The 144179-nt window shown below is 44.0% G+C and overlaps 1 protein-coding gene across 1 annotated transcript; it reads left to right on the top strand.

The window, feature by feature from the left end:
* The first annotated feature begins 27017 nt into the window (after positions 1-27017).
* On the top strand, positions 27018-136064 carry gli2a (GLI family zinc finger 2a). The gene is made up of 14 exons (XM_029637003.2): positions 27018-27423; positions 51189-51330; positions 90099-90204; positions 101130-101335; positions 108958-109152; positions 117657-117858; positions 119044-119245; positions 120737-120847; positions 121450-121581; positions 124517-124666; positions 125663-125827; positions 126102-126380; positions 129574-129922; positions 131488-136064. The coding sequence occupies exons 2-14, from the start codon at positions 51216-51218 to the stop codon at positions 133857-133859; spliced, it is 4584 nt and encodes a 1527-aa protein (XP_029492863.1). The 5' UTR covers positions 27018-27423; positions 51189-51215; the 3' UTR covers positions 133860-136064.
* Positions 136065-144179: the final 8115 nt, after the last annotated feature.

Raw genomic sequence — 144179 nt, 5'->3', positions numbered from 1 at the left:
TGAAACTGGAGCAGCAGCACGGCCAGGTGGATTGGGGACAGCAAGGAGTCATCATGCCAGGTAGTCCTGAGGCATGGTCCTAGGGCTCAGGTCCTCTGAGAGAGAGAAAGAAAGAGAGAATTAGAGAGACCATACTTAAATCACACAGGACACCGGATAAGACAGGAGAAGTACTTCAGATATAACAAACTGACCCTAGCCCCCGACATATAAACTACTGCAGCATAAATACTGGAGGCTGAGACAGGAGGGGTCAGGAGACACTGTGGCCCCATCCGATGATACCCCCAGACAGGGCCAAACAGGAAGGATTTAACCCCACCCACTTTGCTAAAGTACAGCCCCCACACCACTAGAGGGATATCTTCAACCACCAACTTACCATCCTGAGACAAGGCCAAGTATAGCCCACAAAGATCTCCGCCACGGCACAACCCAAGGGGGGGGGGGGGCAACCCAGACAGGAAGATCACATCAGTGACTCAACCCACTCAAGTGACGCACCCCTCCTAGGGACGGCATGAAAAAGCACCAGTAAGCCAGTGACTCAGATAACACAATGTCTGTTGTCTCCTCAACCCCTCTTGCTAACCTGTAGAGCACCTAGGCCTATGATATGGTGCAATGGTAATAACACAATACGAACACCTTGAAGGATCAGCCTAGGCTACATTCCTCCGCACAATTGCTTTGTCTCTTTCTCTACTCAAATGCAACTTTGTATTTTGGCATTGTGCCAGATCAAGTCCATGGAAATACAGTTAGCAACAGCTGTATCTTTTAGTATTTCAGATTGCATATAGTGTTCACATGCATCGTCGCTGAAGTGCTTGCTACACACAGCAATGTAAGGTTGGCTGTAGGAGTTTGTACATCGTATTTACGTGAAGTGTGAATTTGGTGCCTTCTTCCCTTGGTTTCCTGTATAAAGTGCAGCCAGGTACTGAACAACAGCTTGCATTTGCTGCCATCTCTTTTTCCACTTTGCGTAACTAATTTTACATGCAATAGGCCTATCAACTTTCGCTCCTTTTTCCATCAAATAAAACTGTGACATCCCCCATGACAGCACTCATGCATGGTTGTTATCCATCTCCGCTGCTGTGGCAGCTACATAAAATACTGATTCCAAACCGATAGAAGTTTTGACAAAAATAGCTAATTCGGCTATACGCTTTCAATAAAACAATGCATTTTTCCACAGTTTGCAGATTTGTGAATCATAGTTTCACTGACAAAGGAGCAGAGCAAGGCCTGCATCCAGCACTGTCACGAGTACCGTGACCTGTTTTTGCAGCTGTCTCAGTTCTGCAATCAAGGGAGTGAGAGGGGGTGAGGGCAAACTCCACTGAACTAGTTTCAATGTATGGAATTCACTTGGGAGTTTCTGGATTTTGGGTAAACTTCTCCTTTAACAAAATGGTATTCAAGTGCAGAATGGTTTAGGCCCTACTTACAGTGCATTCGGAAAGTATTTAGACCCCTTCACATTTTCCACATTTTGTTACGTTACAGCCTTATTCTAAAATTGATTAAATCCTTTTCGTCCCTCATCAATCTACACACAATACCCCATAATGACAAATCAAAGGCACACAATCAAATCAAATTGTATTAGTCACATGTTTAGCAGATGTTATTGCGGGTGTAGCGAAATGCTTGTGTTTCTAGCTCCAACAGTGCAGTAATATCTAACAATTCACAACAATACACACAATACACAGAACCTAAAAGGAAAATAATGAAAGAAAAATAGAAATATTAGGATGAGCAATGTCAGAGTGGCATAAACTAAAATACAGTAGAAAAGAATACAGTATATACATATGAGATGAGTAAAGCAAAAATATGGAAACACTATTAAAGTGACTAGTGTTGGCAGACCGCACCACCCTCTGGAGAGCCCTGCAGTTGCGGGCGGTGCAGTTGCTGTACCAGGCGGTGATAGAGCCCGACAGGATGCTCTCAATTGTGCATCTGTAAAAGTTTGTGAGGGTTTTAGGTTCCAAATCAAATTTCTTCAGCCTCCTGCCGTTGAAGAGGCGCTGTTGCTGTTTCCTGAAGTCCACAATCAACTCCTTTGTTTTGGCGACATTGAGTGAGAGGTTATTTTCCTGGCACCACACTCCCAGGGCCCTCAGCTCCTCTCTGTAGGCTGTCTCGTCATTGTTGGTAATCAGGCACATGTCTATATAAGGTCCCATAGTTGACAGTGCATGTCAAAGCAAAAACCAAGCAATGAGGTTGAAGGAATTGTCCGTAGAGCTTCAAGACAGGATTGTGTCATGGCACAGATCTGGGGAAGGGTACCAAAACATTTCTGCAGCATTGAAGATCCCCAAGAACACAGTGGCCTCCATCATTCTTAAATAGAAGAAGTTTGGAACCACCAACTCTTCCTAGAGCTGGCCGTACGGCCAAACTGAGCACTCAGGGGGGGGGGGGGACCTTGGTCAGGGAGGTGACCACCCGATGGTCACTCTGACAGAGCTCTAGAGTTCCTCTATGATGGGAGAACCTTATAGAAGGACAACCCTATTTGCAGCACCTATTTGCAGTACCAATCAGGCCTTTATGGTAGAGTGGCCATACAGAAGCCACTCCTCAGTAAAAGGCACACGATTCTCTGGTCTGATGAAACCAAGATTAAACTCTTTGGCCTGAATGCTAAGCGTCACGTCTGGAGGAAACCTGGCATCATCCCTTTTTCAGCAGCAGGGACTGGGAGACTAGTCAGGATCGAGGGAAAGATGAACAGAGCAAAGTACAGAGAGATCCTTATTAATTTATTATTTTATTATTTTACCCCATTTTTCTCCCCGATTTTGTGGTATCCAATTGGTAGTTACAGTCTTGTCTCATCACTGCTCATCGCTGTAACTCGGGAGAGGCGAATGTCGTAAGCCGTGCGTCCTCCAAAACACAACCCAACCAAGCCGCACTGTTTCTTGACACAATGCCTGCTTAACCCGGAAGCCAGCCACACCAATGTGTCGGAGGAAACACCGTACACCTGGCGACCGTGTCAGCGTGCATGCGCCCAGCTCGCCACAGGAGTCACTAGAGCACGATGGGACAAGGACATCCCTACCCGCCAAACCCTCCCCTAACCAATGCTGGGCCAATTGTGCATGGCCCCATGGGTCTCTCGGTCACAGCCACCTGCGACAGAGCCTGTGATGCAGTGCCTTAGACCACTGCGCCACTCGGGGGGCCCCATACAGAGAGATCCTTGATTAAAACCTGCTCCAGATCACTCAGGACCTCAAATACAGGTGTGCCAAGCATGTAGCATCATACCCAAAAAGACTCGAGGCTGTAATCCTGCCAAAGGTGCTTCAACAAAGTGCTGAGTAAAGGGTCTGAATAGTTATGTAAATGTGATATTTCCGGGGGGGTTCTTCAAAATTTCCAAAGACTTCTAAAAACCAGGTTTTGCATTGTCATTATGGGGTACTGTGTGAAGATTGAAGAGGCAAAAATACAATTTAATCAATTTTAGAATAAGGCTGTAATTAACAAATTGTGGAAAAAGTCAAGCGGTCTGAATAGCCTAGTGGGTAGCAGTGTTCAGTAACCAAAAGGTAGCTTGATCGAATCCCTGAGCTGACAAGGTAAACATCTGTTATTCTACCCCTGAGCAAGGCAGTTAACCCACTGTTCCCTGGGTTAGATGTGGATGTCGATTTAAGGCAGCATCCCACACCTCTCTGACACATTTTAGTTGAATGCATTCAGTTGTACAACTGACTAGGTATCCCCCTTTCCGAATGCACTGTACATATGAGTGCAGGATGTCCACGTGTAGGTTAGAGAGAGTAAAGGCTCAAAAATAAACAAATATATGAAGGCCTACACAACACCAAAAAGTTAACTGACATGACAAACAAATGTTAGCTGAATGACCTTTTCAAGATAATTAAACAGCTAAATACAAATGCAACATGGCACACCTCACAGCACGCTTGTTTGGCAACCATATTAGGTGTGCACTGTTCTTTTTACTTCATTAGGTAGGCTAAGGCTATGATTGATAAACACCTCATCATAAACAGGAATCTCCATACACAGTAAATATTCAAGCCTTCAGTATTCATATTTACCAAAAAACAACACAATAATAAACCTAGGCATAATTGAATAGCAGGTGGCAAATGGTCTCCCTCAAGGACGTCACACCAAACAATAACTGTGCACCTCTGGCCAAGAACACCATTTGACCAAGTGCTGGAAAACAGCTGATAAAACCAGGAAGTAACTGTGAGTTAAACAATGGCAATATAGCTACAGCCTACTTTGCGGTAGTTCTCCCCCAATAAATGTTTGCAAGTAACTGCATTACATTACATTACATTTAAGTCATTTAGCAGACGCTCTTATCCAGAGCGACTTACAAATTGGTGCGTTCACCTTATGACATCCAGTGGAACAGCCACTTTACAATAGTGCATCTAAATCTTTTAAGGGGGGTGAGAAGGATTACTTTATCCTATCCTAGGTATTCCTTAAAGAGGTGGGGTTTCAGGTGTCTCCGGAAGGTGGTGATTGACTCCGCTGTCCTGGCGTCGTGAGGGAGTTTGTTCCACCATTGGGGGGCCAGAGCAGCGAACAGTTTTGACTGGGCTGAGCGGGAACTGTACTTCCTCAGTGGTAGGGAGGCGAGCAGGCCAGAGGTGGATGAACGCAGTGCCCTTGTTTGGGTGTAGGGCCTGATCAGAGCCTGGAGGTACTGAGGTGCCGTTCCCCTCACAGCTCCGTAGGCAAGCACCATGGTCTTGTAGCGGATGCGAGCTTCAACTGGAAGCCAGTGGAGGGAGCGGAGGAGCGGGGTGACGTGAGAGAACTTGGGAAGGTTGAACACCAGACGGGTTGCGGCGTTCTGGATGAGTTGTAGGGGTTTAATGGCACAGGCAGGGAGCCCAGCCAACAGCGAGTTGCAGTAATCCAGACGGGAGATGACAAGTGCCTGGATTAGGACCTGCGCCGCTTCCTGTGTGAGGCAGGGTCGTACTCTGCGGATGTTGTAGAGCATGAACCTACAGGAACGGGCCACCGCCTTGATGTTAGTTGAGAACGACAGGGTGTTGTCCAGGATCACGCCAAGGTTCTTAGCGCTCTGGGAGGAGGACACAATGGAGTTGTCAACCGTGATGGCGAGATCATGGAACGGGCAGTCCTTCCCCGGGAGGAAGAGCAGCTCCGTCTTGCCGAGGTTCACCTTGAGGTGGTGATCCGTCATCCACACTGATATGTCTGCCAGACATGCAGAGATGCGATTCGCCACCTGGTCATCAGAAGGGGGAAAGGAGAAGATTAATTGTGTGTCGTCTGCATAGCAATGATAGGAGAGACCATGTGAGGTTATGACAGAGCCAAGTGACTTGGTGTATAGCGAGAATAGGAGAGGGCCTAGAACAGAGCCCTGGGGGACGCCAGTGGTGAGAGCGCGTGGTGAGGAGACAGATTCTCGCCACGCCACCTGGTAGGAGCGACCTGTCAGGTAGGACGCAATCCAAGCGTGGGCCGCGCCGGGAGATGCCCAACTCGGAGAGGGTGGAGAGGAGGATCTGATGGTTCACAGTATCGAAGGCAGCCGATAGGTCTAGAAGGATGAGAGCAGAGGAGAGAGAGTTAGCTTTAGCAGTGCGGAGCGCCTCCGTGATACAGAGAAGAGCAGTCTCAGTTGAATGACTAGTCTTGAAACCTGACTGATTTGGATCAAGAAGGTCATTCTGAGAGAGATAGCGTGAGAGCTGGCCAAGGACGGCACGTTCAAGAGTTTTGGAGAGAAAAGAAAGAAGGGATACTGGTCTGTAGTTGTTGACATCGGAGGGATCGAGTGTAGGTTTTTTCAGAAGGGGTGCAACTCTCGCTCTCTTGAAGACGGAAGGGACGTAGCCAGCGGTCAGGGATGAGTTGATGAGCGACGTGAGGTAAGGGAGAAGGTCTCCGGAAATGGTCTGGAGAAGAGAGGAGGGGATAGGGTCAAGCGGGCAGGTTGTTGGGCGGCCGGCCGTCACAAGACGCGAGATTTCATCTGGAGAGAGAGGGGAGAAAGAGGTCAGAGCACAGGGCAGTGTGAGCAGAACCAGCGGTGTCGTTTGACTTAGCAAACGAGGATCGGATGTCGTCGACCTTCTTTTCAAAATGGTTGACGAAGTCATCTGCAGAGAGGGAGGAGGGGGGATTCAGGAGGGAGGAGAAGGTGGCAAAGAGCTTCCTAGGGTTAGAGGCAGATGCTTGGAATTTAGAGTGGTAGAAAGTGGCTTTAGCAGCAGAGACAGAAGAGGAAAATGTAGAGAGGAGGGAGTGAAAGGATGCCAGGTCCGCAGGGAGGCGAGTTTTCCTCCATTTCCGCTCGGCTGCCCGGAGCCCTGTTCTGTGAGCTCGCAATGAGTCGTCGAGCCACGGAGCGGGAGGGGAGGACCGAGCCGGCCTGGAGGATAGGGGACATAGAGAGTCAAAGGATGCAGAAAGGGAGGAGAGGAGGGTTGAGGAGACAGAATCAGGAGATAGGTTGGAGAAGGTTTGAGCAGAGGGAAGAGATGATAGGATGGAAGAGGAGAGAGTAGCGGGGGAGAGAGAGCGAAGGTTGGGACGGCGCCATACCATCCGAGTAGGGGCAGTGTGGGAAGTGTTGGATGAGAGCGAGAGGGAAAAGGATACAAGGTAGTGGTCGGAGACTTGGAGGGGAGTTGCAATGAGGTTAGTGGAAGAACAGCATCTAGTAAAGATGAGGTCGAGCGTATTGCCTGCCTTGTGAGTAGGGGGGAAGGTGAGAGGGTGAGGTCAAAAGAGGAGAGGAGTGGAAAGAAGGAGGCAGAGAGGAATGAGTCAAAGGTAGACGTGGGGAGGTTAAAGTCGCCCAGAACTGTGAGAGGTGAGCCGTCCTCAGGAAAGGAGCTTATCAAGTCATCAAGCTCATTGATGAACTCTCCGAGGGAACCTGGAGGGCGATAAATGATAAGGATGTTAAGCTTGAAAGGGCTGGTAACTGTGACAGCATGGAATTCAAAGGAGGCGATAGACAGATGGGTAAGGGGAGAAAGAGAGAATGACCACTTGGGAGAGATGAGGATCCCGGTGCCACCACCCCGCTGACCAGAAGCTCTCAGGGTGTGCGAGAACACGTGGGCGGACGAAGAGCGAGCAGTAGGAGTAGCAGTGTTATCTGTGGTGATCCATGTTTCCGTCAGTGCCAAGAAGTCGAGGGACTGGAGGGAGGCGTAGGCTGAGATGAACTCTGCCTTGTTGGCCGCAGATCGGCAGTTCCAGAGGCTACCGGAGACCTGGAACTCCACGTGGGTCGTGCGCGCTGGGACCACCAGATTAGGTGGCCGCGGCCACGCGGTGTGGAGCGTTTGTATGGTCTGTGCAGAGAGGAGAGAACAGGGATAGACAGACACATAGTTGACAGGCTACAGAAGAGGCTACGCTAATGCAAAGGAGATTGAATGACAAGTGGACTACACGTCTCGAATGTTCAGAAAGTTAAGCTTACGTAGCAAGAATCTTATTGACTAAAATGATTCAAATGATACAGTACTGCTGAAGTAGGCTAGCTGGCAGTGGCTGCGTTGTTGACTTTGTAGGCTAGCTGGCAGTGGCTGCGTTGTTGGCACTACACTAATCAAGTCGTTCCGTTGAGTGTGATAGTTTCTACAGTGGTGCTATTCGGGGGCTAGCTGGCTAGCTAGCAGTGTTGATTACGTTACATTGCGTTAAAAGAACGACAATAGCTGGCTAGCTAACCTAGAAAATCGCTCTAGACTACACAATTATCTTTGATACAAAGACGGCTATGTAGCTAGCTATGTAGCTAGCTACGATCAAACAAATCAAACCGTTGTACTGTAATGAAATGAAATGAACATGTGATACTACCTGTGGAGCGAATGCGACCGGGTTGTTGAGTGAGGAAGTTCTATTCGGTAGACATTGGCTAGCTGTTGGCTAGCTAGCAGTGTCTCCTACGTTAAGGACGACAAATAGCTGGCTAGCTAACCTCGGTAAATTAAGATAATCACTCTAAGACTACACACTCTAAACTACACAATTATCTTGGATACGAAGACAGCAAAGACAACTATGTAGCTAGCTAACACTACACTAATCAAGTCGTTCAGTTGAGTGTAATAGTTTTTACAGTGCTGCTATTCGGAAGACGGTGGACGTTTGCTAGCTGGCTAGCTGGCTAGCTGCTGGGCAGATAGCAGTGTAGACTACGTTAGGACGACGAAATACGATAATTACGCAATTATCTTTGATACAAAGACGCCTATGTAGCTAGCTAAGAAGAAATTGCTAAGATTAGACAAATCAAACCGTTGTACTATAATGAAATGTAATGAAATGTAATGAAAAGTTATACTACCTGCAGACCGAAGCGCTCGGATGCGACCGCTCGCTCCAACCCGGAAATGTCTTCCCCAGAGAGGGAGGAGGGGGGGGGGATTCAGGAGGGAGGAGAAGGTGGCAAAGAGCTTCCTAGGGTTAGAGGCAGATGCTTGGAATTTAGAGTGGTAGAAAGTGGCTTTAGCAGCAGAGACAGAAGAGGAAAATGTAGAGAGGAGGGAGTGAAAGGATGCCCGGAGCCCTGTTCTGTGAGCTCGCAATGAGTCGTCGAGCCACGGAGCGGGAGGGGAGGACCGAGCCGGCCTGGAGGATAGGGGACATAGAGAGTCAAAGGATGCAGAAAGGGAGGAGAGGAGGGTTGAGGAGGCAGAATCAGGAGATAGGTTGGAGAAGGTTTGAGCAGAGGGAAGAGATGATAGGATGGAAGAGGAGAGAGTAGCGGGGGAGAGAGAGCGAAGGTTGGGACGGCGCGATACCATCCGAGTAGGGGCAGTGTGGGAAGTGTTGGATGAGAGCGAGAGGGAAAAGGATACAAGGTAGTGGTCGGAGACTTGGAGGGGAGTTGCAGTGAGGTTAGTGGAAGAACAGCATCTAGTAAAGATGAGGTTGAGCGTATTGCCTGCCTTGTGAGTAGGGGGAAGGTGAGAGGGTGAGGTCAAAAGAGGAGAGGAGTGGAAAGAAGGAGGCAGAGAGGAATGAGTCAAAGGTAGACGTGGGGAGGTTAAAGTCGCCCAGAACTGTGAGAGGTGAGCCGTCCTCAGGAAAGGAGCTTATCAAGGCATCAAGCTCATTGATGAACTCTCCGAGGGAACCTGGAGGGCGATAAATGATAAGGATGTTAAGCTTGAAAGGGCTGGTAACTGTGACAGCATGGAATTCAAAGGAGGCGATAGACAGATGGGTAAGGGGAGAAAGAGAGAATGACCACTTGGGAGAGATGAGGATCCCGGTGCCACCACCCCGCTGACCAGAAGCTCTCGGGGTGTGCGAGAACACGTGGGCGGACGAAGAGCGAGCAGTAGGAGTAGCAGTGTTATCTGTGGTGATCCATGTTTCCGTCAGTGCCAAGAAGTCGAGGGACTGGAGGGAGTTATAGGCTGAGATGAACTCTGCCTTGTTGGCCGCAGATCGGCAGTTCCAGAGGCTACCGGAGACCTGGAACTCCACGTGGGTCGTGCGCGCTGGGACCACCAGATTAGGGTGGCCGTGGCCACGCGGTGTGGAGCGTTTGTATGGTCTGTGCAGAGAGGAGAGAACAGGGATAGACAGACACATAGTTGACAGGCTACAGAAGAGGCTACGCTAATGCAAAGGAGATTGGAATGACAAGTGGACTACACGTCTCGAATGTTCAGAAAGTTAAGCTTACGTAGCAAGAATCTTATTGACTAAAATGATTCAAATGATACAGTACTGCTGAAGTAGGCTAGCTGGCAGTGGCTGCGTTGTTGACTTTGTAGGCTAGCTGGCAGTGGCTGCGTTGTTGGCACTACACTAATCAAGTCGTTCCGTTGAGTGTGATAGTTTCTACAGTGGTGCTATTCGGGGGCTAGCTGGCTAGCTAGCAGTGTTGATTACGTTACATTGCGTTAAAAGAACGACAATAGCTGGCTAGCTAACCTAGAAAATCGCTCTAGACTACACAATTATCTTTGATACAAAGACGGCTATGTAGCTAGCTATGTAGCTAGCTACGATCAAACAAATCAAACCGTTGTACTGTAATGAAATGAAATGAACATGTGATACTACCTGTGGAGCGAATGCGACCGGGTTGTTGAGTGAGGAAGTTCTATTCGGTAGACATTGGCTAGCTGTTGGCTAGCTAGCAGTGTCTCCTACGTTAAGGACGACAAATAGCTGGCTAGCTAACCTCGGTAAATTAAGATAATCACTCTAAGACTACACACTCTAAACTACACAATTATCTTGGATACGAAGACAGCAAAGACAACTATGTAGCTAGCTAACACTACACTAATCAAGTCGTTCAGTTGAGTGTAATAGTTTTTACAGTGCTGCTATTCGGAAGACGGTGGACGTTTGCTAGCTGGCTAGCTGGCTAGCTGCTGGGCAGATAGCAGTGTAGACTACGTTAGGACGACGAAATACGATAATTACGCAATTATCTTTGATACAAAGACGCCTATGTAGCTAGCTAAGAAGAAATTGCTAAGATTAGACAAATCAAACCGTTGTACTATAATGAAATGTAATGAAATGTAATGAAAAGTTATACTACCTGCAGACCGAAGCGCTCGGATGCGACCGCCGCTCCAACCCGGAAATGTCTTCCCAGAGAGGGAGGAGGGGGGATTCAGGAGGGAGGAGAAGGTGGCAAAGAGCTTCCTAGGGTTAGAGGCAGATGCTTGGAATTTAGAGTGGTAGAAAGTGGCTTTAGCAGCAGAGACAGAAGAGGAAAATGTAGAGAGGAGGGAGTGAAAGGATGCCCGGAGCCCTGTTCTGTGAGCTCGCAATGAGTCGTCGAGCCACGGAGCGGGAGGGGAGGACCGAGCCGGCCTGGTGGATAGGGGACATAGAGAGTCAAAGGATGCAGAAAGGGAGGAGAGGAGGGTTGAGGAGGCAGAATCAGGAGATAGGTTGGAGAAGGTTTGAGCAGAGGGAAGAGATGATAGGATGGAAGAGGAGAGAGTAGCGGGGAGAGAGAGCGAAGGTTGGGACGGCGCGATACCATCCGAGTAGGGGCAGTGTGGGAAGTGTTGGATGAGAGCGAGAGGGAAAAGGATACAAGGTAGTGGTCGGAGACTTGGAGGGGAGTTGCAGTGAGGTTAGTGGAAGAACAGCATCTAGTAAAGATGAGGTTGAGCGTATTGCCTGCCTTGTGAGTAGGGGGAAGGTGAGAGGGTGAGGTCAAAAGAGGAGAGGAGTGGAAAGAAGGAGGCAGAGAGGAATGAGTCAAAGGTAGACGTGGGGAGGTTAAAGTCGCCCAGAACTGTGAGAGGTGAGCCGTCCTCAGGAAAGGAGCTTATCAAGGCATCAAGCTCATTGATGAACTCTCCGAGGGAACCTGGAGGGCGATAAATGATAAGGATGTTAAGCTTGAAAGGGCTGGTAACTGTGACAGCATGGAATTCAAAGGAGGCGATAGACAGATGGGTAAGGGGAGAAAGAGAGAATGACCACTTGGGAGAGATGAGGATCCCGGTGCCACCACCCCGCTGACCAGAAGCTCTCGGGGTGTGCGAGAACACGTGGGCGGACGAAGAGAGAGCAGTAGGAGTAGCTGCAACATTTATGTGTGTTTCCTACTGAAGTGTAGTGACTTGTGAGCCAGAAAGGTATAAACTTTATATTATTTTCTCTGCAAACGTGTCGACAAAATTCAGTGGACAAGTTAATGGAAACTACTGACTGCATCCTGCCCAAGAGACTGAAGAACATCATGAATGACAAGGTCTACTACAACTGTGGGTGAAGTGATAGAGGCATATGCTTATGATACATTGTTTTAAGAATGGTCAAGCCTGAAGTTGTGGGGGAACAGAACAGTTATGTGATAGCTGGCATTGATACTGTTAGTAAACTGACTGTGTGTGTGTGTGTGTGCGCACGTGCTTGATTGTGTGACCCTCCTCAGGTAAGTTTGAGAGACACAAACCCCTGCTTTTCAACTTGACCATAAATATTGAGCAGCCAGAGGGGTGAGTATCCTGAGTTGCCCAATGCATTGTCAGCTGCAGGCAGGGGCGTCATGCACCCTAAAAATCTGACGAGGCACAAAGTACGCTAGGATGGCTTGGGGGTAGTGTTGCGTTGCCAAACCTCCAAAATCACGTCGTTGTCAAACCTTCCATGGATGTCTGGATAATTTTGTATAACAAAAATGGGTTGAATGGTCCTCAAGATTTTTATTGGATGTTACATTTCAAGAACCATCCCAACACATGCCAGTTGAAGGGGGTGGACGTGTTGTGTTCGTCACTGTTTCCCCCCGGGTAGTACACATTTTGTAGAAAGTTGTTCCGTATACTAGCTCATTTGCAACATTGCAGAAAAAGGAAGAAAATTTGAATTCTGTTTTGCCAGAAATGTGCTCTATACGAAACAATGAAGTCATTACAACTCCTAATATTATGTTGCACCCCGTTTTGCCCTCAGAACAGCCTCAATTCGTCGGATGCTGGCCCATGTTGACTCCAATGCTTCCCACAGTTGTGTCAAGTTGGCTGGATGTCCTGTCGGTGGTGGACCACTCTTGATATACACGGAAAACTGTTGAGGGTGGAAAACCCCAGCAGCTTTGCAGTTCTTGAAACACAAACCAGAACACCTGACACCTACTACCATACCCTGTTCAAAGGCACTTAAATATTTTTTCTTGCCCATTTACCCTCTGAAAGTCACACACACAATCCATGTCTCAATTGTCTCAAGGTTTACAAATCCTTCATTAACCTGTCTCCTCCCCTTCATCTACACTGATTGAAGTAAATGTAATCTTAGTAATCCCTTCGCGTGCCGGGATTGATTTGACAACACCCAGTGAAATAGCAGGGCGCCAAATTCAAAAACAGAAATACTCGTAATAATAAATCATACAAGTGTTATATATGGGTTTAAAGATGAACTTCTTGTTAATCCAGCCAAAGTGTCAGATTTCAAAAAGGCTTTACGGCAAAAGCAAACCATGCTATTATCTGAGGACAGCACCCCATCAAACATACACCCCATTATCTCTGGTGTATTTATACCTGTGTTCTCTGTTGGTCTGTTGCCAGTTCGTCTTGTTAGTAAAGTCAACCAGCGTTTTTGTGTCTCAGCTCCTGCTTTTCCCAGTCTCTCTTTTTCTCCTGTTTTTGACCTTTGCCTGACCTGACTCTGAGCCCACCTGCCTGACCACTCTGCCTGCCCCTGAGACTGCCTGCCGACCTGTACCCCTGCCCCACCTCTGGATTATTGACCTCTGCCTACCCTGAACCTGCCTTCCGTCCGGTACTGTTGCCCCACCTCTGGTTTACTGACCCCTGCCTGCCTTGAGCTGTCTATTGCCTGCCCCTGTTGGATTATTAAACCATTGTTAATTCGACATTGTCTGCTTCTGGGTCTTACCTTCATATCTGATAGTTGGAACTGGCCATGAGTGACCCAGCAGACCCAGTCCAGCTGTGCAACGCCATCTCCTCCCAAGGAGCCTCCATTGGGAGGCACGAGGAATTGCTTCATGGTCTTATGGAGGGGGTCCAAACGTTGGCTGAGTGCCATGACCGGGCATTGGACATGCTGCTGGAGCTATTGCACAGGTTGTCTGGGGGGCAGCCTGCCACGGTGGTAACCCCACCACCTCTCAATAACTTGGCGGTTAGCAGTGCAGCCCACCGGCCACTCCACCTTCCCGGGAGCCCCGACTCCCGGTGGACATGGTCTCCGACCGGGGTCCGCAGTTCTGGTTCTGGAAGACATTCTGCACGCTCGTTGGGTCGTCGGCCAGCCTGTCCTCCGGATTCTACCCCCAGTCCAACAGCCAGTTGGAGCGAGCCAACCAGGATGTGAGACGACTCTGCGCTGCCAAGTCTCCGCCAACCCTACCACCTGGAGACTGGTATGTTTTGAGTACGCTCGCAACACCCTTCCTTGCTCTGCCACTGGTCTCTCACCCTTCAAGTGTTCCTTGGGATAACAGCCTCCGCTCTTCCCCGAGCAAGAGGAGAAAGTCTGCAATCCCTCTGCCCAGATGTTTATCCGCCGCTGTCATCGGACCTGGAAGAGAGCCCAGGCTGCTCTGCTGAAGACCACGTCCAGGTATAGGCGACAAGCGGATCACCACCGGACCCCAGCTCCACGCTATCAGCTCGGGCAGAGAGTGTGGTTCTCCACCCGGGACCTGCCCCTCCGGGTGGAGTACCATAAACTTTCCCCCCATTTCATCGGCCAGTTCTTCATCTCTAGAGTCATTAGCCCCACTGCTGTTTGTACTTTGTTTATACCGTACCCTCCGTATTTACCCTACTTTTTGTGTCTAGGATTAAGCCCGTGTCTCACAGCCCTTTGTTTTACCCCACCAGACATGCCAGCAGAGGTATTTTCACAGTCCCCAGGTCCAGAACAAACTCAAGGAAACGTACACTATTAACTCCCTTCCATCTTATATAGTGCAAGTGAACAGAAAACCTGGTTTCAAAAAACAAATAAAGCAACACCTCACGGCACAACACCTCTCCCCCATGTGACCTTCTTTGTGTGTATGTACTGACATGTATGTGTAACTGATAGATGCTCACATACACACTCACTGCATGTGCATGTTTTTAAATATATGTCAATTGTAAGGTCTTTTGTCTGTAATGTCTTTTTCGTTATGTGACAGTTAATGGGGATCCTAATAATTCAAATGAATAAATCAAATCAACCAAAGTACCAGTACCGAGTCAATGTGTAGGGGTACAAGTTAATTTAGGTAGGTATGTACATATAGCTACTGACTAGGCCAGGATGGATAATAAGCTGTAGGAGCAGCATATTTGATGAGTCAAAAGAGTTAGTACAAAAGGAAGTCAATGCACATAGCTGTTTGGTTAACTATTTAGAAGTCTTATGGCTTGGGAGAAGAAGCTGTGGAGGATCTTGTTGGTTCCAGACTTGGTGCATCGGTACTGCTTGCTGTGGTATAGCATAGAGAACAGTCTATGACTTGGATGGCTGGAGTCTCAGGCCTTCCTCTGACACCGCCTGGTAAAGAGGTTCTGGATGGCAGGGAGCGCAGCCCCAGTGATATACAGAGCCATAAGCACTACCCTCTGGAGCGGCTTGTGGTCGGACGCCAAGCAGTTGCCATACCAGGCGGTGATGCAGCCAGTTAAGATGCTCTCGATGGTGCGGCCCATACCAAATCTTTTTAGCCTCCAGAGGGGGAAGAGGAGTTGTCTTGCCTTCTTCACAACTGTGTTGGTGTGTGTTGACCATGTTAATTCCTTAGTGATGTGGACACCAAGGAACTTGAAGAAATCGTCCCGCTGCACTACAGCCCTGTCGATGTGGATGGGGCTGACGAGCGTAACAACAACAACAACAAAAAGAATAATAATAATTGTATATTCAAAGAAACAATAAATAAGTCATAATAAAGAGTAAAATAAAAAATAATAATAATGAGACATTGGATCAAATGGTCGTAAGCTACATATTATACATTACGTGTGAAACATTATGTAAGGATTATATAGAGATTCAATCAATGTGATGTGAGGGGAGATTCTCCATATAGTCATTAAAAGGTTGCCAAATTCTGTAAAGTGTCTCTAACTTATTCCTCAAGCAATAAGTGATTTTCTCTAGTGGGATACAACTATTAACTTCCGATAGCCACATTGCAACTGGCAGGGGGGAATCCGACTTCCATTTCAAGACAATACATTTCTTGGCAATATTTCTGTTAGCTTTATAGTATGGCTTTGCCTAAGATTGGAGTTAGTAAAGTTACCCAGTAGACAGACCTCCGGGTCTAAAGGGAATGCAACCCCGTGAATTGAGGATATGGTATCGCATACCCACTGCCAGAAACCTTGTAGTTTTGAACACTGCCAAGTGGAATGGAGGAATGTTCCATCATCTGAGCCACTTCTAAAACATAGGGGGGAGATATCAGGGTTGAACTTGTGTCATCTAGATGGGGAGATATAACAATGTTCCAGAAGAGTGATCCCCTTATTAGACCATGTTCTAAAGTTACTATTCTGGAAAAACATAGGAATCAATCTATTGTTCCATAAAGGGGTTTTAGGGGAAAGGAATCCCCCTCGTCCGAACAGCTCATGCAGTTTGCACCATGCCAGGACAGAATGTATGATAAAAGGGTTGTCTGGGATGGTTTTTATAGATTTTCTGTCCCATTTGTAAAACAAATCTGCCCCAGTGTCATCATTTACCTCCAACGTTTCAATGTTCAACCATGAGGGAGAGGGACCATTGTCAAACCTGAGCCAGAAACCTAGACTGTGCAGCCCAGTAGTATATTCTAAAATCGGGGAGGTTTAAGTCCCCTTGACCGTAATCAAGGGTCAGTTTATCCAGGCCAACCCTAGGGGTTTTGTCGTGCCAGATAAACCGTCTGGTCAGCTTGTCGTAGAGAGGAAAAGAATGCTGCGGGAACAGGGATAGGGAGCGATTGAAACAAATATAGAAATCTGGGCAGGACATTCATTTTAATTACATTGATTCTACCCAGTAGAGTGAGAGGCAAGTCCATCCATTTACAAAGGTCACCCTCCACCTTTTGCAACAAGCTGGCAAGAGTTTATAGAGGTTCTTCAGGTTACCATCCACCATTATGCCCAAATATGTGAAGCCCATAGGCGACCATCTAAAAGGAAACTTGTGCTTGATGGTATGATGGTCAAAGACAGACAACGATAAGATTTCGCTTTTATCCAAATTGACCTTATATCCAGAGAAAGAACTATAACACTGTAGTGGGATCTGCAAGTGAGAGAGGGAGTGTTCTGGGTTTGTTAGAAATAAGATCGTCCGCAAAGAGTGATAACTTATGGATATGGGGGCCCACCTCAAAGCCATGTATATCAGGGCACGTTCTAACAGCCTCAGCCAACGGTTCGATGGCGAGGACAAAGAGGTGGGGGCTAATTGGGCAACCTTGTCTGTTCCTCTTATAGAGAAGGAAAGAGGAGGAAGTAATCCCATTGGTAGCAATCCTAGCTTTAGGAGATTTGTAGAGTGATTTTATCAAATTTACAAACACAGTACCTAAACCAAACTTTTCCAAGACGCGAAAGAGGTATGGCCATTCAACCCTATCAAAGACCTTTTCAGTGTCGAGGGAGACTGCGACACTAGGTATTTTGTTTTTGTTAACAAGTTGAATTATATCAAAGAACCTTCTGAGATTATTGGAGGACAATCTATTAATTATGAAGCCAGTCTGATCTGGGTTGACCAACAGGGGAAGACATGACTCCAGTCTCTTAGATAGCATCTTGGTGACCAGTTTACAATCAGTGTTAGGGAGAGGGATTGGTCTATAGGAGGCGCACTTTAGCGGGTTTTTCCCTTTATTATGGATTACAGTAATCACTGCTTGAGAGAAAGACTCTGGAAAGCGGTTGTCTTCCCCGGCTTTTTTAAGTACCTCCATAAGTTAGGGGACCAACAGGTAAGGATTTAATGGCTTCCAACAATTCAGTTACTGAGAACTGTTCACTCAGGCGCTCTCTGTCTTCCACTGACAGGCAAGGGGGGTTGAGAGTGGAGAGAAAGGAGTCGATCTCTGATAGATCATCGCTTGATTGGGAAGTGTAGAGGTCTTCGTAGTATTTCTTAAAAGTATCATTAATTTCATTAGGGTCGAAAGATTATCTCATTAGTAAGAGTTTCTATAGCCTTAATTGTCCTCTTACTTTCCTCTGCTTTCAGTTGCCATGCCAATACTTTGTGTGCTTTCTCTCCAAGCTCTTAATAACGCTGTTTTGATTTAGTGATGGCCCTCTCAGCTTGATATGTGTTCAGAATATTATATTTCAGTTTTTTATTTACCAAAAGCCTGTATAGATCTTTAGTCGGCCTCTTTGGTAGGTTTTCTCTAGCTCAGAGATTTCAGATTCAAAGACATTCAGTTCCGCACCGTCTTTTCTCTTCAGCCCTTTACTATAGGAAATGTTCTGTCCTCTCAGAAAGGCTTTCAATGTGTCTCAAATAATGAAACTGTCAGGAGTGGGCGGTTTGTTTGTCAAAGTAAAAATATTGATCTGCTCTTTGATGAATGCACAGAATTCAGGATGCTTTAGGAGTGTAGAATTTAGTCTCCATCTATATGCTCCATTTACCTTGGTAGGAATGGAGATTGATAATACCAGAGGAGAATGGTCACTAAGCAATCTGGGGAGATACTCGATATCTAACACTCTATGAAACAGTTGGGTCGATAGTAAAAAGTGCGTCTATGCGTTTGTGTGTGTGTGAATAAAAAGAGTAGTCCCTACCCTGTGGGTGCAACTGTCTCCAGATGTCTAGCAAATTAAGATCTTCCATGAATGACATGGTGAGCTTGCCGGCTTTGGTAAGAAGTGAGGGTTTATCAGAGGACCTATCAAGAACTGTATCTAAACAAAAACTAAAATCTCCTCCAACCAGTAGTCATCCTGGTGGTGCTTGAGCGACCTGAAGGAAGACATTCTGAATAAACATATGGTCATCGAAGTTAGGAGCATAAATATTCAATAGGGTCCAAGACTTCGAAAACATATGCCCCTGCACCAAAACAAACCTGCCAGAGGGATCAGAGGTGGTGTTGTTGAAGCAGAAGGGGATGCGTCTACTTATCAAAATTGCAGTTCCTCTTGCTTTGGAGTAAAAAGAGGACGTAAAAACTTGTCCTACCCATTCCCTCTTCAGTTTCTTGTGTTCACTGGCTGTAAGATGTGTTTCTTGTAAAAACACAATGTCAGCCTTTAATTTCTTAAGGTATGTATAGACTCTTTTCCTCTTAATCGGGCTGTTAAGACCTTTTACTTTGAATATGACATATTTTAGTGGATTAAGCAGGTTGGGTTTCAAATATGTAACCGAATGGAAATCTCTCATATGTAAATAGTCAGGAAATGTTTCAACTTTAGTTTGAACACTGAAGTGACCTATGTGTCTCTTTAGGAAGGAAAAAACAATAAACAGAAAAAGAGAAAAAAAACAGAAACCCCACCCACCCCGATTGTCGGACTAAAACAACAATCCCAACAATCAAACATGAATACACTTGTAGAGATACTGTCACGTGTTCTGACCTTTATTTCCTTTGTTTTGTCTTTATTTAGTATGGTCAGGGCGTGAGTTGGGGTGGGTGTTTCTGTTTTTTCTATTTCTGTGTTTGGCCTGATATGGTTCTCAATCAGAGGTAGCTGTTTATTGTTGTCCCTGATTGAGAACCATATTTAGGTAGTCTGGGTTTCACTGTTGGTTTATGGGTGTTTGTTTCCGTGTGTGTGTTTGTCGCCACACGGTACTGTTTTGGTTTGATTATTTCACGTATTCGTTTATTGTTTTTGTATTTCATAGTGTTCAGTGTTTTCTTATTAAAATCGTCATGAACACTTACCACGCCACATCTTGGTCCGATCCTTACTCCTCTTCAGACGAAGAGGAGGAAATCTGCCGTTACAGATACGTTGTTGCTCGCTTTCCATCTTGCTCTTACTAGCCTAACATTGGCTTAAACTAAAACCTGCGAGCTCTCTAAGTTGAAAACAAACGTTGTGAATAGACATTTATGGCTGAATATTTACTGCCCACAGTAAGGGCTGCTTGAGTCTCTTTTCAGGAGAGGAGAAAGATAAATGGAGGGGGGCCTAAGCCCACTAATTTGCTTCGCCCAGTGGATATTGACTATACCAAAATATACTCTCCTGTAAATGTAATAGAACTCACCTCGGGGAAAAAAATGGTTCGTTGAAAATGTACAAATCAATTATAGCGACCAGATAGCGGGGTAAACGGATCCAAATTCCAAGAAGATATCAGCCGTTCAGTTCCAGGACAGCAAGGATAAGAAAAAACAAAAAACTGCATCTTATCCCCCAGAGAAACCATCCTGGTTCAGACGCGGTTCAGTTCTTTGAGAAAAGTGAACACTTCTCCCGGTGTGTTGAAGAGATGACTTCGGCCTTTGTATTGAACTTTCATCCGCGCAGGGTGGATGAGGTAGCCGGTGATGTTCTTCTCCTTCAGTGCTTTGGCGGCAGGTCTGAACTGTTTGCGACGTCTGGCGCTCATATCCGGGAAAAGGCTGACCCTCTTGCCATTGATGGTGATGTCCCCTTTGGCTCTTGCGAGTTGCAGAGTCTTCTCTCTGTCCTGAAAACGGAGGAACCTGTTCAGGACGGCCCGCGGGGGCTCATCTGGCCGGGGTTTCGGTGCTGATGTTCTGTGGGCACGTTCGATTTCCAACGGCTTGGTGAAGTTGATTATGCCTAGGACATCAGGGATCCATTGAGTGAAGAAACTGACCGGGTCACGGCCCTCGCTGTCCTCTTTCAATCCCACCACACGGATATTGCTACGTCTGTTATGGTTCTCCATCTGGTCTACCTTGTTTTTGAGGTTAGCATTGTCCTTCTGCAGTTGTATCAGAACCTGGTCATGTCGAGTGATGGTATCTTCAACTGTGCTAATGCACAGTCATTCTCAAAAGGAGATCATTCATGGAGGATTTCAGGTCATCAATGGAAGAATGGAGTTTAGATGATTTCTTGTAAATTTTCAGAGAAAGACCTTTGTTACCACCATGAATTTCCCGGAGGAGAGTAGCCAGCATGTCGGCAGGCTCGCAAGAGCATGGCTCTTTGGGAAGGTAAGTACTTGACAATTTATCAGCTGATGTTAGAATATTGTTTCAATGTTGTTATTTATTCTATTAGTAATAATAGAATACATTTGAAGAGCTCGGTTTGTCAACGTCTGCTCAGCTCCGTGGCATCACGTGCTCCCAAAAAGGGGACAGTTCTCCCCTGGTGTAGAGTCAAACAGCCTGCACTCTGATTCTGAGGTGTCCGCATGGTCCTTAAGCACACCGGTGAGCGGTTTTCTTTACAGCCTACTATTTCACAACTCTTCAACCATCAAAAGGTTTCGGGCTGGAAAACATTTGGAGCTGAAGCCCTGGATGCCCATCCGTAACAACGCCAACGATCAGCTGCTTGGCACAGGCCTATAACCAGACTACACATCTACATCGCTTTGGCCAAACATCAAGCCCCCTAGCATTTCTTCTGGAGAGATAAGGTAGTGGAAATTGAGTCATCAGGCAAACACCTGCCTGCTCGCCCAGCATCACTACTCTGGACGGTTCTGACCTAGAATATGTGGACAACTACAAATACCTAGGTATCTGGTTGGACTGTAAACTCTCCTTCCAGACTCACATTAAGCATCTCCAATCCAAAATTAAATCTAAAATCAGCTTCCTTTTTCGCAAAACAAAGCATCCTTCACGCATGCTGCCAAACATACCCTCGTAAAACTGACTATCCTACCGATCCTTGACTTCGGCGATGTCATTTACAAAATAGCCTCCAACACTCTACTCAGCAAATTGCATGCAGTCTATCACAGTATCATCTTTTTTGTCACCAAAGCCCCATATACTACCCACCATTGCGACCTGTATGCTCTCGTTGGCTTCGCTTCATATTCGTGGCCCACTGGCTCCAGGTCATCTATAAGTCTTTGCTAGGTAAAGCCCCGCCTTATCTCAGCTCACTGTTCACCATAGCAGCACCCACCCGTAGCACGTGCTCCAGCAGGTATATTTCACTGGACACCCCCAAAGCTAATTCCTTCTTCGGCTGCCTTTCCTTCCAGTTCTCTGCTGCCAATGACTGGAACGAACTGCAAAAATCACTGAAACTGGAGACTCATATCTCCCTCACTAGCTTTAAGCCCCAGCTGCCAGAGAAGCTCATAGATCACTGCACATGTACATAGCCCATCTGTAATTAGCCCCTCCAACTACCTCATCCCCATACTGTTATCTATTTGATTTATTTTGCTCCTTTGCACCCCAGTATCTCTACTTGTACACTCATCTTCTGCACATCTATCACTCCAGTGTTTAATTGCTATATTGTAATTATTTCGCCACTATGGCCTATTTATTGCCTTACCTCCGTTATCCTCCCTCATTTGCACACACTGTATCTATACTTTTTGTATTGTACTATTGACTGTATGTTTGTTTATTCCATGTGTAACTATGTGGTGTTGTTTGTGTTGCACTGCTTTGCTTTATATTGGCCAGGTCGCAGTTGTAAATGAGAACTTGTTCTCAACTAGCCTACCTGGCTGAATAAAGGTGAAATAAAAAAAGTTGTTTTTATTTTTTTAAACATACCTATACCCTGGTAATGACAAACACGCTGTGATACCACCTTACAACACTAGATGGCAGTGTTTTCAGAAGAATGTACTTTTCCAAAATTCTCTGTTTATGCCTACAGAACAATTTCATCTGGAGTAAGTATTCCACATACAGTACACCATGTAAGACTAAGGAGTTGGTTTACAATTTGATCACTGGTTTACTAATGCTGCTTTTGAATTTTGTCAGAGACGTGTGTGTGTGTGTGTGTGTGTGTGTGTGTGTGTGTGTGTGTGTGTGTGTGTGTGTGTGTGTACAGGACAGGGATGTGACATAACAAACATATGCCTTCTCTCAAAGAATCAGACACATCTTGTCATTTATACGTAACTTTTGTAGTGTAATAAACGTAGTCTATAGTAGCCAGAAGCATCCCTGCTGCTCTGTAATTAAATAGCTCAACAGAATAGAACAGTAAATATGTTGCAATTTATTGTTTTAGATTTCATTAGATGAGGAAAGACTATGTCAAAGTGTGAACACATTTGTGCCTAATGCAATAAATATGAAAAACCTTGAATAGTTAGTTCACAGTACAAAACATACATGATCACAACACTTTTGATTGATTATGTTCTGGTTAGATCTGCACCTTGAGATGAGGGTTGTGTAATGCTGAAAGAATGCATGAGATCATGTGACTACATCATCAGCAACAAGTGATTTCATTCACTATCGAAACTGCTGTTAGTTTGCCGATGCCACTCATTTGCTAAGCACCTAGGCAGTTCTTATGAAGACTTTATGAAGCATCTGTAGTGCTTATAAATACTTTGTGAATTGTCTATGAAGCTCTATAAAGCCTTTCTTCCTTGCCTCTCTGCTGTTTAGTTCCTGAGATCAGAAACCCAACATACTCATTAAAATTACAGGCTGCTGTAAAAAGGCAAACTGCTTGACGCTGGTGTTCACCCTGTTTTATACAAACAAGCGGGGGCACAGAGTGGGCTCATGTGCAAAGCCTGGTTTTGAGAGGTGGCATCCAGGCATGATGTGCCCGAAGACAGAGAGTAACAATAGGTGGACACACCACAGGGCCCTAACCAGCCAGGCATGCTGTGCCCGAAGACAGAGAGTAACAATAGGTGGACACAACTCAGGGCCCTAACCAGCCAGGCATGCTGTGCCCGAAGACAGAGAGTAACAATAGGTGGACACACCACAGGGCCCTAACCAGCCAGGCATGTTGTGCCCGAAGACAGAGAGTAACAATAGGTGGACACACCACAGGGCCCTAACCAGCCAGGCATGCTGTGCCCGAAGACAGAGAGTAACAATAGGTGGACACACCACAGGGCTCTAACCAGCCAGGCATGCTGTGCCCGAAGACAGAGAGTAACAATAGGTGGACACACCACAGGGCCCTAACCATCCAGGCATGCTGTGCCCGAAGACAGAGAGTAACAATAGGTGGACACACCACAGGGCCCTAACCATCCAGGCATGCTGTGCCCGAAGACAGAGAGTAACAATAGGTGGACACACCACAGGGCCATAACCAGCCAGTCATGATACTCACGAAGCGCTATTAATCTCTCTCCCTCGTTTTCTCTTCTCTCTTTCTTTATCTCTCTCTCTCATACACACACACACACTGAGAACTTGTTCTCAACTTGCCTACCTGGTTAAATAAAGGTTAAATAAATAAATAAAACACACACATAGCCTACACACATAAGCCCTGAATATACCTTTATTGAATCCAATTGTTGTATTCTAGTTGTCCACAAGAAGGCGCTGTTTACTTTTGCTCAATATCTGCTGAATTGCTGAGCAGGGGTCAAATCTAGACTCCAAGACGTGCTAAGCTTTTGAGTAGTTGTCTGATAATAGGGAAAGGCTGACATGACCATTCTATGTTATTTTTATGAGAATTATGAGACTTAATCTGACAAATAGTCCAGAAAACTACAAATATTTTTGACACTTCTCTGTTTTCTCAATGACATTCAAATCAGCATTAAAAAAGGTGCAAGATTAAGTTTGTTCCACCTTAGCGAGTGATGACACACCAAATGTGTTTGATCGATCGAGGGAAAAGCGCAGGAATATGCTTTTGTAGGCTACAGTCCAAGTATGTCGGCATCCAAAGATGATCTAACTTGAATAAACGCTTGGAGGCAGTGGTGTAAATTACGTAAGTAAAAATACTTTTAAGTACTACTTAAGTAGTTTTTGGGGATATGTGTCTGTACTTTACTTTACTAATTATATTTTTGACTACTTTTACTTTTACTCCAATACATTCCTAAAGAAAAAAATGTACTTTTTACTCCTTACATTTTCCCTGACACGCAAAAGTACTCGTTACATTTTGAATGCTTAGTAGGACATGAAAATGGTCTAATTCACGAGCTTATCAAGAGAACATCCCTGCTCATCCCTACTGCCTCTGATCTGGCAGACTCACTGAACACAAATGCTTCGTTTGTAAATGATGTCTGAGTGTTGATCCTGGCTATCCGTAAATTTAAAAAACAAGACAATCGTGTCCTCTGGTTTGCTTAATATTTTACTTTTGATACTTAAGTGCATTTAAAATCAAATACTTTTAGACTTTTACTCAAATAGTATTTTACTGGGTGACTTTTACTTTTACATTAGTCATTTTCTTTTGAAGTGTCTTTACTTTTACTCAAGTATGAAAATTGGGTACTTTTTCCACCACTGCTTGGGGGTAAGGATGACAGCAGTGGTGTGGTCTTCGGCAATACGGATATCCCTTATTGAAGATATCTACATAGAGCATTAACGTGAATCACACTGCTGCTCTCTCATTTAGCTAGTTGCACCTTACGGATTGTGGTTGTTGTGGATGACTGTTCACAAATCTAAATGTGTATTTGAACTCAAGATGGTTGAATTCAAGAAGTTTAAACTGACTATCAGTCATTGTTTTTGAAACCAGTGGACAGCCAGTGAAAAATGCATTTTTGCTGAATAGTGCGGATCCCAGCCTATGGAATAAAAGTGGGCTTTTATTGCTCAATCTACTTCATGCTGATAAAAACAAAATCCATATGCCTAATGGACACATGCTCAAACTTGCACACTTTTGATAGACTTAAAGTGGCAATCTGTAGTTGTTACATTCATTTTTTTTGTTGACTAATAAATTATATATCCATTGATTCTTGAAGAATATAACTTATAAATGCCTCATGAGCTTAGTTCAACTGTCATACTACATGAGAACCCAAAATATACACTTGTTTTTCTCCAATGTTTGTAAACATTGTAAATGTAAACACTGTATAGCCTCAACATGGTTTAAGCAATAATTTTGATATCATATCATGGATGGTCAGTCCTTGAATCGATAGCTCTGTCTATTCATCTGAGAGTGATTACATTTCTCCAGGCCCATCCCTCAACTTTTTACCAAAACAGAGGCGAGCCGACGATTTTGTTAATGTTTCATCTGTGGATGTTCCCTTTAAACAGCTGCATATTATCAAGATATCACAGTGTCACCAACAAAAAGGTAAACAATATGCCTATAGCAAATGCAGCATATGACATTAATTTTTCACATGTAAATAGCACTTTTCAGTAGTACTGAAAGCATGCCATTCCATAAGGGCAGCATTTATTTATCAGCAGGGTAGCCTAGTGGTTAGAGTGTTGGACTAGTAACCCGAAGGCTGCAAGTTCAAACCCCTGAGCTGACAAGGTACAAATCTGTCGTTCTGCCCCTGAACAGGCAGTTAACCCACTGTTCCTAGGCCGTCATTGTAAATAAGAATTTGTTCTTAACTGACTTGCCTACTAAAATAAAGGTTTTGGGTTTTTGCTCAGGTAAATCAATTTCGCTAATCTATACTTCCATTATTTCTATAAATCCTATTCTGGAAGATCAAGGGGTATAACATTTATTGGAATGACTGGAATTCTGATAGACTTTGGTTTTTAATGTAAAGATATCATTTAATTGTATTATTATATGTATTAGAAAGCAATGGGTTAGAATAAGCCTACATAACCAACCCATAAAGTAAAATGTTACATCTATATACGGCCTGCTATGTAAACTTTAACATTGATTTATCCTGCAATGATGTTGTTCAATTGGTAACATACATTCTTGTCTTCTTCTAATGCCTCTTGAGGAAGGAAGTAATCTAAAAGTAACTGGATGTAATCTGATTACATTACTGAGTTTGGGTAATCCAAAAAATGACGTTACTGATTACTATTTTGGACAAGTAGCTAGTAACAGATTATATTTAGAAAGTAACCTACCCAACCCTGCCTATTATCCATACAACATCATGTTGCTCAGACAAATTTATCAGAAAGGCCTGCTATATATATATATACATATACATATAAAACGTGTCAAGCCCATTGATAATTGCAGAAAGTGCCTAATGTGTAGGGTATATGGAAGGCTTGTTTCCAAATATATTTTTTTATCAGTGTTGCTGCTGCTATAATTCCAGGCCAAGACAACTGGAGATGGGGAAAGAAATATCAATTACCAAAAATATGTAAAGGCAAAATAATTATTCCAGGGGAGGGGTTCGGTGGGTGATATACTAATACATTGCAATGATATCGTATTCTCAATTGAATAACCCAAGTGTCTCTGACAAAAACTGTCCTCCCACAAAACGTTCTGTCCGTGAAATCGAACAATAATTAAACTTTATCTAACTTTTCCCGAAACCCAACTGTTGGATTGAGTTAGCCCGGCCCATCTGGAGTAGCAAATGGCCCAACTCACCAGGGAGCAGGGAGGAGGTGAGGGGGTGAGAGTAGAGGGGGAGAGAAAGAGGGGATCGGATTGAAAACAGATCAGCCTGAAGATCTCACCACCGCATGTCTAGAACAACTGTCGATTAAAATCGAGTCTTTCAGCGAAAACACGCAATGCGCTTTCATATGAAAAAACGCAAAAGGGAGTGAGAAATTTACTGCTTGAAGATGATGGATTGTAAAAGTTAGTTGCGAGTATAAATGCACCCCTCCGAATTAAATGACTTATCTGAGGAATGCAGTGCCCGTAATTTCGAGTAGAATTTCAAACTTTTCTTGAAGTGCACCTCAATGGACTTTTTTCAAAGGGACATATCCTGTCCAAGCGGTTTTGATTGAAAAAGTAGAGTTTCAGTACTATAGTTCCCGGATTCTTTGCGGAGAATCATCGGACAAAGTGAACAAGAGTACGGGGTCTAAATAAATCATTCAAGGTAAGAAATGTTTTTGTTGTGGTGTAGCCTAGATGACAGCTTTCACAACCGCACATTTATTTGGATACATTTTACAATTCCAATTGTTCTTATTTGACAACTCTTGATGTTGAATGTAATATGTGTTTAAACTTAAACCACTATCCCGCAGTCACAGTTTAATATTGCGTGTCAAGGACAGAAGGGGTTTGGGGTAACTCCACATCTCATTTACTTTGAAATGATTTTACATAGGAATCTAAATAATTCTGTCCTGCAACTTGATCCAAATGTGGAGAGATGTGATCAGAAAGCTGCAGCGCCAGTCCTACTGACTTCCAAATGCCTCAGAGTAGTAGAGCTATTGTGATCACTCACCATCTTTATCTATGATCCCAAAAGTTTGTTCAAAGTTCAGTGTAAACAATAACTTTTATTTTGCAATACATTTTGTGCATATTTTTTTATGGTTGAGATTGAAGGACTCATTTTGAGAGGCTATAACCTCTGGAAGGTTTGTGTTTTCAAATATTGTTGTATTGTCAATCATCATTTTTTTGTGCATTCTGATAGACAAATATTGCATAGACTACATGCCAACTCAAGGTAGTGGATACAAGTTGATAGTGTGGAAGAAAGTGATAGGTAGGTGCTCAGGAGTGCTCTCACTTCACTCTGTGTACAGATTATTTCAAGATCCCTCTCATTTAAACACTTGCAAATAAAGATTTAGAAAATAAATGCTTCAAGTGCTTGGCAATGCTGTATAATTAAGGCCACCTTCTTGGATGTCCCTGGTCAGTAGGAGTTGTGTAGCCTACTTATTGTTGAAAGATTCTCAGTTAGCTTGTTTGCACTGTAGCCTGAGTAATCAACAAACACTTGATGCTTTTGTGCTGGGTAAAAACACCTATATTTGCGCTTGGCTTTTACCCATCTAGAGTGTGTGCTAATAATCCCTAGGCTCACGCCTGAACTAATAATATGAGCACCATTTTCTTCCTGGCTTTGGTCTCAGATCAGTTATAGAACAACTGGTTTTAGGGTTGTGTGTCATTTCATAGGATAGATTCCTTAATCAGTGACTTTCATCAACTCAATGTTAAATCTGATGAAAGTCATGTGAAAGTTATTTTATGTTAAAACTGCAGGGTTTTACAAAGGAACAATAGGAGTTTCTCTAGAGAATGAAGTGAAAAGAAAACAGTGAAATTACAGACATTATTAAGAGTAAGGAAAAAGTAAGAGAGAACCAATGTTTCAGGAAAAATCTGACTTTTTCCAAAAGCATTTTTGGTGGTGTGTATTTCTACGTTGCGCATGGTGTGTGTCTCTGTGCATGGTGTGTATCTCTGTGCATGGTGTGTATCTCTGTGCATGGTGTGTATCTCTGTGCATGCACCGTGAGTGTGTTTTTAATTTAATATGATGATGCCCATGCAGTTGGAGGGATCATTAGCATAAGAAAAAAGGTTTAGTGCATTTGCCATTGTGCTGAATGAAGAGTTCCAGCAGTCAGACCCAGGGAGAGTGAAAGGATGTAAAGAAATGATGGGGCTATTCAGCTTATTCAGACCCTGCCTGGGGCTCCCTTCTCTGGGCTCTGAAACCCATGGTGGCGATGTCACTTTCATCTCCCGAGCCAGATCCAGCCTCTCTCTTTTCTGTTTCCCCGTACCCCGTTTCCCCCCGTTTCTCTCTTTCACAAGTCTCTCCACAGCTAGAACCACTTTATTGATCTTCTCCTTTTCTTCTCTGGAAGTCTGCGTAAAATGTAATGAACCGAATACTGGAAAGGATGGGAGGGGAGGCTTTTTTAAAGACAAATACCGATGAAGTCTAGCGTGCAGAAGGGAGAAGAGGAAAATACCCCCCCCCCCCCCCCCCCTATGGAGAGATCTCAAAAGTTTAGAAAATAACAGGGTCTTCTTCTTTCTCCCTCACTCTCTCACCTCAGTGAGCTAAGACACTGTACTGTACTAATAAAGCCATTTCATGTACCGCTGCATGGTATTCCTAGATTGCAGTCCCCCTTAAACTTAAAGGGATTCTCTGGTACTTTTGTATACTTTTTAGCCAGTTTCTGAAAGTAGCACTCACCAGCCAAAAGTGGTCCCTGAAAACTGTGTACTATGTCACACACTGTATGTTCATATATGCACACCACATCATTTCTCTCTGTCTGTCTGTTGTTACAAATACATTTTTACAAGCATTGGATTTTATATACACATTTGCATTGATTACATTTTTAAAAAATTTAAAAAAATGTACATGTCCGGTACAGATGATCTATATTATTTTCATTCATAACTATTACATATTAATAACTAATACAGATTAAATCGCCATGTTAATGTCCAAAAGTGGAAGGCTCTCTTTCTATTTCCCCTGAAAACCAGAACATCCAGTTTTTGGGTGCCCAGCAGATGCTAGCTGTCACTCATATAGCAAGGGGCTGAAGCTCATTGGTTGAACTCGAATTGCCCCCCACGTGAGGGAAAATGGCACAGCATAGGTTTCAGAAAAACAATTGCTTTCAAACTAGGGATTTTGTGCTAATTGAGGTAAATCTGCACATAGATTATGCATGTATGAACTACACATTGACACATCCAGTCCAAAGCGGGAGGTAAAAAATATACTTAGTAGTCGCCAACGTACCAGAGCATGTCTTTAACTGCTCTGTTATCTAGAGAAAGGTCAGTATTTCAGTTACTAAGTTTAGAAAATGGTTGTGCTTACAAAATAATTGTTGTTGTGCTTCTAAGAGAACTACAGCTGGTTCATCTCTCCATAGATTACATTTTTTTTCCAGAAGGCTGCTTTCCCACAATTATGTGCTTGTTTTGATTGTCAAAATACATGATTATATTAGGCCACTATGATTTTAAACCACACAGTTTAGATACACAGTGAAAACGTTGATGGTTGAATTTAATCCAAAGTGCCCTACAGTGCATTTAAAATGTATTTTCATCTTTCCATTATTGTTAAGGAAAATGAACATGCCAACTTCCCAACTTGTTAGGCCTGCTGTATGTTTTGGAACACGTTATTGAGGTCAACACTATTTCCCTTTTATCTACATGAAGTATATCCCTGACATTTTGTACAACGAGTGGTTGCTATGGAGTGAAATTAGCTTTATCATTCTAGACTTATCAGAGACACCACTTTGAGCCTGTGGGACTATACTGGGTGTCTAGCAGGATCTTGCAGCCTTCCTTCAGCCCAGCCCGTGGGGAGCTGTGGAGGGTGGCTGAAGTACACTCATGTATGGAGCTCAATTGGTGGGAATTTAATGGCCATTTAGGGAGCTGTAAAAAGACAGCTATGTGATGAGTTAGTCTAGTCGGCCGCGCCTTGCTCTTCTTACAACGAGCCTGTACTTGAGATGGGGGGGCAAAGTGGGAAGTGGGGAGAAACACAGAGACGACTAAAGTGCCAGCAGCCGGCAGAGTAGCTACATTCATTTATTTTCAGGGTCCCTGTTTGAGTTCCTCTCTGCGTTGGCTTGGATGGCAAGAGGACACAATCAAGGCTTTTTAGTGGCTGTTGTCCCACACCCTTGAGGCATCCGGCTCATTCTCTCTCAAGTGTCTGGGGTTAAATAGGATCACATGATATCCGGTCTGTGAGAGAGAGTGCAGTTCAGCCCTCCCTGACTGGCCTTGTCCCCTCATCCCCTCTACATCTCCTACAGGGTTGGCTAGGAGTGAGCACTGAGATCCGACCTCGTCCCCTTCTCCATCTCATAGTGCCAGCCATGAATGAGACATACAGTCACATGGAAAGTGAGGTCTCATTGGGTTGAGAGAATTGACTTCTGTTGTCAAAAGAAAATGGGAAACCGGTATGGCCTAGTTCTTTGTAAAAGCCATATGTCATTGTAGAAGTAAAGGAGCGAGCCCGATGTGGTTTTAACTAGCCATTTAAGTACTGTAAGGTAAAATCACTGACAACCTCCTTCCATCGCGATTGATATCATCAATCATGGGAGGCGGCAGGCACAGCGAGTCCCCCTCATCAAAAGGCAAGAAGCTAGGCTACAATTATGAAGGACCTAGTTTCTCTCGAGGAAACACTATTTCCAGGTTTCTGTTAGTCACGCAACAAGGCCTAATGATCTATTTCCTCTAGACCTACCCATTTATTTCACCAAATTGTCCCAGTCAATCACAATGACAGGCACTAAAGTGGGGATATTTGGGGGGCTTTTGGACTTTAAGTAAGTGTCCAGAATGGCCCCCATTCCCTTTTATAGTGCATTAGTTGTGAGAAGAGTCCGGGTTCAAATAAGTGCACTACATAGGGAATAGTGTGCCACTTTGGGGCCTCTGGACTCCATGACTCTGTAGTCTCAGCCTACCTTTACATGTCCACGCTGTTCTCTGAGGGAGGATGGAATGAAACTTCAACAGATTAAACAATGTATACTATTTACACTGTGTTATATATGTGTCAACACCAGAACATCTTAACAGCCCCCTGCCAGAGTTCTCCAAACACAGGCTTTTAGCAATGATTCTGCAGGTCAAAGGAAGTTGTCCAGTTTGTGGAGGGGATGACACAACATTTATTTAATTACTTCACCCTAAAATAAACCATTGGGTTTAAGCTGCAGAGCTATGCACTAGCACAGCAAAAACCACAACTGGGCAGGCCCACTTTGCTCAACCCGCTGCATGGCTTTAAAAAAATGACTGGTTGCATTAGTAGTACATCCACCAATACACTACTGGTCAAGCTTTTCTGGTGCACTGGCACAAAAATGTAGCTGAAATATGTGCCTGTGCCTGGTTCTTCTTAGTTCTTGGAGAGACCTGAGCTCATCGTGGCTCATCTGAGGGGGTTGCCTTGATCCTGCTGCTAATTACCTCCTATAGTGGGTTAGCTAGAGGAAAACTTGATCTCCTGTTACATCAGGGAAACCTTCTTCCACTGTAGCTGGCAGCAGCCCAGGCAGAGTAGCATTATTAACACCACTGTGTCTTCTCCTATGTTCCTCTCCATTGCCAATGAATGAACAGATTCATTGTGTTGATTGTCCTTAAGACTGACATGGACTCCCAGACAATGCAGCATTGTCTTGAATGTTTGCCGTCAGCTTTAATCTGATGCAGCAAGAGGCACTGGCAGCACACGCAGCACATTCAACAGTGTGTGTGTGTGTGCTGTGCATGCATGCTCTGTTTGTGCTTCCAACATTGGGGTTTTGAGAAAGGCGAGAAGAGTCAGTTGTAAGTTGTGATTTATCCGAAGGCCTCCCATAGCTACAAAGCAAAGTTGACTTGTTGACTTGCCCATAGGGGCTGGGTGGTTGGCTGGCTAGGCTCTTCTTATTACGTTTCATATAATGAGAAATATTAACTCCTTGACTCTCAGCCAGGCCACAGACTCCTCTGTAATAGACTGGGAGACGGGCTAAAAGCATTGAAAGCATTGAGCTGCTTGCTAAGAAACCATGTGGTAGTCTTTAGCAATCTCTCCCCTTCTTCTACCCCTCCTCCCTCCCAAACTCCCAAACACATGTCCACTTGCTGTCTGCCTGCCGCCATTGCATCGGCCTCTCTCTGACTCAGAACAAAACTGGTTCTGGGTTCAATCCAGGTTGAGGTTACTCTTGTCTTGGAATCCTCTCATTACAGAGAGAGAGAACAGGATGGGATGATGATTGTATGTGTACATGCTGCCTTTGTCTTCGTTTTCTCTTTGAATGTAACTGGAAACATATAAGACTGTCAAATACAATGCCGTTGCACGATGTGTGCTGGTCAGGGTTGCATCAGCAGGCAGTTATGGCATAAAATTCTTGAGGTTCTGCTCGCCTGAGTTAAAATACCTTATGATAAGCTGTAGACCGCACTCATAGGGCTGTATAGGGCCATAAGCAAACAAGAAAATGCTCTCCCAGAGGCAGTGCTCCTGGTGGCTTTTAATGCAGGAAAACAGAAATCCGTTTTACCTCATTTCTACCAGCATGTCCCCTGTGCAACTAGAGGCAAACATTTCTCTAGATCTCATTTACTCCACACACAGAGACACATACAAAGCTCTCCTTCGCGCTCCATTTGACAAATCTGACCATAACTCTGTCCTTCTGATTCCTGCTTACAAGCAAAAACTCAAACAGGAAGTACCAGTGACACGCTCAATACGGAAGTGCTCCAATGAAGCGGACGCTAAGCTACTGGACTGTTTCTCTGGCACAGACTGGAATAGATTCTGAGATTCATCCGATAGCATTGAAGAGTTTACCACATCGGTCACCGGCTTCCTTAATAAGTGCACCAATGACGTCATCCCCACAGTAACCGTACGTACATATCCCAACCAGAATTACAGGCAACATCCGCACTGAGCTAAAGGCTAAAGCTGCCACTTTCAATGAACGAGACACTAACACAGACGCTTAGAAGAAATCCAGACAAACCATCAAACAAGCAATGCATCAATACAGGACTAAGATCGAATCCTACTACACCGGTTCTGATGCTCGTTGCATGTGTCAGGGCTTGAAAACTATCACATATTACAAAGGGAAACCAAGCCAGGAGCTGCCCAGTGCCATGAGCCTACCAGATGAGCTAAATGCCTTCTATGCTTGCTTCGAGGCAAGAAACACTGAACCATGCGTGAGAGCATCAGCTGTTCCGGACAACTGTGTGATCACACTCTCTGTACCCTATGTGAATAGGAGCTTGAAACAGAATAACATTAACAAGGCCACTGGGACCGATGGATTACCAGGATGAATGCGCTGACCAGTTGGCAAGTGTCTTCACTGACATTTTCAACCTCTCCCTGACCCAGTCTGTAATACCTATATGTTTTAAACAGACCACCATAGTCCCTGTGCCCAAGAATGCCAAGGTAATTTGTCTAAATGACTATCGCCTCTTAGCACTCGCATCATGAAATGCTTTGTAAGGCTGTTCATGGCTCACATCAACAACATCATTCCAGACACCCTGGACCCTCTCCAACTCCACAGATGACGCAATCTCTATTGCAACCCACATTGCCTTTTCCCACTTGGACAAAAGGAACAAATACGTGAGAAAGCTATTAATTGACTACAGCTCAGTGTTCAACACCATAGTGCCCTTGAAGCTCCCTGGGACTGAACACCTCCCTCTGCAACTGGATCCTGGATTCCTGACGGGCTGCCCCCAGGTGGTGAGGGTAGGCAACAACACATCTTCCGCACTGACCCTGAACACATGGGCCCCTCGGGGGTGCGTGTTTAGTCCCCTTCTGTATGACAGCGTGGCCGCGGACGACTCCAACACCAGCATTAAGTCTGCCGACAACACAACATTACATTTACATTACATTTAAGTCATTTAGCAGACGCTCTTATCCAGAGCGACTTACAAATTGGTGCTTTCACCTTATGACATCCAGTGGAACAGCCACTTTACAATAGTGCATCTAGGTCTTTTAAGGGGGGGGGGGGGGGGGGGGGAGAAGGATTACTTTATCCTATCCTAGGTATTCCTTAAAGAGGTGGGGTTTCAGGTGTCTCCGGAAGGTGGTGATTGACTCCGCTGTCCTGGCGTCGTGAGGGAGTTTGTTCCACCATTGGGGGGCCAGAGCAGCGAACAGGTTTGACTGGGCTGAGCGGGAACTGTACTACAACGGTGGTAGGCCTGATCACCGATGATGATGAGACAGCCTAAAGGGAGGAGGTCAGAGACACTGCCAGGACAACAACCTGTCCTTCAACGTCAGTAATACAAAGGAGCCAATCGTGGATTACAGGAAATGGAGGGCTGAGCACACCCCATTCACATCGATGGGGCTGTATTGGAGCAGGTCCAGAGTTTCAAGTTCCTCGTGTCAACATCACTAAGGACCTCTCATGGTCCAAACACACGAACACAGTTGTGAAGAGAGCATGACAGCGCCTCTTCCTCCTCAGGAGGCTGAAAAGATTTGGCATTGGCCCTCAAATCCTCAAAGTTCTACAGCTGTACCATTGAGAGCATCTTGACTGGCTGCATCAGCGCTTGGTATGGCAACTGCCTGGCATCCGACCACAAGGCGCTACAACGGGTAGTGCGTATGGCCCAGTACTTTCCGAGCTCTCTGCCATCCAGGAACTCTATACCAGGCGGTGTCAGAGGAAGGCCCAAAAAATTGTCAAAGACTACAGCCACCCAAGCCACAGACTGATCTCTCTGCTACCGCACAGCAAGTGGTACCAATGTACCAAGTCTGGAACCAACAGGCCATAAGACTTCCCCAAGCCATAAGACTTCCCCAAGCCATAATACTTCTAACAAGACTGCTAAATAGCAAATCAAATGGCTACCCGGACTACTGCATTGACCCATTTTTGCACTAACTCACAAACTTTTTGCACATATGATTCTGCTACTGTCTATCTATCCTGTTGCTTCGTCACTTTACCCCTACCTATATGTACAGTACAAAGCTACCTCATTTACCTCATACCCCTGCACATCGACTCGGTGCTGGTACTCCCTGTATGTAGCCATGTTATTATTTACTTGTTATTTCTATTTGTTATTCACTGTTTCACTATTAAAATAAACATGTCATGTTTAACTCTGAATGACTGGAAAAGGACCAGTAAGTAATCATTTCACTGTGTCTACACCTGTTGCCGTCAAAGCGTGTGACAAAAAGAGGTGATTGGTCTGTCCTCTTCTACACACAGCTCTCCTTTGTCAGTATGGATAAGTGTGGAAGTTCCTTAAATTGCAGAGATTGTAAAATGTAATAAAGTCACTTGCGGTGTTAGACTGCCTACTACTGCCATCTCGTGTGGGTGGCTGATCTTTATACCTCAAAGTCGTGAGGTTCTGACAACTGCAAAAAGTAAAGTCATCTCTTCTCACTTCTTGGTGTACTTGGGCAGCTGGTGGTACAGAGCTCTGAACCCCCACACACACAGACAACAGCCAGGGCTGTCCCCTTCTTGTCACCAAGGCATCCGATCTGAGAAACAGCTGATACACTGACGACTCACACCACACACACTCACTACAGAGATACAGTCTAGTTTCAAAAGCACTTATACTGGAATGACAATCTCTTGTAATAACAATGTGGACGTCACCATTAGATAGACAAACTTAGAACGACAAATGGCAACTTTAGATTTTTGCCAACTTTGATTCAAAGGGATGCACACATGCTACACACCATACCACCCACACCACTCACCATGGCCTAAGGGGCCTAGTGAGGGTATTGACAGCTGTAACTGTTGAGAGTGAGTGCTAACAACACATTTAGGAGAAATGACCAGGCCCCAAATGTTACTGGGAGAAAGAAGACAACTCTGCAATGTGGCACAAACGACAGCTGATCTGAGCTGGGGGTTTCGCCCATATAATTATATGAGCATTTTTGGTTTGTCCTCTGGAAGGGAAGACAAGGGGATCTCCTGTCCTGAGCAGATGACCACTTCATTGACCATACATGACACAACTTGATAAAGTGCCCAAATGTGCTTGTTTCTGCATGGCCAGAGCATTACATAACAAAAACCTCCCCAACACACAAACCGCTCTGTAATTACATAGAGATACATTGAAATGATCACTGTTAGCGAACATCAAGCAGAAGTTAAATAACCAACAGTTAGGAAATTCCTTGGGTGATTGTGTGTAGGCTGTGTGTGAGTCTCCACATCTGTTTTCTATTGGTCAGGAGACAAAGAGATTAACCACAGGATATTACATTTACTAGCAGGGAGTGGTGGTGGTGAGGAGGGTGGGTAACAGGGAACAGCTCATCCACATGACTTTTCTTTCTGTGTAGATCTTTTCATTATGGGGCTGACTGGAGAAACATGGCCTCTGAGGGACTGACTGATTGCTTCCCAGTTACTAAGGACAGGACACAGGATCTAGTGGACCCCAGTCATTGACTGTATGTGTGTACAACATTTGTTTTCTAATAGGTAAAATCCAAAATAGCATCCTATTTCTTATGTAGTACACTATATTTGACTTAGCTCTGGATAAAAGTAGTGCACTTATCATGAATAGGGTATATAGTCAACTGCAGGTTCTTTCAGGCTTCCTATGTGAACATGTTACGGCAGTAATAGTAGTATTTTCCTAGCCTGGGAATCCACACTGAATCCATATCACCTTTCACTGTTCCTCTTCAACTGTTAGTCTGGCCTTCCTCAAGCATTTGTGCTCAAATATCTTAATCTACTGTTGGTTCACTCAATCTTCCTTTGTGAAAATGTTTTGGTAATAGTTTCCTTTCTCGGTTCATTGACCAGGAGGATGCCTATCTATATGACATATCACACAACAGATATTCCTTCCTGGATCTGAGTCAGGCACATGACTAATGAAGGCTCCCAGGTCTTTTTTCGTCATATTTAAACATGTGCCCTTTTTTTAAAACCAGGGCTTCAAAGGATGCAGGAGTGTATGTTTTTCTGAAGACAGTGATTCACCCATCTAGAATGTGCCTTTGTCTTAACCCCAGCTTGTCTTGTTAAACAGAGACATCTCCGTGTGTCATCAACCTAATAGGTCTAATGTGAAACATGGCTCCTGGAAAGGCTTGGAACGTAGACTAAATCAACTCCCATTTTGAAACTAAACAGAATGGTTGGAGATGTTGCTTTTTGTTTGAATTCAAATAAATCAAATCGCATGTTACAGTAAGACAACACACTTATTTTTGTACAATATATGAGAGAGAGAGAGGGAGAGAAAATGTGCATTACACATGCTATCTTGAGTGAAGAATGAGATGAAAACCACATAAATGATACAGGGGCTCATCATCAGCCAAACCACTGTAGCAGTGGGATTGAATTATTATGATTTAAAGAGGTAGATTATATTGAGAATAACTCACTGTGTGAGGCCTCCAGATGACCAAACCACCACATGCAGTGGGATTGAGTTATTACGATTAAAGAGGTTAGTATTGAGAATAACACACTGTTTGAGTGCCTTGACCCCAGATGTTACCCATGAGAGAGAGAGAACAATCTGAGCTGTTTGTCCTGCTGATAGATAAGTACTGTAGTATTGTAAGTACTCTGTGGGTTTTAGTGAGTAATGTCCTGTAACGCCACATGTCCTCAGGGTCCAGAGGGCATGCGGAGTACACTGGGCACAAGTGCAACGTCTAGGTACAACAATAGTAAGTAGGATAAGCCAATTTCATGTTCAACATTGTGTGGGTCTAAAGGGAGATGATACCTAGGCCTAAACCATTATGTTGTTGTGGTAAAATCATTGCTAAGGTTAGCCAGAATAAATGCACAGTTGCGACCTTGGAGGGAAAACTGTTGGTAAGTGAAAAGAGGATTAAATTATAGGTGTTTTGATGGTGCTGTATGTCACAAAGTCAGAAGGAAGTCAGGATCGGTCTGGCCAAGGCAGTTAAGTTAGGTCTGGCCATGCAATGGAAAATAAAACAGCTGTATTTTGTCTGAATTAGCCAGTGGCCTTCCATTTTTTTTAAGGAGGAAATGGGTTGGATTTTGGGTTAGCTGAATGACTATGTTCATTCACTGTATTCTGTTAAGGCCTGGACAGGGGAGAGTTTTTGTATTGGCAGGTTGCCGAGAGAGAGAGAGAATCTTACCAGCATCAATATCATGATATAGGAAAAGGAGTGAGGAGTCTGAGAATCTTCAAATAAGAGAGCTGTCTTTGATGTCTGTTTGCATTCCTTTCAGTGTTGGTGAAAGAAGAGATGTTAAACGGAAGTGGAAGAGAGGGAGAAACTTGAAATTGAATGAGGCGCTAAGAAAAACACACACCAGGTCTCTGAACAAAAGCAATGGGGAGAGAGAGCGAAAGAGGGGGAGAATAATTGAGAATAAGAGTGTATAGATCAAGGGATCGAGAGACTTAAGGAAGGAAGGGAGAGCGAGCGAGAGTGTGTGTGTGAGAGAGCAGAGAGAGGGTAGTTGTCCACTACATCTCTGTGCTGTTTTAAGGCTTTGTTGTGGTTAAGTGGCACGTCCTGGTGATCCATCTAGCTAAGTAAAGGCTGGCAGTATCAGGCTTAGTCCTAAATTACGTCCTTTTCCTTAAGTAGTGCACTACATAGAGAATAGGGTGCCATTTGGGACATAGTGTCACATAACCACTGTTTAGGGCAAGGAAGCGTTCATAATGGGGCAGAAGTACAATATCTGGGTCTCCTCTCACTTGTTTGCGGTCCTCATGCTTTTCCCTCAAATGGGCTGTTACACATGCCTTTGTTTCCTGTCGATTGTCTCACTCAGAAACGCTATAATGACAATGTGCATGAAGTAACATGTATACAAGTTGTTTATGGCTTTTGAAAAATAAACTTGTGTAATGCAGTATGATAAAAACAGGACTAGAAGACCTTGAGCAGAGGCAGGGAATAACAACACGAAAAGCCTTCTCTCATTGTAGTTAGTGCACAGTAGAGTATGGATGGAAGAAGCCGCTTTTTACTATCCCAGGACCCAGCCTTGGCCAGGCGCAGACTCGCTCACTGAGAGGTGTGGTATTGGGAATGGGGCAGCAGAGGGACAAATTCAAGAAGGGGGGCTGGGGGTCTGGTAAAGGGGATTATCCCCACCACCCAGCACCGTAGAGTCTTCTGCCTCTAGTACCGTGGGGTGGAGGGGGCCGGGGTGCCGTGATTCTGTTGGCACGCTGCACTAGGCTGACCAGCCAACCAGAAGAAGGGGAAAAGAAGAAGAAATGGCCTCTTGTTGTTTGTTCTCCTCGTCCTCCATCTGTCTGTTCAGTTCCTGACACCTGTACTGTCCTGTCAGAGCCTGACACCCTGACAGGAGCAGATAGGCCCCATCTTCAGGGACTGATGGAGGGAAGGATAGGGCAACTAGCGAGACCTGCATGGTGGAGCTGTGGGGGGATGGGATGGGGGTGAAGTTGGGGCCACTTCGCTTCTATCCCAGCAACACACTTTCTAGCTCTATAACCCAAGCTTACCGTACCCTAAGATCCAAGCCCTACATTTTTTATAATGGACTTAACAGAACAAGCTTTTGTCTGTTAAATTCACAACTCTGAGCTTAATTGGTATTTGTGATAGGGAAGGGTAATTGATAAACCAATACTCGACTTGATTTAAAAGCAGAAAACAACTGCGATTAATGGGTTGCCAGACAGATGTTCCTATAAAACATGAATCAAATAAAATGTTATTGGCCGCGTACACATATTTTACAGATGTTATTGCAGGTGCAGCGAAATGTTTCTATCTCCAGCAGGGCAGTAATACCAAACATAACACACATCTCAAGACTAAAAATGTATTAATTAAGAAATATCAGAACTAACAATGTAGCAGTGACTAAGGTGCATGGTAAAGGTGCAGGGTCTCTGCCTTCTGGATGGTAGCGGGGTGAGCTCGTTGATGATTTTCTGGCCTTCCTGTGATGCTATCAAGAAGAAACTCTCCTCTTTAGGGGTCATTCCATGGAACACAGTTAGACACTGACGTTGAGGGTTTAGTATGTGCTCTGGGGCTCATCCAAGAGCCATTCATTGTTTTGATTGTAAAACAAACATATTTTGTTCCAAATTCCTAAATATAACACTTCTTACTACTTTGGGCTGTGATCGGAAAAGGAAATGTCTTATGGTTGAGTTGTCAGCCTTAGTGACAAGATGGCTGGAAGGAAGACAGTTTTTATTTGCTTTTGGCATGACAATAAATTAACAGATGCTTTCTAAACCTGTTAGCTACCCACCTCTTAATCGGCTTACCTTGGCACAGGGACGGGCAGTGGGATGGGCGACTGGCACCTTTGAAGGGTCATACCAATAGCCAGTGGTCCACCCTTCCTCCAATAGAACATAACATGTTGGAGGACCACATGATACCAAAAAGAATACTTCATACATGAGCACACATTCAATTACTTGATAGAGTTCTGTAAGTACTGCTCACAGTGACTTGTGTATAACGGTTGAGGAACAGAAAATACATATTTAATCAATGTATTACCAAAGCATATAGAATAATTCTTCGAAAGACATCATCAGTTGAGAAGTTCCTATTTGGTCTCTTAAAATATCCAAATACTGTGTATGCCATAACTCAAGTGATGTTGGTTTTCTTAAGCTCTGAACCTATCAAGTCATTTAAACATGTTTAGTATATGACAGTGTAAAATAAACAGTGTAAAAGAGTTTATGTTGCATTCATTTAAAGTTCTGACTGCCAAGTGCCCACGTCTGTTAATAAGTGTGTGGAAACTGTGTCACTTCACTTTGACACCACAGCAGAGCTGTTTTAAGTGTGTTTTACTACATTGAAGAATAATCCTAAAGTACTACAGAATTGTCAATATCCCACCCATGAATTAGGTAGCACAAGTCATCTGTTGTTGGGTAATCATGATTTAATAAGCTCATGAATTAAATCAATTAGGTTTGTTTAGACACTGTCAATACGGAAACCCTCATGTTCTCTCACTAAAGAGTAAAACCAGTGTGGATAACCATGACCACAAGCTAGTGCCTAGTGAGGGTGTGGAATGACCTCCCCTCTTAGCTTTAGACCGCTACTTGTTTGCACTTACCCGAGGATAATCGTGTAGGTTCCACAAACTCAAACAAATGGCTTGCTGCCAAGTCTTCTGCCGTTCAAACAAACATGTAAATGTGTTGACATAGTGGTGTCATAGTGGCTCAGGACAGACTGCTGAGTGTCTGTTCTTGTCACATTTTTACTATGGAGGACATTAAGAACATATTACACTGAAAAACCTGTATCTACAGTGCTTTCAGAAACTACTGTACTCACACCTCTTGACTTATTCCACATTTTGTTGTGTTACAGTGGCCAAATCATTGGCCACTTTAATAATGCCACTTTAATCATGTTTACATATCTTGCATTACTCATCTCATATGTACAGTTGAAGTCTGCTGAAGTTTACATACACTTAGGTTGGAGTCATTAAAAATTGTTTTTCAACCACTCCACAAATGTCTTGTTTACAAACTATAGTTTTGGCAAGTCGGTTAGGACATCGACTTTGTGCATGACACAAGTAATTGTTCCAACAATTGTTTATAGGCAGATTATTTCACTTATAATTCACTGTATCACAATTCCAGTGGGTCAGAAGTTAACATACACTAAGTTGACTGCGCCTTTAAGCAGCTTGGAAAATTCCAGATAATGATGTAATGGCTTTAGAAGCTTCTGATAGGCTAACTGACATAATTTGAGTCAATTGGAGGTGTACCTGTGGATGTATTTCAATGCCTACCTTCAATCTCAGTGCCTCTTTTCTTGACATCATGGTAAAATCAAAAGAAATCAGCCAAGATCTCAGAAAAAAAATTGTAGACCTCCACAAGTCTGCTTCATCCTTGGGAGCAATTTCCAAACGCCTGAAGGTATCACGTTCATATGTACGAACAATAGTATGCAAGTATAAACAATAGTACGCAAGTATAAACACCAAGTATAAACATCAGGAAGGAGACACGTTCTGTCTCCTAGAGATGAACGTACTTTGCTGCGAAAAGGGCAAATCGATCCCAGAACAACAGCAAAGAACCTTGTGAAGATGCTGGAGGAAACGGGTACAAAAGTATCTCTATCCACAGTAAAATGAGTCCTATATCGACATAATCTGAAAGGCCGCTCAGCAAGGAAGAAGCCACTGCTCCAAAACCGCCATAAAAAAGCCAGACTGCAGTTTGCAACTGCACATGGGGACAAAGATCATACTTTTTGGAGAAATGTCCTCTGATCTGATGAAACAAAAATAGAACTGTTTGGCCATAATGATCATCGTTATGTTTGGAGGAAAAAGGGGGAGTCTTGCAAGCCGAAGAACACCATCCCAACTGTGAAGCATCGTGTTGTGGGGGTGCTTTGCTGCAGGAGGGACTGGTGAACTTCACAAACTAGATAGAATCATGAGGCAGGAAAATTATGTGGATATATTGAAACAACATCACAAGACATCAGTCAGGAAGTTAAAGCTTGGTCGCAAATGGATCTTCCAAATGGACAATGACCCCAAGCATACTTCCAAAGTTGTGGCAAAATGGCTTAAGGACAACAAAATCAAGGTATTGGAGTGGCCGTCACAAAGCCCTGACCTCAGTCCCATAGAAAATGTGTAGGCAGAACTGAAAAAGCTTGTGCGGGCAAGGAGGCCTACAAACCTGACTCCGTTACAACTGCTCTGTCAGGAGGAATGGGACAAAATTAACCCAACGTATTGTCGGAAGCTTGTAGAAGGCGACCTGAATCGTTTGACCCAAGTTAAATAAATGAAAGGCAATGCTACCAAATACTAATTGAGTGTATGTAAACTTCTGACCCACTGGGAATGTGATGAAAGAAATAAAAGCTGAAATAAATCATTCTCTCTACTATTATTCTGGCATTTCACATTCTTAAAATAAAGTGGTGATCCTAACTGACCTAAAACAGGGAATTTTTAATAGGATTAAATGTCAGGAATTGTGATAATCTGAGTTTAAATGTATTTGGCTAAGGTGTATGTAAACTTCCGACTTCAACTGTATATACTGTATTTTATATTATCTACTTCATCTTAACCTATACCACTCTGACATTGTTCATCCAAATATTTATATTAGAGGTCGACCGATTATGATTTTTCAACGCCGATACCAATACCGATTATTGGAGGACCAAAAAAAAGCCGATACCGATTTAATCTGCCTATTTATTCATTCATTTGTAATAATGACAATTACAACAATACTGATTGAACACTTATTTTAACTTAATATAATACATCAATAAAATCAATTTAGCCTCAAATAAATAATTAAACAAGTGTTGGAGAAGAATGTGTGCTATGTAAGAAAGCTAACCTTTAACTTCCTTGCTCAGAACAGGAGAACATATGAAAGCTGGTGGTTCCTTTTAACATGAGTCTTCAATATTCCCAGGTAAGAAGCTTTAGGTTGTAGCTATTATAGGAATTATAGGACTATTTCCCTCTATACCATTTGTATTTCATTAACCTTTGACTATTGGATGTTCTTATAGGCACTTTAGTATTGCCAGTGTAACAGTATAGCTTCCGTCCCTCTCCTCGCTCCTCCCTGGGCTCGAACCAGGAACACAACGACAACAGCCACCCTCGAAGCAGCAGCGTTACCCATGCAGAGCAAGGGAAACAACTACCCCAAGGCTCAGAGTGAGTGATGTTTGAAACGCTATTAGCGTGCGCTAACTAGCCAGCCATTTCACATCAGTTACACCAGCCTCATCTCGGGAGTTGATAGGCTTGAAGTCATAAACAGCGCAATGCTTGACGCACAACGAAGAGCTGCTGGCAAAACGCACGAAAGTGCTGTTTGAATGAATGTTTACGCGCCTGCTTCTGCCTACCACCGCTCAGTCAGATTATATTTATTTATTTATTTTATTTCACCTTTATTTAACCAGGTAGGCAAGTTGAGAACAAGTTCTCATTTACAATTGCGACCTGGCCAAGATAAAGCAAAGCAGTTCAACAGATACAACGACACAGAGTTACACATGGAGTAAAACAAACATACAGTCAATAATACAGTATAAACAAGTCTATATACAATGTGAGCAAATGAGGTGAGAAGGGAGGTAAAGGCAAAAAAGGCCATGGTGGCAAAGTAAATACAATATAGCAAGTAAAACACTGGAATGGTAGTTTTGCAATGGAAGAATGTGCAAAGTAGAAATAAAAATAATGGGGTGCAAAGGAGCAAAATAAATTAATTAAATACAGTTGGGAAAGAGGTAGTTGTTTGGGCTAAATTATAGGTGGGCTATGTACAGGTGCAGTAATCTGTAAGATGCTCTGATATGCAACGCAGGACACACTAGATAATATCTAGTAATATCAACAATGTGTAGTTAACTAGTGATTGATTGTTTTTTATAAGATAAGTGTAATGCTAGCTAGCAACTTACCTTGGCTTACTGCCTTCGTGTAACAGGCAGTCAGTCTCTTGTTGAGTGCAACGAGAGAGAGGTAGGTTGTTATTGCATTGGACTAGTTAACTGTAAGGTTGCAAGATTGGATCCCCCGAGCTGACAAGGTGAAAATCTGTCTTTCTGCCCCAGAACAAGGCAGTTCACCCACCGTTCCTAGGCCGTCATTGAAAATAAGCATGTGTTCTTAACTGACTTGCCTAGTTAAATAAAGATTAAATAAAGGTGTAAAAAAAAAACGGCAAAATCAGTGTCCAAAATTACCGCTTTCCGATTGTTATGAAAACTTGCAATCGGCCCTAATTAATCAGCCATTCCGATTAATCAGTCAACCTCTAATTTATATATTCTTATTCCATTCCTTTACCTAGATTTGTGTGTATTAGGTATTTGTCGTGGAATTGTTAATGTTGCTGCACTGTCGGAACTAGAAGCACAAGCAGTTTTGCCACACTCGCAATTACATCTGCTAACCATTTGTATGTGACCAATAAAAATGTATTTTATTTTGTTGTTTTATTCCACCTTTATTTAACCAGGTAGGCCAGTTGAGAACAAGTTCTAATTTACAACTGCGACCTGGCCAAGACAAAAGCAAAGCAGTACGACAAAAACTACAACACAGAGTTACACATGGGATTAACAAAATAGATGAATCTGTATTCCATGTGTGCAAATTAAGTAAGCAGTTAAGGCAATAAATAGGCCATAGTGGCAAAGTAATTACAATTTAGCAATTAACACTGGAGTGATAGATGTGCAGATGAGGATGTGCAAGTAGAAATACTGGTGTGCAAAAGAGCAGAAAAACAAAAACAAATATGAGGTAGATAGTTGGTTGGATGGGCTATTTACAGATGGGTTGTGTACAGCTGCCGCGATCGGTAAGCTGCTCTGACAGCTGATGCTTAAAGTTAGTGAGGGAGATCTAAGTCTTCAACTTCAGTGATTTGTGCAGTTCTTTCCAGTCATTGGCAGCAGAGAACTGGAAGGAAAGGTGGCCAAAGGAAGTGTTGGCTTTGGGGATGACCAGTTAAATATACTGTACCTGCTGGAGCGCGTGCTACGGGTGGGTGTTGCTATGGTGACCAGTGAGCTGAGATAACATTTACATTTACATTTAAGTCATTTAGCAGACGCTCTTATCCAGAGCGACTTACAAATTGGTGCGTTCACCTTAAGACATCCAGTGGAACAGCCACTTTACAATAGTGCATCTAAATCTTTTAAGGGGGGGGGTGAGAAGGATTACTTTATCCTATCCTAGGTATTCCTGAAAGAGGTGGGGTTTCAGGTGTCTCCGGAAGGTGGTGATTGACTCCGCTGTCCTGGCATCGTGAGGGAGTTTGTTCCACCATTGGGGGGACAGAGCAGCGAACAGTTTTGACTGGGCTGCGCGGGAACTGTACTTCCTCAGTGGTAGGGAGGCGAGCAGGCCAGAGGTGGATGAACGCAGTGCCCTTGTTTGGGTGTAGGGCCTGATCAGAGCCTGGAGGTACTGAGGTGCCGTTCCCCTCACAGCTCCGTAGGCAAGCACCATGGTCTTGTAGCGGATGCGAGCTTCAACTGGAAGCCAGTGGAGAGAGCGGAGGAGCGGGGTGACGTGAGAGAACTTGGGAAGGTTGAACACCAGACGGGCTGCGGCGTTCTGGATGAGTTGTAGGGGTTTAATGGCACAGGCAGGGAGCCCAGCCAACAGCGAGTTGCAGTAATCCAGACGGGAGATGACAAGTGCCTGGATTAGGACCTGCGCTGCTTCCTGTGTGAGGCAGGGTCGTACTCTGCGGATGTTGTAGAGCATGAACCTACAAGAACGGGCCACCGCCTTGATGTTAGTTGAGAACGACAGGGTGTTGTCCAGGATCACGCCAAGGTTCTTAGCGCTCTGGGAGGAGGACACAATGGAGTTGTCAACCGTGATGGCGAGATCATGGAATGGGCAGTCCTTCCCCGGGAGGAAGAGCAGCTCCGTCTTGCCGAGGTTCAGCTTGAGGTGGTGATCCGTCATCCACACTGATATGTCTGCCAGACATGCAGAGATGCGTTTCGCCACCTGGTCATCAGAAGGGGGAAAGGAGAAGATTAATTGTGTGTCGTCTGCATAGCAATGATAGGAGAGACCATGTGAGGTTATGACAGAGCCAAGTGACTTGGTGTATAGCGAGAATAGGAGAGGGCCTAGAACAGAGCCCTGGGGGACGCCAGTGGTGAGAGCGCGTGGTGAGGAGACGGATTCTCGCCACGCCACCAGGTAGGAGCGACCTGTCAGGTAGGACGCAATCCAAGCGTGGGCCGCGCCGGAGATGCCCAATTCGGAGAGGGTGGAGAGGAGGATCTGATGGTTCACAGTATCGAAGGCAGCCGATAGGTCTAGAAGGATGAGAGCAGAGGAGAGAGAGTTAGCTTTAGCAGTGCGGAGGGCCTCCGTGATACAGAGAAGAGCAGTCTCAGTTGAATGACTAGTCTTAAAACCTGACTGATTTGGATCAAGAAGGTCATTCTGAGAGAGATAGCGGGAGAGCTGGCCAAGGACGGCACGTTCAAGAGTTTTGGAGAGAAAAGAAAGAAGGGATACTGGTCTGTAGTTGTTGACATCGGAGGGATCGAGTGTAGGTTTTTTCAGAAGGGGTGCAACTCTCGCTCTCTTGAAGACAGAAGGGACGTAGCCAGCGGTCAGGGATGAGTTGATGAGCGAGGTGAGGTAAGGGAGAAGGTCTCCGGAAATGGTCTGGAGAAGAGAGGAGGGAATAGGGTCAAGCGGGCAGGTTGTTGGGCGGCCGGCCGTCACAAGACGCGAGATTTCATCTGGAGAGAGAGGGGAGAAAGAGGTCAGAGCACAGGGTAGGGCAGTGTGAGCAGAACCAGCGGTGTCGTTTGACTTAGCAAACGAGGATCGGATGTCGTCGACCTTCTTTTCAAATAAATAAGACGGAGCTTTACCTAGCAAAGACTTATAGATGACCTGGAGCCAGTGGGTTTGGCGACTAATATGTAGCGAGGACCAGCCAACAAGAGCATACAGGTCGCAGTGGTGGGTAGTATATGGGGCTTTGGTGACAAAACAGATGGCACTGTGATAGACTGCATCTAATTTGCTGAGTAGAATGTTGGAGACTATTTTGTAATTGACATCGCCGAAGTCAAGGATCGGTAGGAGAGTCAAATTTACGAGGATATGTTTGGCAGCAGGAGTGAAGGATGCTTTGTTGTGAAATAGGAAGCCAATTTTAGATTTAATTTTGGATTGGAGATGCTTATTTAATGTCAAAGTGGAATTATGTTTTTGTCTTGAGTCAATAAGTATTCAACCCTTTTGTTATGGCAGGCCTAAATACATTTAGGAGTAAAGATTTACTTAACAAGTCACATAATGCGGCCTCCCGAGTGGCGCACCTGTCTAAGGCACTGCATCGTAGTGCTAGAGGCATCATTACAGATCCGGGAGACCCATGAGGTGGTGCACAATTGGCCCAGCGTCATCCGGGTTAGGGGTAGGGTTTGGCCGGCTTGAATGTCCTTGTCAATCGTGCTCTAGCGACTCCTTGTGGCTACCGGGCTCATGAACGCTGACTTCGGTCGCCAGCTGTACAGTGTTTCCTCCGACACATTGGTGCGGCTGGCTTCCGGGTTAAGCGAGCAGTGTGTCAAGAAGCAGTGCGGCTTGGCGGGGTCGTGTTTCGGAGGACGCATGGCTCTCGACCTTTGCCTCTCCTGAGTCCATACGGGAGTTGCAGCGAGGAGACAAGACTGTAGCTACCGATTGGGGAGAAAAAGGGGTAAAAAGTACAATTTTTAAATTATAAATAAATAAATACAAGTCAAATAGTAAGTTGCATTGACTCACTCTGTGTGCCACAGTATTGTTAAACATGATTTTTGAATGACTACCTCATCTCTGTACCCCACACATACAATTATCTCTAAGGTCCCTCAGTCGAGCAGTGAATTTCAAACATAGATTCAACCACAAAGGAAGGTTTTCCAATGCCTTGTAAAGAAGGGCACCTATTGGGTAGATGGGTAAAAAAATAAAAAAATCAGACGCGGAATATTCCTTTGACGATGGTGAAGTTATTAATTACACGTTGGGGGGTGTATCAATACACCCAGTCACTAGAAAGATACAGGAGTCCTTCCTAATTCAGTTGCCGGAGAGGAAGGGAACCGCTCAAGGACTTCACCACGAGGCCAATGGTGATGTTTAATGGCTGTGATAGGAGAGAACTCAGGATGCATCAACATTGTAGTTACTCCACAATACTAACCTAATTGATAGACTGAAAAGAAGGCAGCCTGTACAGAATAAAACATATTCCAAAACATGCAGCCTGTACAGAATAAACATATTCCAAAACATGCATCCTGTTTGCAACAAGGCACTAAAGTAGTACTGCAAAACATTTGGCAAAGCAATTAACTTTTTGTCCTGAATACAAAGTGTTATGTTTGAGGCAAATCCAATGCAACACATTACTGAGTACCACTCTCCATATTTTCAAGCATAGTGGTGGCTGCATCATGTTATGGGTATGCTTGTAATTGTTAAGAATTGGGGAATTTTTCAGGATAAAAAATAAACAGCATGGCGCTAATCACAGGCAAAATCCTAGAGGAAAACCTGTTTCAGTCTGCTTTCCTCCAGACACTGGGACAAGAATCCACCTTTCAGCAGGACAATAACCTAAAACAGGCCAAATCTACACTGGAGTTGCTTACCAAGAGGTCAGTGAATGCTCATGAGTGGCCAAGTTACGGGTTTGACAATCGGCTTTAAAATCTATGGCAAGACCTGAAAATTGTTATCTAGCAATGATCAGCAACCAATTTGACAGAGATTGAAGAATTTTGAAAAGAATAATGGGCAAATGTTGCATAATCCAAGTGTGCAAAGCTCTTAAAGACTTACCCAGAAAGACTCACAGCCGTAATTGCTGCCAAAGGTGACTGTAACAAGTGTTGACTCAGGGGGTTGAATACATATCGAAGTTATATTAGTGTTTAATTTTTCATGATTTTTCTTCCACTTTTACATTTTACAGAGTATTTTGTGTAAATCGCTGACAAAAAATTACAATTATATCTATTTGAATCCCACTTTGTAACACAAGAACATTTGGAAAAAGTAAAGGGGTGTGAATACTTTCTGATGGTGCTGTATTTAAGTGTACGTTTTCATATTGAGTGACCTCTTAAAACTATGTATAAACATGGTAGTTACTAGTTACAGTGCATTAATGTATTATTTGACAACTATATCCTGAGCGATACTTCTTATGACATACAATCAAAACGTTTTGTTTTTATTCTCTGCCGAAAAGTTAAATAACTACATTTAGTTTAACTGTGCAAGAGAGAAGACTAGGACCAGACACGCTAGATGATGTAATATGTTAGCTTAGACTAATTTCTCCTTTTGTGTCGTTGTTCCCAGACAGTGCCCGGTAACCAGCAACGCTATGCTTTACCTCAGAGAAGTCTGCTTCATGTCATAGAAATGAATAGTTATATATATATATATATATATATATATTTATTTATTAAACGCAAGCATGTTCTTTCTTATTCATATCATATTTTATACACATTGTTGGACTGTAATACAGAGTGTAAAATCTGTAGAGCTCCCTCTGTTGGCAACTCGGGCACAGCTGGGGGAACTCACATAGGATAATTCAAGCAGTGAATGTGTTTTTTCTCTGCGTGTGTGTGTCCATGTGTTGTGACCAAAACAACCTCCATATTTCAAAATATCCTTGTTTAAAAAGGAATTGTGCCAACAACCTTTTTATTCACATTCCACATGTTTTGCTTTAATCTCTCCTTCTCCCTCTCTGTTTCTCTAGGTTGACTCTGACTCCCTGCTGTCCACCATGGAGACCTCTGCTCCGACAGCCACTGAAAAAAAGGAGCATAAGGGATCGGGTCTAGATGGAAGCAGCTTCTCAGACCTGCCAAAGAAACCATCTCCCACTACTGTGACCAGAGGTATGAATGACTAAGCAGTGGTGGAAAAAGTAATCAATTGATTGTCATACTTGAGTAAAAGTAGATGCCTTAAAAGAAAATGAATCAAGTGAAAGTCACACAGTAAAAGTTTAAATGCAGTGGTGGAAAAAGTACTACATTTTCATACTTTAGTTATATTTGGGGAAAAACAGATGGGGGAACACTCAGACATAATTTACGAATGCATTATTTGTTTTTAGTGATTCTGCCAGATCAGATGCAATAGGGATGACAATGCGTTATATTGATAGATGCGTGAATTGGACCATATTGCTGCCCTGCCTGAGCATTTGAAAACGAGTCATTTTTGGGTGTAAGGGAAAATGTGTGGTATCATAAATATAACATATTTTCTTTATGAATGTATTGGACTAAAAGTAAACTTGTCAATGATCTATATTAAAGTATAGATACCCCCCAAAACAACTTAAGTAGTACTTCAAAGTATTTTTACTTACTTTACAGCACTGTGACTAAGAGCTAACACCTTCAACTATACCTCAAGTCTCTGTCTGTACACTATAGCAGTGCTCCCAGTCAGAAGTTGGCGTCTTTGATACCCAAATAAAATACATTATAGGTGTCCCCCTGTCATATGGTATCTCTAGAAGTATTCTTCCAATATTTTCATTCTGAAAATATTTTCAATATAAAATACTTCTTGACTGAAATTGATTGTGCAGAAGGTAAAATCTTTCCTTTTAGGTATTGTTTTTCTTTCGTTGCTCCATGTTGGTGTATGTTTTACATAGTGTCTTATTGACCCACACAGTGGCACATCAAAAAAATAGATATGGAGAGGGACTGCATGTTTCAAGGATGTCAGAAACTGGGTGATGAGAAAACCCACTAATGAGGGCGAAAGACCTTGTTCTTACCTCGTGAGTATAAACGTTATAAATTACTAAAGCAGTCTGTGGTAACAGTGGATGGCACAGTGCATCAGAGTCCTCTGACACCGGCGAGGACCGGGAAGTACCTTTTGATATGCTGATGAGTTGTATCTGATATTGTGGCATTGGTAAGTTATATTTAATGATAAGCTTGGTGACCTGCCATAAGCAAAGCCATAAGAGCATTAATTGTTTAGAGAAATAGATTTAAGAAAAATAGGACGCTTCTCTCTGCCCTCAATGGCACCTCTTCAAAGAAATCATAGAAGATTGTTTCCAAACATATTAATTATATTTATTGTACTGTATCCTATACAGGATACCCTATTGCAAATATTCAAACTTACATAGACCAAATAATTGTGATAGTTGCAAATTATATTGTAAGTAATATAAAGCTGGTATAGTTTATCTTTATGGAAAGTAGCTGGCAGGCAACTCTTATGTGATGATAACTGTAGTGAGTTTCCATCCGGTCTGAGAAGAAAAAAGAGAGAGTGTGCGAGAGAGTGAGAGAAACAGAAAGTGTTAGAGAGGGAGGGAGGAAGAGGGAGATACAGATTAAGGGAGAGAGAGACAGAAAGAGAGACAGGGAGAGAGACCTCTCATCTATTAAATATGAGACCTCATGTTTTCATCAGTGAGTATATGTGATGAAATCTCCCCATAACGAGGACTGAGTACCTTGTTCTCGCCTCCAGAGGTTTAACATTATGAATTATAAACGACTGCATGGCGGAGCGGTTCAACTGGACTCTGAAGTCCTTCCTTCTGAGATGGACAAAGACATCTAGCGAGGGCCCACCACTGAAATGTTAATAGAACTTATCAGTCGTACATTTTTACTGTTTAATGAATGGCTTGGTGGCCTGCCATCGCCAAACTATAATCATCATGCATTCTTTATTCACACATTGGCAACAGCGAAAGTAGAACATTTACACCCATACTGACTTTGTTACATAGTTATACTCCTATGTTTATCATTTGTTTTTGTCCTTTTGATCAGTCTTTTCACTGGTCCTGCAATTAGTATGAATATGAATATAGGGCCAAATCTGTTCCTGGAGAGCTACCTTCCTGTATGTTTTCGCTCCAACCCCAGTTGTAACTAACCTGATTCAGTTTATCAACTAGCTAAATATTAGAATCAGGTGTGCTAGATTAGGGATGGAGTGAACTTACTCACCAGGAACAGGGTTGAAGAGCCCTGATATAGGGCATAATGTGAATAAATCAATATGATAGTGTATTATTCTTAGTACATTTCTCAAAGTAGCCAATATCAATGGCCTCATTCACTCAACTCTATTGAAACTACTATTAAGTCAAAGGGTAACTAACTGAAGGATCATCAGACCACTCGGTGAAAGGTCTAAGAAAAACTCTCTAGCTTCAAATGTAAAACATCCAAGTCATTACAAATGAACATAGTTCCAACTACGGTACATCGTTTCCCTTCGCTGGCCTGCCCTGGACACGTTGGCAGGTTGAACAGTGTCTTACAAAGAAGACTTCATTTCAGTTTCATGGAGACATGCCTTGCCTAGTTCAAGGGAAACTTCACCGCTGAACATTATTTGGGGTGTTTTTCCAGTTTCCTACATAATTATGAGTGATGAGGTGTTTCAGACATAATTATGCACCATAGCGGTATTTTAGAATTTTTGCCCGGGAGAGTTCAATGATGTCATGGGTTTAGTCATGTTTTGTTGCAATTATTGTGGCCTTTGTTTTGACGATTGCATGACGATCACGCTAGCAGTGAGTAGATATGATTGTCCTTGTTCAATAGATAGGATCAATGTTCCTAGCTGCCACATCATTGCAGAACATCTAGGTCAGGAAGGCAAATGACAAATAAGTCATTTGTTTGGCTGTTGGTATCTAGCTAGCAATAAAAGCTTGTTTTTCACACACGCAGTGCTGTTCAGTAAAGTAGAATTTTGTGATCGATTCAACCATAACAGGGCATACTAGTAACACTACAGGCCAAGCTAGCCATGTTGAGGTAGCTTTGTTTGCTTTACCCAAAAATGTACTGTAGCCTAATGTTATAGGTAGTTAGCTAACGTTAGCTAGCTAGCCTCAATGTATCTTATTAGGATTAAAACTGGAGAAATGTTTTGATGATGATAACGAAGAGTAATTAAATTACTTTGGCTTTATGACTCGTATTAGTCTTTGAATAACTATACCTGTGTGTTGTAGCTAGCTAGGTAACGTGTGTCTATGATATGTGTAATATTCTTTATTGTGCTGCAATACGAATACAGACAGTACACAACAATTGCCCATAATAGCATTTTTGTAATTATTTTACAGACAATACCACTTAGTGGCCTAGGGATTATATGTGTAGTTTGTTCTATGTGGGGAGAAATTAGGCACAGGACACCGAATCCCCTTGCCTGCGTGTGTTGTTTGGGCCATTCAAACAATTTATCCTTCACACGATGGACAGTATGTCGGATACAAATAAGTGTATGACTCAGGGAGATGTGAAAGGTCCATAACAACAATCTCCCATTGTATCAAAGTGACTCCGAACATCTCACTGCACACACCAAACACACCATATATAAATATTCCCTTTGTAGACCTGTAGTATTTATTATAGGCATTAGTAGTATATTTGTCTTTACTGCATACAGTATATGTCATATATTGCCATAATGTTTCTGTGTACTGCTGTGTAAACTCACCTCGCTCCCCAGAGCAAATTACATTTGTCTTGAATACAGTCCATGTCTACTTATTTGCTACATTGACAGACAAATCTACTGATTTATTCAAATATGTTTACAAATTGAAGTTGAAATGATACACCAACTCCCTGCATAATTTGTTTTAGCAGTAAGATTGTAGCTAGTTACTTCCCCCCAAAATTATGAATATCACAAAGAATAGATCCAGAAGTAGAAGTCAGCACTTTATTGGTTTCTGATGCAGCTGGAATCACTTAGTCACTTGTCAGTACACATATACAAAAATATTCTAGAAACATTTTATCAAACTCCATTATATACATATCTAAAAGAGCTAGCAATATCTACGTATACACAATGCAATTGTGAGCATACTAGGCATTCTATATTATATGACAACATCAGTCTAATATGGATGTTGTGTTGGCTGAATATTCCAGGCAGAGTCCTGAAAGTTCTTGTCTTATGTTAGGCAATGGCAGCTTGCCTGACAGAACTTCATGACCTTGGACTCATAGACTCACACTCTTGCCAGCCCAGTCTTTTCCTCTTCCGAGTCAGATGATCTTGAGGTTGTTCACAGCTGAAATGGGTCTATAGGATCTCTACTACTAGAGCTGGTGTCACGGTCAGCAGCAGCAGGATTAGTCTGTAGTCTGTGATTAACCCAAAACATTTTTGTTGTAAAATGGTAGCCTAGTGGTTAGAGCGTTGGGCCAGTAACCGAAAGGTTGCTGGATCGAATCCCCAAACTGACATGGTAAAAGTATTTCCATTCTGCCACTGAGCAAGGCAGTTAACCCACTGTTGCCCGCGCGCTGAAGACTTGGATGTCGATTGAGGCAGCCCCCCCCGCACCTCTCTTATTCAGAGGGGTTGGGGTTAAATGCGCAAGACACATTTCAGTTGTACAACTGACTAGGTATCCCCCTTTCCCTTTCCCTAATACACACTCAAACAAGGTACGATATCCACCCATCCCCCTCGTGTCAATACATCATGCTGACTAACCTTCACACACAATACCCACCACCAGCAGACCTCAATCCACACCATCCCTTTCTTATTAATAACTATGCTTTACTCCAATTAAGACATTTTTGCATAAACAATCAACTAAGCCTCCATAATACAGAGAAAACTAAGTTGTAGCCTACTTATAAACACGCCAACTAGGACAAGACACAGGCCATGTTTATGCCTAGCTCCAGCATATTTATTTGCTCATCGTGGAGTCATGGAAAGATTTACAGTAGCAAAGGTGACTTACAGTGCATTTGGAAAGTAATCAGACCCCTTGACTTATTATTATTTTTAAATGCTTTACACCCTTATTCTAAAATTGATTAAATTGTCTTTTTCTCTCATCAATCTACACAATACCACATAATGACGAAGCAAAAACAGGTTTTTTGAAATCTTTGCAAATGAGTAAAAAAATAAACTGAAATATAACATTTGTATAAGTATTCGGACCCTTTACTCAGTACTTTGTTGATGCACCTTTGACAGTGATTACAGACTCATTTATTCATGGATATGTCACCACAAGCTTGGCATACCGGTATTTGGGGAGTTTCTCCCATTCTTCTCTGCAGATCCTCTCAAGCTCTGTGAGGTTGGATGGAGAGTGACGCTGCACCGCTATTTTCAGGTCTCTCCAGAGATGTTCGATCGGGTTCAAGTCCGGGCTCTGGCTGGGCCACTCAAGGACATTCAGAGACTTGTCATGAAGCCACTCCTGCATTGGCTTGGCTGTATTCTTAGGGCCGTTGTTCTGTTGGAAGGTGAGCCTTTGCCCCAGTCTGAGGTCCTGAGCGCTCTGGAGAAGGTTTTCATCAAGAATATCTCTGTACTTTACTCTGTTAATCTTTCCCTCAACATGATGCTACCACCACAACATGATGCTGCCACCACCATGCTTCACCGTAGGGATGGTGCCAGGTTTCTTCCAGACGTGACGCTTGGTATTCAGGCCAAAGCGTTCAATATTCGTTTCATCAGACCAGAGAATCTTGTTTCTCATGGTCTGAGAGTCCTTTAGGTACCTTTGTGGCAAACTCCAAGCGGGCTGTCGTGCCTTTTACTGAGCAGTGGCTTCTGTCTGGCCACTACCATAAAGGCCTGATTGGTAGAGTCCTGCAGAGATGGTTGTCCTTCTGGAAGGTTCTCCCATCTCTACAGAGAAACTCTACAGCTCTGTCAGAGTGACCATCGGGTTCTTGGTCACCTCCCTAACCAAGGCTCTTCTCCCACGATTACTCAGTTTGGCCAGGCGGCCAGCTCTAGGAAGATCCTTGGTGGTTCGAAACTTCTTCCATTTAAGAATGATGGAGTCGGGACCTTCAATGTTCTTGGGGACCTTCAATGCTGCAGAAATATTTTGGTTCCCTTCCCCAAGATCTGTGCCTCGACACAATCCTGGCTCGGAGCTCTACGGACAATTCCTTCGAACTCATGGGTTATTGTGTGTAATTTGATGAGGATTTTTAATTTAATATTTAATCCATTTTAAAATAAGTCCGTAACGTAACAAAATGTGGAAAAAATGGAAGGGGTCTGAATACTTTCCAATTGCACTGTATACTAGTTCCTGGTGTTGATGACGCTACAGATGTTGATGGTATCGGACTCTGTAAATGGACACACAGGCCAGTCACGTTAGCCTCTGCGGTAGTTAGCTGGCTGGCTATGGGTTAGATGCAGTCTGGTAGGCTGTAGCTAACTTTAGCTAACGTTCGCTTGCAAAGTTACAAATCACATTGCCAGATAGCAACAGAAAATTACATTGATTTGCTTTGGAATATCTAGCCAGCATATTAAGAAAACTAACTAGCTTGGTTTAGATAAACAAATGTAGTTCGCTAGCTACATTACCTCTGCTCGACTTCTTAGCAAGGTAACCAATGAAATGTTACCCCAGCAGTCTGTGCTTGCTTGTAGTTTGCACATCCATGTAATGAGCACCACACCATGACTAAACTTCACAGGTTGTCGACACAAAAATATGAATAAATAGTTGTTCGCAAGCTGATGTTCAATGAACGAGTGGCTGGTCCAGTGAGTAATTTTAGCAACCTGTTGACACCCATTCTCAGCTGGATCCACCTCGACAAGGGCAGTACTACGTCCTGAAATCGCTATGAATGATGGATATTGTGGTTTGCTTTTAACCAGGAAATTCACATGGCGCGTGTTATACCGGTGAGATGCAGAAATGCTTGTATTTGGATGTAGTGAGGAAATTCTAGATTTTTCTGACACGCATATAACATATGAATGGACATATACCTTGAAAGAGCAGCAGTGAAATGTCCCTTTTTAAATTGGAGTCCATGACTCTTAAACCAGAAAGAAAGTATGTGTAGCCCCTATAGCTCTTAGTGCAAGGGGCCCTGACTAGGAGGGGAGGGGATGATGTTGGCTTGGCATGAATCCGCCTGTTCCTTGATATGCATCAGGCTGTTTCTTTAGCCGGGCCTTGTTAATGATTTTAAATGGGCACCCACGTTCTCTGTGACAGCCCGCATCTGTCTGGCAGGGCAGGCTCTTACTGTGCGTGTGCGTGTGAGCTGCAAGACTGCAACACGACCCCTAGTCTAGGAGTTATTGGTCTGTCTCTCAGGTTGTGGTTCGCCAGTTGTAGGAACATGTGCACAGAATAGGTACTTCATACCGGGACAGTAAAACATTCAAAGCTAAACCTGGCCTGGCTTTAGCAGATTCTCTTTCAGCAAGGGAAGAGGGATGTGTAGGCATAGATAGACACAAGCTGTGTTCAAATACCCATACTATCATACTGTATACTCCATATTTAAGGAGTTTATATACTATTAGTTAATTTTAGTATACTGTGAACAAACAGTATCCCTTCAGTTGAGTGTACTAGCGCTTTGCCTGTCTACCGGAAAGTTGATGCTGTTGCTATGCAACTTCTTGCTAGCTTGTTAGCATAGCTAACAAATTACCAGCTAGACATTTTACTTCTTCATTAGCAATGTCCGTTAAGAACACACAAACACTATACCTTTTAGCTAAGCTAAGAATGCTGTGAATAAGTCAATAAACGTTGGGTAGTTAGTTAGATACCATTTAGTTAATATACTGGCAAGCAGGGACGGAACTAGAGATTCATGGATAGGGGGGCTAAGTTTCTTTTAGGGGGGTCTGGGCATACTCCCCCCTATAATAAGCCTAGTGACGTCCCTGCTGGCAAGTTTTATGTATTATTAGCCAACTAACATTAGGTAGCTAGCTAACATACCAGTACATACAAACAACTGCTGTAATGATATGCAATGCGGTTGGTAAGGCTAGCGTAGCTAACAAAATGTCACAGAACAGAAGTGTAACATAAGTTATTTGAAAAGGCATAATTTTTTTTACATTGCTCAATATTTTCTTAACATTTGTCATAATTAGTTAAGGCAATGAATTTGTATCCGCGCTCGTCGGACTTGGCTGATTATTTTCTGACATTTTCTTCAAATGTGAAAATGTTGTGAAGCCATGCCCATTTTTGGAAAAATGCATTAAGGGCCCTAAAAGCACAGAAATAATTTCCACTGCTTGTATACTTCGTATTTTGGAAAATGTAGTACGACATCCGGGAACCTTTTGGCATAATTTGACCAATAAGCACACTACATACTCAATTTACATCACAAATAGTATGGTTAGTGCGGTTAGTAGGAGTATTTGAACTGTTTTGCCATTTTATTTTAATTGTCCTCTAGTAAGCAGGGTGCATTGTCTTCAATGTTATGTTAAAAAAAAAGAGGTTAGCCCAGAAAACCAGAGGTAGATTTTTCTGTTATACTTTTACACTATACACTGTCTTTATGTAACCCTCAGATTGGAGTTGAGTTCAACAGTCACCATTGTGCCCTGTTGTGTCCCTCCCCCCACTCCACATACACTGGCTGTACAAATGTGGACTGTAAAGTGTAACTACTAGCCTAAACTCTGGGTCTAGTGACTACACTAGATGGATGAAGTGTCATTAGTTTCGTTAAGAGAGTGGTGAGCTAGTGATAAGGATGGAGCAGTGTGTTAATCACGCCCTTGGTGTCCGTAAAGATGGTGAGTGAGTAAAGGTCAGGGTGAGATGGGTTCCGAGGGGTGATGGGGAGGTTAAGGCATCCGCATGTTCCAATCTGAAACAGTTCGGGACAGTTTGTGAATCTATTATGACAACATTTTGTGAGGTTTTTGTTCATTTTGGTCTTGGGCAAATTTTTTCCGCTGTTTGTGCACACACATTTCTCTCTCGGTGCAACCCGAATTTCTGTAGCCGAAGTCTACGCCCATTCGTCTCGGTGCATCCCGAATTTCTGTAGCCGAAGTCTACGCCCATTCGTCTCGGTGCATCCCGAATTGAAGTGTTTGTTGTTATTCAATGGTAGACGACTCATTTCCATGCACATTTTTTTCACTTGAAAAATACTGCACCAAACATCTTAGTTCGATGTAAAATTGCGTAACTAAAATATCCTCAGAAAAAGCATAAACATTTGACAGATTTCTTAAATTATTTTAGACTTATTCTGACTATTTTGAGGAAGTGTATACTGGCTACATCATCTCAAGATGGACAAACGGTACTATTGCCACCTTTTTCTCGAGTTTGGCTAGTCGCCAGCCGACCGAAGCGTGCATAAGGCTTTTGAGGTGTGCATGAGAGGGGGAGCAAGGTGTGTCTCTGCCATAGACCTCTCTCATGGTCCCTGAGGTGCTCTGCTCTGGAGAAGGCGCTCCGGAGGTTAGGCTGCGGGCAGAGAAAAATGTGACCAGAAAAAAAGGCTACCAGCCTGGTTGTCCACAAGCAGCATCACTCCAAAGGGACAGACCCAAATCTTCCTGAGAAAGGGATTTCTGCTCTTTCTTTCTTTCCCACTAAATGGGAATACCTAGTCAGTTGTACAACTGAATGCCTTCAACTGAAATGTGTCTTCCACATTTATCCCAACCCCTCTGAATCAGAGAGGTGCAGGGGGCTGCAATAATCAACATCCATGTCTTCGGTGCCATGCTCAGGGGCAGAGCAAAATATTTTTACCTTGTCAGCTCGGGGATTCGATCCAGCAACCTTTCGGTTACTGACCCAACACTCTAACCACTAGGCTACCTGAGGCCCTTACTCTGCTGTGGTACTGTGGCCCCATGAAAAAGCAGGGAGAGAATAGAGGATCTGAGACTCAGCGGTTAGCCAGTGCTGTCTGACCTCTACCTCCTCCCTTATATGTTGAACTAACTCCATGGTCCTCCTCTGGTGTTTTAAACTTAAAATCAAATAATAAATATCCTGATGAGTGGAATATTCTCTGTACTTTTTAAGATATTCATAACGTTACTCTAACTGCACAATTTGGATGAGTGCCTTCGTATTTGTTCCCTTTGTCTTTAAAAAGAGTAATCAAGACAATGCAAGAGATAAATAGTTCTGCTTACTGTCTTGCACAAGACACCACCTCCATTGACCTTATTATTTTGAAAACAGCTTGACACACACATTTGAAAAGCCCATAATATATGTATCTTTAATTTCTCCAGTATATTGTAATGTTGGGAAAGAAAGGACCAACTCTATCCAGTGTCATCTATTTCATAACATTGTATCAATATTGCATTTGTATCAATACTGCATTGGCTAAGACCCGATACCTGAGAAGACTATACCAGGCAGGTCTTACAGGAAGGCCAAGCTATTGACTGGTTTGGCCCAATTCTGCTTTCCTGTCAGGGCGCTCCTCTTCTATCTGTCTCTATACACACAGAGACAGATATCATTACAGAGCGGGAAAGACGTTCATTTTATTTTTATGGTCATGTTCTGTCAAACTGTATAGATCCTCCTAAAATGGTGTCTTATTTTACAGTAAATAGGTTATATTTCATATCTAATATGTTAAAATAGGTTCATACAGAGTCTGTCCTGGGCAGTCAGCTCAATACATTTCTTCATACTTATACACTCCCTTGACTCTAAGTCTACATCAGTGTAAAACAGAGCTCATTGGAAAACAGATTGTGTTATACTGAGGAGTTTCAGAAGTTACTCTGCCTCTGTCGGTAGTCATTATAGCAAGTTCAAGTCTGAAAAAGTTGTTGCCTGTATAGGCTTCAGCACAGGGTCTGATACACTTCTGTTCTCTTGCCGGAAATTGGACACGGGTTTGGTTTTGCATTTTACAGTTGAATCTCTGGATAGTTGTTACATGAAGTAAATACATTCCTATGCTGAGTTCAGATTAATATTTAAGATGCTTAGAACACTACTGTGATCACAATGGGGGAAAGTGTGTGTGTGTGTGTGTGTGTGTGTGTGTGTGTGTGTGTGTGTGTGTGTGTGTGTGTGTGTGTGTGTTAATTAATTAAATCAGCACAGTATAGTACATCAATGCTTAAAGTAACAGTATAGTCTCTGTACTGTCTCTTTTCTATAGATTGACAGAGCTGAACACTTTGACAGAGTTATGTCTCTAATGTGGTTATGAAGCATAAATCATTCTGTAATAAAAATACATCTCTGATATTGGTTGTTTCTTTGGAACGTTCTTCTGCCTCTTGCTTCAAAGCTTCTAGTTAAAGTGAAGAAAATAAACTGTGTGCTTTGGGCACCGTCTGCCTAACACACGTAAATCTCTCCTTACAAGATGTGTCCACACACACACACACACACACTCGCACACAAAGCGTCCAAAGACAACACGTTAGGAGTTGAGAGCAATATATGGATACTTTAGGGGATTTGCTTACAGCCTTTCTCTCTCTCTCCTTCTTTTTCTCTAACAGCACGCCGTTCCCAACATGCTCTGTTTAATCCAGGTCTCCGACTCTGAGATGTATATTTCCTGTTTTGGGTACCTGATATGGATCTGTCGGTCAGCCCTGGATGGGCTGTAGAGTTCTGGTTCTCCCCTTTCCCACCCAGTGCCCCCCCCTAGGCAACCCCTGCCCTTTGCCTTTTCTAACAGTAGCTAGCTGGACAAAAACAAGATCCACTACATAAAGAAAACGGGAATGTCTGCTAAACGTAGACCTCTAAAAAGACCCCCACCCCTCACCCCTCACCCAATGTAACTCTAACTCTTATCAACCTGAACTAAGAGCCTTCCACGCCTGCTTTCATCCACTAATGTACCCCTTCACGCTCACAGTTCAAGTGAACAAAAATAAACCACTGAGGAGTTAAACAGAAATGTGTATAGAAGTGTAAACACAGGCAGGGGTGCTTATGTAAACAGGACTGTTCCTATAGCTGGGGTACATGGGCTACAGGCTATTCATATGGCTGGTCTGCTAGGCTACAGCAGGACAGGCTGAGGCCAGAGGAGTCCATCTTTTCTGAGAATGTTGTCGGGGAAAGTTAATTCCAATATTGATTGTGAACAACCAGAGATATATTATTGCCACAATTGATAAAATCACAGTTCTTTACTGTGCTTAGCTAATTTGACACTTCACCTAAAAAGAGCTATTGGCCTATAGCCATCGCCAGTATTAGAGCGCTTTGACTGTGCTGTTGCAGCTCTGTTAAGCTCACAGGAAATTGACTTGTAGCGACACTAGAATTTCTCCTCAAGCTGGGGGAGTTAGTTTGCTAGTAATTACAGATCTAAGGTTACACTGCTGACAACGGCTGGTAATACCACAGCATTAGCAATTAGTCTCCTTATGGATGGCTTTTAGTAGTAGAGAGAGTCACATATCACATGTTCAATCCCCTGCACCTGTAAGCCAGACAGACTTTGTCTAAGTAAAATCCAGTCAAATAAACAGACAAAAGGAAGGGTTTTAAAACATGTTTCTTTTGGTTTAAATAACAAACAGAAATGGTTTAACTTTTTTTCATTATTTGTTGGGGTCGCCTTTGTCCGAAATAAGCGCCAGGTCAGCTTAGCTTGACGATGAGTAGGAGAAGAAATTCAATAAACATTGTGTGGTCAGTGCAGCAGTCAGCTGCGTGAATCCTGTCTGAAACAAGAAAGCACTACGTCCCAAATGGCACTCTATTCTCTGTAGTGCACTACTCTTGAACAAGGCCCACAGGGAATAGAGTGCCATATGGGACAAGCCCAGTGTGGCCCACGGCCCTGACACCAGGGCTACTGGCCTTCCTCCAAGGACAGAACGCATGCAGGCAGGCATGCAGACGGCATGACTACAGTAAACTGTGTGACCAGCAAAATAAGCAGACAGGGTAGCCTGAGTAAATGCAGCAGACCCAGGAATAACAAACAAACAGAGGCATCCCAGATCAACACTCTGTCCTGGCTGGAGACGAGTATACAGTTCTCCTAGAACAGGGTCAGGAAGGAAGGAACAGTCAATCCAAGAACCAATCTATGCCTTATGTTTTCCATTGTGTAGCGTTGAAGTCTCCTCCATTTTTCTTGTTTGGTGGGTAGTGCAAATGAGGGCAGAATCAGTTCAGATCTGCACATATCCCCTGCACTATGCAATGGAGTAGCAGCATTTCCTCCACTCTGAGAAAGTCCTTTCTATCACTAGTTAAATTACAGTATATACAGTACACCCTGTAATTATACTACAGCCTTGAGACCTCAATGTATGGTTGTCATGGTCCTGAGTAACATGTAAACAAGCCGCTACCAGCCTTATGGAAAACTAGTTTGTAATCTCATACATCAGACAGCTCTGGGAAAAGTGTTGGAGGATGAGAAGAAGGATGGATTTGGGAAAAATAAATAGTAATTTTCATAACAACTGGGTAGGAATAGAGTGAGTGATTGAGTGAGTGAAATCCTTTCATGTGAGCTCTTTGGTTAGGAAGTATGGAGATTTTGAGGATTCCCTCATACCTTCTTTGTTTCATTAAAATTGAATTTACCCTGAACAGAAATACAAATGCAACACGTAAAGTGTTGATCCCATGTTTCATGTGATGAAATAAAAGATCTCAGATATTTTCCATGCGTACAAAAATCTTGTTTCTCTCAAATTCTGTGCACAAATTTGTTTACATCCCTGTTAGTGAGCATTTCTCCTTTGCCAAGATAATCCATCCACCTGACAGGTGTGGCTTATCAAGAAACTGATTAAACAGCATGATCATTTCACAGGTGTACCTTGTGCTGGGGACAGTAAAATGCCACTTTAAAATGTGTACACCACACAATGCCACAGATGTCTCACGTTTTGAAGGAGCGTACAATTGGCATGCTGACTGCAGGAATGTCCACCAGAGCTGTTATCAGAGAATTGAATGTTAATTTCTCTACCATAAGCCGCCTCCAACATCATTTTAGAGAATTTGGCAATGCGTCCAACTGGCCTAACAACCTCAGACCCCGTGTAACCACCTCATGTTTCAGCATGATAATGCCCTGCCCCATATCACAAGGATCTGTACACAATTCGTGGAAGCTGAAAATGCCCCAGTTCTTCCATGGTCTGCATACCCACCAGACATGTCAACCATTGAGCATATTTTGGATGCTCTGAATCGACGAATCGATGTGTATGACGGCGTGTTCCAGTTCTTGCCAATATCCTGCCACTTCGCACGGCCATTCAAGAGGAGTGGGACAACATTCCACAAGCCACAATCAACAGCCTGATCAACTCTATGCGAAGGAGATGTGTCGGGCTGCATGAAGCAAATGGTGGTCACGTCAGATACTGGTTTTCTGATCCATGCCCCTAGCTTTTTTTAAGGTATCTGTAAACAACAGATGCATATCTGTATTCCCAGTCATGTGAAATTCATAGATTAAGGCCTAAGGAATTTATTTCAATTGACTGATTCCCTTATATGAACTGTAACTCAGTAAAATCTTTGAAATTGTTGCATGTTGTGTTTTTGTTCCGTTTAAATGCATCTTGTCCTTATGCGATGTACATAGTGGCAATAGTAGATAGGGTCATGCTCTCTGTATACTTATTACAGTAATGAAGTTTTGCCTTCCCTATTACCACTCTGACACTGTGACCAGTTCAGGTGAACAAGAGGTTAGTGTTGTTAGACTGGACCCATTAACCTCAGTCAAATGACATGTCTTTTTCCAACGCGTTATGACTTACTATGTAAAGCCTGTGTATTAGCAGTATAGTCTGTGCAGTCTGTGTTGTGGCCTAGGTAATTTCCCACAGTAGGAAATATGCGTGTGCATTCTTGGCCCTGGCTTCAAAGGATCAACAGGGTCATCCTACGGCTGCAGCAGATACAGACTTGTCTCTCTCTCGCGCTTTTTCTCTCTCACCCTAAGATCCCCCCCCCCGCGCCCTCACCTCCACACGCACACAAACACACACATAAACACGCATGCGCACACACACAGACACATGCCTCCACCTCTTCCAAATCTCCTGTTCCCGCTGCTTTTAACATGGGACTCAGAACAGGTCCTTATCTTATCAATGATAGTGAGGATGGCATCAAACTGTCATGGTAAACAAGGCGGTAGTCTCTGACATGTTGTGACATGGTTATAGACTGTGATTAATATAAGACCCAGAGCCAACTTTCCATTCAATTCTGGCCAATAGGGTCTCGACTCTCAATTTAATGGCACATACTGCATCATTGCACACAGCTGCATCTACAGTATGTTACATTTAATTCCGTTATTTCCTAAATACAGATTCCAAACACGTGGAATCCCAAACAATGAGAGTTCACTTACTCAATCTATAACAGTGTAGAAGCAGTCTGAGACATGTACATTTGCAGGAATGTACATGTGTAAACTATATACAGTACATGTCCTATGGATGTGTACATTGTCCAAGTGTTAGCTTTGGCTCTGAGAGGGTTTGGATACTTAAGAGCTCAGTAAAATCCTTCTTATTCATCAAAGTTGTAGTTCCTGCTCACTCTGAAATTCCCACGGCTGTATTCACTACACAGTGTACTTAACTGAAGAGGGGGGGAATGTTTACATTTCAAGCGTCCGCTTCTTTAAACTCCCATGAATAACAATAATTTAGCCAGTGAGTTTTTACAGTTTAATTTCTTCATTGTGAGGGGATAAACCTTTAATTATGACTGAGGAAGTTGCTTAATCCACAGACAGAAGGAAGCTGAGCTCACAGGCTGAGAGGTATCTGGGACTTTTTTCTTCCTGAGGCCACAGTTTAGTTTATTCCTCGTTCTCCGACTCGCTCTCTCGCGCTCTCTCGCTCTCTCTCATATTATTTGTTCAGTTATGAATATTTTGCCTGATCATTAGCACTGATCATTAGCACTTGCAGGGTGTCAGAGTCCCTTGCATTTAGTGTTATGCTCCAGGTAATATTTCCTTCCTCTAGGCCAGTCAGGCCAATCTCTCTCTCCTAGAGGGAACCAGTCAGGGGTTGCCAAGAGCCAGGCAAGCCCCATGCATGCAGGCCTCGAGGAACATAGAGCCAGGCAAGCACCATGCATGCAGGCCTCGAGGAACATAGAGCCAGGCAAGCACCATGCATGCAGGCCTCGAGGAACATAGAGCCAGGCAAGCACCATGCATGCAGGCCTCGAGGAACATAGAGCCAGGCAAGCCCATGCATGCAGGCCTCGAGGAACATAGAGCCAGGCAAGCCCCATGCATGCAGGCCTCGAGGAACATAGAGCCAGGCAAGCCCCATGCATGCAGGCCTCGAAGGAACATAGAGCCAGGCAAGCCCCATGCATGCAGGCCTCGAGGAACATAGAGCCAGGCAAGCCCCATGCATGCAGGCCTCGAGGAACATAGAGCCAGAGCTTTCCCAATACTGCTCATTGGCCTGATGATCACTCCATAACCACATACTGGACTGTCCAGTGCAGGTTTGGAGTCAATTCCATTTCAGTTCAAGCCTCAAGGACAATTGGAATTGGATGTACATTTTTTTATATATGTATACATTAGTAGGCCTACAGCAGCTACAAATGACTTACTACATAGCAGATCTGACATTTTAGTGTGTCAAGGAATGTACAAGTGTCTGCTTGCAGTAATGTAAAAAAGTATCATTTATGTTCACTAACACAGATTTCTTCAATACAGTCTTTTGCCAGAAAATATAACTTTTAGTAAGTCAAGAGAAACAGTGAATAGTGTTTTTGCAGGTGTGCATGCATCGACTAACACTAGACAAGGCTTTAAATTATTCTTTAAATAGGGCCTTGTGTGCCTGTCTGTCTGTTTAGTTAGCTCATGTTCAGGACTACTTGACATGGCAGCTTGTCAGACCAATAGAGACAGTGTAATTGCCCTCAACTCCCTAAGAAAACCTAGTTTGACTGACGAAATAACATGAATACGAAACCTTTTTCCATTTCCAATTGACACAACTCTGCTACAATGAGAAAAGCCATAACAGTGTAGCCTAGAAATCAAGCCTTACTACAAAAATTCACAAGCTGTACCATTATTCCTATAAAGTAAAAGATCTGTGAAAGAGCATAAGTAGTGTTGGTATGTAAATTAATTCCTTCAGAAACTGACACCTTGTCCTCCTTCACCAGTTACAAAACAGTGTGCACACTGCTCGTATAAGAAAATAAACTCTTTGTCGAGAATGTTCTGTATTCTAAAGTTTTACATAAAACGTATGGTGAATTTTTTTCCCTCATAAACGCTGTGAAATGGAATTGGTCTGAATCGAACGGCTCCAGTTTCTCTCCTACAGGACCAATCGAAAAAAGTCCCAATTAACCAGCTGCTTGTTTGTCACGATATTTAGCACAGGTGTGGAGAGGTCACACATTGAACTGAACAAGGCCCTTTTGTTTGTTAAGGACTGTGTTATTAAGGATAATTGTCACCGCCAGGGTTTTAAATGTACTGAAACATGCTGCCAGGCAGACATGTTCCTGTTGTGAGGCAGAGCATTCAAAAGCATTGGCCTGAACAAGGCCCTGTGCAGATCCATTCAACTTGAACAGATACAATTAGTAGTTATTGGGGATGCTGCAGTACTGTAGCGGATTTGTAGATCAGTAATTCTGTGTCACTTCTTACTTAGGTTTATTCCCTCAAGCGCAGCAAATGTATTTTCTGTAGGGGGGGAAAAGTATAGTTTCTGCTAGTCTCCCCCTCTCTCTGCCTCCACTCAGTTAATGGATCCATTACCCTATCATATTACAATACATATAACCTCAGGTGATCTCAGGCCTCGGTGCATGTAAAGTCTCCTGAGACGGGGGACGGGCTGTTATGGGGGCTGGGGGTAGAGACGTGGGGCTATGGTGGCTGGTGGAGGGGCTCAGTTACTCCATGGTTAGGGTGATTAGAACCACTACTTGGTATCTATAAGAGCTGATACGTGGCAGTCTGCAGGTCTGACAGGTTGCTGCTGGCTGCATACATGGTTTCAGACATGATCCTGTTCAGGTTCAGTGATAGAGCAGCCTCGAGACTCTAAAAGACAGTGAAGTAGGACGTGCACACACCATTGCTCCACCACATACCTTTAATTAGGCTAGTAAATGTGCAACGTTTTGATCAGGATCATATATAACTATTTTAACAGGATGAAGCTCTGTCTCCCCTACCCACTCCCCTACTCACTCCCCACTCACTCCCCTGTCTAGGCTGTTGCGGTGACCGGATTACTGCCACACTGGCAGTCATGAGTCATAAAATTCAACATGACCCTTGAGTCACGGTCATCTCCTCCTTACCATACTCTGGACACGTGCTGGTAGTACCCAACTCGCTAATGACAATCCGGTTGCTAATGGCCTGGTACTCAGGGCTCTGTTGTCTGTCTAACCACTCTGACGTTAATGTAAATGTGATTGAAAATCACATCAAACACTTATCATCAAAACAGTATGTGCTTTTAAAGCTCACCTCACTGTGATGATCAGTTTGAATAAAGAAGTTCAACAACAGGTTGAAACTGAGTGGAAAACATGGTTGATGTGGATGTTGTATCAAAGCCTTAACACAATGAAGTGGACAGCGCTTTCTACGATGATCAATTCAAAACACCCAAAAGCATATTAGAGTTTATGCATAGGCCTAATGAGCCCAAGCCTGAAAAAAAAACGAATTAAAACAATGATTGCATTATACAATACATAGCCTACCGCATATTACGCACGGCAGAATATTTTTATTTATTTAAGATGTCTTTAGTACACACTCCAAAATTAAAGAAATTCTAGTAATGGCCTTTGAATGTGAACTGTATTATTATGCATACTGGATGGACTGTTACCCTATGCTACACTCCAAACGTTCTATTCTGGGAGAGGACCTATAAGCCTAAGCGATGCTGTTGGTTCATTGATTGTGCATGGCGGCTAAGCCTAGAATTATAGTACATTTGTATTTGATTTTGAATAGCCAAGTAAAAGGGATTTTTAATTTATTTTCATAATTAATAGGCTGACAATTTACCTTTACATTTAACATTTAAGTCATTTAGCAGACGCTCTTATCCAGAGCGACTACCTTTTAGCTACAGAATAGCTCACCACCATGCGTTTCCATCTCTTCCTCTCTCTCCTTCATTCCTTTCTCCAGAGCGCAGAGAAATGAGTTTAATGAAATATGTTTCATTGTGAAAACACGTTACTATCGATGTTCCCAAACAGATTTCACTAGGTTTCCCAAATGAAGCACTGGGTAAATGCAGGAACGGGCTTGGAGAGCCAATGGCATACAGAGTTTGGGTGGAATATCACCTGTCGCGCAGCAAGAGGCTGCATGCTCCTCAAACAGTGGTTGGTGATGTGGAGTGAAATAACCGGAGTAGTCTGAAAAACGAAGCAGCAGAAAGCAGCCTCTATTCACTATTCCAGTGCATATGGATGATGTCTATTCCCCCCTGCCCCTGTTCTTGCCCATTTGATAATGGGCCATTCTAAATAAAAACTCATTTTACATATTGGTAAAGATGAGATTACATTTTAAATAGTGAAAACATGATCACTTGATGAGAGAACAGTGTGTGCAGGAATAGAGCACCAGCTCTTTTTGCTACTTTCACAAATCATCAATAGCCTATAGTTGCGTGATGCAGCCTATATATGTTTTGTATCATTCACAACTAAAGTTGCCAAATAACTCTAAATCTAGCAAATAGGACGTGTTTCAAATGATCACTTTTACACTCAACATAGTCACTTCATATACAGTGGGGCAAAAAAGTATTTAGTCAGCCACCAATTGTGCAAGTTCTCCCACTTAAAAAGATGAGAGAGGCCTGTAATTTTCATCATAGGTACAATTCAACTATGACAGACAAAATGAGAAAAAAAATCCAGAAAATCACATTGTAGGATTTTTAATTAATTAATTTGCAAATGATGGTGGAAAATAAGTATTTGGTCACCTACAAACAAGCAAGATTTCTGTCTCTCACAGACCTGTAACTTCTTCTTTAAGAGGCTCCTCTGTCCTCCACTCGTTACCTGTATTAATGGCACCTGTTTGAACTTGTTATCAGTATAAAAGACACCTGTCCACAACCTCAAACAGTCAAACTCCACTATGGCCAAGACCAAATAGCTGTCAAAGGACACCAGAAACAAAATTGTAGACCTGCACCAGGCTGGGAAGACTGAATCTGCAATAGGTAAGCAGCTTGGTTTGAAGAAATCAACTGTGGGAGCAATTATTAGGAAATGGAAGACATACAAGACCACTGATAATCTCCCTCGATCTGGGGCTCCATGCAAGATCTCACCCCGTGGGGTCATAATGATCACAAGAACGGTGAGCAAAAATCCCAGAACCACACGGGGGGACCTAGTGAATGACCTGCAGAGAGCTGGGACCAAAGTAACAAAGCCTACCATCAGTAACATACTACGCCGCCAGGGACTCAAATCCTGCAGTGCCAGACGTGTCCCCCTGCTTAAGCCAGTACATGTCCAGGCCCGTCTACAGTTTGCTAGAGAGCATTTGGATGATCCAGAAGAAGATTGGGAGAATGTCATATGGTCAGATGAAACCAAAATAAAACTTTTTAGTAAAAACTCAACTCGTTGTGTTTGGAGGACAAAGAATGCTGAGTTGCATCCAAAGAACACCATACCTACTGTGAAGCATGGGGGGTGTTTTTCTGCAAAGGGACCAGGACGACTGATCCGTGTAAAGGAAAGAATGAATGGGGCCATGTATCGTGAGATTTTGAATGAAAACCCCTTCCATCAGCAAGAGCATTGAAGATGAAACGTGGCTGGGTCTTTCAGCATGACAATGATCCCAAACACACCGCCCGGGCAACGAAGGAGTGGCTTCGTAAGAAGCATTTCAAGGTCCTGGAGTGGCCTAGCCAGTCTCCAGATCTCAACCCCATAGAAAATCTTTGGAGGGAGTTGAAAGTCTGTGTTGCCCAGCAACAGCCCCAAAACGTCACTGCTCTAGAGGAGATCTGCATGGAGGAATGGGCCAAAATACCAGCAACAGTGTGTGAAAAGCTTGTGAAGACTTATAGAAAACATTTGACCTCTGTCATTGCCAACAAAGGGTATATAACAAAGTATTGAGATAAACTTTTGTTATTGACCAAATACTTATTTTCCACCATAATTAGCAAATAAATTCATAAAAAATCCTACAATGTGATTTTCTGATTTTTTTTTTTCTCATTTTGTCTGTCATAGTTGAAGTGTACCTATGATGAAAATTACAGGCCTCATCTTTTTATTTGGGAGAACTTGCATAATTGGTGGCTGACTAAATACTTTTTTGCCCCACTGTACGTACTCGCAAAAAATAAAAAATATCCTTTCTGTTTTATTAATCTAAGTGAAATTATATTCTTCTTACTATAAAATCATATAATATAAAATAATGGCACAGGACTTATAAGCATATCTTGTCTGCTAAATGAACAAGCCTACAGCCTCTGGCAATGGATTTATTGTGACGGTGTAGGCCTATATTAAATGTATTTATGAAACTTTTTTTAGTGTAAATGTGCGCATCAGTGGCTTGTATGCCTGGAGATGCTAAACGGGTTTATGTTAGTTAAATCAAATCCAATTTTATTTGTCACATACACGTGGTTAGCAGATGTTAGTGCGAGTGTAGCGAAATGCTTGTGCTTCTAGTTCCGACAATGCAGTAATAACCAACAAGTAATCTAGCTAACAATTCCAAAACTACTACCTTATAGACACAAGTGTAAGGGGATAAAGAATATGTACATAAAATATATGAATGAGTGATGGTACAGAGCGGCATAGGCAAGATACAGTAGATGGTATTGAGTGCAGTATATACATATGAGATGATGAGTATGTAGACAAAGTAAACAAAGTGGCATAGTTAAAGTGGCTAGTGATACATGTATTACATAAGGATGCAGTAGATGATATAGAGTACAGTATATACATATACATATGAGATGAATAATGTAGGGTATGTAAACATTATATTAGGTAGCATTGTTTAAAGTGGCTAGTGATATATATTTTACATAATTTCCCATCAATTCCCATTATTAAAGTGGCTGGAGTTGAGTCAGTGTGTTGGCAGCAGCCACTCAATGTTAGTGGTGGCTGTTTAACAGTCTGATGGCCTTGAGATAGAAGCTGTTTTTCAGTCTCTCGGTCCCAGCTTTGATGCACCTGTACTGACCTCTCCTTCTGGATGATAGCGGGGTGAACAGGCAGTGGCTCGGGTGGTTGTTGTCCTTGATGATCTTTATGGCCTTCCTGTAACATCGGGTGGTGTAGGTGTCCTGGAGGGCCCCCGGTGATGCGTTGTGCAGACCTCACTACCCTGTGGAGAGCCTTACGGTTGTGGGCGGAGCAGTTGCCGTACCAGGCGGTGATACAGCCCGACAGGATGCTCTCGATTGTGCATCTGTAGAAGTTTGTGAGTGCTTTTGGTGACAAGCCGAATTTCTTCAGCCTCTTGAGGTTGAAGAGGCGCTGCTGCGCCTTCTTCACGATGCTGTCTGTGTGGGTGGACCAATTCAGTTTGTCTGTGATGTGTACGCCGAGGAACTTAAAACTTACTACCCTCTCCACTACTGTTCCATCGATGTGGATAGGGGGGTGTTCCCTCTGCTGTTTCCTGAAGTCCACAATCATCTCCTTAGTTTTGTTGACGTTGAGTGTGAGGTTATTTTCCTGACACCACACTCCGATGGCCCTCACCTCCTCCCTGTAGGCCGTCTCGTCGTTGTTGGTAATCAAGCCTACCACTGTTGTGTCGTCCGCAAACTTGATGATTGAGTTGGAGGCGTGCGTGGCCACGCAGTCGTGGGTGAACAGGGAGTACAGGAGAGGGCTCAGAATGCACCCTTGTGGGGCCCCAGTGTTGAGGATCAGCGGGGTGGAGATGTTGTTGCCTACCCTCACCACCTGGGGGCGGCCCGTCAGGAAGTCCAGTACCTAGTTGCACAGGGCGGGGTCGAGACCCAGGGTCTCGAGCTTGATGACGAGCTTGGAGGGCACTATTGTGTTAAATGCCGAGCTGTAGTCGATGAACAGCATTCTCACATAGGTATTCATCTTGTCCAGATGGGTTAGGGTAGTGTGCAGTGTGGTTGAGATTGCATTGTCTGTGGACCTATTTGGACGGTAAGCAAATTGGAGTGGGTCTAGGGTGTCAGGTAGGGTGGAGGTGATATGGTCCTTGACTAGTCTCTCAAAGCACTTCATGATGACGGAAGTGAGTGCTACGGGGCGGTAGTCGTTTAACTCAGTTACCTTAGCTTTCTTGGGAACAGGAACAATGGTGGCCCTCTTGAAGCATGTGGGAACAACAGACTGGGATAGGGATTGATTGAATATGTCCGTAAACACACCAGCCAGCAGTTAATGGTCAATTACTGTGAGACTGGAAGACTTTTGCATGACAATAACCAGCTAACAAAATGCAATGAATGCCAAAGCCCTACCTCTGTCCATCCCACCCCACTTCACCCCAGCTATGGGTGTAAAATGCAGGAAATGCCCAGGAGTTAGTGGCCTAAGCGTAAGGGGAAAAGAGGTTGAGGTAAGACAAAGAAAGCAGCTCTTGAGTCAGGTGGTGGTGGTGGTGGAGCTAAGCTGTGTGTGGCTCTGGCAATATAATACGTCTTGGAGAAAAATATGAAATATAAGGCTATCAAAGCAACCACTGGATTTCTGCAACGTCGTCATTAATTTCCCACATCCAGCAGCTATGATGACTTCACGGTCACACGTGAACTCCTCTCTGTCGAGAGAGCAGCATGTGGTCGGCTTATTTAAAGTTTTGAGAATTAAAAATAACACGGGCAACATATGGCATGAACAATTTGTGTTGCGTCCCAAATGGGAACCTGTTCCGCCTATATGGTCCAAGGTAGAGCACTTTATAGGGAATAGGGTGCTATTTGCGATGGATACTTGGATTATTTAGGAGACATCTGTGGCACATGTGGATCATCTCATCATCAAGGCGGCAGCGCCGATTGTTAAACTTCAATGTGCTGCTCTTAGATTGAGGGCTTTCTTTGCTTTGAGTGGGAATGATTTTTTTTTTATCAGAGCCTTGGAAAAACAAGCACTGTGCTGTTTTAACCCCGTCAAAACCATCCTAACCAACCAACCAACCAATGTCAGGAGGCCAGATGTTTGCCTTACTTGTATGTATGGATACATTCCTTGACATTTAGATCTCAAGTGCAGTATGTGAATGTATAGTACTTTATATTACATCGCTCTATAAGGTAGGGACAAACCAAAAAGATGGGGCAACAGTCAGGTATTTGTCTTTTGGGGAGTGGTTCGCCAGTCCTATGTGTCCTACTTAAGAGTCTAGAGCTCAAACCATTGACACCTGTTAGGTTCTGAACAAACAGAGTGAAAACTCAAACCAAGTTTATTTAACCCACTGTGTGCTTTAGCTGCAGACACAACATACAATCACACAAGCGTATATTTATACCTTCCCACTAGGTCGGAGTCATCTCCTTGCATGTCTAAGATAAACACTCCCTCTTTGTCACTAGGCCAAAACACAGTAGGTTCTACTTACTGGTATTGTTATGGCCCTGCCTAAGTCTAGGACTCTCGCGTGTGCGTGTGCGTGTGCGTGTGGACTGTAATCAGATGGTCTTCAGGGTGGGTTCCCCATGCTTCATGGTCCTAGTTCCACAGCAACTGGCTTTACTTATCAGGATTTAAAACCAGATGGCTGCTCTTTGCCTACTTCCTTAGAAATATCAATATTCAGCATAACATGTTTGAACAGAATATTAACTTTCTCTCAGTAACTTTCCATACACAGAGTTCCTACTCAACCTTAATTGACCCCCCCAACATATACATTTCTTATACATGTCAAATCATCAATAAGTTCTAGTATGGTAACATGAATAAGTACAGTATATTTCAAGCAAGAATCCAATACACCAAAATGATGTCATCCATGTTGTCACCACATACACACAAACAGCCTTGACTAAGTTCCATTTTTCCTCCTCACCTCCACATAAACATTAAGGAGTCCTTTTAAGTCTTGATGGGAAACATAAAACCTCTCTGTGCTCCTTGATAAGTTCCCTAAACGTCTCATTACAACAGTAGTAGAGGAGAGGGTCTCACCGGCTGGTAGTGATTTAGATGTGGGCTGAAGCCTTAATGACATACTCCTCAGTTACACTGCTGCGCTATCACTGGTGACAGCCACGTTGTGTGTGAGCGTGCTTGTGTGCATTGGACTCGTGTGTGTGTGTGTGTGTGTGTGGGGGGGGGGCAACCATGTACCATTTCTGTAATCTAAATTACTCTAGGATAGGGTTTTTATTTTTTGACTTTTATATGTTTAGAAATATTCTAATTATGAGTGTAATGGTATATCTATACAGTATATAGTAAAAACATACTAGTTAATTTGTTCCAGATGCTGAGAAAGAAATATATAGTATATGAATTCAAAAATCCATTGGTTGCATGTCAAAATCAATCTAGTCACTACGAAGCCTGGCTGAATAGTGCAAGGTGAGGACAAACACACACACACACACACACACACACACACACACACACACACACACACACACAGCCTTCCCGCCATCTCTTTTCACCTCTCATTCTCCCAGAGAGTAATTGTACCTGTCATTAACGGTGTAATTACCATATTAATGTGTCTAGTGTGATGCCTGGCTCTTTTCTACAGGATAATGACCCTCCTGTTAGCTGTGACAGCACCTATTGAACACTCCCCTCTCACTGTCACTCTCTGCCTATTCACTCACACTCCTCACCATTTAAACACTTGAGTCAGCTGCAGGCTCAGTGCTCTCTCTTCTACTTCACCGTCTCCCCTTACAAATCATTGACTATTATCAATCCTTCATTCTGGATACTTAGCATGAATCTTTCATTGTGACAATGGGAGGAGGTTTGACTTCTATTAGCAGATTGACGACCTCTATAGTTGTTAGACTGATTTGTATCTTCTTCCTGACTTGGACTTGGGTCTGACTTGGACTTGGGTCTGACTGGATCAATAGAACTACATTTAGAATGTTTCTGATTCTTAGAAGGCTGGGATTCTATTTATATGTCTATGACTGGATCAGGGAAAAAAGTTATTGACATTATCGCTGAGTAATACTGAATTATCAATGAGATGAGATGGCAAAAAGTGATGGAAATGCATGAGTACCGGCACACTCCCGTTAACCAAGTGTTACACTCAGTAGCACCCTTTCTATCACCAGACAGTCTCTTAATGGTAGTGGGTGAACAGATGATAGCTGACTCTGGGCTGTGTATGTGTGTAAAGGGCACTGCTTGCTTAGCTAATTCTAACCCATGTTCGAGCCTCGGCTTTGCTAGCATACATGACCGCCCTGCCAAAGTGTGTTACCAGTTGTGCCATGCGAAGAGCTAGCTATTCTGCAGAGAAGGTGGGGTACTTCAGGCTGAGGAGTAAGTTTCACACATCCTCATGTGCTACACCTGTGTACATGTGTGTATCTGTCTAGAACCCGTGTAGGGTGTTTACCCAGGAAGGCCCGTCTGTTCCACCCCCCTCACCAAACCACGCATACCAGCCTCCCCCAGACCACACTAAGATCAATATGACACTTCTTTGCTCATCAAGGACTGAAATCTGAGAGAGAGACGGAGAGAAGACAGAGGTACGCCATGCCCTCCTCTGACAATATATATAACATGATGTTGAGAAGGCTTATAGGAGTGTGTGAAGAAAACTTAGTGGACTCACAATTGACTCCTGGGCTTGACTCCAAACACACTTCAACACATGGACTTTCTTTCTGAGGGGCCTTGATATGTATACTTATACAATCTTATTAGAGCTATATAGTGGCAAATTGTTTTTTACTATTTATTCTTGCCCCACACAAACTTTTTGGGAAGATAAAGGAGATCCCAGCAGACGAGTTCTGAGGTGAAAAAAACTCTCCTCACCTCTCTCATCTGGGACTGTCTCACACACTGGGGAAGTAGCAGCTAATTTTATCACACAATGTAGCAGCTAGCTATTGTCACTGGACTCCTGGTGACAGATGATTAGTTATCATGAAGGTTGTTGTAGCTGAGTAATGTTCCAGCCACTCTTTCTCTCTCTCTGTCTCTCTGTCTCTCTGTCTCTCTGTCTCTCTCTGTCTCTCTCTCTCTCTCTCTGTCTCTCTGTCTCTCTCTCACTTTCATCTCAGATCTTTTTTTTTTCACTTCTATTTTCAGTGAGGAGCTGCAACAAACACGGATGGTGCTTAACAAGTAACATCTTAAACAAAAATGTTCCTTGAGTTGTAAATGGACTCCCCAGTTCAACATGACTTCACCCTCGGCCCTATACCACCCTACACGTCAAACCATATCCCCCAGTACTAGTAGCTGTGTGTGTGTGTCTAAGGTCTCTGTAATGGGCTTACTCTCACTACGCTTTACTCAAGTCACTCGCAATGTTGTATGAACTCTCCAGTGCTTGATTTGCCTGCCCACTCAAACTAAATGAAGACTAATTAAGATGGACATATAGACTAAGACAGATTAACCTCCCTTCTCTTCTACCACGTAGATCTACTGTTAAATATTTTGACCTCTCTGCCAGCCAGGAAGGGGCTGAAGAAAGAGACATGTGTTCCTTATAGACCCCTGTTTATTTGACTTTTATACTTGCATTACAGCGTAGTAAACATATCAGCTGCGCCTGGTACGTGAAGCCAGCTCAAAGATGCCGGCTTCTGTACTATGGCGAGACGGCTTATCGCTTTCCACAAGGCCCTCTCAATGCAATAGTTTGCTCAAGGGAAGAGAAGCATCTCCCATTGGTGGAATTGTGTATTACCTTTTTATTGGATTAAACACATTAATGTAATCAAGATGATGTAATCTGAGTCTAACTAAGTAAAATACAAACGATTTTGGTACAGTTCAACATTTCAAAAACATTTACGATAAATCCACTGAAACTTGTATGAAGGGTCCATAAACATACCTTTCTACATCTGGAAAGCAGTACGGTTTCCAAAACATTTAGTCACTATTGATATGGGTACCATGCTGAGCTGTGGGTGCTCTGAGAAGTGTAGGCAGTGTGTTGATGCATTGAGCTCTCAGCTCGCCGCTCTCTCTCTCTCTCTGTAGTGCTTGATAGTGTTGGGGTAAGGAGAGCTCTTCTGCCTGAAGGGTTGGTCTACTTATACAAGCACTCCATGACAGACGACAGAAAGATAAAGACCACGTTTACTTGGCTGTTCCTGAGGTTAGCCTTTTAATTCATGCCATTGTTGGCTCTGTGCCATTCCCCAATCCCACTCCACTCCTCCTCTACTCCAGCGTGAAGCTAGTCAGTGTGTTTATTTTTCTCTTACTGGGCCGAGGATGTTGTGAGAGGACGACTAGCTCCCATTTTGATTGAATGATTACCCGGCCGCATCACCCCCTCCATCTCACCCGCCAACCTCCAACACCCTCTCTGTACCTAATCATCACCCACTTCCTATACCTAGCCTAACCCAGCCCTACAAACATCCAACCCCCTCACCCATGGTTCATCCTCATGCTCCAGATTTATACAGTCCAGCCTGGTAATATCCTAACCACCCCAGTGAACACCCACTTAACAACCCAAAAATGCACCCCTATTGTCCAGGGAGAAAAGGTCCTCTCCTCCTCCCCCCTCCTCCTTCCCACCCCACTGTCCCCTTTTGAGACCGGGCCCTTCCATGCTGTGCTATTGGACATTCCCTTGGTTTTTCTCCCACCCCTGACTGCCTTACTATAAACCAACCCGGATGCTCCAATTAAGAGCCTTAATCTCTGACTAGGCCCTCGGACAGAGAAAGGGGAGAGCGAAAGGGACTGAGAAAGAGAAAAGGGGGGAGAGAGGGGCAGAGAAAGAAAGAGCGGGAAAGGTAGAAAGAGGAGGGGGGGTGTAAGGGAAATGCGTCCCAAAGTTCAGTGGCTGTCACACTGGCACTGCGGGTCTTTGCTGTAAAAATTGTATAAAATTAAGGCTGGCGATAAATCATTTAACTTTCTCCGTGTGGGAGATGGAGCTGTAGCCAACACTCTCCTAGTTTAAGACCTTGCTTGTTGTTTTTAATGTAAATGTGACATTGATTCCTTCAGTTAGCGTAGCCTGCAAAGCTAGCTGACACAAAAACCAAAGAGTAGTTGCAAGGCACTGAGTTAAATCCCCTACTAGACTAGTAGTAGTATATTCACAAACAAAATGGTTCTGTTTTAGGAAGAGAAAGAGTCAGAGCCTGGCCGGACAGCCTGTCTGAATTCTCAGACCCCTAAAAAAGCACCTGCGAACCAATCAGACAGAGGATCTCTGACCCTTACCCAATCACATCAACCATCTCAGATCCTCCACAGCTGTTTCTCATTGCTGTTTTTAAAATTCGTTCCCTGAGTGAGAGAGTTTCCTTCAGACCAGAAATCCCAGGAGAATGATCCTTAGACCAGACTGTCTGTGAGGAGGTGAGTCAGGTTCTTGTTCTGTGTCAGCAGCCTAGTGTTATCAGTGGCAGTTTAATAGAGTCCAGAATATGTCTCTCTCTGAGACACTCCCCGCATATCCTCTTGGCTCATCCCACCCCTGTCAGGCCCCAGTTAGGGCCCAGAACCCTGGCTACCCAGGAGGCCATCACCCCGGGGTGACCCCCAGCCACAACACCCAACCCCCCTCAGACAATGCTCCCACGCATTGTCTGGCTATGGAGGGCACTTCCTCTGTTTCTCCCACTCTCTCCCTTTTCCCATTAAAAAATACCCTTTTAGTGAGGGGGAGAGGGGGGATGTGCTGAACCAGTGCTGACCATGCCGTCATCGGGCCGTTAGGGTTGTGAGGGCGTTCTTTGTATGAGCTGGCAGCTTTTCTATCACCTGTGATGCAGAGGTCAAAGGGTCAGATAACACAAGCTGTTGTGGCCAGGGTTCCCGCACTGGGTTTGATGTGAGACTTTGCTTAGTTGTTGCATTAGGAAGAGCAACAAAAAAAGACAATGTGCAATCAGTAAGAATAGAGAATAATATAGAAATTGCAAATCATGTCAATTGTGTTAGAATAAGAAATAATACAAGTAAGCTTGTAGATAGCATTGTGTCGAGGGACAGTTTTATTCACACAATCTTAATTCAACAGACAACCTCATTTTATCACCATGTCTGCTGTAGAGACAATAGACTTAGTTATCTGTGCTCTAAGGTAATTAGTGAACCAGACCCACACCTGGGTGTGTTAACCAGGGTTAGGTCAGCTGATCCAGTGATCCATCAGAGTCTGGTCAGGTAGCTGATTAACCAGACAGACCATCAGTCTTACAGAGACCCTCGCTCCTCTCTGGTCCCCAAAGCTACAGCAAGCTAACGGTATGCTAACATACCAGTCATCAGTCTTACAGAGACGGCACGCTAATGCTAACATCTAGGCAGTGGTGGAAAAAGTACCCAGTTGTTATACTTGTTAAAGTAAAGTAAAGATACCTTAAAATGGCCCAAGTAAAAGTGAAAATCACCCAGTAAAATCCTACTTGAGTAAAAGTTTTAAAGTATTTGGTTTTACATTTTCTTAATTATCAAAAGTAAATGTAATTGCTAAAATATACTTTAGTATTTAAAGTAAATCTATAAATCATTTGAAATTCGGCACGTTTTTTTTTTCTTTTTTTACGGCGAGCCAGGGGCACACTCCAACATAATATACAAACAAAGCATTTGTGTTTAGTGACCCAGCCATATCAGATGCAGTAGGGATGACCAGGGATTTTCTCTTTAAGTGAGTGAATTAAACCATTTTCCTCTCCTGCTAAGCATTCATAATGTAATGAGTACTTTTGGGTGTCAGGGAAAATGTATGGAGTAGAAAGTACATTATTTTATTTTGGAATGTGGTGGAGTAAAAGTAAAAGTTGTCAAAAATATAAATAGTAAAGTACAGATACCCAAAAAAACGACTTAAGTAATACTTTAGTCTTTTTACTTAAGTACTTTACACCACTGCATCTAGGTTCAAAAGACTTCTTAACAGCTTCTACCCCCAAGCCATAAGACTGCTGAACAGCTTCTACCCCCAAGCCATAAGACTGCTGAACAGCTTCTACCCCCAAGCCATAAGACTGCTGAACAGCTTCTACCCCAAGCCATAAGACTGCTGAACAGCTTCTACCCCAAGCCATAAGACTGCTGAACAGCTTCTACCCCCAAGCCATAAGACTGCTGAACAGCTTCTACCCCCAAGCCATAAGACTGCTGAACAGCTTCTACCCCCAAGCCATAAGACTGCTGAACAGCTTCTACCCCAAGCCATAAGACTGCTGAACAGCTTCTACCCCCAAGCCATAAGACTGCTGAACAGCTTCTACCCCCAAGCCATAAGACTGCTGAACAGCTTCTACCCCCAAGCCATAAGACTGCTGAACAGCTTCTACCCCCAAGCCATAAGACTGCTGAACAGCTTCTACCCCCAAGCCATAAGACTGCTGAACAGCTTCTACCCCCAAGCCATAAGACTGCTGAACAGCTTCTACCCCAAGCCATAAGACTGCTGAACAGCTTCTACCCCCAAGCCATAAGACTGCTGAACAGCTTCTACCCCCAAGCCATAAGACTGCTGAACAGCTTCTACCCCCAAGCCATAAGACTGCTGAACAGCTTCTACCCCCAAGCCATAAGACTGCTGAACAGCTTCTACCCCCAAGCCATAAGACTGCTGAACAGCTTCTACCCCCAAGCCATAAGACTGCTGAACAGCTTCTACCCCAAGCCATAAGACTGCTGAACAGCTTCTACCCCCAAGCCATAAGACTGCTGAACAGCTTCTACCCCCAAGCCATAAGACTGCTGAACAGCTTCTACCCCCAAGCCATAAGACTGCTGAACAGCTTCTACCCCCAAGCCATAAGACTGCTGAACAGCTTCTACCCCCAAGCCATAAGACTGCTGAACAGCTTCTACCCCAAGCCATAAGACTGCTGAACAGCTTCTACCCCAAGCCATAAGACTGCTGAACAGCTTCTACCCCAAGCCATAAGACTGCTGAACAGCTTCTACCCCAAGCCATAAGACTGCTGAACAGCTTCTACCCCCAAGCCATAAGACTGCTGAACAGCTAATCAAATGGCCACCCGGAGTATTTCCATTGACCCCCCCCCCCTTTTTTCCACTGCTGCTATTCACTGTTTATTATCTATGCGTAGTTACTTTACCCCTACCTATATGTACATACTGCCTCAATTACCTCGACTAACCTGTACCCTCACACATGGACTCTGTACCGGTACCCCCTGTATATCATTATTGATATTTTATTGATACTTTTTTTTTTTACTTTAGTTTATTTAGTAAATATTTTCCTAACTCTTTTATTTTTCGTAATTGCATTGTTGGTTAAGGGCTTGTAAGTAAGCATTTCACGGTAAGGTCTACACCTGTTGTATTCGGCGTATGTGACAAAGAGGATTTGATTTGAACATCACAGGCCAGTGAGGCCACACGGCTGCCCCCCTCAAGCTCTCCTTTCTCTAAATGCTCAGCATAATGTAGTCCACTCCCAGCTGGGTGATGCATGGCGGTCATTAGCCCCTGATCCCCAAGACACGTCTGCCCTACGCTGATATCTGCATTTCCCTTCCAGCCATTGCCCCCCTTTCCCCTACACTACCATAACATAGAGAGAGAGTTGAGGTCCTTGTCTTATTACAGTGCCCTAAAGACAATTAAGAGCACCAGAGGAACAGTGCCCCTCCCTACCTCAGCTCAGGTATAGGTGATGCATCATACTGACTGGTGGTCAAAGATCAGTCAGATTTGGGGTTTGCTGAAACTGAGTTTCTTAGGAGTGATTGGTTGGATTAGGCCTGTTGTTTGATGGAGACGGATGATGGCAGAGAGAAGCCAGCTGGAGGGAGGGAGAGAGGGAGAGGGTGTATGTTGTGAGAGTGAGAGGGTGTATGTTGTGAGAGGGTGTATGTTGTGAGAGTGTTGGCTGTTAAGGCCCATCATGCAGGCTGTGTTTAGGGCCAGTTGCCATGGGCACCCCAAGATGTGTCCGATCTTCATCGGGCGTTGTGTAGCCGTGTCCTGAGTTTGTTTCCTGTACACAACTCTCTTTCTCTTACACACACGTGGTCTAACATTTAAAATGGTGCTTCTCACACAACGTTTCCCTGCCTGATATTATTTAATGATCACCTTCCAAGAATCTGAAGTGGAATAATGAGTCCTTTCTATTAAAAAAAACATTTTCAAAGAACATTCTCCCATCCTCCCTACATAGTCTCCCTTCAGCCCACTCAATCTGACTGTTTAACACGGTATATGGATGCCCTAGCCAAGCTGTAACTGTCACCAAATGGACAATGTACCGTTTGAGACGTCAACGTCTTCAAATAAATAATTTAACTCAACCACTTCCCGGAGTCAACAGAGCTGGAACTGAAAACAATGTTACTTTTCCATACTGTATGTTTATTTGAATATTAAAGTGAATTTCCTCTGCCTCTTAGCAGCCAGTCACTGGCTTCAAATCAGTCAAAGAAAATAAACACAGGTTCTCTGATAAACATCCGTTCTTCATGTTGCTATGGAGCCAGGCCCTGACCTAATTTACTTACCTTTAACCCCAAATCCCCTATCAATAAAACATGTATCATTTTACCATCTGCCCCTGAGGGAGGGGTGTGAAGAGAAGAGCACACACACACACAGTCTCTCTCTCTCGCACGCACACACACTTAATACTTCCTTTCAGAGGTGGTATGGTTGTTTCGTGCTCTGCTGTAAGCCCGTAATCCTTCTGTCGCCATGGCGAGCCCATGCCTCAGGAGGAGTCAGCACCGCCGACTAAACCTGGGGCTGTGAACTTTTAAACTGGTCTTGGATCAGTCTTAATACATTGGCCTATTAACCTGTTGTGTGTGTGGATTTGGACTAGGATCTGACTAACCACACAGGCTTATTAACCTGGCTGGTTCATGCTGTGTGGGTGTGTAATAATAGTCATAGGTCAGTCTAAATACACAATAGGAACTGTTTAATCTCTCACATGGGGCTAAACTGTTGTGGTTGAATGGATGTGCAGTACTATTGACCTCTAAAAAAAGGCCTCTCTCCCTCTATTTCTCCTCAGCTTGGTGTTAACAAATTGCACGCTAGCTACCGAAATCTTTCCTCCATTCACCGGTAGCCTTAGGCCGGTCAGACTGTTGCTTTGCTTCCCATGGTGCAGTGCAGCACAGGCCAAGACGGGACAGGGCCGTTCGTTCGTTGTGTGTAGAAGTTGGCATGGTGCTGTGTAGTTAGGACCCCAGCCAACTTATTCTGCTGGAATTTCCTGTCTGAATGGAACCCCCTCCTACTCCTCTCCTTCTTTCCCTCCCACCCTAGCCCCCTCCTCTCATCCTCCCCCTCTTCCCCTAGCTCCCTCCCTCTCTCATACCCCTCTCTGCTAGCGTCCTCCCTCATTTTCTCAGAGAGCGAGACAGAAAAGCTGTTTTAATTACCCTGTCCAGGCTAGGTCTCTCTCTCTCTCTCTCTCTCTCTCAATATTATTATCACTAAGTACTTCCTTAGAGGATGAGCCCCTTGTGCGTTCCAAATGGCACCCTATTCCTTATATATAGTGCACTACTTTTGACCAAAGCCCTATGGGTTCTAGGTCAAAAACCGTGCACCATATAGAGAATCGGGTGCCATTTGGGATGCAGACCCTCTTCACTTCAATGTAGAGCCCTGATCTGATCCTTGCTACTGCTGGCTGTGTCTGGACATGAAAAGTGAATGTTTTCCCTTTGCTCTGAGCATCACAGACAAAAAACACACACCAGTGCCCTTTGTTAATAACACATGTCTCTGTCTTTAGGGTGAGATCACACCCGACCACAACAAGAATAGAGATTGTTGTCTGGATGTTTGACACATCTGAGAAGATTATTACAGGGGATGGAATCCAATAATATTTTTAAAGACATTTAAGCAAATGTAATGATGAGGGAACATCTACAGGTGCTGAGAGCACACAGATATGTAAATGAACACAAACAAAGTTACCACAGTTTAAGAAGCATGTTCTCATGAGGTGGGTGGATCAACTCGATCCACAGAGATGAAAGTAACTGCCTTGAAGTGACAATGAGCTGCTTCACGGACACTAACTAGACTCTGATGAGAACATCCTGAATGTATCTAAACCTTTCTGCACTGGAGGCTCACATTTACATTTGAGTCATTTAGCGGACGGTCTTAAGACCGCTAGGTGGGACAACAACAAATCAAATACATTTTTATTTGTCACAGGTGTAGACCTTACCTTGAAATTAGTCGAGGTAATTTGTACATGTAGGTAGGGGTAAAGTGACCATGCATAGATAATAAACAGCGAGTAGCAGCAGTGTAAAAACAAAGGGAGGGTCAATGTAAATAGTCCGGGTGGCCATTTGATTAATTGTTCAGCAGTCTTATGGCTTGGGGATAGAAGCTGTTAAGGAGCTTTCTGGACGTGACTTGGCGCTCCTGTACCGCTTGCCGTGCGGCAGCAGAGAAAAGTCTATGACTTGGGTGACTGGAGTCTTTGACCATTTTTTGGGCCTTCCTCATAGTAAGGTGGGGGTTGAGGGGGGGTGCTGTGGGATTATTTCAGATACTCTTTGAAGAGGTAGGGTTTCAGGTGTTTTCGGAAGATGGGCAGGGACTCTACTGGCCTAGCTTCAGGAGGAAAATAGGATCCCTTCTATCCATTCAAGTAGTTATATGTCTATGATTACATGCAGTGTTGTAAAGTCTACACTACTGTAGAGTCTACAGAGAGCAAAGTGAGAGGGTGTGTTCTAGACACTTTCAGCATTGTCCTGACAGAGGAGAGTGAAAGTGTCAGGTTGCAGAAGTGTGTGAGGGGAGGCTGGGGCAGTGTGTCCCTACATTGCTGCTTGCCCAGGGGGACAGCTGGCAGTCCAGTGCCTGTGGACCCAACCCTGTGTACCATGTACCCAACCCCTGTACCTGCCTCTTGTTGTCCCTGTGGCCCAAGAAACAATGCAGCTGTCTGGGTGATGGAACAGGCCTACTCAGTCTATCCCCCTAGATCAGAACAGCTCCTCTCTCTCTGGGGCTCCTTACTTTGTCTAATAAGAGGAAGTTGTTCCTATTTTCTTGTTTTCAAGTTAGGGTATGCCAACTCCAGTAGACTCTGAGTACCACTGACCTCCTTGACCCAGACCCATTCCATATCACTCCATCCTCTTCAACAGCCCACTCTCCCTGCCTCGCATCCAGAATTGTTGGGAGCCAGGAGACATGTTTGGATAAAAGCTGGAACTTCTCCGCACAATCATCCCCCCATTAAGTTTTTACAGGGTGGCTTTTTTGTTGCTTCCAACGTACAAGTTGACTTGTGTCTGAATGTGTCTTCTCTTTCATATAAAAGGAAGAGAGAGGCTCGTTGGCAGATGTCCAAATTAGAACAGGGTTTCCCAAACAAGGTCCTGCCCCCCCCCCCCCCCCCCCCCGGGTGCAAATGTAGTTTTTTGTGTAGTGCTAGAGCAAAAACCAAAAGGACCGAGTTTGGGAGACCCTGGTGTAGAACGTTACAGAGACTGAGGTCCTGTAACGTGGAGGGCGAGGATGTTCAATTACACTGACCTGATGTCATGATGAACACTGTTTTGTTGCAGTTGTGCTACTTGGCAAGCTGTCAATGATGAAAACAAGAGAACATATCTCTTCTTCATGATTAATGCCACAACGCTTGTAAACAATTCCATGCAAGTCAACCATTTCTAACAACAATCACAGTTGTTGGGACAGTGCATACCTGAAACCATGGATTTGTATGTCATAATAACCCACAAATTAGGGTACGGTACAACAGGCAATCATGAGAACAATAGGCTCAATCACGAATAAGTACCAGTAATGTCTTGCTTTGTGTTTGCAGTTCCCAAAGAAAAACATTCAAAACATTCCTGTTTGGCCTCCAGGCAGACAGAGTCGAGTTACAGTGGCATGTTATCTCAGCCATGGCTTCAGGAGCCTCCATGAGTCTTTGTGCAGTAATGAAGCTAAGTACATATCAAACAGGAGGCTGCCAAGGAAGGTGCCATCATGCTCAGAGAAGAAAGTTGAAGAAAGTTTCCTGTCTTGTCTTCAAACACCACTGCTCAGAGGCAAAGCTCTGCGGTGGGCTTAGCCTCCGTCCTTATCGCTTTAGTAATTGTCCTCCCCGGTGAGACATGAGGCCACAACAATCTCTGTCATTTGCCTCAGTTTGTGCTCTGTTTGTGGGCTAAGCTTTGTAGTGTGGTGCCTGTCCATCAAAGTGACAGGGGGCTCTGCTGGGCTTTAGTGATGACCCAGGAATGCTGACTCTTGCAGGTAGAACTTCCCCTTGAAATCACACACACACAACCTCATTGCCTGCTTCCACATCCCCCTATCTCCTTCATCACCCTATCCCACACATGAGATAATGATCTGTGCCACCTAACCTCTGACCCCTGACCCCTATGGTCTCTGCTCCCCAGGTCATCTCTGACTCACTGGAGCACGTGATGCTGCACAAAGAATCTTAATATAGAGATCCCAGAGACCAACCAGCCAACCCAAGAGAGCTGGCCGCTGCCTCTTTCTCCTCCTTCTCTTTCTCCTCACTGCAATGCACACACACTAGCCTGGATTCAGTTATTACAACATATGCTTTCACTTACTCCCATTTGTGGAGTAGAATCAGGGCAATTGTTGGGGTGGCATGTGCTGCTGAATATCCACTCTTTGATTTTATTCAGCATACATTTAAAAGGGGAGGATGTTAAAGGAGGAGAAACTGAACTGGTTACAACGTAGAAAGTGTTCATAAAGACAGAGATGGAGCTAAAGAGGGTGTAAATAGGCTCAGACTCAGATGTATTCATCACACTAATTAAGGAATGTCTGTTGTTTTTAACAAGACGTCCCATGAGCTATTAACCTTTTTTTATGGCAGGAAATTGTTGATTTGTGCATTTTTCTAGTCTTTCCCACAAACACACTCATCGTGAAATAACTATGTGTTTCATCCCTTTTACACATAGAGCGCTATTAAGGGACACAGTCCCCGGGGCGAACGATCCAGACCAAACGGATTGTAATTTAAGGTTTCTATTATTGGAACTGTAAAAAGGTAGTTACACGCCATGCTGTGGAGGTATGGAGCAGGAGTACATAGTCCTTAGCTAGCTAGCTTGGTGAAATGCTGCTTCTCTTTTTTGACTCATTACAACTCAGGACAGCAAGTAAGTGCTCTCTCTCCTCTTATATGAACCACTACTAGTGTGTAGGGTAATAATGGTTTAGCTGCTGCTTGTAGCTGCTGCCTGTAAGGTGAGCATCTCCAGTATAGCAGGGAGGTTTTCATCTCAATCCTATTGTTTCGTGTTTATGTCCAGACTGAAGCACTCCTTCACATGGGCACCTCTATACACACACACACACGTGCACACACACACTTACATACACACAGACACCAAGTTCAAAGGGCTGGATCGCAGCAGGTCTTTGTCATCTCTCATGTTTGAGATGTAGGATTCCTCAGGACCACTCTTTATTTAGCCATTCTTCTTCATGTGTGATAGTGTCAATATTTGACACAAAACTTGATCAGCCAGCCCTCTGAAGTGGTTATGTTTGCTGCATTATAGCGTTTAGGTTTTTACCCTTTAAAATATTTCACTGGAAAGTCTTTATTGAGGTAAATTTCTTCTCTCCCTGCTCGCCCTGTCTCCTCCCTCTCTCGCTCTCTCTCTCTCTCCCTCCTCTTTCTTCATACAGGTCCTCACCATCTCTTCCCCACGTTTCACACACCGATCCCAATCGATATGCGTCACCACGAGGGGAGGTACCATTACGAGCCACATCCCCTCCACGCCATGCATGGGTAAGTAAGACTAATGTACTCAGTAATTCATAAAGCGGTGGTTTCAATTTAAGTTCAGATTTGCACCAGGAGGGCAGAATGAAAGTGATTATGGCCAAGGCATCTTGCTCAGTGGTGCCCAAAATTCTTATAGTCCCGTACCCCTTCATACATTCAACCTCCAGCTGCGTACCCCCTCTAGTACCAGGGTCAGCACACTCTCAACATTTTTTTTGCCATCATTGTAAGCCTGCCACACATACACTATACGATACATTTATTAAACATAAGAATGAGTGTGAGTTTTTGTCACAACCCGGCTCGTGGGAAGTGACAAAGAGCTCTTATAGGACCAGGGCACAAATAATAATAAAATAATTATCAATAACTTTGTTCTTTATTTAACCATCTTACATATAAAACCTTTTGTTCATTGAAAATTGTGCCTAACTCACCACAGGTTAATGAGAAGGGTGTGCTTGAAAGGATGCACATAACTCTGCAATGTTGGGTTGTATTGGAGAGAGTCTCAGTCTTAAATAATTTTCCACACTCAGTCTGTGCCTGTATTTAGTTTTCATGCTAGTGAGGCCCGAGAATCCACTCTCACATAGGTACGTGGTTGTAAAGGGCATCAGTCTCTTAACAGCGTGATTTGCCAAGGCAGGATACTCTGAGCTCAGCCCAATCCAGAAATCAGGAAGTGGCTTCTGATTCATTTAAATTTTCACGGAACCATTGTTGCAATTTCGATGAGGCTCTCTTATTCAGATATCGGTAAGTGGACTGGAGGCAGGGCATGAAGGGATAACAAACCCTGTTGTTTGCGTCATCCATTCCGGGAAAGTACCTGCGTAATTGCGCATCCAACTCACTCAGGTGCTTCGCTATATCACATTTAACATTGTCCGTAAGCTTGAGTTAATTTGCACCCAAAAAATCATACAATGATGGGAAGACCTGTGTGTTGTCCTTGTTAATGCAGACAGAGAAGAGCTCCAACTTCTTAATCATAGCCTAAATTTTGTCCCGCACATTGAATATAGTTGTGAAGAGTTCCTGTAATCCTAGATTCAGAAGATTCAGGCGAGGAAAAACATCACCCAGAAAGGCCAGTCGTGTGAGAAATTCGTCATCATGCAAGCGGTCAGACAAGTGAAAATTATGATCAGTAAAGAAAACTTTAAGGTCGTCTCTCAATTTAAAAAAACCTGTCAATACTTTGCACCTTGATAACCAGCAAACTTCTGTATGTTGTAAAAGCGTTACATGGTCGCTGCCAATATAATTGCATAATGCAGAAAATACATGAGAGTTCAGGGGCCTTGCTTTAATAAAGTTAACCATTTTCACTGTAGTGTCCAAAACGTCTTTCAAGCTTTCAGGCATTCCTTCCCTTGGCAGCAAGAGCTTCTCGGTGGATGTTGCAGTGTACCCAAGTGGTGTCGGGAGAAACTGCTTGCACGTGCGTTACCACTCCACTATGTCATGGCTTTTGCGCCATCAGTACAGATACCAACATGAGCAGCAGCTAAATGCACTGTTTGAAAATGTGAAGAAAAAAATGTATTTGGCGTACCCCCGATGATATTGCATATCCCAGTTTGGGAATACCTGATCTAGCTGAATTGTTGGGCACTGGCTTCTGTTTAAGTTTGTTAAACCTTATCTTTAATTAAATTAAAATGTACTTGAATGTTTTCTGGAGTGTGTCCTGTTCTTTACAAGAATGTGAATGAGCAGGTCAGTCAGTCATCACCCTGTAGTGATTTACCCTCGGTGGTCCCGCCATCTCTCCCTCTTTTCATCCGAGTCAGAGAGAGAGAAACCTTTCCAAACGGAGAGAGAGAAAGCCAGGTCCATATTAAAGACAGATGATACTGAGAGAGAGAAAGCCATGTCCATATTAAAGACAGATGATACTGAGAGAGAGAAAGGAGAAAATAAAGAACCAGTCGGTTTAGCACCAATACAACAGAATGTTAACATTTCCGTTCGTATCTCCCTTCCTTTCGTTTCATGGTGTGGGACTTGGAAAGCTCTGTAGCCCGCTGGCATGGTGCGCTGAAACGCTAGGGAGCATTGCCAGAGAGACATCCTCTTCACATTAGAGGAGATCCACAGAGAGGGATTTGTCAGGCAGACAGACAGGCAGACTGAGGCAGGCAGGCATGCAAGCTATCAAGAAAGAAAGATAGACAGAACTTTGGCCAAATTGGGTTTATTTTTGTCATTCAGGCTCCACCCAAACTGACACATTTCTATCCAGTCCACACCTTTTAATTTGTTGTCCGTCCCAGAAAAAGTTTGGTCTGCTTAACATTGCCAGCTCTCCTCTCCTTTCTCCGCTTATCTTAAAAAACACAAAGAGGTGGATGAAACAAATCAATAGGTTTGTGGGACTTCTATTTGCATTCCCAGATCTGATGGTGATGGTGATACATACATTGTTCCTGCAGTGGAAAAGCTATTCATCACTAGACAAACCAGGGAGGAGGACGAGTGGAGTTGAAAACAGAGTCCTTACTCCCACTGCCATGATTAATGTGATTTGATCTTGACAGTGCTCCCCTAATTCATCAATGCCCTGATCTAGCTGTCTGTTCCTCCGCCTGTGCCAAAATCACCCTAATTACATATACCTTGCTCTGCAAATTAAGTAGCGGTGTCATATGTCGGTGGTGTATGTCGCTTTGTTACCCGCACTGCAGTATGTCAGGGGTTCTGCTTCCTGTCTACCTGAACAAGACAGTTCCGCACTGAGACCCTTCATCACTGTTTGCTTGGAAAATAATGAGGGCATGGGTCATTTTTGTCAGAGCTGTCATATTTACAGCTATTGGACTATTCCTACTCTGGTAGAAGGGATGGATGCTATCTTCATGCCTGTCTGGCAGCGCCTCAGAACAGAGCTAGCTATGGGACAGTTCCTTCTCTGTTTATAACTAGTTTCCATATACACTGAGTGAACAAAACATTAGGAGCACCTTCCTAATATTGAGTTGCAACCCCATTTGCCCTCAGAACAGCCTCACTTCATTGGGGCATGGACTCCACAAGATGTCAAGCGTTCCACATGGATGCTGGCCCATGTTGACTCCAAAGCCGCCCACAGTTGTGTCAAGTTGGCTGGGTGTCCTTTGGGTGGTGGACCATTCTTGATACACACAGGAAACTGTTTAGCGTGAAATGTGCCTGGCACCTACTACCATACCCCTTTCAAAGGCACTTAAATATTTTGTCTTGCCCATTCACCCTCTGAATGGCACACATACACAAACCATGTCTCAAGGACTAAAAATCTTTCTTCAACCTGTCTCCTAGCCTTCATCTACACTGATTGAAGAGGATTTAACAAATGACATCAATAAGGCATCATCGTTTTCACCTGGATTCACCTAGTCAGTCTATATCATGGAAAGAACAGGAGGAACAAGAGCCAGAACCAGTTCCTAGGGAGGGATGCTGCATCAGTCAGTACCCGGCTAGATAGGCCTCTTGGTTACTCATGGATATGGCTAGATGCACCAAAGACATAAGAGTAAAATGCCTGGAGCATTTCGCTGGTCTGGACTAGGGGAATTTGGCAAAGTTCTTTGGCGAAAGATTGGGACATTTTGGGAAAGATGCATTCATCCCTCAACAGTACATTGCTTGCTTGCTCTGAGACAGTGTAACAGTACAGAGCTTTGCTTTGAGACAGTGCTTATAATGTGCGGTGTAGGCCTAAAGTGGATTGTGGGAATGGGCATCCTCTGTGTGAACCCACAAGTCAGTGAAGAGGGAAGCCAGCCTCTTCTCTCTGCCAACATGTTGGAGGGGGTAATTAGTATCCAAAATCCAGCCTTCCGTTCCCAGAACATAAACGGCAACACAACGAGAGGAAGCAGAAAACAGATCCCCAATCATTCCAGATCAGCAGGACCGCTATTTATTCTTTTGGGGAGTTGGATCCAAATTGCAGCATTGAACTGAACTGAATTCTGAAGGTTTTGTGAGGTGGAGCTGGAGAGCTGCGGCCTGCACCACCCCTGTACGCAGACACATGCGGTCCAGCTTTCCAGGCAATCATTCTAGGCTTGGAATGTGTTGATTAAATGGGCTTTCCAGGCAATCATTCTAGGCTTGGAATGTGTTGATTAAATGGGCTTTCCAGGCAATCATTCTAGGCTTGGAATGTGTTGATTAAATGGGCTTTCCAGGCAATCATTCTAGGCTTGGAATGTGTTGATTAAATGGGCTTTCCAGGCAATCATTCTAGGCTTGGAATGTGTTGATTAAATGGGCTTTCCAGGAAATCATTCTAGGCTTGGAATGTGTTGATTAAATGGGCTTTCCAGGCAATCATTCTAGGCTTGGAATGTGTTGATTAAATGGGCTTTCCAGATCAGCTATTTGTTTTTTTGTAGTTTAAAGTACAGTTCCCGAGCGTGCGTTAGAAGGGAAGACGATCTTGAGCATGCTGATTGGTTAGCATTGGAAGATTGGGTTGATCCTGAGCATGTTGATAGGGTGTCAGTCCATTGACACTCCGTTTTTTAGGATGTTGGTTCTAGCCTTCACTCAGTACTAATGGGAGGATTTAAAGGTTCCTGTGAATTATTGTGAGGAATGCATTCATGAAAGGACAGAAGCAGCTATCAATCAAATGGTTTGAAAATGTCAAGATTTATCTGGCAAATTTAGATCATTTGGTTTGAAGAACTGCAGAAGTCACCAAGTTGAATCAGAATAAAAGATAAGTGTGTCTTTGCATACTAGCTACTGTCCCCACTAGGTTTCTAGGTCATCCTCATTCCTTTGTCTGCTGTACACAGAGTTCACTTGTTAAAGAATAGTATACCATCAAAGTTTGAGTCCAAATCCTCAGCATCCTGATGAAGAGTCCCAAAAACAACTAGGAGCTCACTGCAGCCCCATCCCCAGCCCCTGTGGGGTAACACAGCTTGCATCCCAAATGGCACCCGATCCCTTTTATAGTGCACTACTTTTGACCAGATCCCTATGGGCCCTTGTCAAAAGTAGTGCACTATATAAGGAATAGGGTGCCATTTGACACACAGACACAGTGATTTATCTCAATGGGAGTGGCTGCCCAGAAGTACAGACGAGAGTGTGTCACGTCGTAATTCATCTGCTGAGCCAGTAGGGAAAAACATGCCAGAGAGGCAAATACTAACTTGTTGGCGGTTCCAGACAGCCAGGCAAAGAAAGTAGAGAGAGAGAGAGATCCACCGAAACAGGATGCCTGAATTCACATAACCTTCAGTGTTGGGGAGGAGAGGTAAAGGCTGCTATCTGTCTGTCTGTTGGTCCAGAGAAAGGCTTCCTTAACGCCTTGTTCCACCACCCTGGAGTTGCCGTAAAGACTAAGGCTACTTAAAAAGAGGTGTTGAATACAGTAGGTCCAGGTGGCCCTAACCAGCCTATGTCCATTTACTGCCCTGCCCCACACCAAAAGGACCGCACAGAAACATCCCCCTCCCCTATCCTCTGTACTCCACATGCATACACACAGTTATGCACTTACTCATATGTTTTTGAAGCTCAAACAAGCAATCCCTTGTCCAAATGCACTTTTTCTCACACTAGGAATCCAACAATGGGATAGCAGAGAGTAGCTACGTAATCTGGTAATCATACAGTGAAGCAAACAACAATTACCTCAAGTAGAAATGTACTGTAGGTTGTGTGCCTTGTATTCACCCTCCACTTTCTACTCCTCCTACAATATACAGTGCATTCGGAAAGTATTCAGACCCCTTCACCTTTTCCCCATTTTCTTATGTTACAGCCTTATTTTGAAATGGATGAAATAACAAAAATGTACTCCTCAATCTATGCACAATACCCCATAATGACAAAACTGTTTTTAATTGTTTTTATTTTAGCAAATGTGTTAAAAATAAAAAAATACCTTATTTACATAAGTACTCAGACCCGTTATGTACTTTACTTTACATAAGTACTTTACCCTTTATATGAGACTTGAAATTGAGCTCAGGTGCGTCCTGTTTCCATTGATCATTCTTGAGATGTTTCTACAACTTGATTGGAGTCCACCTGTGGTAAATCCAATTGATTAGACATTATTTGGAAAGGCACATACCTGTCTATATAAGGTCCCACAATTGACAGTGCACGTCAGAGCAAAAACCAAGCCACGAGGTCGAAAGAATTGTCCGTAGAGCTCAGAGACAGGATTGTGTCGAGACACAGATCTGGGGAAGGGTACCAAAACATTTCTGCAGCATTGAAGGTCCCAAGAACACAGTGGCCTCCATCATTCTTAAATGGAATAAGTTTGGAATCAAGACTCTTCCTAGAGCTGGCCACACTGAGCAATCGGGGGGGAAGGCCCTCGATCAGGGAGCATTCCACAAATCAGACATTTATTATAGCGTGGTCAGACGGAAGCCACTCCTCAATAAAATGCACATGACAGCCCGCTTGGAGTTTGCTAAAAGGTACCATGAGAAACAAGATTCTCTGGTCTGATGAAACCTAGATTGAACTCTTTAGCCAGAATACCAAGCGTCATGTCTGGAGGAAACTAGGCACTGCTCATCCCTTGGCCAATACCTTCCCTACGGTGAAGCATGGTTGTGGCAGCATCATGCTGAGGGGATGTTTTTCAGCGGCAGGGACCAGGTGACTAGTTAGGATTGAGGGAAAGATGAATGGTGTAAAGTACAGAGATCCTTGATGAAAATATGCTCCAGAGTGCTCAGGACCTCAGACTGGAGCAAAGGTTCACCTTCCAACAGGACAACAACCCTAAGCACACAGCCAAGAAAACGCAGGAGTGGCTTCGAGACAAGTCTCTGAATGTCCTTTGGTGGCCCAGCCAGAGCCCGGACTTGAACCCGATCGAACATCTCTGGAGAGACCTGAAAATAGCTGTGCAGCGACGCCCCCCATCCAACCTGACAGAGCTTGAGAGGATCTGCAGAGAAGAATGGGAGAAACTCCCCAAATACAGGTGTGCCAAGCTTGTAGCATCATACCCAAGAAGACGCGAGGCTATAATTGCTGCCAAAGATGCTTCAACAAAGTACTGAGTAAAGGGTCTGAATACTTATGTAAATGTGATATTTCAGTTTTTTTTATACATTTGTAACATTCCTAATAATCTGTTTTGCTTTGTCATTATGTGGTATTGTGTAGATTGATGAGGGGGGGAAAAACATTTTAGAATAAGGCTGTAACATGGAAGAAGTGATTCTGAATGCCTTCTAAATGCACTGTACATCGCTACAGACAAAGATAAAGAGACTGTCTGTCTTCCACTCTCCCAATGACTTCATCATCTAAATAATAATAATACAAATAAAAATAAATGCCATTTAGCAGATGCTTTTATCCATAGCGACTTAAAACCAATTTATGCTTGATCTGAAAATGTGTTCGGAGGATCCGTATGGAGGGGGTGACACAATTGAGAAGCCTCCGGAGGCATGCAGAGGCCAAATCAAGCCCCGTGCCCAAATCGAGCTCTGTACTGCATCACCGTGCACCTCCCAAATTTTGTAACAATGTGGAGGGCTTCGTATAGCTGGTTGACAGTAGGTGGGGCCGGGAGGTCCTGTATAAACACAAACTCACTTTCTTGAAAACTTCCTTGGTAACAGCTCTGCAGTGCTACAGGAAGAGCGTGAAGTATGAATGCCCTGAATTCTGCAGAGGCCGTATCGCAGTAAATGCTGTATGGCCACTGCAGACATCAGATTGACCATGCAGGGCCTTTCACAGTCATGCTTTCATACATGTTATGTATGGGTGGTTCCGGAAATCAAACCCTCTATCCTGGCGTTGCAAGCGCCATGCCCTGCTAACTGAGCTACAAAGGACCACTTCAGTTTCATCAGTTTAGTCTGGTAGCCACCCATGGCGCTATGTATGATGGAATTCTCTTTAAATGACAGGTTCTGATGTAGAGACAGCCTGCTCTCACAGGCTTGTTTGTTCAGGATTGTTGCACCACATGCTCTGTCTGTGACTAAGACCTGTCTGTGGAGAAACAGTTCAAGTAACATCTTGTCAGAAAGAGGGCAGATTGACAAGACTTCAATAATAGTAGCTGTCAGAGAGGTCTCCTATTTGTTGTCTCCTGACAGGCCAATGTAGTACATTTCATTCATTATCAAAGACTCAAACACGCACGTGTGTGATTAATGGTGTTTGTTAACATGTTCTGTGTCATACTGTGACAGACAAAATAAGGTTTTGATGATGATTATGTGTGAAAACTGCAATGTGTTACTGCGGTATTTTGAAGCTCAAAGAACCCCATCGAAAAGGCATTCAGAAACACTTCACCATTGAAACAAAGTAATTCAAGGGATTTAAGAAATGTATATGTGTCAATTGTATGTCATTTCTCCATTTGAGCTCTGATCAAATAACTCATTTAAGTCTGGGAGGTAGGGCACGACCAATTCATTTTGCACCAGTCAGGTTAGTTGTTGGTCATTTTTGCACTTCAAGCTTGTTTAGATTCCATCTAGGAGGGGGCTCCCATAAGGGAGAGCATTCACAGCCTCCACAAACTAGCCAATTTCAATTTCACAGTTTCAATTAAGTATATTGACTTATATTCCAAATACTTGAAAGGAGTCCAATACCACTGTATGTATAAACACAACATTGGCCTCTTATCTGGCTTTAAATGTTTATTAAGAAATGGCACATTTGAAAATGTTCACTTGTGTACTCTGTGTTGATTCTCTGTGGCTGAGGTCGGGACCACAGGCGAGTCAGTCAACGTCCAAAATTGTACCATATTCCCTATTTAGTGCAATACTTTTGACCAGGGTCCATAGGGCTTTGGTCAAAAGTAGTGCACTATATAAGGAATAGGGTGCCATTTGGGATCGCAGCCTCAGCCCGCTCTAAAGGCTCTTTGGGGTCGTTACACCTCAGATCCCACCGGTGCCTCCAAATGACACTCCCCCCACAGCGCAGCGATAACCGGGAACACTGTGGCTAAACATGAAGGACGGTGACCAACCAGCACGGTCCGTAGTAAATTACTCAGACAGATAAGAGCACTCTGGTGCCAGTTTTACGAAACCTGGAGCATCGGTGAAGCTGAACGCTAATCTGTGAAACTTGCACAGGCCTCTAGACCTGTGCCGGGTGGAAGCTCCAAGGGGAGGGAATCAGCTTGTGTTTTTGTGTATGGAGCGTCTGTTTCTTCTCAGCTCCCCCAGAACAGAGACCTCCTTTATGGTCCGTCCATTGGAGGGGTTGACGGCAGAAAGTTGGCCATCAGACAAGGCTGGTTGTCTGTAGGCGTTTACTGGAAACGGAGGGAGCAGCAAGAGCTGGGTTGGGTGCAGGTTGGCTCCCATACAGAGAGGGGTATAAATGAGAGACTGAGGTGAACCCAGGCCTTGCCAAGAACGCTAACATCTCAGACCCACCTTTCAGACCCACAACCAGCCTCTGCCAGCTTCTCATCCCTATGGATTTCAGTGGGAGATCAGTATAACCAAATCCACAGATTTTACGGGAAGAAGCCATATCAGTATTTCAACTATTTTCTTTACCTCATGTACTCCTGGCACATATCAGCATTTACTACGGAAATGTGTGTTGTAAGTCTAAGGTCCAAGTAGTATCTATTATGAATTCTTATCATTATAACTAATGGATGTTAAAACATCTTTGTGTATACTAACTTATATCGGCTTCAAATACTTTTTTCTTCAAAGCAAGAGCATTTGAGTTGTTTTTGTGTGTTGCCTGCCTGCCCTGCAACTCATCAGTTGAGCAGACTGAAGTCTGGTACGCTGAGCCCCCAACCCCACCGTCCCCACTTTCTCCCATCCTCCCCCACCTCCTCATCCCACTCTCCCGAATCCACCCCCATGTCCCGCTCCACTTCATCAACCCTCTCTTCCCCCCTCCCCAATGGACAGCATACTGTGACTCATTACAGTGGTAACTTGGAGACTAATGAAGTGTGAGGTCGTGGTACTGGCCTGCTTTCTTTAAAAACGCCTCTGGACACATCTACTCCTTGGTTAAGAGAAGCAGCCTGTAGTATAGGAGAAGCCTGTAGGCCTGTATAGCAGCAGACAGAGAGTGGAGAGGTGAGGATGTAGTACTGGCCTGCTTTCTTTAAAACCTGACATCTTCTCCTCTTCACCTGTTTCCAGGTGCTGTACTGCCTGGCTCACCACACACAGAGGTTTCAATTAGACCCAACAACCATATTAACACAAGGAGTAGCATGCCCCTTCAAAGAACAAGCTTTGCCAAAAACAGTTAAAAGAACTGTGCCAGCGGCCAGCAGACAGCCGGCACGGTATTCAGTGTTCTATTCTGGCTTCAGGGAGTAGCTATCAAGAGTTACAGCAGCCTCTTGGCTGTGTTTCTACAAGCAGACCTGCTAGTTACCTGCCAACAGATGACACATTTATATCCCACTGACTGTGACCTGTGGGCTATATTATCAATGACTCAACTTTAGTCAGGGTATCTTGTTCTATTAATCTGGTAGCTTGAAGGTGGCCAACTAGACGCCTCAGTTTTTTACAGTTACATCCGGATGGATGTGCTGACTCGTAACAGGGCTAAGTACTAATATGAGAGACAACTTGGCTGTGCCCACCCAAACAGACACCCAAACAGTAGGCTTTTTCATAGGAGTGTAGTCTGAGACACTCAGTCTCAACTTGTTCAATGCTTCAGGCAGGAGCGGTTCACTAGGACAGATCAGGAACGCTAGTAGTGGATCTGGATTGACATGTACATGTTTTCAGGGACCGACCTGAATGGCAGACATACAGCACATGTAAACCACTAACATGTTCAATTCACTAAAATCCTATTGTACAAAACACTGATTTGCATTACTCTTTCAAGGTATTCATGCTTGTGCATGGTTGTCTCTTTCACTCTATTTCTGTTACTAACTCATTTTCCCTCGCTCTTTCCAGACATCATGGCCTAGCAGGCAGTCCGGTCATCTCAGACGGCATCTCTCTGATCCGTCTGTCCCCCCACGCAGCAGGGACGGGGGATTCCCCCTTCAGCCCCCCTCACTCTTACGTCCACCCCCAGATGGAGCACTACCTCCGCTCCATGCACAGCAGCCCCACCCTCTCCATGATCTCTGCTGCCCGCGGACTCAGCCCTGCAGAAGGTGAGACACACATATACAAACTACTGGCAGTTATAGGGAGCTTACTGTAACAGAGCATTAAAAGAAATACAAAATATTAAAAAGTGCATCATATTTTCTATGCCCATATCTGTCAGATTGTACATGATATACACTGCTCAAAAAAATTAAGGGAACACTTAAACAACACAATGTAACTCCAAGTCAATCACACTTCTGTGAAATCAAACTGTCCACTTAGGAAGCAACACTGATTGACAATAAATGTCACATGCTGTTGTGCAAATGGAATAGACAACATGTGGAAATTATAGGCAATTAGCAAGACACCCCCAATAAAGGAGTGCTTCCGCAGGTGGTGACCACAGACCACTTCTCAGTTCCTATGCTTCCTGGCTGATGTTTTGGTCACTTTTGAATGCTGGCGGTGCTTTCACTGTAGTGGTAGCATGAGACGGAGTCTACAACCCACACAAGTGGCTCAGGTAGTGCAGCTCATCCAGGATGGAACATCAATGCGAGCTGTGGCAAGAAGGTTTGCTGTGTCTGTCAGCGTAGTGTCCAGAGCATGGAGGCGCTACCAGGAGAAAGGCCAGTACACCAGGAGATGTGGAGGAGGCCGTAGGAGGGCAACAACCCAGCAGCAGGACCGCTACCTCAGCCTTTGTGCAAGGAGGAGCTGGAGGAGCACTGCCAGAGCCCTGCAAAATGACCTACAGCAGGCCACAAATGTGCATGTGTCTGCTCAAACGGTCAGAAACAGACTCCATGAGGGTGGTATGAGGGCCCGACGTCCACAGGTGGGGATTGTGCTTAGGACACCAAGATTGGCAAATTCGCCACTGGCGCCCTGTGCTCTTCACAGATGAAAGCAGGTTGACACTGAGCACATGTGACAGAGTCTGGAGACGCTGTGGAGAACGTTCTGCTGCCTGCAACATCCTCCAGCATGACCGGTTTGGCGGTGGGTCAGTCATGGTGTGTGTTGGCATTTCTTTCTGTGCTCGCCAGAGGTAGCCTGACTGTCATTAGGTACCGAGATGAGATCCTCAGACCCCTTGTGAGACCATATGCTGGTGTGGTTGGCCCTGGGTTCCTCCTAATGCAAGACAATGCTAGACCTCATGTGGCTGGAGTGTGTCAGCAGTTCCTGCAAGAGGAAGGCATCGATGCTATGGACTGGCCCGCCCATTCCCCAGACCTGAATCCAATTGAGCACATCTGGGACATCATGTCTCGCTCCATCCACCAACGCCACGTTGCACCACAGACTGTCCAGGAGTTGGCGGATGCTTTAGTCCAGGTCTGGGAGGAGATCCCTCAGGAGACCATCCACCACCTCATCAGGAGCATGCCCAGGCGTTGTAGGGAGGTCCTACAGGCACGTGGAGGCCACACACACTACTGAGCCTCATTTTGACTTGTTTTAAGGACATTACATCAAAGTTGGATCAGCCTGTAGTGTGGTTTTCCACTTTAATTTTGAGTGTGACTCCAAATCCAGACCTCCCTCAATTTGATTTCCATTGATAATTTTTGTGTGATTTTGTTGTCAGCACATTCAACTATGTAAAGAAAAAAGTATTTTAATAAGAATATTTCATTCATTCAGATCTAGGATGTGTTATTTTAGTGTTCCCTTTATTTTTTTGAGCGGTGTATATACAAATCCTAAAAATAAGACAGAAATATAGTTAGAAACTTGTTATGTAAGGGTGTGTGTTGATAGATTTACAGACATTCGGATCAGTTTTAAGGAGGTGACATGAGAGGATCAGGCTGTGTTTAAGGGAAATAAAGACTTAATGGATAGTTCTCACTATAAACACAGAGAGAGAATGTCTGGAACACATCTCCCAGAACAAACCTGGATATATGTGTTATGTTGTTTACACACCAGATTACCCACCATACTGTGAAAATTTGTCTAACACCTAATACACTCTGCTACATTAAAACTTTTTTCCTTTCATCCTCTCATGTAATGGGATGTGTATGGTTTATACAATGGGTGGGACGCTCATTGGTTAAAACCGCATTCCAACCGGTGTTTATTCCACAAGTTACCACCGGCTAAAGCTATGACGTTGAAATGCCTATTTACTCTGTGCCAGACAATTTATGAACTTGATCTCCACTGTAAAAAGCATCTAGACATTATCTCCCATTTCTTTTAGACTAGCAATTGGTTTTCAATAGCGGTAAAACTTGCTATCTTACCCTTTGATATTTGCAATATTATTTCAGTATTGAAATTCAATCTCCAACTGTCCCATAGTAATGAACGTGTTGGGAGTCAGAATGAGACAGACAGACAGACAGACAGGCAGGCAGCTTTTCTCAGCCAGTCGAAATCATGAATCAGCATCATTTTAGTGGATATTTACAAAGAAATGTCCATTTTAAAAACCGGTTAAAACAAAACGAAGTAAAAACAGGTCAAATGAAATGAAGTGCAGCTAGTTTGCAGTATTTCCAGCTTCAGTTTGAAGTGATTGTGTTAGCTGTGTTGTTGGCTAGTTCCTCTGAACAACAATGTCCTGACGACAGAGCACATGATCTATTCCAGGTGAAATAGTGTATCATTAGCTCATTATCATTGATGTATCCAAATAGATATCACTAGAAAACAGCTTAAACAAACGCAAACGCAGCTACTTTGTTGTTAGTCTGGCTGTGCTGTTTGACGTGACTGTAAAATATTCGTAGTTGGCTAGCTAGCAAGCAAGGGATAAGAACGTTGCCAGCCAGTATAGCAATAGAGCATTTAGAACAAAGTCAGGGATGCGTCCACAGATGCAGAACAAGAAGACTCAATGACTGGGTCACGTCACCGGCAACCAAACCAATAGAACGAACGACCAGCCGGCTTGGGTAGCAACCCTAGATTTGTGTCAGGACTATATTTTGTGGAAGGATTAAATAATATGATAATAATAGATTTAAATAAAGTTTTTAGTGAAAATACATACAGTTGAAGTCGGAAGTTTACATACACTTAGGTTGGAGTCATTAAAACTAGTTTTTCAACCACTCCACAAAATTCTTGTTAACAAACTATAGTTTTGGCAAGTCGGTTAGGACATCTATTTTGTGCATGACACAAGTAATTTTTCCAACAATTGTTTGCAGACAGATTATTTCACTTATAATTCACTGTATCACAATTCCAGTGGGTCAGAAGTTTACATACACTCATTTGACTGTGCCTTTAAACAGCTTGGAAAATTCCAGAAAATTATGTCATGGCTTTAGAAGCTTCTGATAGGCTAATTGACATCATTTGAGTCAATTGGAGGTGGACCTGTGGATGTATGTCAAGGTCTACCTTCAAACTCAATGCCTCTTTGCTTGCCATCATGGGAAAATCAAAAGAGATCATCTAAGACCTCAGAAGAAAAATGGTAGTCCTCCACAAGTCTGGTTCATCCTTGGGAGCAATTTCCAAACACCTGAAGGTACCACGCTCATCTGTACAAACAATAGTATGCAAGTATAAACACCATGGGACCACGCAGCCGTGGAAGGAGACGTGTTCTGTCTCCTAGAGATGAACGTACTTTGGTGTGAAAAGTGCAAATCAATCTCAGAACAACAGCAAAGGACCTTGTGAATATGCTGGAGGAAACAGGTACAAAAGTATCTATATCCACAGTAAAACGAGTCCTATATCAACATAACCTGAAAGATCGCTCAGCAAGGAAGAAGCCACTGTTCCAAAACCAACTTAAAAAAGCAAGACTACAGTTTGCAACACCATATGGGGACAAAGATCGTACTTTTTGGAGAAATGTCCTCTGGTCTGATGAAACAAAAATATAACTGTTTGGCCATAATGACAATTGTTATGTTTGGAGGAAAAAGGGGGAGGCTTGCAAGCCGAAGAACACCATCCCCAACCGCGAAGCACGGGGGTGGCAGCATCATGTTGTGGGAGTGCTTTGCTGCAGGAGAGACTAGTGCACTTCACAAAATAGATGGCATCATGATGGAGGAAAATTATGTGAATATATTGAAGCAACATCTCAAGACATCAGTCAGGAAGTTAAAGCTTGATCACAAATGGGTCTTCTAAATGGACAATGACCCGAAGCATACTTCCAAAGTTGTGGCAAAATGGCTTAAGGACAACAAAGTCAAGGTATTGGAGTCGCCATCACAAAGCCCTGACCTGAATCCTATAGAACATTTGTGGGCAGAACTGAAAAAGTGTGTGCGAGCAAGGAGGCCTACAAACCTGACTCAGTTACACCAGCTCTGTCAGGAGGAATGGGCTAAAATTCACCCAACTTATTGTGGGAAGCTTGTGGAAGTCTACCCAAAACATTTGACCCAAGTTTAACAATTTAAAGGCAATGCTAACAAATACTAATTGAGTGTATGTAAACTTCTGACCCACTGGGCATGTGATGAAAGAAACAAAAGCTTAAATAAATCATTCTCTCTACTATTATTCTGACATTTCACATTCTTAAAATAAAGTGGTGATCCTAACTGACCTAAGAAAGGGAATTTTTACTCAGATTAAATGTCAGGAATTGTGAAAAACTGAGTTTAAATGTATTTGGCTAAGGTGTATGTAAACTTCCAATTTAAACTGTAAATCATTAAATGTTGGTTACCCGTTGTATAAAAGTCACTTAAGTGTGTGTGTGTGTGTGTGTGTGTGTGTGTTTGCGTGAGCGTGCATGAATGTGTGAGTGTAAGAGAGCTAGAGAGAGAAAGAAAGAATATGTGTACACATGCTAGAATGTGTGTATACGTTTCTGAACAAATGTTTGGGTATCGGAAACCATGGAAATTAGCAAAGACTAACAAAGCACATTTCCCTCCCCAATATGGAGCTCATATGATGACAGGCCTGTCCTCACGACCCTGTTACAACAACAGGTTGAAGGGAGTAGAGAGAGCTGCCTGAGAGGCGACAAAGGCTGAGAGATAGAGCTGTCTTAGAGGCCCAATGATAAATCACTGAGTGTACTCCCCTGTTGACTTTAATGGCTTTGTGGCTTTTAGGAGAAGCAATGCGGAAGAGATTCTGTCACTGATAAAGTGGCAGCAGTGGCAAAGAAGTATGTCATAAAATGGAGGGCATTAAGCTTGAGTGAACATAAATAAAGTTGTGTAAGCTTGGAGCCTGTCGGAGAATACTGTAGATAATTCTAGAGATAGAATACCTGTAAAGTAGTTGTAGACAACTTGTTTTGAGTATAGTTTTAGAAACCTAATGCCTGGACACTACTGTTAATTGTCCCAGAGATTATTATTTTTCCTATGTTGTTGTGGAGTTATAAAATCAGTCCATTTTATCAGCATATCAACTTGGTCATATCAAGAAAAGGACAGATCTTCCAATTATAGGAAACATCCACACCCTTTATCGTCAATGTTGTCAATGTCTACTATATGTCTGATACAGCAGTGTAGGGTCACTCCAAACCATGTAAATGAGACAGAACGCAGAGCAAGGAGGCTCTGTCTGTTGAATTCCCTGGCTTTTTGACCTGGTTTCACCGGGACGACTACTGGTTTTATCCTCTACCCTCAACTACCATGCTTCAGTCCTTGTGTCTGACCTATCCACTACTCTCCACCATCCTCATTTAGTCTGTCCAGTCCACTACCCTCCACCATCCTCAGTCTGTCTGTCCAGTCCACTACCCTCCACCATCCTCAGTCTGTCTGTCCAGTCCACTACCCTCCACCATCCTCAGTCTGTCTGTCCAGTCCACTACCCTCCACCATCCTCAGTCTGTCTGTCCAGTCCACTACCCTCCACCATCCTCAGTCTGTCTGTCCAGTCCACTACCCTCCACCATCCTCAGTCTGTCTGTCCAGTCCACTACCCTCCACCATCCTCAGTCTGTCTGTCCAGTCCACTACCCTCCACCATCCTCAGTCTGTCTGTCCAGTCCACTACCCTCCACCATCCTCAGTCTGTCTGTCCAGTCCACTACCCTCCACCATCCTCAGTCTGTCTGTCCAGTCCACTACTCTCCACCATCCTCATTCGGTCTGTCCAGTCCACTACCCTCCACCATCCTCAGTCTGTCTGTCCAGTCCACTACCCTCCACCATCCTCAGTCTGTCTGTCCAGTCCACTACCCTCCACCATCCTCAGTCTGTCTGTCCAGTCCACTACCCTCCACCATCCTCAGTCTGTCTGTCCAGTCCATTCGGTCTGTCCAGTCCACTACCCTCCACCATCCTCAGTCTGTCTGTCCAGTCCACTACCCTCCACCATCCTCAGTCTGTCTGTCCAGTCCACTACCCTCCACCATCCTCAGTCTGTCTGTCCAGTCCACACAAGCAGCTACTGGAAGTGGTTATGTGATCCGGGCAGGCGAGGAGAAACTAAAGCTTCTCTGTGGGCCTCCTAGCCAGCACAAACAGACGCCTGTTCTTTTTTTACCACAGCCAGCCCTAATTAGTCCTGATAGGACCGGTTTGGTGTGGCCCATGGTTTAGGCACTGCAGAGGAAGGAGGCTCAAACCTCCACCCCTCCTTCCCCCCTCTCTCTCTTCTCCCCAGTTTATCTAACTAACAGTAGTCAGGGGTGGTTGGAGTAAAACATATATAACTTCAAATGACTAAAACCAAATGGAAACTGTGTAGAAATGATAATAGACCTACATTCATACAGTTTCTTGACTGTGTCCATCTTGCTAATAATCACCCAAATGAAAGCTAGACATTCAGGGAGCATCGGAAATTGTAAAAACTATGGATAGAGGACAATTTTTTGCACAATTTTATGGCGAGGAAATATAGCACATTTTCAGTGCAGCCCTCCGGACTTCTTTGATGACTGAATGCTCACCCCCAGGGTAAAATTGGTTTGACACCGCTACATTAGGCCCTTTAAGGGAGTTCAAACCTCCACCCTTCCATCCCTACTTTCTTCCACTCCTCCTTTCTCTATCTGTGGAGACGTTAGCCTCTGATATATCCACAGGGGCAAACGGAGAGCAGGAAACTAGGGGAGGCGGCCACAGTTATGGATATAGGCCTCAGTGGCTCGCTGCAAAAGGAAAGGAAACAAATCTACATCTCCCTCTTACAGCTTGTGACACTTTTAAATGTGGGTTTACAGGGGTGCAGGTGTTGACACGTTCTACATCAATATATCCGTAATGCTCAAGGGTTTCCCTTCTCTACCACTATGGGTGTGTGTGTGTGTGTGTGTGTGTGTGTGCGTGTGTGTGTGCGCACACGTGCGGGTAATCTGTCTCAATGAATTTATGTGCGAGACAGGAGAAGAGCAGGAATGTTCTATTCCCTCCTTCTTTCTCTTCTTCGTTTACACCCCGGGGTCATTCACACACCTCAGCAAACCTCAAAGACTTCACCTATCTTTTATCAAAAGCCTTTTGCCCTCCAGGCATCTTCTGTAGCATAGATCTTCAAACCTGTGAAGCAACGCACCATGTCTGTTCCCCTCTGTCTCTCCGTCGGTCAAATCTACTACTCACTGTTTTGGTCTGTGTCTCTCTGCATCCTCTCATTTCACCCCCCCCCCCCCCCCCGTCTCTCTCTCTGTCTGTTTCTGTGTCAGTCTTCCCTGTCCCCATGTCAGTTGTTCATTAGTTGACCTGTGACACATCTCTCACGTCTCACCCCTCTCTCCATCTCTGTCCGACAGTGACCCATGAGCACCTGAAGGAGCATGGTCTGTTCAGCCTGCCCCCTCCACCTCCAGGTGCCAACCCTACAGATTACTACCACCTCATGGCCAGTGGCAGGAGCACTTACGGAGACCTCATCATGCAGACCGGGGCGGCCGCAGCAGCAGCAGCCGCAGCAGCACACCTGCCCGACTACATCAGCCCTGTGGATGGTGAGTGACCCTGAAATCCTGAAACACACCTTCCTGGGTTGTACCCAAAATGACATCCGATTCCCTAGATCAGGGGTTGGCAACCCTGGTCCTTGAGTGCAACAGCCACTGCACTGCAGGATTCTTTCCCAGCCAGACACCACACCTGATTCTACCAATCACTCAACTTAATTGGCTAAATTCATTACCTGGTCTAAAGCAAAACATGAAGTGCCTCTACAGGGTTTCCTACCCCTGAACTACTTTTGACCTGACACAGCCCAGGTCACACTGACTATCATATGTGGGACTCTCCCACTTCACTGAGTGTACCAAGCATTAGGAACAACTTTGTAATATTGAGTTGCACCCCCCTCCCCCTCAGAACAGCCTCAATTTGTCAGGGCATGGACTCTACAAGGTGTCGAAAGAGTTCCACAGGTATGCTGGCCCATGTTGACTCCATTGCTTTCCACAGTTGTGTCAAGTTGACTGGATGCCCTTTGGGTGGTGGACCATTCTTGATACACACGGGAAACTGTTGAGTGTGAAAAACACAGCAGTGTTGCAGTTCTTGACACAAACTTGTGCGCCTGGCACCTACTACCAGACCCAGTTTAAAGGCACTTAAATCTGAATGGCAAACATAAACAATCCATGTCTCTATTGTCTCAATACTTACAAATCCTTCTTTAACCTGTTTTTGTCCCCTTCATCTACACGGATTGAAGTGGATTATCCGGGTCAATAAGGGATCACAGCTTTTACCTGGTCAGTTTATGTCATGGAAAGAGCAGGTGTTCTTAATGTTTTGTATACTCTGTGTACATTGTGAAGTACCCATATGCCACACTACTAAATACTAAGAGCCTCATCACCCTTTGTGCTTACCTCCAGGTATGTGGTGCTGTGCTTTTCATAGATGTCCTTTCTTCTTCTTGTGGCTTTCTGTGTGTAAGACTTCCCCACATCAAAGCAAGAGGAGCATTCCTTGACTTATAAAAACCCTCAGTCGTAGCAGGGGGTGTCTATAAACACAGAAAAGCCCATGACAGAAAGGCCCACCACTGTTCTCCCAACACAGGCCTCTAATTTACACAGCTAGTCACATAGTGTTTCAGGTGTGTTACTCTGTTATGAGTAACATCCTACAAATCCACAGTGGTAACCTTAAAAGGGCAACCATGTTGAGAGGGAGAGGAAAAGAGAGCGAGGGAGAGGAAAAGAGAGCGAGGGAGAGGAAAAGAGAGCGAGGGAGAGGAAAAGAGAGCGAGGGAGAGGAAAAGAGAGAGAGAGAGGAAAAGAGAGAGAGGGAGAGGAAGAAAGAGAGAGAGAGGAAAAGAGAGAGAGGGAGAGGAAGAAAGAGGAGAGAATGAGATAGAGAGAGAGTGAGTGTGTGAGAGATGAGACAGAGATGAGAGACAAATAGAGAAAGAGCGAGAGAGAGGTTTGGCAGTGGATGGACTATATTTCAGGCAGCAGCAGATGCCAGGGCTTCTGAATCTGTCTCTTCTCTGTTCCTCAGTCAGTGTTATGGCAGGTATACTGTAAATCTGTGGTCCCTGTTCTGCTTGTGCACTCTAACGGCAGGGATAGAGGATAGTGGCAGGCAGGGGAGATTTAGTGACAGTGTGACAGAAGAGACATGGTGAACAACCCTGCTTTTCACAGGAGAGGTCAGACATGCAGACAGTCCCAGGCCTAAGAACAGAGTGACAAGTAAGGCCTAATAATGCTGCTAGGACCTGGAGATTATATCAACTCAGGAACCTTCCAGTTAGCTGTATGAATGGGGAATACAGTGCTACAGAGTGGAAAGCTAAACTAAACTGTCCATGAAAGTAAGCCTTTCGATGCCTTTCGACCGTCAAACGCATACATTCTCTGCCTGCCTGGCACAGACTCCCGGTTAGGTATCCATATCACTTTTATCCGGTCTCAAACCACCCAAGGGAAAAGAGCGAGAACGAGCCATCTACCATCTAACGGTGTTTGCACCTCTTGTCACGCTCTCCGTCCACCCTGCGTGACGCTAAAGCACCAATCCTCATGTGCATGCTAGGAAAACCTTACCGCCATGATCCCTGCCAACGCAGGATCCACCTCGAAATGAACCGTTTAAATTACCCCTCAATCACTAAATCAAACATGAAGAGAGGGAGGAGGAGGAGGGGAGGGCATGCAGATTTGGGCATAGAGGTTGTTGTCTTCCTCCTTCACTACTCCGTCCCTCCATTCCTCCATCCATCCTCCCACTTCTCTCTCCCGGCGTGACCGCCACTGCTGCTGGCTTCCCACAGTTGTTTGGGGAGGCTGTTTGCTCAAACACCCACAGACACCGACTCACAACAGCACAGAACTGGGCCTTCACCTCCCCGCACCCCCCTCACCTCCACACCTTCCCCTGGCAGGTTTATTTGGTGTTCTCTACTTCTCAAACCTGGCTGGGTTTGATGTGGTCAGCATCCTGGGCACTCTCTGGCTTGAAGCTCTCCGTCAGTGCGGTTAGCGAGGCTAGCAGCTCCACAGACACACACAGGCTCTGTATTGACCTAGCCAGCCAGCTAATGGCTCAGAGTCTCAGTATACGGCCTGGCTGAATAAAGAACCTCATTTAATGGCAGAGAGGGCGATACATATGCATCGAGACCGCTACGTTTGTTTTGGAAGCCTAGCTCTGATAAAATAAAATAAATTCATATGCATATTTAAAAATCAATTTATGCTCTAATAAATTCATTGGACCTACCACAAGAGCTGAGTCCTCAGTGAACCCAAAGTTATAATATGGCTGGTTATTTTCCCTTCCCAATGATTCCTATTAGTACTGCAAACATGTGAGAGTGGGCTTAAAAAATAGTGCTGGTTAATAAAAGGGAGAAATGTGTTCATGGAAGATTCTGCAGACTAGCCCTAGTGCCGGGTGTACTTAAACGTTTTAAGAAAGTCAGGTGTTCTCATAGTTCCATAGGGCTAAATGTATGGATTTACTGTAAATTTTACCACTTGCCATTAAGCAGAGCTATAACCTGGGTCTTTTCTCAAGAACATAGCTAAATGACACCCTGATGCTGTCCAGTTTCCCAGAGCTAGCTGCTCAGGACAGACCATGTATCCCTGTCCCCATGCGTGGTACTGTATACAGTACGTTGACAATTGTATACAGTAATACAATTAATGAAACAGTCAATAATCTGATCATTAATCTGACTGTGCAAACCCATTCTCAGTTTTGGATCTTTTTGTTGAGGCCTTATGCTCCGCAGAGAGTGAAGGGGAGTAGGTAGCTAAGTAGTAATGCTTTCTCTAAGAACACATTATGGGCCCTGGTCAAAATTACTGCACTATACAGTATAGGGAATAGAGTGCCATCTGGGACGCACCCCAGTAGCTCTCTGCTCCTCTCCTCCGCCCACTGTGTGACTGATTGAGGCATATGGGTGCCATGTAGGCTACATGCAGTCTGCTCCGACAGGCCTACAAAACAAACACGGACAGATCATCCTGCCGTCCGTCAGTTGGTTGGTTAGCGTGGGCCGTGCTGAAATGCCAAGTGTGCCTCCGTGCCAGTGGCGTGCTCTGACGCGCTCATCCACTAAAACAACATAGACCAATTTCCCCCACGAATAGCAGACATAAATGTTTCCACCAGACCAGGCAGAGAGGCCAGTTGGGCCTTGTTCCCTAAAGCCCTTAGTAAATCTATTGCGTGTGGCGTGTGATGTTATGAGTGGTCTCACCCAGAGATCTCAGATAGATCGATGGATAGATGGAACAAATCGGTCTGGAAAATAATCTGTACAGCCCTCCTCTGAATTTTTTTAATACCGATGTGGCCCTTAAGACAAAATGATTAGCCACCCCTGCTCTAGCTGGATCAGCATTTTCACCCTTTTCAGTGTAAACTTAAATACTGTAAATCCTACAGATTACACTTCATCATGTCTTAATAGTAAGCTCACTGAGGAACGCGCCAAACAGGGCTGAACAAGGGGGGAGGGTTGTAGAGCACTAACAGCATAGGACTCTGCTGCCGGGAAAAGAAACTCAAAGGTCCCATGACAATAGCTGCTGCCAAAGTAAATGTCTGCCATGCAGTCAGAGGAAAAAGAGATCTTAGTGTTTGGGGAGGAGGAGGGAGGAAGGGACGGAGAATGAGGGGGGTCTTGTCCAGTCCCTGCGGACTACATACACAAACACTTACTGTATGAACACACATGAGCCCCCGGCAGAAGTGTGCACATACACAAAAACACACAGCTGGCTTTAGCAGGACACTGGGGGCTCATAGGGGAATCATCGCAGTGAGCTCCCTCTAATAAAATGTGCAGTGATGGTATTAGCGAGATTTACCAGGAAAAATAAACATTCCTCCCCACTCGGAGGAGAGCAGAGGGGATCGGGGGTGGCTGGACTTGGCTGGGGCTCTTGGCTGGCTGGTACCCAGGCTGCGGTGTTGTTTAGGGGGGAGATTGGGCCTCGCGCTGGGCCTCTCTCCCTCGCCTCGGAGGACCAACGCCTGACCCCTCATGCTTTACCTCAGTCTGGGGTCATCTGAAAGAGAGAGAGCTAGAGCAGTGTAGGTAGTGGATCCACTGTACAGCAACCCTACTAGAGAGAGAGACCGAGTGAAAGACAGACCAGAGAGAGAGAGACAGACCGACATAGCCAGAGAGCAGCGGAGGTAGTGAATCAACACTCCTAACTAAATGACCCAACAAAGCCAGGCCCTCCACAGGGCTCCACTGGCTCTCCTGATGGGAAAACAGAGCCCAGATAAAGAGACCCTACATCCCATTGTAATATCATTCTCTCAGGCTAACTACTAACTACAGGCCTCTAAAGCCTGTTGCACTGAACAAAGGGAGACTACCTTTGTGTGCTGTGTGTGGAACCTGTGCCAACTCTCATTCGGGGGGCTTTGGTTTGGGGGTTGTACTGGGAGGGATGGGGGGGGGGGGGGGGTAAAGGATTAAGGATTACTACCCTTCAATTACAGTATTCAGATTTTCCACAAAGCCATTTCCATCAAAACAGCAAGGCAGATGCTTAAAATAATCGCTCAGCCCCCTTTTAGTTTTTTTGTTAATGTGCACTCAAGTGCCTGTAATTATGAACCTATATATCAGTCCAGATCCCCCAATTATAGCCAACCCTCCCTGTGCTCCACTCTGCTCCCACAGAGACAGAGTTCTAGACCTAGAGAACAGGACATATCCCTCGGGCCAGCGCCACGCCACCTCCCTGCTGCCAGAACCTGGCATACCCCTAAATTAGAGCCCCGCCATTGATAAAGCACTCCATCACTGTGTGTGTTGCCTGAGTGACCTCAGGCAGAGCAGATACAACAATGACCTCACAGGGGTGCTTATTTTTGTCCTTTTACACACGTGTTTTTCAGCATATACCAACTCCCCCTGAGACACCCGCAGGGAGTGGGGTCACAGCCAGGGTCACCATTATACAGCTCCCCTGAAACAATTAGGGTTAAGTGCCTTGCTCAAGGGCACAGTGATAGATTGTTCACCCTGTCGGCTCCAGTATTCGAACCAGCAACCTTTCGGTTACTGGCCCAACGCTCCAACCTCAAGGCTACCTGCCGCCCTAATAAATTGCGGCTGTCTTCAGGCACTGTCTCTCTAACATGGGAGGCCAGTGGAGGAGTGTATCCTTGGTGTGCCAGGTCCAGGCTAGAAGAGCAAACGCTGCGCTCTCATGCACACACTGTTGACTAACACATTAACTAGGGACTCCTGAGTGGATAGAGAAAGTTGTACTGAATTGATTAGGGAGAACCTACAGTTTTTCTGGGGATGGGGATTTTGGGGTTGGAGGTATCGGGTATGAAAGGGGTTGATACAATATCTGAGGGTAGGGGTGTGGGATGGTGGGTTTAGGGGGTTATTACTATAGTATGTCTGGGGATATAGGGGTGGGTTTTTGGGGGGTGAATCAGTATTTTGTGAAGGGGTTGAGACCATGTCTGGGGCTAGGGATATGGAGGGTTTTGGGGGTTGGTATGAGGTTTAAGGCTTTCTTTTGGTAAGGGTGTCCAGGGGGTGAGGCAGGCACCAGTTTCGCCAGGCTGTGAGCCGTACCTTGCTTAGTTTCCTGCTTTATAAAGTGGCACATTAATAAGCAAGTCTCCCCTGAGGTTCAGTTCTGTTCTGTGGTGAGCAGAGATGAATAAGACCGCTGCACCACACACACAGACCCAGACACACACACAGACAAACACACGGCAGCTCCACAATGGGCCAGCCCATTCCCAGGCAAGAGAGAAAGAGCCATTACACTCGATGCAAATCTGAATCCACCCCTAGCCTTTCTAAAGAGTATAATATAAACCACTGTCGTATCCCACTCCTCTCCCCACTCCTCTCCCCACTCCTCTCCCCACCCCTCTCCCCACTCCACCCCCTCTCTCCTCCCCCTCTACTCCCCTGATAACCCCCCCCTCCTTACGCAATATGCCTAATGATACTTGACACATTTATTTTTTTAGCTTCATAGAAGAACATTCTTAGGGACCGAATGTTGTTTTTTCAGACATCTCTACAGCTGAGTTTTCATAGAGTCCCTCTGAAGTCCTGCAGCTCTCTAAGTAAGCACATAAGCCTTTTTGTTTTACAACTCAGCAACATAAGTCTTTTTCACACACACACCCACACACGTGCGCAGGCCCCGACACCTACCCACACACACACACCATGTATAAGACTACCGTTTTTACGGCCATAGGTATATAAGTATAGTGGTCTCTGGGTCCATATGGCCTGGAAGAAAGGATCACTAATTTACCCAATAAAGGGTCAGAGGATTGGCTGCAGGTTGACAGTGGTGTGTTTGATATGTTGGCAGGTGGTGGTGTGTGCGTCTGTCCGTGTGTTCTGGGGAGGTGTGATGGGAGCTATTAAGAACTTCCTGTTGCCAGCGCCTCTGATGATGCCCCCTGTTAGGCCTAATAACCCCCCATCCCAGACCAGTACTACCCCCACCACTCTGCCCTGGTATGTGTCCTGCCACGCCACATCACACCAGGGCTAATACTCAGCACCTGATGGCCCACAGCAGCTGGCCAACGCTACCCCCCACCCTTACCCCGTATTCTGCTAGCCATTACCCCCTACCGAAAGGTTGCTGGGTCGAATCCCTGAGCTGACAAGGTAAAAATCTGTCGTTCTGCCCCTGAGCAAGGCAGTTAACCCACTGTTCCCCGGTCGCCAAAGACGTGGATGTCGATTTAAGGCTGCCCCCTGCACCTTTCTGATTCAGAGGGGTTGAGTTAAATGCGGAAGACACATTTCAGTTGAAGGCATTCAGTTGTACAACTGAATGGGAAAGTATCCCACTTTCCCTTTACCTTCCCTTACCACCATCTCTGTCTTTCTCTCCCTAGCTGTCACCCATTGCCACAGGAACAGCGTCAAACCCAATCCCACCAAAGAAAAATGTAATTAACTTTTTGAACAACCCTGAAAGACATCTTTCCAAATGTCTTTGACCACCTGGAACTGTTTTATGTAGCCTGTAAAAGGGACTTCCCATTGCATGTCCCAAAGAGGAAGGTTAAAGTGAACTACGTGCTCAATTCAGGTCAGAATTACATGCACAGAACTCTGTTAAGGATGTCTACATGCATTCTTACAGAATAATGATGATTATATACACAACCTGAGGGAATTAGTTCCAAAAGGGTCAAATGTTACACAATACCAAATCAACAGTTTGTGGGAAAAAACATAATGTTTTTTTTTTTTTTTTTTACTGTAATATTCTTGCTCCAAAAACAGCTTGGTAAAAGCCATCCATGACTCTCTGGGTTTACCTTTACCTTTTGTAGCTATGCTTCATTCTTTTAATGCTATTCTCAAATCAATTTGTTTAAATTGCCTCCATTTAACATGCTGAAATACAACTGACTGGGTGAGATTCTTATCACGGTAATTACAGCAAATTATTGGGAGGGATTCATTATGCATAAGAGGATGTGAGCATTAAGGGGAGGAGGAGGGTTGGGGTGGTGTTAGAGAGATGATGGAGAGAGATATAGGTTACATCCCAAATGGCACCCTATTAGCTATGTAGTGCACTACTTTTGGTCAAAAGTAGTGCCGTGCACTAAATATAGATAGGGTGCCATTTGGTACAGCATAGACAGACTGAGGGGGACTGTACCTTAGTCTAGGCTAGACTAGCACTAGAATGACCTCTACTAGAACACCTCTGGATAAACAGGTTTCTTCTACTTTCATCTTAAAACTGTAACTCTTTGGGGGTTTACTGACTGACTGACATTAGTGTTCTTAATTTTTAGTATGCTGTGGGAGTGTACTACTAGTGACATTTTGTTTTCTTCTCACAATTGTTGTAACACTTAGTCAGGGTAGGGAGAAAGGGTCACTAGCATGTTGTGTGTATAGGCTTTCTCGTTGGGGTTTAGCCTGGGTACTGCAAAGCACTGCTGACGTTAAGAAGGCTTTATAAATATGTTTGTTTGATTGATTGGTGCTCTCGATCTGCAGTGTCCCGGTTCTCCAGCCCCAGACTGACCCCCAGGCTGAACAGAAAGCGAGCCCTGTCCATCTCCCCTCTCTCAGACGCCAGCATCGACCTGCAGACCATGATCCGTACCTCGCCCAACTCCCTCGTGGCCTACATTAACAACTCACGCTCCAGCTCTGCAGCCAGCAGCTCCTACGGACACCTTTCCGTCAGCGGCATCAGGTACAAGATACACTACATGACCAAAAGTATGTGGACACCTGCTCGTCAAACATCTCATTCCAAAATCATGGGCATTAATATGAAGTTGGTGCCCCCTTTGCCGCTATAATAGCCTCCACTCTTCTGGGAAGGTTTTCCACTAGATGTTGGAATATTGCTGCAGGGACTTGCTTCCATTCAGCCACAAGAGCATTCGTAAGGTTGGGCACTGCTGTTGGGCAATTCGGCTTGGCTCTCGGTCGGTGTTCCAATCCATCCCAAAAGTTGGAAACAGAATCGTCTAGAATGTCATTGTATGCTGTAGTGTTAAGATTTCCCTTCACTGGAACTTAGGGGCCTAGCCCGAAACACAGCCACGCCTATTATTCCTCCTTCACCAAACTTTACAGTTGGCACTATGCATTGGGGCAGGTAGCATTCTCCTGGCATCTGCCAAACCCAAATTCGTCCATCGGACTGCCAGATGGTGAAGCGTGATTCATCACTCCAGAGAACACGTTTCCACTGCTGCAGAGTCCAATGGCGGCGAGCATGGTGATCTTAGGCTTGTGTACGGCTGCTTGGCCATGGAAACCCATTTCATGAAGCTCCCAGAGGCTTCCAGAGGCAGTTTGCAACTCAGTAGTGAGTCTTGCAACAGGACAGATATTTTTACGGACTATGCACTTCAGCCCCCGGCGGTCCTGTTCTGTGAGCTTGTGTGTTTCTTTCCACTTCACAATAACAGCACTTACAGTTGACCGGGGCAGCTCTAGCAGGGCAGAAATTTGACAAACTGAGTTGTTGGAAAGGTGGCATCCTATGACAGTGCCACGTTGAAAGTCAGTAAGGCCTTTGTCTATGTACAGTATATTGCATGGCTGTGTGCTCGATTCTATACACCTATCAGCAATGGGTGTGGCTGAAATAGACGAATCCACTAATTTGAAGGGGTGCCCACATACTTTTGTATATAGTGGACATGTAGTGCACACACATACAGTACACAACAACTGTTCTACACATATACATCTCTAGAACTTATGTATTACTTCAACAATCTACACATAGGGCTCCACATACACCAATCAATCATAGAATAGCTGTACAGTTTTAAAAGTTATCTTAACTCTATAACTAAGTGATTACAGTTGTTTTATTTGCTGTTGTACTTAAAATGGAGTGTCCTGTCCTTTCCTCTCTCAGTCCGTCGTTCACCTTCCCCCACCCCATCAACCCCATGGCCTACCAGCAGCTGCTCAACCAGCAGAGAGGCCTGAGTGCGTTCGGCCATACTCCTCCCCTTATCCAGCCCTCGCCCTCCTTCGCTGCCCGCCAGCATGCCCACGCCCTGGCAGCCTCCACCCTCAACACCACCCACAACACCTCCAGCTCTGAGTCCAACCAGGTGAGTAGCATTGTCTTACTTCAGATATCTGCACTTATATGTCTGATATCTCACAAACACTGGTTTAATTGTGACGTGCATGACGATGTAGTCCTAGAGATCCTATAATTTGTGTTTTATATGCAATTCTATGAATGGAGTTGTGAATACCCAGAGAGGGATACGGATGAATTCCATTCAGCTATAACACAGAAACCAAAGATCTCTAACGTGAATGGAATGTAGACTGTATATTGTCCAAAGTATACTACGTAAATTATGGATAAAATGATGGCATGCTAAATTAATCCAGCCCAAGAGTGTCATAAACTGTCAAGTGTTTTTGTCTAGGGTTCGCTCAGCTATGAGCTGGAGGATGACTCCCTCCCATTAGCAGCAGTTTTTAACTGTCTCAGTTCATAGAAGTGTTTCCTCTGTCTCCTTTATCAACCTATTGTATACATGGTCTCTATGAATGTAAACTTCCCCCTCATCTACCGTCACCCCCTCACACACACACACCCATAAATTCCATCACTATGTCAATTTTAGTATACCAATGTACACACAGATACACACACACACACACAGACACACACACACAGAGCTAAATCACCCCCCACCCCACCCCTCACTGACATTAATCAGAACCACATTTCCCCTGGTTTCCAGCCATTGAAGTTAGTGTTAGTGAGAGCATGGGGCCCCTGAAGCACAGTCAGCGCCGTACTCTACTGTAGTGGCTGGGTGGGATTTGGATACTAGAGAGACCCCTCCTCACTGACCCCCAACCCTCACTTCATATCCTTTTTTATGATGCTTAAACACACACACACACACTCACACTGAGCGTCTCCTCCACAGAGCCTGTGACTGAGGCGTAAAAAGGCCTGTCTGTCTGTTATGTTGAGAGTTGGTTGGAGGATCAAAGCTCTGAGCGTTGCAGTGTGGATAATAATTTCTCTCTTTTCATATTTCCCCTGGCTGACTCTCATAAAGCAGTCTAAACTGTTTAGTCTCTGTGTCGGGTCGCTATACGAGTTATGGGCCCTGAGCCTGGTACTTGGCTGGCTCTGGTTGACTCTGAAACCAACCAACCCTCACATCATCACGTTACCATAGAACAGAGCCAGTCAGCCAGCGCCAAGAACAATACTGTGATGTCGCTCTGACTTTGCTCTGAGTTATCTTAACTCTGCCTCTGTCTCTACACACTCCAGAGCACTGCATCTCTGACTCCTTCTTCTGTTTAGCCACTTAGCAGACACTTTTATCCAGTGAGTGCATACATTTAGTGTATAATCCCTGTGTGAATCGAACTTGACACTCTTACCAACTGAGCCATTAAGGACCACTCTATCTAACCTCTACTTCTCTCTCTACAGTATGTCCTTCAGAAGGCTGGTATAGTCTCTGTCTCTAACGTGTACCTCCTTCTCTCTCTACAGTATGTCCTTCAGAAGGCTGGTATAGTCTCTGTCTCTAACGTGTACCTCCTTCTCTCTCCTGCAGAATGCTGGTGGTGACCCGGTGGTGAGCAGCACAGTCAACCCCATGATCACCAAGAGGCACAAGGTCAAGACAGAAGCAGAAGGACCCCGGCCCATATCACCATGCTTTCAGGTATGTTATCTATCCCACAACCTATTTTTTGCTTCCCTTTACAGTGAGTTGTGCAAAAGCAATCTTAGATCATTAAGATGCAGATAAGCAAATGCAGAATAGTACAGTATATGTAATGGGTGCGTGTTGGTGGCAGGGAAGTCGGGTGCAGGAGAAAAAACTTGGTAAAAACGGAGTTGTTTAATAAATGCTGATAAAACTACAAAACCCAAAATGTACTAAATAACAAAAGTGAATACAAAACCCGTCGCACACCAACATGATACATGCACAATTACATACAATCAAACAATCTCCGACAAGGACATGAGGGGAAACAGAGGGTTAAATACACAATGTAATTGATGGGATTGGAACCAGGTGTGAAGGAAGACCAGACAAAACTGGAAAATGAAAAATGGATCAGTGATGGCTAGAAGGCCGGAGACGTCGACCGCCGAACACCGCCCGAACAAGGAGAGGAACCGACTTCAGGCGGAAGTCGTGACAGTATAGTTGGTTATATACAGTACAAGCTATTGTCAACACACACACAAACTGTGTGCTTGCATGCACATAAGACAGTCATGAACCCCTCTCTGACTGAGTCCTCTCATCCACAGGAGCATGTCCTGGACCTGAGTGAGGAGCTGGACAAAGATGAGTGTAAGCAGGAGCCAGAGGCTGTCTACGAGACCAACTGTCACTGGGTCGGCTGCAGCAAGGAGTACGACACCCAGGACCAGCTCGTTCATGTGAGTAATTATTAAGTGATTTTTAGTAACCACACAGAGTTAGGACATCTGTGAGTAGGGGCCTGCTGGTGCCTCTACAGTCAGGGGATATACTTGTGACTTTCAGTGGACAAAAACATAAGTCAAGAGAGAGGCACACAGATACAGGAATAAGTCTGAAAGACACCCTCCCATTTCCCCCTTTTTTTAATGTTCAAAATGGCTCTGCTCCTCATTAAAGCGTCATTCCAGTCAGGTTTAAGATTTAACCAGTCAAGGCAGTAGTAACTGATCCTTTCCTGTGGCGGACACGCGCAGGGTTAATGAGGCCTGTTGATTCCGACTGAGGAGACGGAGGTACTCTAACGCCCCTGCAGATGTGACCCCCAACCCCTGGCTCTCAGCCACCTCTGACCTCTGAACCCTAGAGGCATGGCAGTAAATCCATCGTCATACTCAGAGCTCTGGAACTCTGTCCTTTCCTCTCTAAGGAACCCCTGATGCAGCGCTCTGTACTCTACTCCAATAGGCTATGATTAACTGGGATTGTCAGTTCAGTACCCAGACTGGGAGTCTCTGAGCTGAGTCTGGAATGTTCTGAAGTCTCTAAGTCCCAGTGTTACGGGTCAGGAGTGGATTCACCTTAGCCCCTTTCTCGTCTCCTTTCCAGCCTCCAGTCTGTCTTGACAAAGAAAGTCCAGGAGTAGAGCCATGTTAGAACCCCATTTACCCCCTCTTTCCCCCCTTTGCTCCCCTCTCCTCCCCCACCCTATCACTTCTCCCCCTCGTCCTGCCACCCTGCCCCAGTCGTCCTGACAGAGGGCATGTCCAGACCATCCCAGTAAGTTCCAGGATCCATTCCCCCTACACTGTATCTCTGTCAGGGATTGAAGGGATTAGGGAACAACGCTGGGGCCTGGTGGTGTGGGGTGTGGATGGACATGGTGAAGTAGAACACATACCACAACTCACTGGAATAATGGAATAAGGAAAGGCAGCAAGGAAGGAAAATATACAAATTAACACTAAATGTCCATGTGTGAATGAGTCTCTTGTTACAGTGACTTCTAATTACATACCAACGTAGATGTAGACATCTGTAGATGTAATAACTGAGAGTCTGCTGCCAAGTATTTGATAGTACTTTATCCCTCCATCTACAGTACACACCCCTGTACTGTAGTTCCAAGGTTTTACACAATGTTCTCACCAGTCATACAAGTGAAATCACTCACCTTGACAGAAAATACACAAAATTATGGCGTAGAACTTCTAAGTTTTATTTACCCAAAGTAATCCTTCCCCAATAGCCCCAAATTATGGTTTCAGTATGGTATGAAGAGTACATGGCTGAAAATGGAAGCCTGCTGCAGGCCACACACTTCACTTGTTCATCCACTTTTCCTCTGAAAAAGAACTGGGCAGGATCAGGACTGTCAACCACTAACCCAGTCAGTGGGTGGATGGCTACATCCCAAATGGTACCCTATTCCCTATATAGTGCACTATTTTTGACCAGGGCCCGGCTTGTGACAAAGTGGCCACATTAGTAGGGTATAGTGAGGGTGAATGTCCCCAGGAGACAAAGTGGTTTGTCTGGCTGTGTGAATATTTTCCATGTGGTTGTTTGTGTGTGTGTGTGTGTGTGGCTCAGTGAAAATGGAGGGATAGGCACTAAGCAGGGTAATCTTACCAAGTGGCCTTGCATGCCTAGACAATACAGCAGAATGAGTCTTCCTGCCCTCCTGACCACACACACTTAAATGAAAGACCGGCAGTTCCTCTGAAACAAAAACTCTGTGTTTGATTCTACGTTTGTTTTCTGTAATTCAATGGAATGTAACTCTAGACATTTCTGTCCAATCACTGTCATGTTTTTGAAACGCTCAGGCAAAAATGGATGCATGTCTACAAGGTCCTTTGACCATCTTTCAACCATGTCTGTGACGACTAACATTTTAAAATACCAACTCTAGTTCAGTTTGTACAGTACAGTACTGACTGACTGCCAGACTGACTGCCAGACGGACTGCCAGACGGACTGCCAGACGGACTGCCAGACGGACTGCCAGGCGGACTGCCAGGCGGACTGCCAGGCGGACTGCCAGGCGGACTGCCAGACTGACTGACAGATGAAGAGAACAAGGGAGAGAGACAGACAGACCGACATACAGACAGATAGACAGACAGACAGACATCATTTATCTCCAGGTAGAAAATAAAATCAACCATTCAAGCATGGACATCTCAGAGTAGTGTACACATGGTATGTTACACACTATTGGTTTCCTGATCAAAGCGAGAGAGAGAAGGAGATGTGTGTAAATCTCAGTTGTCAGGAAGACAAGTAAGGATTGTGTGTGTGTTTAACTATTTATGAATAGTAAACAATCAACAATTTGACCAACTGGGGACATTTTGTTAGTCCCCACAAGGTCAAATGCTATTTCTAGGGGGTTTAGGGTTAAGGTTAGTATTAGTGTTACGGTTAGAATTACGTTAGAGTTAGGGTTAGGAGCTAGGGTTAGTTTTAGGGTTAGGAGCTAGGGTTAGGAGCTAGGGTTAGTTTTAGGGTTAGGAGCTAGGGTTAGTTTTAGGGTTAGGAGCTAGGGTTAGGGTTAGGAGCTAGGGTTAGGAGCTAGGGTTAGTTTTAGGGTTAGGAGCTAGGGTTAGTTTTAGTTTTAGGGTTAAGGTTAGGTTTTTGGGTTAGGGTAAGAGTACGGGTTAGGTTAGGGGTTAGATAAAATAGGATTTTGAATGAGAATTGAATTGTGTGTCCCATTTTTAAAGACATAAACACATCTGACAACTTGTTGATTGAGAATATCAGATCCTGAAACAGATGAGGTTCGTGTCTATCTCCCAGACAGGTTGAGATACATGGATATGCCTGCTTTGTTTTACTTCCATGTGTTTTATTCCCATGTAACCCCATGTTCCCCTGTTCTCTCTGCAGCATATCAACAATGACCACATCCATGGGGAGAAGAAGGAATTTGTGTGTCGCTGGGATGAGTGCTCGCGGGAACAGAAACCCTTCAAGGCTCAGTACATGCTGGTGGTCCATATGAGGAGACACACTGGAGAGAAGCCACACAAATGCACAGTAATAACTCCAATTCCCAACATGCACCCGGGCATGTACACATTCTCCCAATAAGCCCAGAGCCTTCTATAATAGGTCACGGATAAGCCACTCACTTAACTATCTCTGCTTGTATCACACACATTTATAAGTCCTACCTCTGGTTATGATGCTGCTTTGTGCACTATAATAACTATAGACCATAGCCTTAAAATGGTACTTTAGCTTCTCACCAGTAGAAATCCATCCACTCCACATAGAATAGTCTTCTGGGCCTTTACTAAGGGATTCATCTGTTGCACTGATTCACTCATGATAACATTTTTGTGTGTAGTTTCCTCAGCTTCAAAGCTCAATAATGAGGGCTTGTGAGTCCATTAAAAGATCACTTCTGAGAAGAGAAGACTTCATAAGGCTGATTGACATGAGAGGAGGATGTTAGTTATTCAAGTGTAAAGAGAACTAGGGGTCCATGGGTCCTTATTAAGATCTACTCTACTGTATAGTTTAGTTGCTAAATCCCACATGCATCTCATTCACCCTAGCTATCTCCCTCTCTACCAAGTCTTGTGTTTTTGAAAGGGAGGATCTCAGGTCTTTTATGTCCACATTTGAGCTAATCTAGTTTGATCCCATCTCTCACACTCTGTCAATTACCCACAGTGCACAGCATAGCACACTCTGAAGGAATACCAAATCCTACCACATAACAATGCATAGCATACCAAAGCTAAATACAGAACTGCTCAGCTGCTTTGTTTCAACAAAGTGTTCCATGATGTCTGGCGCTTTGCTTAAATAGTTCTAATAGTCATTTTTCTCAAAGAGCAAATCATTTTTTGGTATATGTCAGTCTCTTTTAACAGTCATTTTCTCAAAGAGCAAATACTTTTGTGTGATGCCAGAGTCTCTGAGGCTATTGCTAACGCTGACCTTTGTCTGTCTCTCTCTTCTCTCTCCCTCCCCCTTTCCATCAATCAATTTTTCCATCCATCCCTCCTCTCTCTGGCTCTCTAGTTTGAAGGATGCTGTAAGGCCTACTCTCGCCTGGAGAACCTGAAGACCCATCTGAGGTCTCACACAGGGGAGAAGCCTTACGTCTGTGAACACGAGGGCTGCAACAAAGCCTTCTCCAACGCCTCAGACAGAGCCAAGCACCAGAACAGAACTCACTCCAATGAGGTAAGGCTTCTATAGACACCCAACCATAGACAATCAAATGAGAGACATACTGTGAGCTACATCTATGCATTTACCCACTGCCATTATTTAAATAACCTAATGCACATTTAAGTTCATTGTGTTTACACTTTTCAAGGATTTTTATGTCCAATATGCAGTCAACATTCTGTTTTATTTGTGTTTTACATAATGTATTTTCAGAAGACAATGGATGAAAACAGTAATCAACTTTAACATCCGATAATAAGATATTGTGTAAAATGATTATTCCCAGAAACCCTACATCTGTAAGATCCCTGGGTGCACTAAGCGCTACACAGACCCCAGCTCTCTCAGGAAGCATGTGAAGACGGTCCACGGACCTGAGGCCCACGTCACGAAGAAACAACGTGGCGATGTGCCCCCCAGGGGTCCTCCTAAGGGGAATGGAGAGAACGAGGCAAACGCCAAACAGAGTCGTAGAGGGATGGATGGAAAAATAGAGGCTAACAGCACCATTAGAGGAGCAGAGGACTGCCTGCAGGTCAAGTCAATCAAGACTGAGAACTCAATAGTAAGACTGGATGTGACATTTTATTGTGTCATAACAGCTGCATTTAACAAAGCATTAACTTTGACTATTGTCAAAATCCTATCATCTACTACTAACAACTTAATACTAAAAATTCTAATCTTAACATTATCATTCATACATGTTATATGTTATTTGAGTCTTGTGATGCAAATGCAAGCCTTTCACCATTTATCATATCACCTTTCACATGAACTGATCTGTGATACAACTGCTGATGGTCTATCCTCTTCTTAACCTAACTCACCTCTCTGGTCACTGCTTGAATGTGCTTCTCTTTCTTTAACACTTTCCCTATTGGACAGGCTTCACTGAGGTGAGCACCAGCACTGTTTCTATTCCTTTCAATGCTTTTTAACACTGCATGTCAAACCTGAGTCAACAGTCAATATATTTGAAATGCACTACTCTGTTCCTCCATGTATTAAAAACAGAGGACTTTCCAAGAGCTTCTGGTTTTAAAGTGTATACTAGCTACAGTTAGATGTGGTGATGTACTGTGAAATCTATCCATTGAGTTATACAGTGCCTTTGAAAAGTATACAGACCCCTTTACTTTTTCCACTTTTTCCACAATCCGTAATGTTACATTACAGCCTTATTCTAAAATGTTTTTTTTTAAATATATATATATATATTAAATCCTCAGCAATCTACACACAATACCCCATAATAAAAAAGTGAAAACAGGTATTTAGAAATGTTTGTACATTTTTTTAAAATAAAAACCTGATATACCTTAGGTACTATCCAGATACTTTGCTATGAGACTCGAAATAGAGTTCAGGTGCATCCTGTTTCCATTGATCATCGTTGAGATGTTTCTCAAACTTGATTGGAGTCCCCTGTGGTAAATTAAATTGGAGATTATTTGGAAAGGCACACACCTGTCTATATAAGTTCCCACAGTGGCCAGTGCATGTCAGAGCAACATGAGAGAGCTTGAGTGGATCTGCAGAGAACAATGGGAGAAACTCCGCAAATACAGGTTTGCCTCATACCCAAGAAGACTCGAGGCAGTAATCGCTGCTGTCTTCTTGTCAGAGCGAAAACCAAGCCGAAGGAATTGTCCGTAGAGCTCCAAGACAGGATTGTGTCAAGGCCCAGATCTGGGGAAGGGTACCCAAAAATGTCTGCAGCATTGCAGGTCCCGAAGAACACCGTGGCCTCCATAATTCTTAAATGGAAGACGTTTGGAACCACCAAGACTCTTCCTAGAGCTGGCCGCCCGGACAAATTGAGCAATTGGGGGAGAAGGGCTTTGGTCAGGGAGGTGACCAAGAACCCGATGGTCACTCTGACAGAGCTCCAGAGTTCCTCTGTTGAGATGGGAGAACCTTCCAGAAGGACAACCATCTGTGCAGCACACCACCCACTTGGAGTTTTCCAAAAGGCACCTAAAGACTCTCAGACTATGAGAAACAATATTATCTGGTCGGATGAAACCAAGATTGAACTCTTTGTCCTGAATGCCAAGGGTCATGTCTGGAAGAAACCTGGCACCATCCCTACGGTGAAGCATGGTGGTGGCAGTATCATGCTGTGGGGATGTTTTTCAGCGGCAGGGACTGGGAGACTAGTCAGAATTGAGGCAAAGATGAAAGGAGAAAAGTACTGAGAGATCCTTAATGAAAACCTGCTCCAGAGCGCTCAGGACCTCAGACTGGGGTGAAGGTTCACCTTCCAACAGGACAACAACCCTAAGCACACAGCCAAGACAACACAAGAGGGGCTTAGGGACAAGTTTCTGAATGTCCTTGGGTGGCCCAGCCAGAGCCCAGACTTGAACCCTATTGAAGATATCTGGCGATACCTGAAAATAGCTGTGCAGCAACGCTCCGCATCCCAACCTGACACAACTTGAGAGTATCTGCAGAGGACAATGGGGGAAACTCCACAAATACAGGTTTGCCAAGCGTGTAGCGTCATACCCAAGAAGACTCGAGGCTGTCATCGCTGCCAAAGATGCTTCAACAAAGTATTGAGTAAAGGGTCTGAATACTTATGTAAATGTGATATTTCTTTTATTTCAATTATAAATTAGCAAACATTTCTAAAAAACTGTTTCTGCTTTGTCATTATGGGGTATTGTGTTTAGATTGTTGAGGGGGAAAACGATTTAATCAATTTTAGAATACGGCTGTAACGTAACAAAATGTGGAAAATGTCAAGGGGTCCGAATAGTTTTGAAGCCACCGTGCCTCCATCTTGGCACTCCCTCAACGTTGTAAGAAATATTTTAGAAGCTATAGAAATGCGTTTATAAATGTCAATTTAAAAAATCCATGTTTATTCTATTGCACACACCTTAATGCTTACTTTTAAATTATGTTATGTGAGCTAAACATACAAATAAAACATTTAAAAATATATATAATATTATCCTTAAAGTATCATTTTTTTGAAAGTACTAATGTTACTGCCCCCACTGCAACAGAACAATACCTAAATACATGTCATTTTGTCCTTAAAACATTTAATTGAATACTGTGGAATTCCATTCATCCTATGGAGGACTGCTCTCCTGGGGAGTGCCTAAACAGGTGGCTTCAAACCCTCTCATGGGCCAATACATAGCATCAGCAATCCAGTGTTTGTATACTATAAGGCCCCCTTTGAACACACACACACACTTTATTCAGTTCTATTCTTCTGTGGCCTAGAGATCTGACAGTAATGTCTATCAGGCCATGATAAAAGTAATTATCAAATTAATATTCAAACAACGGGACTGTTCAGCATGTGCGCCGAACAAATAGTTCCAGCAATCAAGCTGTGATCAAGACTCTTTCTAGTTCAGTCTGTGTCAGAAATAACCACTGTCAACACTTGACTATGATGAGAATCACAGTATCCCCCGTCCCTCTACTAGACATGTTTCCTTTAGAAAAAATCTAACAATTCTATGATAAATAAGATTATGAAACTAAAGCTAGGCTACATAATTCATTAAATTTATGGTTTTGCAAATTTTACCTAATTTATTCATCTGAATTTTGAAACTTTATTTCATCTTTAAGCATCTTTTTTATAATAACAATGCCCTGTCTGACAGTGATAACCGTTTCATACTACCATGCCAATCCAAACCAAATCGACTAGAGTAATGTGAAAAGCCCTTAATAGGCTTGATTCGGTGTCTAACCTGAACCACCTATCCTGTCCCCCTCTCCAGACGTATCAATCCAGCCCGGGCGGTCACTCGTCATGTAGCAGTGAGCCGTCGCCACTTGGCAGTGCCCACAACAATGACAGTGGAGTAGAGATGGCCCTGCACAGTGGGGGCAGCTTTGGGGACCTGAGTGCACTGGATGACCCTTCCATGGTGGACTCCTCCACCCTCTCCCCCCGCAACTCGGTGGGGGTGGGTCTTGGGCTTCATAAAGGGGGAGGAGTCACCATCAAGCTGGAGAACATCAAGAAGGAGAGGCTGAAGAATGTGAGGGACTCTTGTCCCTGGGCCAACTCTGGTCCTCAGGCACCTCAGGTCCGAAACACCAAGCTGCCTCCCATTCCTGCTGTTGGTAAGTGTGAAGTTCTATATTGGAACAATATAGTTTTTGATAACCTGCAATAATTCTGAAGGATTAGTAAACGATAATAAGGAATAAAAAAATAATTGTGGAAAAAATATTGCACATCCATAATAGGAAAGATTGAGTTGAGAGGAATATGTGAAAAAGCCTTAGAAACCTACAAAGGGGTTTTTCTCTATAAGCTTGGCACATCTAGCCACTGGGATTTTGCCCATTATTTAAGGCAAATCTGCTCCAGCTCCTGGTTTACAGCAATCTTTAAGTCATACAACAGATTCTCAATTGGATTGAGGTCTGGGCTTTGACTAGGCCATTCCAAGACATTTAAATGTTTCCCCTTAACCACTCAAGTGTTGCTTTAGCAGTATGCTTGGGGTCATTGTCCTGCTGGAAGGTGAACCTCCGTCCCAGTCTCAAATCTCTTGAAGACTGAATCATGTTTCCCTCAAGAATTTCCCTGTATTTAGCGCCATCCATCATTCATTCAATTCTGACCAGTTTCCCAGTCCCTGCCAATGAAAAACATCCCCACAGCATGATGCTGCCACCACCATGCTTCACTGTGGGGATGGTGTTCTTGGGGTGATGAGAGGTGTTGGTTTTGCGTCAGACGTAGCGTTTTCCTTTATGGCCAAAAAGCTACATTTTAGTCTCATCTGACCAGAGCACCTTCTTCCAAATGTTTGGGGAGTCTCCCACATGCCTTTTGGCAAACACCAAATGTGATTGCTTATTTCTTTTCTTTAAGCAATGGCTCTCTTCCGTAAAGCCCAACTCTGTGGAGTGTACGGCTTAAAGTGGTCCTATGGACAGATACTCCAATCTCCGCTGTGAAGCTTTGCAGCTCCTTCAGGGTTATCTTTGGTCTCTTTGTTGCCTCTCTGATTAATGCCCTCCTTGCCTGGTCTGCGAGGTTTGGTGAGTGGCCCAATCTTGGCAGGTGTGTTGTGATGCCATATTCTTTCCATTTTTCAATATTGTATTTAATGGTGCTCCGTGAGATGTTCAAAGTTTTGGATATTTTTTTATAACCCAACCCTGATCTGTAATTCTCTACAACTTTGTCCCTGACCTGTTTGGAGAGCTCCTTGGTCTTCATGGTGCCGCTTGCTTGATGGTGCCCTTTGCTTAGTGGTGTTGCAGACTCTGGGGCCTTTCAGAACAGGTGTATATATATATATATATATATATATATATATATATATATACTGAGATCATGTGACACTTAGATTGCACACAGGTGGACTTTATTTAACTAATTATGTGACTTCTGAAGGTAATTGGTTGCACCAGCTCTTATTGAAGGGCTTTACAACAAAGAGGGTGAATACATATGCACGCACCACTTTTCCGTTTTTAATTTTTTAGAAGTTTTTTTTTTTATTTCACTTCACCAAAATGGACTATTGTGTGTATGTCCATTACATGAAATCGAAAAGAAGAAAAAAATGATAGGTTGTAATGCAACAAAATAGGAAAAATACCAAGGGGGATGAATACTTTTGCAAGGCACTGTATATGTTATAATGTGGTTCCTTTTGTTGGTTCCTCAGGTTCCCTTCTGGAAAACTCTAATATGATCGCTCCACCCGGGCCCTACCCTGGTCAGCGTCTTGGTGACCTGTCATCATGCGAGGTGACCATGCTGAACAAGCTAAACGAACAGGGCCGCCGGGACAGCAACACCAGCACTGCCAGCTCAGCCTACATCAGCCGGCGCTCCTCTGGCATCTCCCCCTGCTACTCCAGCCGCCGCTCCTCCGAAGCCTCGCAGTTCAGCAACCGCCACAACAACATCAGCTCAGCCGACTCCTACGACCCCATCTCCACAGACCTGTCCCGTAGATCCAGCGAGGCCAGCCAGTGTGGAGGTGGAGGTGGAAACCTCTCTAGTTTGCTCAGCCTCACCCCTGCCCAGCACTACCATCTTAAGGCCAAGTACGCTGCTGCAATCGGGGGAGCTCCACCTACACCTCTGCCCAACATGGAGCGTATGAGCCTCAGGACCAGGATGGCCCTGTACGGGGACCACTCCCAGGAAAGAGAGAGCTTATCCCACTCTCAACTGTTCCACCCACCTACCGCAGCAGTTCCCAGACGCTGCAGCGACATTGGCTATGGTAGCCATAGCATGATGCCCCACGAGGTCCCTGGGAACCTTCCCCGGCGAGCCAGCGACCCCGTCCGCAGACCTACCCTAGACCCACTATCCCTTCCACGAGTCCAACGCTACAACAGCATGAACAGTATGAACCCCAACAGTATGATGCCTCCTCCCTCTGCCGACCGCCGGGGCCTGGCCATGCAGAGCTACACGCGATCCGACGGAAGCCTGCACCACCACCCCTTCGCCCCACGGCCCCCCAGCATCTCAGAGAACGTGGTGATGGAGACCATGGCCGTGGACGGGCTGGACCATGCAGGAGATGAGGACATGGTGCTGCCTGATGATGTCGTACAGTACCTCAGGTCTCAGAACACTGGCCCCGGCCAATCAGCTGGCCCCGGCCAATCAGCAGGCCCTGCCAACTACGCCAACAGCCAATCACAAGGCGGCTTCCAGGTCCAGGGGAATATGACCTCCTCCCAACAGCAGTTCTATGGGCAGAGGAGGATGGCCATGGTGGATGCCAACATGCCCCTGCCTGGGTCAAGCCAGGTTCCCCTACCCCCCTACCAGATGAACCCTGGGTCTGGCTCCCAGCAGCAGCAGTACCCAGCCTCTCACAGTATGAACAACAAGAACAACATGCCAGTCCAGTGGAACGAGGTCAGCTCAGGGACTGTGGATGCTACAGCCACCTCCAGACTCACCAAGCAGAACCTCCTCAGAAACAACAACCTGGCCATGGTCCAGCAGAGACAGAACTTTGGGCATTTCCAGGGTAGAATGGGTAGTAACAGTAACCAGCAGGTGATGCCCATGAACCAGAATATGGCGCTACAAGGCTACACCCAGAGAAGCAACTCCCAGTGGATCAACTCTGTCCAACAGCAACAAAGGCAGCCATGCAGCATGAACTATCCTGAGCAGATGAGTCCCCAGCAGGGATATGGCCAAGATATCATCCCTGTCCCTAACTCTGGATCTGGGAATGGCAGCTTTCGACCCAACTTTAATGGCATGGCACTGCCCAACGGCAGGGTGATGGCTACACACAACAATCCTGATACGCAGATCTACAGGTCAAGGACTCCGGTTGAAAGCTATGCCCCCCACATGATTCAGGTTGACCAGCAGAACTACAGTATTTCTTCTCAGCAGCAAGATGTCAATACTGGGAACAGAGCTGGGATGCAGCCCAGGCCTCCCATGGAGCCCAAGTCTATGAGCAGTAGACAACACTCAGGGTCCAGAGGTATGATGCAGCAGAACCGTTTCCCTCAGTCTGACTTACATCACAACACCTCTGAGGCCAGTCCAAAGAGACCGGGTAGCACCGCAGCACATACCGGCGGACATAACAGAGACTCAAACTCCAATGCTTCAATGTTTTATGCTGGCCAGATCCAGATGTTTGAACCCAATAACAACCACAATGTGAGCTTCAACTCCCCCATGTCCCCCGTCATGGGCCAGACTCCGGGAGGCACCACTGTTACCATGGCATCTCCAGGGGTCAACCAGGTCACCAGCACCGTTGACTCATCCGGCTCCTCTGGATCGATCTCTGGCGTGGAGCATGCACAGATTGACTTTGACGCCATGTTGGATGATGGAGACCACTCCAGCCTGATGTCAGGGACCCTTAGCCCCGGACTCCTCACCAGCCTGTCCCAGAATTCCTCGAGGCTTACCACCCCCCGTAACTCTGTGACCCTGGCCTCTGTGCCAGCAGGGATTGGTAATATGGCCATCGGAGACATGAGCTCCATGTTGACCACCCTGGCTGAGGAGAGCAAGTTCCTCAACATGATGAGCTAAGGCCTTGGCTGTGTCACAATAATCTCTCCTTTCTCCCGAACTGTGCACTTGTTCACTTCCCTTCTTGTATTTGAAAGAAAATATATTGGATCTCCCTCTAGCCTAGCCCATGCCCCACTAATCCAATGCTTTAATTTTGTGGGGAGGAGGGAAAGAGTGCACACTTCGGAAGGAAAGAAAGATTATTGGGATGCCCCATTGTGTATTCAGACCATTTCAAGGAAAATGTACTATAAAAGCACTGATTATATGTAACAATACCCTATGGAAATAGTTACTCTTCAGGAGCATGTCAATCTCCGCTGGCCTGTATAGAGACTTTGCTTATCCAGTAATATGTCATATTTGCTCAAGTACATTTTAAGTAGTGTTTGTGTTGAGAAAGTAAGTATAGTAAAGACATAAGGAACATTTTAAAGACATAAGGAGCATTATCACTGTTTTGAAAAGCCATACTTTGTATCTACGAATAAGAATAGACAAGGGTATAAAACTACATCAGCAAATATATGTCCATTGCTCCGTATTTGTTGATGTTTGTTACTCTTTAAAAAGCAGTGCACTGATAGCAGTTCACGAAGTGCCTTGCTAAATAGATCATGTTTGAATAATATGTGAATTCATGAAACATACATACATGTAACGATGTTGCCAGGTAAAAAGGCATAAGGAAATATTCGAATAATTTTCTTATTACGACCTTTGATCATGTTTATAGATATACTGTATGGTACGTGCTTTAAATTATGTTAAAGAGACTTGATTATTGCAAGCTAAGTACAATATGATGCAACTATAGAACATTGTGATGCTACATTGTTAACATCCATCCATGTATAGAGGAGCTTGCAGTGGAACAGGATCCCATGCAAAGCTAGAGACTGTTTTCGTGGACCCAGATTAAGCCTAATGAAGGACTAAAAACCATGCTGAGTGGAGATTCTCATTTGAAAGTGATTTTTAGTCCAGGACTATGCTTAATCTGTGTATATGAAACCAGCCCCTAGTGTGGAGGAGATGGCCACTTGTCATACTGTATAAAATATCTTCCAAGTGCCCTCCAGAAGCTGTACAGTAACCCTCTAAGGACTCTCCTCTTTGTGAGACTGACTGTATGATAAAAAAGGACAGAGATCTGCCTCAGTGTAAATCAGTCTGTGGAGACACACGCTAATCTGGACTCAGGGGTAGACGTAGCATAGTAAATCTAAATACGGGACACTCCTATTAGTATGATAAGTTATGTATTAATTTGTGGATGCCCACAAATGTTATGAATTACAATCTGTATGATATGTTACGAAATGCATTTCTTACAATATTTAACAAATAGCAATTTGTTCAATATGTTACAAATTTGCAAAACGTATGATATGTTACGAATTCCAATTTGTTGTGCTTAGCTAGGTGGTAAGGTGGCTAATGCTAATGTTAGCTGGTTGGCCAATGTTTGCTAGACTAGGTGTTAAGGTTAGCAGTTGGATTAAAGGATTAGGATTAGGGGAAGGGTTAGCTAACATGCTAAGTAGCTAAAAGTAGTAGATAGTTGCAAAGTTGCCAAAATGCTAAATTTGTGAGATTCGAACACTCAACCTTTGGGTTTCTAAGTGTTTGTGTTATACGCCTACCCATCCACCCTGACAAACCGCCCTACTTTAATTTTTGCCTTAAATAACTGTCTCTTTTATGTAACCAATCCAAACGTAACATATCCTAATTTGAGTATTCCTGATTTACGTTTACAATGTTACATCTAGTCTATTAGACCAGGCTGTGCACACAGACCCTGTGCCTGTCTAGGATGTATCAGATCTCTGAAGGAATATGCTAGTACTCCATGTGTACTCGGTGGACATGATTACACACTAATTTGTGGATTCATTACCCCTCCCTACTCCCTGGGCTAGACATGGACTGTATGGAGAATCAAATAAGGGATGAATTACTTTGATTACAAATCATATCAAGAACAATGATACACCGCAACCTCCTCAGTTTTTATTTTAGTTTGCTTGCTGGAATTAAAGTAGCCTTACCGTATGTACAGGTATGCTGCCCATCCATTTTACTGTGTGTGTGTGTGTGTGTGTGTGTGTGTGTGTGTGTGTGTGTGTGTGTGTGTGTGTGTGTGTGTGTGTGTGTGTGTTGTATATAGCTTTTGTACATTTCAAATACAGTATCTCAGTTTTTTCTGTTTTAACCAAAGTGCTGTGTTGTGTCTCCTTTGAAATCACATGGTCTCGTCCCTCTGGGACACATGAAAGCAGAGAATCGTTATTCAAACTCTTCAGCACACACCCTAATGAATTGTAGACACCATGAAAACCATCCTCATGTCAAAGAATTCATCTTGATCAAAAATACCCATAGAATACCCATAGAATTGCATAGGATCTTTATGATTCTACCCCCTTAACACTGCCCATACGTTTCATATCATACATCATTTTCTCCTGGTCATTTATACACGCAAACTTTTTACTGTTTATAGCTAATATTTGTGTTAGCTGATGTAAAAAAAATATGCATTTGCTGTTTGAAAAATATAATCTAGCTACAGCATTTGATGCGTAGCGGTAAACGATGCCTATTGTTCACTTAGGGTAATTGTATCATAGATGAAGGTGAGTGGTGGTTAAAAAGAAAAATATAACAACATAAGTTACTACTTTTTCTCTTTGATCCCTTCTCTTTCATACATTCACAAAAAAATATTTACTTAAACAGGCTCTTTTTTTTTACAACTTTGGCGAGGGCAAATATTCTACCTCTGAAAACCCAGTCGAAAAAGGATCTTCTTAAAACACAAAACGCATAAAGAGCTGGCATGTTGCCCACAATCGACAGTGGCAGGCAGGCTCTGAGGAATGGTTTTTCAGGAATCACATAAAATGCACCAGTGGAGAAAGATAAAAAGAAAGACAGACAGAAGGCAAAAGAGGGAGAGCGAAAGAGTGTGTGTTGAAGAAGAGCCAGAGAGAGGGGGCTGTAAAAGGAATGACGCGTGGAGAAAGTGTAAAGAAAGGGGGAACAAATGATTTCACTCTGACAGGCAGCGGAACTCTGCTGAGGATCCTTTTGATGTTTGTCACTGATTGCTCTTGCCACTGGAATTCCTTATTCTCTCAGAGAAAAGATGGGAGCAAAATAGCCCGGGGTAAGAAGGGATCTCAGAGAACAAGATGTTAACACGGGAGCCAAGTTGATCAGTAACGGACAAGGCACTAACTAATTAGACAAGAACACAAACGAGGTGATACAAGACTCGGAGAGAGGGAGAACTGAAGATCCAAAGAGATGGCCTTCCTGCCTGGCCTGGCATGCAGTCTCAGAGCATCACATTCTAGTATAGTGTTCTCCATGCTGCTTGGTCCCATGGTTCCAGTGATTCCACACAGATATGCCGTTTTCTAAGGACAGGGAGAGGGGGGACTGTGATCTCTGACTCTTTCTCTGTCCCTCTCTTTCTCTCTCTCTCTCTATCCATAACCCCTCTCCACTCAGCTGCCCCCTAGTTGGTAGACTCTAGGCAGCTGGAGGAAGGAGAGAAAATGAGAGGAGGGAGCGCAGGGCTTTTAGCTGCTGAGGGAATGCATGAAACAATGCCACCAGACATTACAATTCACACTAGGTTCAGAGGCCTCACATTTTTTTTTATCTCAAGACATTTCCCTTTGTGCATAAGTCTCCTTAGTGATTTGTATTGCTGGCAAAAGTCCACTAAGTAAGCACCTCTTCCTATCCTCATCCTCTCACATGTCAAGATCCACTGCTTTAACAGTAAGCAATTTTCATCAGCTCTCAAAATCCTCCCACTTTCTTATGGTATAAGGGAATCACGTCACTAAGCAGTTAAACTGAACTCGATCGGGTGTAAACAATAGATCATTGCTTATGGGGTGGAGTGAGTTAAGTACCTCAACATAATACAAATAAATCCACCAGGAGAACTGCATTTGGTGTTGAAAGAGACCAGGATAAGCCTAAGAACAATGTCCCACACAATGTTTGATCTGTTGTCTATCTATATATTTATAGATATAAATGGACAGAGAAAATATATATATATATATATATATATATATATATATATATATATATATATATGCAATGCATTTGGTCAGTAATAAGTCCCTTTGACTTTTTCACATTTTGTTACATTACAGCCTTATTCTAAAATGGATTCAATAAAAAACATTTCCACACGATACCCCATAATGATCAAGTGAAAATAGGTTTAAAAATAAATATGATTAAAAATAAAAAACAGAAATATCTTATTTACAGAAGTACTCAGACCCTGTGCCATGGAACTTGAAATTGAGCTCAGGTGCATCCTGTTTCCATTGATCATCCTTGAGATGTTTATATAACTTGATTGGAGTCCACCTGTGGTAAATTAAATTGATTGGACATGATTTGTATAAGGTCCCACAGTTGACAGTGCATGTCAGAGCAAAAAACAAGCCATGAGGTCGAAGGAATTGTCCGTAGAGCTCCGAGACAGGATTATGTTGAAGCACAGATCTGACAAAGGGTACCAAAACATTTCTGCAGCATTGAAGGTCCCAAATAACACAATGGCCTCCATCTTAAATTAAATAAGTTTGGAAACACCAAGACTCTTCCAAGAGCTGTCCACCCAGCCAAACTGAGAAATTGCTTTGAAAAAGGCACATGTGACTCAATAAAAGGTACATGACAGACCGCTTGGAGTTTGCCAAAAGGCACCTAAAGGACTCTCAGACCATGAGAAACAAGATTCTCTGGTCTGATGAAACCAAGAGTGAAATCTTTGGCCTGAATGCCAAGCATCACGTCTGGAGGAAACCTGGCACCATCCCTACGGTGAAGCATGGTGGTGTCAGCATCATGCTGTGGGGATGTTTTTTAGCGGCAGGAACTGGGTGGCTAGTCAGGATCGAGGGAAAGAGGAATGAAGTACTGAGAGATCATTGATGAAAACCTGCTCAGGACCTCAGACTGGGTTGAAGGTTCACCTTCCAACAGGACAACAACCCTAAGCACACAGCCAAGACAATGTAGGAGTCTCTGAAAGTTCTTGAGTGGCCCAGCCAGAGCCCAGACTTGAACCTGATTGAACAACTCTGGCGATACCTGAAAATAGCTGTGCAGCGACGCTCCCAATCCAAACTGACCGAGCTTGAGAGTATCTGCAGAGAAGAATGGGAGAAACTCCCCAAATACAGGTGTGCCAAGTGTGTAGTGTCATACCCAAGAAGACACAAGTCTGTGATATTTTAAAAAAAAAAATTTATAATATGCTAAAATTTCTAAAAACCTGTTTTTGCTTTGTCAATATGGGGTATTGTGTGTAGATTGATGAGGGAAACATATTTTTTTATTGCATTTTAGAATAAGGTAGTAACGTAACAACATGTGGTAGAAGTCAAGGGGTCTGAATACACAATGTATATTTACAGTAACAGTCAAAAGTTTTGGACATACCTACTCATTCAAGGTTTTTTATTTATTTCTACTTTTTTTTTACATTGTAGAATATTAGTGAAGACATCAAAACTATGAAATAACACATATGGGATTATGTAGTAACCAAAAAATGTTAAACAAAACAAAATATATTTAATATTTTAGATTCTTCAAAGTAGCCAACCTTTTCCTTGATGACAGCTTTGCACACTCTTGGCATTCTCTTAACCAGATTCCAATGGTCTTGAAGGAGTTCCCACATATGCTGAGCATTTGTTGGCTGCTTTTCCATCACCCTGCGATCCAACTCATCCCAAACCATCGCAATTGGGTTGCGGTCGGGTGATTGTTGAGGCCAGGTCATCTGATGCAGCACTCCATCACTCTCCTTGGTCAAATAGCCCTGACACAGTGTGTATAAATAAATCCCAGACAGTGTCACCAGCAAGGCACCCCCATACATCACACCTCCTCCTCCATGCTTCACGGTGGGAACCACACATGTAGAGATCATCCGTTCATCTACTCTGTGTCTCACAAAGACACGGCGATTAGAACCAAAAATCTCACATTTGGACTCATCAGACCAAAAAAACAGATTTCCACCGGTCTAATGTCCATTGCTCGTGTTCCTTGGAACAAGCAAGTCTCTTATTATTGGTGTCCTTTAGTAGTGGTTTCTTTGCAGCAATTCGACCATGAAGGCCTGATTCACACAGTCTCCTCTGAACAGTTGATGTTGAGATGTGCCTGTTTCTTGAATTCTGTGAAGCATTTAGTTGGGCTGCAATTTCTGAGGCAGGTAACTCTAATTAACTTATCTGCAGCAGAGGTAACTCTGGGTCTTCCATTCCTGTGGCGGTCCTCGTGAGAGCCAATTTCAATAGCACTTGATGGTTTTTGTGACAGAACTTGAAGAAACTTTCAAACTTCTTGCCATTTTCTGGATTGACTGACCTTCATGTCTTAAAGTAATGATGGAGTGTTGTTTCTCTTTTCTTATTTGAGCTGTTCTTGCCATCATATGGACTTGGTCTTTTTCCAAATAGGGCTATCTTCTGTATACCACCCCTACCTTGTAACAACACAACTGATTGTCTCAAACACATTAAGAATGAAAGAAATGCCACAAATGAACTTTTAACAAAGTACACCTGTTAATTGTAATGCATTCCAGGTGACTTCATGAAGCTGGTTGAGAGAATGCCAAGATTGTGCAAAGCTGTCATCAAGGCGAAGGGTGGCTACTTTTAAGAATCTCAAATATAAAATATATTTTGATTTATTTATTATGATTCCACATGTGTTATTCCATAGTTTTGATGTCTTCACTATTATTCTACAATGTATAAAATAGTACAAATAAAGAAAAACCCTTGAATGAGTAGGTGTGTCCAAACCTTTGACTGGTACTGTGTATGGATGTGTCAAATGTATCATTTGAAAAGTTCTTTATTAAAAATGTAGTTATTTGTCACATTTGACTGCTACTACTTATTTCTCTGAGAGTGAGGGGTATATATACAGTGAGGGAAAAAAAGTATTTGATCCCCTGCTGATTTTGTATGTTTGCCCACTGACAAAGAAATGATCAGTCTATAATTTTAATGGTAGGTTTATTTGAACAGTGAGAGACAGAATTACAACAAAAATATCTAGAAAAACACGTCAAAATTTTGGGGGATTTGCATTTTAATGAGGGAAATAAGTATTTGACCCCTCTGCAAAACATGACTTAGTACTTGGTGGCAAAACCCTTGTTGGCAATCACAGAGGTCAGACGTTTCTTGTAGTTGGCCACCAGGTTTGCACACATCTCAGGAGGGATTTTGTCCCACTCCTCTTTGCAGATCTTCATTAAGGTTTCGAGGCTGACGTTTAGCAACTCGAACCTTCAGTTCCCTCCACAGATTTTCTATGGGATTAAGGTCTGGAGACTGGCTAGGCCACTCCAGGACCTTAATGTGCTTCTTCTTGAGCCACTCCTTTGTTGCCTTGGCCGTGAGTTTGGGTCATTGTCATGCTGGAATACCCATCCACGACCCATTTTCAATGCCCTGGCTGAGGGAAGGAGGTTCTCACCCAATATTTGACGGTACATGGCCCCGTCCATTGTCCCTTTGATGCGGTGAAGTTGTCCTGTCCCCAAAGCATAATGTTTCCACCTCCATGTTTGACGGTGGGGATGGTGTTCTTGGGTTCAAAGGCAGCATTCCTCCTCCTCCAAACACGGCGAGTTGAGTTGATGTCAAAGAGCTCCATTTTGGTCTCATCTGACCACAACACTTTCACCCAGTTGTCCTCTGAATCATTCAGATGTTCATTGGCAAACTTCAGATGGGCATGTATATGTGCTTTCTTGAGCAGGGGGACCTTGCGGGCGCTGCAGGATTTCAGTCCTTCACGGCGTAGTGTGTTACCAATTGTTTTCTTGGTGACTTTGGTCCCAGCTTCCTTGAGATCATTGACAAGATCCTCCCGTGTAGTTCTGGGCTGATTCCTCACTGTTCTCATGATCATTGCAACTCCACGAGGTGAGATCTTGCATGGAGCCCCGGGCCGAGGGAGATTGACAGTTCTTTTGTGCTTCTTCCATTTGTGAATAATCGCACCAACTGTTGTCACCTTCTCAACAAGCTGCTTGTCGATGGTCTTGTAGCCCATTCCAGCCTTGTGTAAGTCTACAATCTTGTCCCTGACATCCTTGGAGAGCTCTTTGGTCTTGGCCATGGTGGAGAGTTTGGAATCTGATTGATTGATTGCTTCTGTGGACAGGTGTCTTTTATACAGGTAACAAACTGAGATTAGGAGCACTCCCTTTAAGAGTGTGCTCCTAATCTCAGCTCGTTACCTGTATAAAAGACACCTGGGAGCCAGAAATCTTTCTCTTGAGAGGGGGTCAGATACTTATTTCCCTCATTAAAATGCAAATCAATTTATAACTTTTTTTGACATGCGTTTTTCTGCATTTTTTTGTTGTTATTCTGTCTCTCACTGTTCAAATAAACCTACCATTAAAATTATAGACTGATCATTTCTTTGTCAGTGAGCAAACATACAGAATCAGTAGGGGATCAAATGCTTTTTTCCCTGACTGTAGCGTTTTGCAATAAAACATGATCATTTGTCTTTCTGAAATGAAACTATCAAGTGATAGACGTGAAACAAATACGTGTTATTGAACAACCCCATGCCATGATTAGGTGGTGAAAAAACACACCAATCTCTTTTAGAAATTCTTTAAACAGTAAAAGCTCATTCTAAAAATGGATATAGAGCGTTTTGGAATGAAACTCTTCATATCTACACAAGACCACTAATCATGCAAATTTATACATCCATTACTGAAACATTAGATAGCACACACAAAACGGAGATCAAAAGAGGCTGTACACTCAGAGAGTGAATGAGAGTGGATGAAAGAATCTCATTCTATTTTTAGAAACAACAGTGTGTCACATTTTCACATTTGACCCAAGAGGGCAGGTCATCATAATAAAGTGATTGGACTGGGGCCCTCTTTCTCTATGTCTCTCTCTCTCTCTCTCTCTCTCTCTCTGTTTCCCTCTCTATGTTTTTCTCTTTCTCTACCTCTCACTCTCGCTACCTCTCACTCTCGCTCATCAAAATCTTCCTGTACACAGCCCAGTCCATTGAGACCAGAGGGGCGAGAACTGTGTCAAGGGGCACCTTCTACACCAGAGAGGTCTTGGACTATCACCCAAGCCTCCAGGCAGTAGCCTATGCAACACAATATGGCTTAATCTGACACCATAAGTTATTATCACCCTAGTCTCAGCCCAGAGGATGTGCACACTCCTCCATGAAGGACTGCATTGTGGCCCGACTCTGGGTAGAGACCATAGAGAAACAGGACCTTGCTATGATCTGTGACCTTTCATTTATATGCTGCTACTGTGACGAAGCACCGGAGAGGTCAATGGCTACAAGGGGGCAAGAGCTGTGCGGGCTGTTAAAGAAGAATGCATTTGTGAATGGGGTTTTGGGTTGAGGGCAGAGGATTGCTGATTGAAGACTTCTGTGAGTGAGAGTGAGAGGTAAGGGAGAGGCGAGAATGGATGACCCTGTTCGAGCCCTAGCTGGTCAGGGAGGCTCATAGTTCCTTTTATGTTTATAATATATTTCCCTTTCCTGTTGTAATTGGCCTTTGGGATGGATACACCCATCACCCTGACCACTCCACCCACATAAGTTTCCTCCGGAAATTGCTGTTGTAAGGACTTTATAACTTAAGAAAGTGTAAGAAACAATTTTGTAATCATTATGTATGGAAAACTCAACTTTAAAATGCTTAATTGAGCCAAACATTCTGTTTAATTATTTTATAATCTGAAAGTAGAGGGGGAATTCCATTGGCAAAAAAATAATCTGAGCAAAGAGTTATATAACAATCAAATTTAGTACTGTAAGTAGAGGCAGTAAGATTTTGGCTAACGTTCTACTGGTTTGGCTCACTTGTCTTTCTTAACCCAGGCCACTAACACAAGAACCTACCTTAAACCTCCCCTTAACTATAAAAGCCCTCTAATTCCCTGTTTTTACATCTGGGGGAATCACACTAATAGTTTGAGCGGTGTCCACCCAAACCCTGACCCTGTGACCACCTGGGACTGAGAGACAGACCTAAACTAGGGATTCAACAGAGTGGAGCACAGTGGGCGGAGATGGAAACTCCTGCTAGGCTGTCCTGGGTGCCTATTTTCAACATTTCACCATTGCAATTATACCCCAAAATACAAACTGAAATGACAGTTTGAACAGCAGAACAGCTAGAATAATAGAGAAACAAGGTTTTAGGGTTAGAGGCACCTCAGGTATTTATGCTAGTGTTAAATATCCTCTACCCTT

This window comes from Oncorhynchus nerka, linkage group LG3 (assembly GCF_034236695.1).
Source record: "Oncorhynchus nerka isolate Pitt River linkage group LG3, Oner_Uvic_2.0, whole genome shotgun sequence".
NCBI lineage: Eukaryota > Metazoa > Chordata > Actinopteri > Salmoniformes > Salmonidae > Oncorhynchus > Oncorhynchus nerka.
Note: the sequence above shows the minus strand (reverse complement) of the source record. Positions and strands in the feature narration are given on the sequence as shown.

Coding starts and splice junctions, on each gene's coding strand:
- gli2a (XM_029637003.2), top strand. CDS start 51,216: ATGGAGACCTCTGCTCCGACAGCCACTGAAAAAAAGGAGCATAAGGGA. Junction 90,205..101,129: donor CCCCTCCACGCCATGCATGG/GTAAGTAAGACT, acceptor CGCTCTTTCCAG/ACATCATGGCCTAGCAGGCA. Junction 121,582..124,516: donor CCCAGGACCAGCTCGTTCAT/GTGAGTAATTAT, acceptor TTCTCTCTGCAG/CATATCAACAATGACCACAT.